Source organism: Tauraco erythrolophus, chromosome 3 (genome assembly GCF_009769465.1).
Source record: "Tauraco erythrolophus isolate bTauEry1 chromosome 3, bTauEry1.pri, whole genome shotgun sequence".
Classification (NCBI taxonomy): domain Eukaryota; kingdom Metazoa; phylum Chordata; class Aves; order Musophagiformes; family Musophagidae; genus Tauraco; species Tauraco erythrolophus.
Window position 1 is genome coordinate 75073462 of NC_141467.1, and position 144179 is coordinate 75217640.

At 40.4% G+C, this 144179-nt stretch overlaps 1 protein-coding gene and 1 long non-coding RNA gene across 3 annotated transcripts; one reads left to right on the forward strand and one right to left on the reverse strand.

The window, feature by feature from the left end:
• The first annotated feature begins 53140 nt into the window (after window positions 1–53140).
• LOC104382245 (carbonic anhydrase 2) lies at window positions 53141–71430 on the forward strand. Its single transcript, XM_086608717.1, has 7 exons — window positions 53141–53245; window positions 53827–54024; window positions 64351–64469; window positions 65903–65995; window positions 66766–66828; window positions 67986–68141; window positions 70485–71430. The coding sequence occupies exons 1-7, from the start codon at window positions 53212–53214 to the stop codon at window positions 70602–70604; spliced, it is 783 nt and encodes a 260-aa protein (XP_086464843.1). The 5' UTR covers window positions 53141–53211; the 3' UTR covers window positions 70605–71430.
• Window positions 66835–115117, reverse strand: LOC147529051 (uncharacterized). Of its 2 annotated transcripts, XR_015222082.1 has the most exons (5): window positions 114547–115117; window positions 104331–104484; window positions 92287–92384; window positions 90236–90479; window positions 66835–67619 (listed from the first exon to the last, which is right to left on the reverse strand). It is a non-coding gene; the product is annotated as an uncharacterized LOC147529051 (long non-coding RNA). The 2 variants fall into 2 exon arrangements; XR_015222083.1 differs by lacking the exon at window positions 104331–104484.
• Window positions 115118–144179: the final 29062 nt, after the last annotated feature.

Here is a 144179-nt window from a genome sequence, read left to right on the forward strand (position 1 = left end):
AATAGCATCTTAAATATGCTACATTATTGAGACATCCACATCTATTCTGTTAGTGAGGTCACCCTGCTCTGACGATGGCTTTCTTGTAATGTCATGTGAATCAACTCCTTCACAAGCTGATTGCCCAGTGGAAAAGTTCAGTCTGTATCTAAAACTGTTAATCTGAATAGTAATTTACATTGAGCTCTGGAAATACAAAGCAGCTACTGCTCTGGCAGTGACTGGACTCTTAGCTGCCATGTTCTAGGGCAGGAAGATGTTGCTGAGCTTGGTGTTGAGACAGGGATTATGTTCCCTGTCTCCAGATTCCCCACTGTGAAAGTTTCTGGACCATGTCCTCACTTTGCTTGTTGTCCTTCAAATAGATAGTGTTTTGGCCGGGAAAATTAATTTAGTCATTGTTGGTATTTCCCAACTGATTTCGCAAATGGATTGCATTGTACTGTTTGCGTTTGCACTTTTCATTTGTGAAATGATTCACTAGTGAAGTGATTCAGATGAGTTAACGCCTGTTTACGTCACGTGTGCACATTGCTGACTTTGACACGGGTTGTCTTACATGTACATAATTTCACTTACTCACATGGATGACTTACACCAGTGAAGCCTATGCAGGCAGGTCCTGATGTTTGAAAACATATATTTTTTAAAAAATGCTTGATTAAATATAATTTCTTCCCAGCTAGGTTGTTCCAGGACCATTCAAAGCGTAGCTTTGTGTTTGACCACCGGTACCCAACACAGTGTTCGCTATAGAGATGAGAATATGCTGCTGGATTGTGCTTTGTACTTCAGAGGAAGGTTTAATTTCTTTTATCTCATAAACTTCTAAGTAAATATCCAAAACAACATCAGGAAGTATTCTGTATCTGGTAACTGATGTTATTCTGAACAGGAATGCAAGTCACACACCGTCTTGGACCATGCAGGACAGGGTTCCAATAGAATACCCAGTGCTTCCTGCCTTCAGGTGAAAACAGCAATTTCCTGATGTGTGGAAATATGAGAAAACAATACAATAAACACCTTTCTGCTTTCTACTTGTTTTTCTTAAGACAATTCTGCAGTATAGATCTGTTTGCTTATGTGTTGCTTCATTAGAAAAAGGAATTTTGAAGCAAAAAATATTTTTCTAAAATATGTAATTTGCTGTGAATTAGAATACAAGTTATTTTATAATGATGTGCTTTATTAAACTTAAGTTACATATCTTAGAGTTTAGAGCAAGCTTTATCTTTCTTGCAATTTATGATATTGCAAAATTGGGACATGTAATCTCAGGGTTTTTTTGACGATATGGTGATTTCCCAGTCACACACTTTGCAAAGGAGCTGTTTGGGTTCTGGAAGTGAAGCTGAGGTCAGCCTCACCCTCTGAGCATGTTTGTTAACTTTTAAGCTTAAAGTTGAAGTAACCCCTCTAAAGAAAGTGTTGTTTGACTTTTTCATGCAGTTGGTTTCATAATATCTGTATTTATAATTAGTAAAAGGTAGACTAGATTAGGGTCTGGACTGTGTTGACTCAGTTGCAGATAAGAGAAAGTGTGTGTATGTGGGTTTTGGCGGTTGTTTTACAGACTCACCTCCAATGTTTAAGGAACTGTCTGAAGTAATGATGACAAATTGAGAAAACAGTGGTTCAGCAGGCGTTGGAAAAAAATGGAAAGTGTAAGAGAAGAAGGAAAACAAAAAGTCAAAGAATGGGGGGGCACTTCAGGGGCACTGTAAATTGAGCTGTAAACTGAAAGTATGCGGAGATCAGGGAGAGTTTTGAAGGCAGCAAGGGAGGAAATGCAGGGCGTCGTGAGTCAGCATTCCGAATGTATTGATGTCTGATGCAATTTTCTTTCCTCTCTGGCTGTCTTCGTTGTTATTTTACAGAGGTTGCCCCTTGCTTTTAGCTTCCAGCTTTCTGTAAGTACAAGAAGAATTAATCACTGATGTGACTGAATTCAGGTCACTGCAGGTCAGTGTAGTAATACCATCCCACACATCTGACTTCCACCTGCATATTTCCACCGTGGGGGAGAGTTCTGTGCACAGCGGCAGCAGGGAGCCCTGGCTTCAGATGTACCTGGTAAAAAGGGAAGACATCAAATTCGCATCTGGGTGGGGCAGAAATCAATGAGTTACCTCTGTATTTGACTTTACATACCGTGTATGCCTGACTGTACCTGGTGGTATCAATGCTAATGAGGAGCAGTCCCTCTGAAACAGAAATGCAGGCATGAGGCACACAGCCACATTGTACAGCTCGTTGACAGCCTCTTCTCCAAGTTACTTTTCATCTGCTGCAGATGTCAAAAATAATTTGACTTGGCCTAGCTCTGTGGTGCTGTGAGTCTTCCTGAAACTTGAAACATTTTAAAGGGGTGGCTGTGCCTGTATCCACGTCACTGGCAGTCTTGGACACGAGTAAGAAGGTGCACATAGAATCAAATTGCAGCTGCCATAGCACCAGAGACGTGATTGTACTCATCAACAGTAAAGATGACTTACCATCACTTTTAGGTAAGATCCGCTTGTCTAAATTTGGTGAGACTAAAAGATATCCATGATAAACATGCAGGAAGTCCATATTCTCATGCTGCTTATTGGGAATCTCTTCTCTAGCCCCAGCATCATGCTGGTCGGAGAAGTTATCCTTGGGTTACCTGTATGCAGCTGAGCATGAAACAATCAACTAGTAGTCTCACTTTACAAAGGTCTCTGAGGCAGGTAAGAGAAGGTAGATGTAGATATCAATCTAAAATTTTGTATAAAAATAGACATGGATTTTAGTGGGGAAGAAGAATCAAAATCACTCAGTTGATGGATAGTTTTGAAGAATTTAGACTCATCAAGTCTGCTTTAGATCAGGACTACATTTGGTTAAATGTGGTTTATTCTGTATCCAAATTTATGCCTTGGAAATTTCATTAAAGTCATCTGTACAACAGTGGGCAGATCTTTAGAGCCCTTGTTTTACATTAAATAAGACAGCAGGGATGGCTCGCGGGGGCTGAACTCTCCCATCTGTCAGCTGGGGAAAGCCATCCGTCGAGAAGGACGTGCAGCTAATCCCTAGCTCTGGTCATTAGAGGACACATCATACTTCTAATGGAACATGCTGAAGTCTGGCTTCGTTTGGATAATGTTTCACTCCCTTGCCTCAAAGCCTTTTTCCCATTGAATAGACCTATGCCTCAGTGTTTTTATGGCTTACTGCCTGTCCCTATAAGTATATCAATACATACACAAAACACGTGCTGTGTAAATGCACATTCTGATAGTGGTTTTGGTTAATGCAGGATAGCTTTTTGACAAATTACAAGTAATTACAGACTCATAGGAGAAAAGCGTCCTTCTAGTGAAGTTAGACTTGCTTTTACCAAACCTGCCTCTGGTTGGCTGCCTGCCACCACACCTGCCTGTCTTCCTGAATAAAGCAGCTGAAGAAACTGGAAAGATTTACATGTAGCTTGGATGAGGCCTGGATCATAGGCCTGAATTATTGTTGGTAACTGGTATTAACTCTCTTGACCAAGCAAAGAAGGTGTTAGAAGACCATTTTTCCCAGGGTGACCTTGAAGTTAATATTCAGAAATCTGACAAAAGGCCAAGACATTTGTTTGGCGTGAAGAGGTGTTTGTGTGAAGATTATCCATCTGAATGCATGGTTAGAGATAATATTGGATTTGCATAAATGACAGATGTGCAAGGGAGAAGGAAAGGGAAAAAGGCTAGAGAGTTCAATGAAGCCCTTACAGAAGCTGGAGGAGATAAAGAGCATCTTCCAAGTGAGAAGTTGTAGAACATCTCTTACCAAAGACTAATAAACACAAGTTAAATCCTATGGTTTTCTGTTAGTTTTATTTTTTTTTATTATTTCTTTTTTTGGCAGTTTTGCAACGAAAAAGACATGTTTGTCTGCTTTTTCTTCCAAATAACTCATTGGGAATTATAGAGAGTTTGTACTTCAAAAATGTATAGCCATATACCAGCCATACTTGACAATGACACATCCAACAAATACTAGGTAGGAAACAAGGAAAATGTGTTCAATATAAAAAAAAAGAGCCATGATGTTTGTAGAAAAGCTTTTAGAACTATATATACCTTCTTTACACTTAGTGTACCAACAGAAAAATAATTCTTAGATTAGCCATATTGTCCAGAAATGATAGTAACAGATCTTTTTACATTATCCTTCTTTTTGGATGTCCAAAATTGTCTGGTCATTTTATACAATTTTCCAGAAAAAAAATCTATGATCATATATATTAATTGTCTTTTCTGATACTAATTCATGATATATTGTATGTCTGTGGCTGTGGTTTTGGAAGGGTATGCATCTACGCCGTTCCCTGATACTGTTGATTGTGGCATCCAATTATTATTACCCAGCTGGCTTGAATTGAAACTGAATGTAATTAACTAATTAACTAAGGTTGAGATCCTGCCTACAAAAGGTGGGCCATTTCCTCCTGGTTGTGGAAGATACAATGGCATCCTTGGAGCTGCAGCTCAGGCTGGTGAGCAGCAGTTGATTTATGCTTGTTAATTCCTAATCATCTTTTTGCCACCAGAGAGTGGCATTTCTGAACTATGTTATTCTGTGTATACCTGGAGAAATTGATAAATTTGTTGTGATAGCTTCCATTAGGATCAAGGGAGAATTATTTTATTTTCTAAGATTTAGCCTGAATGTTCTTCCATTTACTCAGAACAAGTCTGCTTGACCAAACTTTTAATTTGAATGTGGGTACAGGAGATAGATGGGAACAAGAGAAGTAACTTTTTAGTGTTTTTTTCCACCTATAACAATAATTTTCCTGTCAGTCAAAATTACAGTGTTTTATTTGATTTTTATGTTGAAAACAAATGCTTATTTATAAGGTATGAAACCAAGAGATATTCTCTGTGTCTATTCACAGTAAATGGTAGAGCATGTGGAGGGGCAAAAGCAGGTGGTTTCTGGTGGGAGCCTGTGATATGGTCAGATGTTGTAAAATACATGACAGGAATGCTCATTGAGAGGCCAAGCATCTCTCTAAGTTTTATTCCTGACAGTATTCGAGTAGAGAGGGTTCTCAGTAGTGCCTCTTTTGGAGTCTTGAAGCTTTCTGGGGTTTCCAAGACGGGTGATACATGAAACTGGATAAGGACAAAATTTCACACAGGTGTATGGATAGCATCCATTGCTTCATTCAGGAGTGGACATCACAGGAAGTATGTGTTCCTGACAATCTTTCTTGGAGTTGATTTCTCTTTCCAGGTAAATATAGAGGAGAATATCCTCTGGAAGAAGACAGTAAGGAATACTGCTTCACTTGCCCACATAATACGTACTGTTTTTGAAGAGCAAGGAGAGCACTTAATTTCTAAAAATCATGGCTAAGGCAGTATTCACTGCTGCGTGTTATCCCGTATTTATCTTATCTTTTATTGACTTTAACTCATGAGAGACAAATACTTCCTCACCTGTAGATGTGCTGCCAAGTTAAGACTTTTCTCTTATTGTCACGCTGGTAATGCTAATACTGTCTTCTGACAGCAGCTCTGATTCTTTTATTGGGCTTTCTTATCACAAAATTTCTCTGTTTTTATTAGAACTAACTTCAGGTGTTTGAACACTTCTGTGTTCTCGGCCTAATGTTGAACATCAGCTCTAGGCTTCCAGGGCCAAGATCAAACATATCTCAGGAGAGAAAAAAATTCAATCTGATTAAAGCTCACAATAGATGTATCTGGAGTTTCTATAATCAAAATGTTCAGGTAAAATTTCCATTATTGAGATTTTTTTTTTCCTAGTTAGACTGTGCCTGAATTTTTGAAAAAAGATACTGATTCAGATTCCCATTCCTGGCCGAAGACTTGAATTTCAGTGCAAGTGAATTACTTCAATAAAACTGTAATAGTCTTGGAGTTTCTGACATTAAATGTTGCCACGTCTTGTGTGTACGTAATGGTTGTACTGCAGAAGTCCTATAATGTATTGAACTGATTCATTTTACAGGTGAATATGGATCACTGGTGCTGTGTTTATTTTATTCTTATGTTAACAGATTTCCTCTGCCAGTACATCTGATGTATGACAACACAGTGCTGAGCATGCAGATTTTCAGTTGCCTAATTAAACTGAGAATAGTCTCATCAATGACCACATATGTTAGTGTAACAGCATCCGTACTAGCAGCATCTTTTAGATCTCATGAGGTCTATAATATTAAGAGGCCTATTCCCAAGCTTTTGGACATTAAGGTGCCTCTCACCATGCCACAGAAAAGAGCAAAAAGCAGACAAATATGGAATCAGACATGTCACAGGTACTTATGGTGGAAAGCTAACAAGACTCCTACAGACAGGCCCTGCAGAACTGGACCTGAGCTCTTTTTGCTCTGGCAGATATTCCAGAAAGTATTTGGCTGTTGGTGGGGTTTCCATATATGTCAGTGATATTTTCCATGGTTTGGCACACATCTGAGTTTTCTGCTATAACCTGATACCTTGGCAACGGCATTTCACAGTCTGACAGCGTGACATGCCTCTTTCGTACTAATATACATGCTAGGTATCTTAAGCAACAAAAAGTTGTAGCTTTTCTCATATGTATAGTAGTAATTTTCCATTCCCTCATATTGTTTTCTGGACCATGATGCTTAAATAAAACTCGTAAGTCCATATCTGACCCTTCTCATTCAAGTGAGAAGCCCCGTTATCTTCAGCAAGGCTAATTTAGATACTGTGATGTGGAAGGTTCCTATGCCCCATTAATGCTTAAAATATTGCCTATGTTTTTGCCCATGTTCTATCCCATTAGAACATTACCTGACCTTTAGCGATAAACCGATCAGATGAGGCAGTACAAAACTATCTTGTTACAACTGAACAAATACACAGAGAAATGTCATCGAGATCAGCATAAAGCTTTGAGAGATCAGCTAGCAAAACATCTGAGGAGGATGCTATGTGCTTGCTCAACACAGCCCTCGAAATATGAAGTAGTTGTGAATTTCCATCTTTGTAAGCTAACGTCAGGCAAGAATATCCACAGAAGCAGAGCTTTCAACTCTGGCTAAACAGTTTCCTTTTCAAAGTCACAGAAATAGTGAATATGATTACATATAGTAATAGTGTATACGATCCCTACACATGGATGACTTTGCTTTGTGTTGCACGTAAATACAAGAGCTGTTTCAAGCATTTAACATGCCAGACACTCACAGCCTCTTTGTTATCTTGCATGTGCAGAGAAGAGGTGAAGATCTCCAAATGTAATTTCTTCAGAGTCAAGATACCACCACATTTGCATTAAATCACTTAGTTTTTCATGTCACTTGCATTTACAGTACTTTGACATAGATCTGTAAGGCAACAGCAACAATGACAAAAAAAGACTTCTCAAATCATGTTTTGTATCATCAAAATCTTTACTTTATGATCATGGTGCAAATACAGTTTATGGGAAGTAAAACTCCATATTTAACCTCTATTGAATCTAGTCTGGTTGTGACCAACTGATGATTATGTCGAGTTTTAATTTTAAAACCAACAGCAGAAAAGGAATATCAAAATTTCCATTATTTTCAGATCTAAACACCAATGCTGTTTTTGCTCCACTTCATTTCAGAACTGCCTTTCTAACTTTTTTCCCCCCTATTTTAGCTTCTCTACTAGCAATCCCAACCAGTCCTTGGATTAGATTTTATTGTTTTCTCAAACTAAATCTTATCACACCCTCAAACCACATTTCTTGGGGTGTTACCACTTAGCATTATTGTTCAGGATCATGTTCTTAGGCACCATCTTCTGTTCAAGGCACAAATCCTTACTCTTCCTTTCTTTCCTGTTCCGCTGCCTTCTTTTATATTCCCAGGCAAATCACATACAGGAGGAATATTCAAAATTGCAAGTTCATTTAGCCAGTTTTGCAAATCTCAACTCTAAATTATTTCTGCCTTCCTTCCCATTCCAATGCTAAGGACATAGAAATACTGTTAGTTGAGCAGGGGCTACTTTCTTTAATGACTGTGATGTGCCTGGACCTGAAATACTGGCAGGTAAGTCAATAACTTAGTTGAAAGTTCACAAACCTTTCAGCAGTGGTCCTGTTCCTGCTTGAAATGTCCTGACCTTGGCTATCGTGTTTCTTCTGGAAGTTGCCTTGTTAGATAACTTGCCGCTTTAAATCCTTAATGGATTTAATGAAACAAGCAAAGTGCTGCAAAGTAACTGTGAAATCTTGACCTATATATTTTCTCCTTAAATTGACTAGTTTGGTCACTCAGCTAACAATAACTCCTGCAGTAAGTTGACATGCCTGTTGGTATTCCTAATAGTCTTCATGAAAAATGGATAAAGTAGGTCTCAGTTCAAAAATAATTTATAATAAGGTTCAGAAAGAGTATCTGAAGAGATACTTGCAGAGATACCCTAGGAAAAATATCGTAGGTACCTTTATATACAGTTAAAACTGTCATGTCTTTATTTTACCCATTTAATGATAAAGGCAAAACGAGGCAGACAGACACTCTGTCAGTGCTGCCCCATGGTGATCAACCAACCTTTACACACTTCCTTACTGCTTTGGTATTGATTACTTTTTTGTTCATCTCAGGTGAAAGATAACACTGTAGGGCAGTTCGGACATAGTAATTAAAAAATAATTAATTTTACAGTGAATATGGGTAATATCCTCTATGCAAAAATTTCAGAAGACTGTGACCTCTAAGAATTGTCATCGGAAATGACTGCTCTGGCCTATCTTTGAAACAAACAACTGAGCAGCAAAACCACTGAAGCTTTGTGTCCTTCACAGCTGCGCCTGGAGTTGCAGTGCTTGAGTGGATTCCCTGAACTCCAAGAAAGGTTGTAGCCCTTCCTCAGAGTGGACATGCATGGGTGTCCTCCCTTGTTCTTGACTGCTCCATGCAACCTGCAGGAAATAAGAACTTTGAGACAACTTCTTCCTTTATCAAATTTGGCCAATAGATTGTCCATAAATTCAGCCAATAGATACACCCAATAGAGGGCTGGAGCACCTCTCTTATGAAGACATGCTGAGAGGTTTGAGGTTGTTCAGCCTGGAGAAGAGAAGGTTCCAAGGTGATCTTATTGCAGCCTTCCAGTACTTAAAAGGGGCCTACAGGAAAGCTGGAGAGGGGTTGGAACTAGATGATCTTTAAAGTCCCTTCCAGCCCAAACCATTCTATGATTCAACATGTCTAGGAGGGGCCGACTGCCAGATACATGCACATATGGATACGTACAAGAACATTTTGTTTTAGTAAACAAAGCAACTTGACTTGTCAGGCCTTAAAGATCAAAATGGCCACTGTAAAGAACAGAGAAATAAGAGCCAGTCCACATGAAATTTCATGATTGCAGAAATGTTTCTCTCCCTTATAAGATGATAAAGATACTATTTCTGTTGGCTTACTGTTTTGCTAAAATCTATGAATTCAAACTGTAATAATGTAACTTCTGTAGATATGAGCTGAATTCAAAGCATGAGATAATGCATTTAATTGATGGTGTATAATAAAGAGTCTGATTGTTTTAGTTAGTGATTCTTGTTAGAAACTGGTTAGTTCCTGTTCTTTGCTATTGAGATTTTTAAATCACTCTCATTTTCCCCCTGCCTGGTTTTCTTGTAAGGAAATAAAAATAATGATATTCTTTAGAAGAGACTCTGATAATAGGCAGATCTTTCTAGATCACCGTTTCAGGAGTTGACACTTTCCAATATACTTTTTTTCATAATAAAAAATAATAAAATCATGGCAAATTCTTTGCTGAGACACGTACTCCAGCAATACGAAAGGGAAAATGTGATGGAAATGATTCATTTCTTGTGCAAGTCACCTATTTTTCACTTTCTCATAAAAAAATTTCTCCTATTTGCTTCTTCATAAGGCCGTTAAGAAAGAGAAATGAATATCAGTAGTCACACTCTCCCCTATTACAAGTGCTTACAGGCTGCTATTTGACCCTCCAATCTGGCAGACCAGCTCTTTTATAGCTTTTTACTCATGACATTGGTGTGGGAGGTTTCTGAGGCCAGAGCCCAATGTGTCTGAGCAGCTGTTCTGCTAGGGATCACTTATGATCTTTGTGTGAAAAAGGTGATTCACTGGAAGATTAAGTGTATATTTGCTCTACATGCAAGTCACATAACTGACATATATTCCTTTGTTTATTCTGGCAGACCTATGAAGAGATACAGATGGGTTTCACCTCAGATAATTCAGTGTCTTGCGCTGTCCAGCCAGGCCAGGATGCATTTCCCACAGTGTCTTTATGGAGTGTAACATAGCCCTCAGATTAACATTGATATTAGTCTTCCATTGCAAAATTATTCAGCCTAAGAGTAGAGTTCAATGGCTCAAGCCACTAAGGTACTTCATGGCCTTTGGCAGGTTCTTCCTTTCATCTAGAAGCTGGAACACAAACTTCTCCCGGGAGAAGGCATGTAGAGTTATGCCAACGCTTGGTCCGAGGAATGACTTAGGGTAAGCAGTCACTGAGCGTAATGAACACAGCATCTCTGGGAACTGGGACATGGGTCTCCTCATATCCATGTGAAATTCTCAACTGGTAGGCTACCTGTCCTGGTAAGGGAGTTGTAGTTCCTTTTTTTTCCCCCCTCTCTCTCTAGCTCTCTGAATACTTCAAATTTTTCTTCAGGAACTCAGCAGCTTCAATTTTTAGAGGACAAAGAATCTCCCATGATCTAGTTATTAGCATATTAACCTGGGCTGGCAAAAGTCTTAACCCTGAACGTCATGGCTGAACAACTGCAAGGTCTCATACATGCACAGTGTCCCTGCAATCCTTTCAAAGAACAGTGCGAAATCTGCATTTGGAGAAGGTTTTGTTCTGCACTTTGTATCAGGTTTGCTGGAAAAAATGCTTACTATGTGGCTTCTTCTTGGGTCTAGCAAGAAATACTGCAAAATTCTGAGCATAGGGTATGTACATTCATTTGCACACTGTTGAAATTTTAAGTGTCAGGGTAACTAATCAGTCCAGATATGAAGGCCTCTCTATTTGCTCTGTGGCATTCTTTTTATTGAAAGTTTGTACTTAGACACCTATATTTGACTCAGTTTTGTTTGGTGTTTAGGTATAGAGAAGAAATATATGAGAATAAAATTTATCTTTGATCTGATTGGAAATCATCTCCCTTACACACTGGAATTGCAATTGTATTTGTTTCAAGCTACTACAAGCTCTTAGTTTATGGATCTTATGGCCTATGTGTCTAGGTGAGATGTGTATTTGTAATGTTTTGAATCATGAAGATGAGTAAAATCTAGATATTAGCATCTGATTGCTCAGTGGACTATAACCCCTGTCTCCTGAGCACAGTCCAAGTGAAGACCTTTAAGCAGAACAGCGATTTCGGCATTTCTAGGAGTGTTTCCCTCCATGCTCCAGTGGTGAACTCTGAATGTGGAATGAATTTCTAGCATATTCACCCTGTGATCACTTGCCCCAAATGACTTCTCTGTAAAAATAACACAGGCAGTGGATAGTTTCATCTGTAGAAATACTGGGGTTTTCGCTCTTCTTTTCTTAGGTTCTTCAGGGTTTTCCATAGCAAGTAGGGAATGTGGATTCACTTTCTCATTACCAGCTATGCTAAAACTGTCTCAGTTCTGATATATTTTAACTTTTTGCATTCAAAAAGGTAGAGAGGACACAGGAATTGGTGTACTATTCTGATAAAGGTCACTTTTATGTTTGCATCTAAACTCTGTATGCCTCCTGACAGGTGTTGCACTGAAGATTACCGGATACACTCCATCCAACAGAAAACATGGATACTGTCAAGTTATAGAAATACATTAGAATTTGTGATGATTTCTTAAGTTTAGAAAAGATTATTTTTCTATTAGTCTCCGTAAGCATCATGGTCTTAAGCCTATATTGACAAATTGGTTGGTGATAAGGATTGTGAAGGAGTGACAGCCTTGCTTGCATTCCTAGCCTTGAAGTTTCGTCCCAGTTCTTTACATCCTTCATTTTCTGTTTTCTTCCTTTGAGCTGTTCCAGTGTGACTGTATCCCTTCAGACTACAACTGAAGGTCAGTGTCTGTCAAACTTCAGCTTTGCCTTGGGAGAGTAGAGTCACCAATCTCCTGGAATTTCACAGTGAATGAGTCTGGAGTTGACAAAACCAAACAAGCTGAGGTCAAACTTTCATTCCTGAATTACTCCAAGCAGGCTGTGCCAGAGCACACTTGTGCAGACAGCTCAGATCAGATTTTCATTCTTGACTGGAGCCTTGAGTTTCAGCAGGCACGCCATTCAAGTGAGTACATATGAGGGCATGGCAATAATCACCTAAGGAAAGAGGGAGTATGCACTGTGCACAAGCTCTGTGTGCTTTTGTTTTAAAGGAAACAATTACAAATGAAGTGCAACACTGTTTTTATAGAAAGGCTGGGGATCACTGACATAATATGTAATCTTTTTTTTTTCCCTCAACATCTATACACATTTCTTAAGTTTTATTAAGTGTATATTAAGTATTTATGTATAAAGTACATCTTTGAGGAAATGTTTTGCTCAGTTTGCATTCTTTGCTTTCCTGGTAAAGCATCCCAGAGAGACTCACCCATGGGCGAAGGCTGTAGATGAAGTAAAACAGTGGAGGAACATCTGTAAGTGTCTCAAGATTCCTCAGTACTTGGGCTTCCACTGTTGCAGGTTGCACACAATCACCTCCTGACCAGACTCTGTTTAGCTCTAGATCACTCCACCCCATATTGCTCTTATGTATTTCTGCGACATAAGGGCCGTTTCACCTCTTCTCTCCTTAGTGTTCCTTTCTTTTAGAAAATGCTGATGCGTTCAAACTGAAAAACATGAGAAAGTCAATCTGCACTGTTAGGAGAAGGTGAATTTTTGCCTAAGGGATTCCTAGGCTGAGGATATGGGATTAGATAGTTTCTGTAATACTAGGTACCTAAAAATGTTAACTCTCTTCACGCAATACTTACATATCTTCCTTGCTCTAAGTAATTTATAAACTTTCTGAAAATAATGTAGAGAAGCTAGATACATGTTCTTAAAGATATGTAGGGACTTGCATATGTTCAGTGTTACTATGGGTGGCCCAGTAACATGGGGTACAAAGGTTCACCAATAGACAGAATACAAAGTTAAATGCTCCAGAGGACAGGGCTAGGGATAATAGTAGGGGTAACAAATGTGTGGTGCTGATTATATGTTGCTTGCATTCATAAAAAAAAAAAATCTATGCAGAAAAGCATTTATGTGATCACCATATGTAAAAGAATGAGATCAAATAAATGTTTAACTATAATTCAATCTTTTTTTTTTTTTAATCCTGGTACTGACATGTACAGTGATTTATGTCGTGCAAGGCATAACAAACCCCAGACATAAATTTTCTTCTCAGACACTTATCAACATAGCAATGAGAGATCATATTATTGCCAACAGAATTACCACATTGGTATGGCCACATTTATCATCTCACTTCATGTAGGTCACATGGATTGCAATTTAAAAAGTTAATACATATATAAACACAAACAGGCATATTAAAGAACATGTATGTTCTCATTGAAATTCCTGATCTTTTTAAGATAGGGCTCTAGTACTTGTAGAACCATTGTATTTACTTATTTAAAATCAACAGATATACAGCAATCTATTAAGCGACAGCTACATCTGCCTTCCTTTCTAATTTATAGATCCTGTATCCTGAGATGGAGGAAAAGATGGGGGAAGGAAGGGAGATTCAGACTCAGGTAATTATAACAATAGGCAAGTTGCAAGACTTAATTCCCTTGGATGATTATCAGAGATCTGGTGTAGCTGGATCAGAAAATGGAGTAGGGGAAAGAAAGGGTAATAGCTCTCATTTGCCTGCTATGCTCCGAACTCCTAAGGGAAAGCCAGCAAAGAAGTAGAGCAGGCACAGGTCTGAGGTGGCTGGAAGGACAGTTGTGCAGATGAGATCCGGTATTCCTTCCTTACACATGAATACAGAGGGAACCACTAGGCTTATCCTGATGCTGTCCCTGCTAGTCTGAAAACTGCTGCTTCTTGACACCTCCCAATGGCATGTTAGTAAGTGATGTGCTGCACAGGAAACAGGACTGTTTGCTAAAACAAAAAAAAAACCCACCACCCTAATTTATTGGGATCTTGGCACAGGATAATGGTCATATGGGTATTCAAATCCCAAACAGGATTGTTCGGTGGTGGCAACTGCCTCTGTTGCAAGAGTCTTTGCAGCAAGCAGTGCCTTCAGCAGGATTGGGAGAGACCCCTTGAACCACTGTTCTCAGTTCCTCTAACTGACCGGCTGGGTCTTACTCTTCACATTGATGAGCACTTATATCCTTCTTGTCACAGCAGGATGGACAAGCCGAACTGGCGCTGCTCCTGATGTGCTCCATCTCCAGCTCTGTAACACCTGGGAACAGCCCAATTCCCGTAACAGTGGTGTTTCTTGTGCCTCTGACTATGTGCTTTGCAGGAAATCCTCTGGTCTCACCAAGCAGCGAGCATTTGTGTCCAACAGGAATCCTGAGCTCCTCCTCCATGAACATGTGAGGTGATCCAGAGTCAGGAGATGAAGGACAGAAACTTTTTGCTGTTTAAAGATGCAATTGCCAAGTTTCAACTAAGAATATAATATCACAGCTGTCTTCCCAACCACTGCCTCTGACACCAGGCCCCAGAAGCCATTTCCTAACATATTTTCTAGCTTTTGGTCAAATGTCAAAGACAGTCACAGTGAAGGTTCACATGTAATGGCTACTTGAGAAGGCAAACACCGTAACGCTAAACATCCTCAATTCCTTCTTTTTCCCCGTAACTCTTTTACTGCTGAGCACATCATATGCAGTATCAGTTGGGGTCAGCTGTCCCAGCTGTGTCCCCTCCCCATTTGTCATGCACCCCCAGCCTGCTTGCTGGTGGGGTGGGGTGAGAAGCGTGATGCTATGTAGGCACTGCTCAGCAATAACAGAAACATCTTTGTGTTATCAACACTGTTTTGGTAACAAATCCAAAGCATAGCACCATACCAGCTGCTATGAAAAAATTAACTCAATCACAGCCAAAACCAGTACAACAGGCTGTCTGGATCCTACACTTCATAACACTTAGATTCAGAGTTTAGATTATCAGGGTCAGCGTGTCTAAAATCAGATTCAAATATCCAGAGTGTAGTACAAATAAATGTTTTAAACTTGCAGCCACCTGTAGTGGGGGTTATTATTCCTTGAATAAAGAGAGAGCATTTACCAGAAACACTCTCACTCTATTTTTAAAACATACATAAAAGTGAATTCTGTATATTCTATAATAATAATTTACATTTACAGGTATCTAACAATAACCAACTGACCAGGAGCACTGCAACGTACCAATAATGAATTATCTTTAAGCAGCGCTTTGCATCCCAATGATGCCAATGATGTGCTTTGTAGGTTAAATACTCGGCTGTTGTAGCTCCAGCCCAGTTTGAGAGAGTTTCACATGAGTGAAGGATGCAATGATTTTTTTTCTCATGCTCACTGACATTCAGCCACAGGTGAACAGCTGTCTACTAACTCACAACGCTGCTTCATGCAAATTCAGATAGTACTTATCTGATTGATTGAAACCCGGAGGAAAATGAGATAGACCTGAATCATGAACTGAGAGGTTTAGGCATGTATAAAGCTGCCTGGGGTCAATTAGTAGCACTATCACTGATTCAGATATTGAAGCACATAAGACAATTGTTTACCTCTTGATTTTCCCCCATTTAATCTGTCCAAGAATCCCTCTTCTGAATCTGTTAAAAAAAAATCTGTTTGCATCCCAACAAAGAGAAAGTCAGGTAGGAACACCAGGAAGCCTGCATGGATGAACAAGGAGCTCCTGGACCAACTCAGGCACAAAAAAAAGGCCTATAGAGGGTGGAAGCAAGGACAGGTAGCCTGGGAAGAATACAGAGCGATTGTCCGAGCAACCAGCGATCAGGTTAGGAAAGCCGAAGCCCTGATAGAGTTAAATCTGGCCAGGGACATCAAGGACAACAAGAAAAACTTCTGCATATATGTCAGTGATAAAAAGAGATCTAGGGAAAATGTAGGCCCTCTCCGGAAGGAAACGGGGGACCTGGCTACCCGGGATATGGAGAAGGCTGAGGTTCTCAATGACTTCTTTGCCTCAGTCTTCACTGGCAAGAGCTCCAGCGGCACAGCCCAAGTCACAGAAGGCAAAGGCAGGGACTGGGAGAATGAAGAAACACCCACTGTAGGAGAAGATCAGGTTCGAGACCATCTAAAGAACCTGAAGGTGGACAAGTCCATGGGACCAGACGAGGTGCATCTGCAGGTCCTGAGGGAACTCACAGATGAAGTTGCTAAGCCACTATCCATCATATTTCAGAAGTCATGGCAATCTGGTGAAGTTCCCAATTACTGGAAGAGGGGAAACATAGCCCCCATCTTTAAAAAGGGAAAAAAAGAAGGCTCAGGAACCCAACATGGCTTCACGAAGGGCAAATCCTGCCTAACTAATTTGGTGGCCTTCTATGATGAGGCTACAGCATTGATGGATAGGGGAAGAGCAACTGACATCGTCTACCTGGACTTATCCAAAGCATTTGATACTGTCCCACACGACATCCTTGTCTCTAAACTGGAAAGACGTGGTTTTGATGGATGGACCACTCAGTGGATAAGGAATTGGCTGGATGATCGCACTCAAAGAGTTGTGGTCAACGGTTCAATGTCCAAGTGAAGGCCAGTGACAAGTGGTGTTCCTCAGGGGTCAGTACTGGGGCCAGTGCTATTTAACATCTCTGTTGGTGACATGGACAGTGGGATTGAGTGCACCCTCAGCAAGTTTGCAGATGACACCAAGTTGTGTGGTGTTGTGGACACGCTGGAGGGAAGGGATGCCATCCAGAGGGACCCTGACAGGCTGGAGAGGTGGATCTCTGTGAACCTAATGAAGTTCAACAAGGCCAAGTGCAAGGTCCTGCATGTGGGTCGGGGCAATCCCATGCACAAGTACAGGCTGGGCAGAGAATGGATCGAGAGCAGCCCTGAGGAAAAGGACTTGGGAGTGCTGGTGGATGAGAAGCTCAACATGAGCCGGCAATGTGCGCTGGCAGCCCAGAAAGCCAACCGTATCCTGGGCTGCATCAAAAGAAGCGTGGCCACCAGGTCGAGGGAGGTGATTCTGCCCCTCTGCTCTGCTCTTGTGAGACCCCACCTGGAATACTGCATTCAGCTCTGGAGTCCCCAACACAAGAAGGACATGGAGCTGCTGGAGCAGGTCCAGAGGAGGGCCACAAAGATGATCCGAGGGCTGGAGCACCTCTGCTATGAAGACAGGCTGAGAGAGTTGGGGCTGTTCAGCCTGGAGAAGAGAAGGCTCCAGGGTGATCTTATAGCAGCCTTCCAGTACCTAAAGGGGGCCTACAGGAAAGCTGGAGAGGGACTTTTTACAAGGGCGTGTAGTGATAGGACAAGGGGCAATGGCTTTAAACTGAAGGAGGGGAGATTTAGATTAGATATAAGGAAGAAAGTTTTCACTCTGAGGGTGGTGAGGCACTGGAACAGGTTGCCCAGAGAAGTTGTAGATGCCCCATCCCTGGAAGTGTTCAAGGCCAGGTTGGATGAGGCTTTGAGCAACCAGGTGTAGTGGAGGGTTTCCCTGCTCATGGCAGGGGGGTTGGAACTAGATGATCTTTAAGGTCCCTTCCAACCCTAACCATTCTATGATTCTATAAGAACAGACTTTTTTTGAGTACAGACCTGTTGTTGTGCCACTTTGACTCCTAATCGTTACCAGTCCCATCATCAAACACTTCAGGATGGCTGTGAGGTTTCCCCAATGTAGTTTCTCTGCATATCACAGTCCCAACATTCCTCCCACATGTGGCAGAAATCTCACAAGAGGTCAGGTTAAAAAAAAAAAAAAAAAGTGATTCAGAACCTTGTGATTGATCTTCAAGCATTTTATCTAGGATGAGATGGCTAGCTTGAGGCAGTTGTTAATTACTCACGTATGTTTCTGCGATAGGTGACCCTGCAGAGCTCTCCAACACTTGGATCCAGAAGCCAACTTTCATGGGTGATTGGCTCCAATATTTTGGTTGAGTTTACGCCATCTCTTGTTTCTCTGACAGAAAGTTGTTGGATTTCAAAACATAAAACTCCATCTGCTGTATGGGAAACCGAAATGTAGCTAATGTTAAAATTATTTCTCTTGTCCTTGCTCAGGGAGGGGACTACCATTCCAAAAGTACTGTCACAGACCTAGAAAGATCCAGACAGGCTGAGTGTTTCTCTCTGAATCCTTGCCACTAAAAGGCAATAGCAACAGAAGAAAAGCAGTTGGTCCTACTATGAGCCTCATGAAGGTGGAGTTGTTTCTATGCAAGTAGCCCATTGGGATCCATGTTGCCCTAGGTGCACATGGCCAGGCAGGTCCATGGAGTGACTCCCATTGACTTCAGGAAACTTTGCATCAGAAGCAAGGGCTGTGCACAACTTCCCTGATGATCCCAGTTTTCCACAGTGCTCAGCGTAGCCCCAGCACTCTCACAGATCTGCTGGTGGGTTCACAGCGTGCAGCAGGCTCCTGTAAAACCCCAAGAAGAGGCTGGACTGTGTCCAGCAGGAAGGCATGAGACTCCCAAACAGTGGCTGGCGGAGACAAGCAGACCACTGCAGGACAACTGAGGCTACCAGTGTCATTGATGAGGGATGTCATTGCGAAAGCTTAGAGACTTGCACTTTGAATAGCCAGTTCTGCAGCGGAATACAGATCCCGCTCTGCAATAGCATGCATACTTTGGTGACTCACTTGCAGGAACTGCTCATTAATTTGTCTAAATATTTTCCATTTTCTGCATTCACAGCCTCTCCGACTTCTCTCACTTGCATACATCTACCCAGACCCATTTCTGCAAAGGCAGGCACCAGGCTGCTGTGAGCGAGCAGGGGAGGCTGGCGATGAGGAGAAGGTGGCCGTGACCATGTGGCAGAGCAGGATGTCCTCTCCCTTGCCCCAGGTAGGCAGTGGAGTCTGGCACAGGGGGACAAGGAGCGGGGAGGAGGTGACACACCAAGATTACCCGAGACAGGCATCAGGGAAAAAAACCCTAATATTACAGGGGTAGTATACCCTCAGCAAACCCATTAAAAAAAAGCAAAAACCCTAAACAGTTCATTATCATACTGCAGAACTACAGAAAGACTCCACAGGAGTAACTCCAGTTGAAACTAAAGAAACCGGTAACTCTAGTGGAGATCAACTGGGAAAAAGACCTTATGCAAACACATGATGAAGAGGGAATCTGACAGCTTATTATTTTGCTCTGGCATTTCAGGAAATCTACCTAATGTGCCTGACATTTGGAACACACAAAACTTAAGAGATTTCAGATAAAACAGCAAAACACAATCAGTGAACTTTATTCATTTGTCAAAATGAATAACGTCTCCATCCCTGGAGACGTTCAAGGCCAGGTTGGACAAGGCCCTGAGCAACCTGATCTAGTTGGAGATATCCCTGTTCCTTGCAGGGGGGTTGGACTAGATGACCTTTGAAGGTCCCTTCCAGCCCTAACCATTCTATGATTCTATTTCTATGATTCTATGATTCTATGATTCTATGAAAATGTCAAAGTCGCTTTTTAATGAATTCCTGGACACTGCAGCATTTTTATGGCCCTGTCAGTGGCCTAATATCTACACCGGGTGTTACTCTTCTGGTGTGTATCAGGGAAGGGATGAGGAAAACTGTACTTCTGTCACAGAACTCACAAGGTTTTGAACGTTGTGATCCCAAGTCAAAAAGCATTAATTGTCATGAGTTATTTCACTGAATTCAGAAAGGTATTTTGCATATCTAACATAAGTCTGAATCTCTGATTGAATGTCAGAGCATGCACCCTCTTGCAGCACTTAATCAGATTCAATCCATGATAGGGATCACAATATCACACTCTCAGAGCCATCCTGGCAGCCCTGTGGGTCATTGCCCACTCATTGCTTTCAAAAGTCTACCTAAATATCCAGCTCCAAGAGCATGAGATACACTCATAAAGCACTTTTTATTTTTCCAGGGCAGTAGCTTGTTCAAATGCCACTCGAGCTGTATTGCTTTTCCTTGGTCACTGTTCCAGAATTCATTGTCAGGAGACAGACTTTGAGGATTGAGAGTTTTCAAAGATTTATTGAAAAACTTGGGGAAAAACGCAATAGAGCTAGTGAATAAAAACATTTAGAAGTAGATTCCAGGAAAAAAAATACTCCCCAGCTACAAGAACAGCATTTCCAAACTGTTTTTAGGCACAGGATCCATGCCAGCCAATCAGACTGTGTTTGATAGTTTGAAGAATAAAACTGTTTTGTGATCTTTTAAGATAAATATCTTATACACAGACAAATGAGGTATGCTGTCATGTCTGCTCTCACGTTAAGCCGTCAGACAAAGTGCTACAGTAGAAACAAAACAAATACTAGATTACTTTTTTTGTTTGGCTTAAACAAAAGTATACCAAGAGCCCCAAATAAATCCTCATTATGTTACTTTTCTTAAAATAAGATTAGTGAGAAAAAAATTTAGCACATGAAAATATCTTCTTCCATCATAGATTAGTTTGCAGGCCCTGATAAAGAAACTGGAGACATTCCTTTTATCTGATGGAAAATATTTCTTCATTAGCATTCTTGTTTTAAATCTTATTTGTTACTATTTTCTCTCTTTTTTACATTGAAAAATGCTGACGGGTGAAGGAATCATACTATCTTTGGTAGGACATTATTAACCTGGACTTTAGGAAGCTTCAATTTGGTCATGGAGCTGTCTTGCATCTGCTCATGGAGCTGAGGAGTCAGCCAGCAGAGCCTCCTGCCAGTGGCAAGATGCCTCTTGCATCCTCTGCACCCCCAGTACAAGGTGTGGGACAGACATCACAGCCTCAGTGCTTTGAACCCGAAGTGCTGAATGAGGGACTTTTTCTCTTTTGCACATGGATGGGTCTGAGACTGGTATGGGGAGCATTCAGGCCCAGCAGCCCATGGGCAGGTGCCCTGTGGTGCCCCTTTTCATTATGGTTCAGTCTTGTATGAATGAAATCCACAGGCAAAAGCTGCAGGGCAGAGACACCTCACCTTGCCTTGCTCCTGCCAAAAACGTGCTGGGGCTGCATCGTGCCCCTAGTAGCCCAGGAGTCATGGCACAGCTGGGAAATCGAGCCAATAAAAATAAATTGGCACCTACTGTGGTAAAAGTCAGAAAGCACTGATAGAACCATAAAGGTAGGAATAAGAAAATTTTGTTGCCCTTTGAATTTTAATTGGTGATCCCTGAAAGCTCTTTTTCTCTTCTTCTTTCCTGGTTTGCTTTCATTGCCCTCTTCACAGCTCTGTGATTCTTGTGACCTTGGCAGGGCGTCTGCTTGCCCTTGTACAACCAGAGCTTCAACAAGGACAAAATGAAAACTGCAAATTTGGAGTGATATTTTTCTCCTGACATACATTGGCTCCCAAATGCAGGAGCAAGCTTCCTACCTGGAGCTGTCATGCGCATCACAGAAATACTTCATGTACTTAGAGCAGTGTTCAAAGTGTTGAGATGGACAAGCAGAGTCTGTTACACAGATGAGCTGCTTGTTCTTCTCAGCCTTCTTGGATTTTTTCAATTGCTGATCCCTGAAAGCTCCTTTTCTCTCTTTCTCTTCCTCATTCCTGGTTTGCTTTCACTCCTCTCTTCATGGATATGTTTTCTGTTTCTGTAGTTTTCAACTTCCTGGGAAGAGCCTGCAGACCTTTCTATTCAACAGTATTATTAGATAGGTAAAGCCATGGTAAACTTGCATCAATTCTTATTTTAATCAAAGCTAGCTCATTTTACCTTCTTTCCACTGACAAGCTCTTCAGTTACTCAAGGCATGCAAGGGAGTCTGCCAGGCTTTCTGGAGTGACTGGAGGCAAAGCTACAGGCATCTGAAATGAAAACGTAGAAGTTAACAGGTGGCACGGGACTCCTTGGAGTAGTAAGCTACTGCTTGACAAATTTCTACCTTAGCTCTTAAAAGCACATCACTTGGATGGGTTTGCGTTATCTCCATTTCACATACTCCCCTGCCCCAAAACAGACTTCATGAAGCTCTGATGAAGTAGGATCTCAGCTCAACTTTTCGGAAGCGGACAGCTACTAACAGGACGGCTGTAACGGGATCATGGCACAAAATGCAAAGACAAACCTCCATCAGCCCTACTCTTGACTTTTGCAGAGCTGCAGGCTGATGGCCTTGCTTGCCCTTTCATCACAGAGTTTTAGTCCCCAGCAAGAATGAACTCCTTTGTTAAAAGACACAATCACACAGGACCTTCTCTGAAGAGGACCAACCATTTCTTGCTTTTGTTAGAAACATGGCACTCTACTTCCCAGTCCACACTTGTGTCCTTTGCTTCTGTTCCAGAGGCACAAGTTCAGGGCTTTCAGCACCTCCTTTCGTCAATGTCTTGTAAATGCTCATCTTCTGCCTCACTTTCTATGGCATCAGTCACAACGGACATCTCCTTCTGGAAGAGGCCTTACTTCAGAGACATGATCAGGCCTTGAAAAAGGGTCGACATCTCGTGTGTAGGATGTGAAGAAAGCCCAGCTGGGTGTCATTAATGTTTTTGCGATATGGAATATCAGTGACCGTCTACCTTCTGTCCTCGCTCTCCGCCTCCGAATTCCGGCGGACTGTTCTGCCCTCTAGTGACGGCCGTGTTGGCTAACTGTCTCCTTCTCCCTCTCTCCCACAGAAGTGCCATTGACTGTGGCTCTGAGCAGACACAAGATGCTGTAAACCTGAGAAAACGTCACAGCAGAGCCCAGGGCACAGAGCCAGCTGCTAGGAATCATCACCTGAGTGCCTGGGATGGTGAGTGCCTGGAGACAGAGTGAGGAGACGGAGAAAGGAGATTTGGAGGAGGAGGCTGTCAGTACGAGCATGGCTTAGGGAGAAGTTTAGGGTTGAAAGAGAGTCAAAGGGTAGAGCTGCCATTGGAGTGGGGCTGCAAAGGGGCTACCCAGGGAAGGGAGAGGCTGCAACTTCAGACTTAGTGTATTTCCTAACCCTAACCTTAGACCTTTGCCACAGCTGAGCTTTGTCCCAGACTGCTAAAGATGGCCTCCCTGAAAAAGTAATCCAGGAAGCAATCTTTCTGTAGCCTGTCATCCCCCTCCATTGGTGTTCTCTTTGCAGCCATGCTCCAAGGTCAGCTCCATGCTTTCTCTCTCTCTGCCTCAGCTCTGACCCTAACATCTATCTATCTATCTATCTAACCTCTATCTACCAATCACATCTATCTATAAATTCATGGTTTGTGGAAGAGTAACTGTTGATCCCAGACATAAGGAAAAAACCACAATGTGAGATCAATCTTGCTGAGGTCCTAGAGAACATGAACCTGTTAGAGAACATCCTTGTAAAACAGATGCCTCAAGAATCCAATTAGAGCTCACCTCTCAGGAACCAAAGACAGAGTTGGAAGAACTGCCTTAGCTGTGTGCTCTCTCTTTCCAGCCAAAACCAAGACATAAGTTGAGGAAAACAGAGGAGAAAAAAACATTTTTCCCATATAAGAAGTGTTAAGGCAGAGTTACCTAGCAAGTCCCTCACCTCAGTGGTGGGCAGAGACTGAAGATTTATTCTACTACAATGTTGCATGTATATCCATCATTATTGACTACAGTGTTAAAGCAAACTGGTGATTTGATCAAGCCTTTGAGCAGTTATAAACAGAACCACCAGTTTATTTCATTTTTATGAGAAAGCTTAAAATTCCCGACCTGCAGTGAAGGAAGCCAGGGGTAGCAGTTTCCATCCCTTTCTTAGGACTCTTGCTATGATTTTCTCAAGCTTCATATTCAGTGCCATCCATGCCTGTTTTACCCACTCGCAGCCACATTTCTCTGTATTCATGGGTGCGTGCCTCTGCCATTGCCACCAGTGCCACACACAGAGGTGGAATTGTGCCATTCTGCAGCTTGGGTCAGTATGTGGCACTGAGTGACCGGCTGCTGTGAAGACGTTCTTCCAGGAGCACCTGTTGCATAGCCCTGAAAGTCTGCCCCAGTGTCCCTGCCCTACAACAGGGCTGGCATCATTTTAGTCTCTAAAGCAAAGTCCTGAGAACTTAAAATCTTGCCAGAAAGTCTGCTGTTAAAAATCATCCAGGTCCTGGCATTAGATAGTAAGTCCTTTGAGGACAAGGACAATGTATTTATTTCATGTGTATACAGTACCTAAGTACCTACTATAGCTGAGTTATGCCTCGTGATTGAAGGTGTTGCCACCATACACGTAGATGAATGACAGATACATGTTTCTGAAATAGTGAAACCCCAAATAAATGTGACAATTGTAGCTACATTTATTAAATATTCAGCAAATAGGTCATTTTCCTCACTGTATCATGCCTCATGTTCTTCTGAACACTATGCAGAACTCTTGCCAGCTACCAGATGAATGATACATTCCTTGTTGAAACCTACTAATGATAATACTGAAAAAAGAGCCCTGTCTGAATTCTAGCTGAGATCAAAAACATGCTGCAGAAAATTGGACCAATGAGTCAGCACTTATCTATTGTATTCTAAATTAATTTCATACTAAAATGAATGTACTAAGGTGGGCAAGATGACAGGATGTTGACATTTTTGTTACTGAGGCAACAGTGACTCAGTAATGACTCTACTTTCGTCTGAGCCACAGATGAATCTGTAGCTGATGCTGTGCAACATGGATAGCTGAGTCAGAAGTAAGGCTCTAAACAGATCTGTGTTTTGCAGACAGAAGTTGATGAGATCACACCTGCATGCAAAGACAAGTTTTCAAATATCGAATAACTTCAGTACCACGAATAAGAAATGGAGAAATGCCTTCCAGGCAGCTCTACATTCAAATGAGCTAGGTGAATACTGGTATTTAAATAGAGCTGTGCAAAAGCTTGTGTTAACTTTACCCTAAAGACTACGGTTCACATCACGTTTGCACTCGAGTGATATCATTGTCCTCCATTTTTAATAAAAAATAAGCAGACATAACTGTATGGCATACTAATGTGAGCCAAGATTTTTACGCAGTGGCAAGAGTGCTGGCCCTAGCTTATTTGTACAGTACCCATTAATCATCATGAGACATAAGAAGTTTTATCTATGAGAGTACAAAAGCATATAAAACATCTTTTAACTGAAAGAAATGGAAGTTCATATTCCCACTGTACGAGACAGTGTATTTAAATTTTAAGCACTTATGTAGTGCAAATTTCAGTGGACAAGAATTACCTGAATAAGAGATACAATTGCCAGAAGTTGAATTTAGCAAAATATCAACAACTTCAGTATCCCTACAATGGCTGTGGGGAGAGTGTCCCTTAAGATTAACCCATAATGAAACTTTGTTTTCCAGTGCTCCTCATTATCCTAGAGGACAGTCAAATTAATTGTCCCTAGCATGAAGCTTTGTTTTGTGGATTCTTCTATGCATGTGCATCAGCAGCAGATACACAATTTGTCTAGTGTATTACCCAGGCACTCCTCAGAGGCTGTGGTTCAAACACTGGGTGTTTGGTAGTGAGGAGAGTTAATCTCATTTGACAGCAACTGGGTTGCTGGATTCCTGTTTCCCCCCTTTTACTTTCATGGAAGTTCAGTGTCTAGTCAAAATCATACATCTAGTTTTGCTCAATAGCCCATAATAAAATAACAGCATTTGAGAAGAATCACAGAATCACAGAATGTTAGGGATTGGAAGGGACCTCAAAGGATCATCTAGTCCAATCCCCCTGCCGGAGCAGGACCACCCAGATCAGATCACACAAGAATGCATCCGGGTGGGTTTTGAACATCTCCAGAGAAGGAGACTCCGCAACCTCTCTGGGCAGCCTGTTCCAGTGTTCTGCTACCCGTACTGGGAATAAGTTCTTCCTCATGTTTAAGCGAAACCTCCTATGTTCCAGCTTATATCCATTTCCCCTTGTCCTATCATTGGATACCACTGAGAAGAGCCTGGCTCCATCCTCATGGCAGTCACCCTTTCCATATTTATAAACATTAATGAGGTCCCCCCTCAGTCTCCTCTTCTCCATGCTAAAGAGACCCAGCTCCCTCAGCCTTTCCTCATAAGGGAGATGCTCCACTCCCTTCATCATCTTTGTGGCCCTGCGCTGGACTCTCTCAAGCAGTTCCTTGTCCTTCTTGAACTGAGGGGCCCAGAACTGGACACAATATTCCAGATGTGGCCTCACCAGGGCAGAGTAGAGGGGGAGGAGAACCTCTCTCGACCTACTAACCACACCCCTTCTAATACATTGGCCTTCTTGGCCACAAGGGCACATTGCTGGCTCATGGTCATCCTGCTGTCCACCAGGACCCCCAGGTCCCTTTCCCCTGTGCTGCTCCCCAACAGTTCAGTCCCCAACTTGTACTGGTACATGGGGTTGTTCTTACCCAAATGCAAGACTCTACACTTGCCCTTGTTGTATTTCATTAAATTCCTCCCCGCCCAACACTCCAGCCTGTCCAGGTCTCTCTGAATGGCAGCACAGCCTTCAGGTGTGTCAGCCACTCCTCCCAGTTTAGTGTCATCAGCAAACTTGCTGACCATGCACTCTTTTCCCTCATCCAAATCATTGATGAATATGTTGAACAATACTGGTCCCAGTACCGACCCTCGAGGGACTCAAAGAAGGGGTGGATTTATCCCACAGACATCAAGCACGTCTTTTGTCACAGGCTCAGTCCTTCTCTGGAGGTAAATCCCTTTCTGCTGCAGCACAGCCCCAGCACACTTTCTGTGAGTGAAGTGAGGTTTCTAGTGCACAGATAACTATGCTCCTGTACTTCTGCTTTAGGCTTTGTGACTACCGATATCAAACCAAATGAAACACTTAGCAGCCACCTGAAAAAATGCACTCTGTACTCCTGGAAAAACACAGATTATTGTACCCTCATTACCAAAACCACTTTGAGAGTAATCTTACAGAATCATAGAATCATAGAATGGTTTGGGTTGGAAGGGACCTCGAAGATCATCTAGTTCCAACCCCCCTGCCATGGGCAGAGACACCTTCCGCTACACCAGGTTGCTCAAAGCCTCATCCAACCTGGCCTCAAGTGACCCTCTTGTTCTGTCTTCATGCTACATTAAACCAATGTCCATAATCCCAGAGCTGCAGCCTGATGAGTTATATCTGCACAAACTTGTTCAGCCTCCCCGGAGGGGAGCTCTAGATACTGACCTAGACTCCACTTTTAGGTGATGACCACCATCCCTGGTAAGTAGGCATCTCTATCTGGTACTAACATTTTTTCCACATTAAGACCTGTAGGGAGTCAGTAAACACTGTACATTATGGTATGTACTTGCTTGAAATCCAGGACACAGTGAAGTTTTGAAACGGAAAACTGTCAATACAGCCTTGAGCAGAGACCAGCCCAGGATGCTACTGTCAGCCCCTCTCCTAATGTTACCCAGCAAAGCAACTCATGCTGCAAAATGGGGCAGGGAAAAGTGACCAGGACAAAGCTGGGGACCAGCTGCATGTGCCTTGTCTCAGACTGACCCAGTTGCTGGGTCTTCCAGCTGCATTAGGCTGTATGGGACTTCAAATTGGCACCACGGGTTTAATTTCCCAGAAAGACTTAGTTGAGAATTGCATTCAGCTAGAGCTCTTTCATGCTCCCAGAACCTCAAAGAAAAGGAGGAATAGAATTATACCCCATTGCCACTAACCTATGGGACAGACACAGGCTTCTAAACCCTTCCACACTCTGTGGGGAAAGTCACAGACACAGGACAAAGCATCATGGAGGACAGCATCTCTGCAAAGGTTATGGCTTCTTCTCTCTTTTTAGAGGAGCCCACACGCAGCTTTCTTGCTACTACCCCCCAACAGCTCGCCGAGATGCACCCTCTGCTTCAGCCAGAAGGTTGTGCCACATCTGCAGTCAGAGCAGGGATTGACATTTAGGTTGCTTTCCTGGAGCAACCACAGTAAGCTTCCTTGGGAGTGGCATTTCACCAGGGCAGAGCCTTGCAAACAGTGGCCCAGAGTCTCAGGTCCTAGAAATCAGCAACACTAACTGCTGCAACATGCTGACTGGTACACCCCTGACTCCTGACCAGTAACACGCCTCTACTCTTCCCCTGCCCTCTGCTGCTTACATGGACTTTAGTATCAGACACTGAAATCACAGAAGCATGTGAATCTATACATTCATATTTAATCAGACAGCATATCAGGTAGTGTGTCTTCCAGGTAAATTTTACAGTCATTGCTTTCCAGGATAGTTTCAGAGCAAAGTATATGGTGCAACATTGACTTCTTACTGTGCTTCACGAATTCGGAGCTGAAGAGACAACAGGGTTGGCTTGAGCCGGCAGAGGAACTGCTTTGTTCTCTCTGCCAACTGCATAAAGCATCCCAGGAAGGGTGGGAAGTGGGCAGGACATGTCTGCAGCCCCTAGGGCTGCACTACTTGGGCCTGCTCTGCTTCTTAGTTTCCCCCCCACCCTGTGTTTTAGACACTGGGGTTCCGCAGACAGCTGCTCACTGAAGGAGGCAGCTGCTGTTTCTGTTGCGGCCAGCAAAGGCAAACTCCTCTCTAGTTGAGTGCCTACCACTACCTTCTACCTGGATGTTAGATGAAGAAGTACAAAGTTGACATTAAAACAGTGGAGTTAAGAAAAAAAAGATACATACAGAGTTCTGTGGAAACTCCATTTCTGAACTCTGTTGCCAAGGTTCATCCTCTCTCTCCCTGTCCCGTAACAAGAGACAGCCTTTCCATTTGGGCCACTGCTTTGGCTAGAGACAGCATGCACTTCTGATCCTTATGACAGTGGAACAGGGAGGCCTGCAGCAAGAGTGGGACTGTCTGTGGATGGCACAAATACAGGCATGAAGAATTCAGGGAAAGCCACACAAACTCGTGAACAAAGCACAGTGGCTTGGGGACCTCCTTGCTACGCAAATGGCAACACCACATTCCTTCTGATTTGAAACCCTGGCCACATCTTCATCACTAAATTGCTGACAGAAAAGTGAAGACCATCCCAGCTGAACACTGGAAGATAGTACCCTCAGTGCAACTGCTGGGGTTAGAAAAGATGCTCCATTGACCCGGTGCTGGCCCCAGCCATGATCTCAGTGCCTGCAAGGATGGCACCGAGCTGGCACAGAGCAGCACTGGAAAAAGACAGGCTTTGACCTAGCAGCACTGCCTGGCACCAGGACTCCACTTCCCAGCCTTGCTCAAGCCAGCTGGGCACTGTTCTGAGCCCCACAAGTGTGTCCCATGGGACGGCCTTCCTGGCCTCAGCAGGATGGGCCAGGTGAACTGCTCCTGTGGCTTCAGGTGGGCTCCCCCTGTGGATCAGGTACACACCTACACAGCCAGGCCCCACAGCAGCAGTTTCTCATGCCTGCTGCTGTCTGCTCTGCAGGGAGGCTCTGGCCCCATGAGGCCACATGCACCCATCTCAGCATTGCCCAACAGCAGCTCCAAGCTGGTGTTCAGTGAGGGCATGTGAGCGACCCACATAATGAGGGACAGGCACCTTCTCCTCTTCAAGGAGTCCCTGCTCATCACCAGGTTAAAGACTCTCAGGTCACAGCTTCCTCTTCCCAAGCCATGGCCCTGGGACCAGGACAGGGACACCCTGGGAGCAGCCTGACCTTGGTGCTGGATGCAACCATGTCTGCACCAATGGCAGACATATGGTAGAGGTGAGCAGCTGGGCTCTTAGCAGACAGCGTGTGCCCAAGGGGCAGTGCCCATGGGCAGTTCCTGCCACCAGAGCCTGGAGGCCTCTGCTGGGCAGGAATCCCCAGGGGTCCCCAAGGAGACCACCTTGAGGTTACTCCCTGCCGCTTCTCTCCACAGACTTGGTACTACCTGGTACCTGCTTCTCCACCTAGCCCTGGGCAAGCTGTGGGTGGTGAGCAGCAGGAAGGAGGTGGCCAGGGATGAAGAAGAGGAGGAGTAAGGCAGCGCTGAGGATAGTAACTCCCTCACCCTCATCTGGTCCCGCGTTGCCACTTTCTGGTGAGTCAGTGCCACATCCCACAGCAAGGCTGGCTGGTGTGGCATGATGATCACCTCGTGTCCTCTCTGGGCTCTGGCAGCTCTGGTCAGGGAGTGACAGGGGGCAGAAGAGGTTCCTGAACATGCCCCTGTCATATTTTGAATTGTAGCACCTGGGCAGGGAGGTGCTCATCATCTCTCAACACTTTGAACACTGCTCTAAATACATGAAGTATTTCTGTGATGCGCAAGACAGCCCCAGGTAGGAAGCTTGCTCCTGCATTTGGGAGCCAATGTATGTCAGGAGAAAAATACCATTCCAAATTTTGCAGTTTTAATTTTGTCCTTGTTGAAGCTCTGGTTGTACAAGAGTAAGCAGACACCCTGGCAAGTCACGAGAATCGCTATTTTTAGCTGTTTGAGCTGCTATTTAAATGAAGAGGTAAAATCTCATTTTTTGGTTCATGTCAGTTGCCAATCCTAATGCTGGGTGTATTGTCTGAATCCAAAATAAGCCACAAGGATTTGTTCCCAGTAGCTTTACACAATATTGGCACTTCTTAGAAAGGTCATATTTCACTTGAAATAATTTAGAGAAAATAAATTTTATTTAAAAAGACAAAAACGCTGAGGCCCTACACAGAAGGGATCTAGTCTGGTGCGCTGTCCACTGGAGATCAAGGCAGTCCAGGATGGCTCAGTGCAAAGTGATCAAACCAGACAACTCAGCAGGGTGTTCTGCAGAAAAAGAGGCTTAAGTCCTGGCTGACTCAGTGGCTTTGCCCCAGGGAGTGTGTGTGGCCTGTAAACCTGGGTTGGTTTACAGCCAGGGATTCTGCTGCTCCAGCTTGGGAAAGAACTACCTCATAGCTACCCAGGGGCTCTCTGTTGAGCCCTGCCGCATGGCGAAGGCGCTCTGTAAATCCCTGTGAACTTACAGTTCCCTGAGGTTCCTACACATGGTTAGAAGAGATCAAGCAATACTGTAGTCACTGCTGGTAAGAGTTCTCTCTTCTGTGCTATAACCGATTCCTTTTGAATTGTATTTCCCAAAGAAAGAGGAACTAAATCATGCCTATTCCTGCCTTTATGGTTCTATCAGTGCTTTCTGAATCTGTCGTCGTAGGTGCCGATTTATTTTCATTGGCTGGATTTCCCAGCTGAGATGTGACTCCTGAGCTACAAGGGGCACGATGTGGCCCTGGCACCTTCTTGGCAGAGGCAAGGAGAGACGAGGAGAGGAGAGGCACCCATGCCCTGCTGCTCTTGCCAGCAGTTTTCATTCACACACAACTGAGCTGGAACAAAAGAGGAAAACGCAGGGCACCTGCCCACCAGCCGCCATGGCCAAGTGCTCCTACCACTCCAAGGCAGCCCCCCACCTCCTTCAGACCTACCCCCACCTCATGCAAAAGAGAAAAAGTCGCTTTGGATGACACTGTAGGTGTGAGGGCAGTGCTGAGGCATGTGCTGCCTGTCCTACACCTTGTACTGGGGGTGCAGAGGGTGCAAGAGGCATCCTGCCCCTGGCAGGAGGCTTTGCTGGCTGGTTCATCAGCTCTGTGAGCACATGCCCACCAGCTGGCAGAGCTGAGAGATGGCTCCATGACCTGGGAAAAGCACTGGAAAGCTCATAGAAGAGGTTGCTCTGGGGTAACTTCTAGTTCTGCTTCGCAGCCTGTTAGTTGGGATAAAGTTTCCAGTCTTACGGATGCTTACTTTGCGGTTTTACCCTTGGTCTTATTTTCCTGTTGAATCTGAGGGGATGTTACCACCAACCCACTGACCATGGGCTTTGCCTTGGGAAGACTGTGTCAGTTCAGCTTGATGCAATCTCTTTCTTCAGAAAGAATCAGCATTTTCTCTGCTTTCCCGATGATCCTGTCCTCCATTAATCTCCCATTCAGGCCTTTCATGCCAAATTTCAGGTAGTCACTGCATTCCTCTCCTTCTAAACTCTAACCTAATTTTTTTTGTGACACCTACAGAACCATCAACACTGATGAGTTGCTACTGCTGTTTGGTGGAGTACTAAAGCACTGTCATCTTAATTTGTAGCTCTGCAAGGAACTGAGTTTTCAGTTCTGAAGCTGAACTTCAATAAATAATTAAAAAATAACTGAAACGAAAGCTTTTTAAGTTTTCTTACTGAAGCTAAAACAAAATTCAGTTTCTCTCTGAAAAAGACTTTTCTGGTTGTTTCGGGAGGACAAGGATAATAGGGGCTTATGTTTTCTGAAATTATCTTGGTGTCTACTCAATTCTAAGAAAAAAATTTTAAAACAAAATATTTCAGAATCAAACAAGCGGAAAAAAAAAAAGTAAAATATCAAACTGAAACATTTTAACTCGTTTTGAAGTTCTGTTTCTGTTCTTGGGAGGCTAAGTCAATCTGATAAATTCAGACTAAAAGTGTTCCAAATCAGTCTTTCCATGCACTTTTCAGTGTGAAAAAGTGCTCCATGGAAAATTTGAATCATCTGGAGTTCACTGATGCGTTTTCTCTTATCCATCAGTTATCTCCCATTTCCATTGCTATCTATGAAGCAGAGTCCTCCATATTTGGTTAGACAGTGTCGAAAAATATGAGGTGTTGTCCTTTTACTACAGCTTGTGTGCCAAGCTTGGAATATGCTTAGTCCTGCACAAAAAGCCCAGAGAGCACACTATTAATGCTGCATCCATACCTTCCACTTCTTTCAATAGGGAAAACATGTCCACTGACAGAGAAACCAGTTGAAAGCTGAATTGTTGCACCTAGGGTGCCCCAGAATTGTTTCTGTTCCTGTAAAAAAATGCTCTGTTTTACATATATAATTATATACTCATCAGAGCAGAGACCTTCCCACTTTCACCCAGCAGAAGTCACCCTCTCCTCATTTTTTTTCTCTGGGGACAATTAATGTTTAGTTGCATGTATCCGCAGGGAAGAATTCCAAAAGAAGAAATGAAAAAACTTGTTTCCTGATCATATAAACTGCTGATGAGGCCTCTTTCCTGAGAGGTGGATAAACTAAAGTTCAGGTCCCAGTTCTGAGCCACACAGAGAGGATTTGATGACAACTGACATGAACCTTTCTCATTAGTCAGTGACTAATGGCAACTCAGGAACTGAAACTTTTGGAAAAAATCAATATATTTGAAAAGGCTGTAGAAGAATAATTTTCTCCAGAATTGCATAGGGAAGGTTTGAGCTTAAATTGCTTTACTCAGAAACAATGTATCTGCTATTTGGTTAAGGTTAAAACCCATGTGACAAATAATCTTCCAAGTCTGATCTAGAAAGGCCAGTTATCCAAATCAAAACAGAGCATGTAAGTATACAGGACATCAAGAATGATATTAGCGAAAGGCAATTCAAAAGTATTAATTTGATTCTTGTCAGGAAAATTATAAATGAGCAATTGCTCATTGCATTTTGGCAGTTTTTCTTTTATTCTAGGATTTTACCATTTAATTATGATGAGCTGGCATTGCCTCCCCCATATATTGGATTTCAGTGTTTCAGAGACATGTATCTGTCATTCATATTCTTATCTACGTGTATGGTGGCAACACCTTCAATCATGAGGCATAACTCAGCTGTGGTCGTACTTAGGTACTGTATACACATGAAAGAAATATATCGCCCTTGCCCTCAAAGGACTTACTATCTACTGCCAGGTGGCAATGGCAGAGGCACGCACCCATGAATACAGAGAAATGTGGCTGCGAGTGGGTAAAACAGGCATGGATGGCACTGAAAATGAGGCTTGAGAAAATCATAACAAGAGTCCTAAGAAAGGGATGGAAACTGCTACCCCTGGCTTCCTTCACTGCAGGTCGGAATTTTAAGATTTCTCATAAAAATGAAATAAACTGGTGGTTCTGTTTATAACTGCTCAAAGGCTTGATCAAATCACCAGTTTGCTTTAACACTGTAGTCAATAATGATGGATATACGTGCGACATTGTAGTAGAATAAATCTTCAGTCTCTGCTCACCACTGAGGTGAGGGACTTGCTAGGTAACTCTGCCTTAACACTTATATGGGAAAACAGTTTTCTTCTCCGATTTCCTTATGTCTTGGTTTTGGCTGGAAAGAGAGCACATAGCTAAGGCAGTTCTGCCAACTTTATCTTTGGTTCCTGTAAGGTGAGCTCTAATTGAGGCATCTGTTTTCCAAGGATGTTCTCTAACAGGTTCATGTTCTCTAGGACCTCAGCAAGATTGATCTCACATTGTGTTTTTTTTCCTTATGTCTGGGACCAACAGTTACTCTTCCACAAACCATGAATTCTTAGATAGATGTGAATGGAATTGGTCCATTGGGTCAGACATTTAGCTAGTGCTAAACAGTGAATGATAGATGAAAATGAGAGATGAGAAGCAGCACAGCAGACAGTTGTAATGGGTCTTGAATGTGTAAATAGTTGCTGATAGTTGATGAATACTGAAAAGGGTAGATAAAATAGGGCTGAAGTAGGGGTGGTTAAGCAAAAAAAAAAAAAAAAATTCAGCTTTGCAGCAGCATTCTGCATACAAACAAGCGTGGAGAAACATTTTTAGTCATAGTCATGGAATTTCCAGCCCACTGATAGCACACTCCTAAGGCAAAATGTCAGATTTTAAAGAAACTTTGCTCTCTTTTTTTTCAGAAGAAAATATTTGATGAAGCTTGTCAAAGATTGTGCATTTTTACAATTTTAATGTCCAGATAAAGAGCACAGTCTTTGCCTTACACAGATCAGTAATGGCAGCTCCTGCATCCTACTCAAAACAACTGTCTCCAGAGTCTCTGGGCCACTTTGAATCACAAGATTTCATCTGTTTTGTAAATGTCATTTGTCTTGCTCAGTGATTAATAAAGAGCCGGTAAGAATTGGAAAGTAAGTGCTGCTCATTTTGGAGGTTTTTTTTTCTGATTTTGATAAAAGATGCATGGTAATTTAGCCTTATAAACTGGCGTCTGTCTATAAGCATACGTTACAGAAGCCCTTGAAACTCTCTGTCCTCTGTGTGTTTTCACATATGGCTTTGAAAGGGATTCTTCACCAGAAAGAACCCTGCACACTCACATGCTGTGGCTCTACTTCTTGTGGTGAAATCGTGCCTCTTGCCCTGAGCCTTGTGCAGCACGCCGGAGGTGAAGAGCACACGTCCCAGGACTGTTCATGAACTTCCAGCACTGGCTGGAGTGTCTGCCACACTACAGTACGAAGGAACAGGTTTTAGACAAGAATGCCCTCTCTCCACCTTCATCTGCGATCTGTTTCTAAACAAGAGCAGCAGAAAGTCCCTTGGATCTGACCGATGGGTGTTTTTGAAGAGGTGTTGTTCTGATAAGTGCAAGTACATCGCTATTTTTCCAGTGGTCACCTCTCTCTGCCTGGAATGGCGGCCTGCCCCATGCAGGCAGTCAGGACAGCTTTGAGAAAGTCCCTTTACTCGTACAGTCATTTCCAGCGACGTTTTTCTACCTGTTTATGTGCCGACGTTTTGAATTCCAGAGACACAGGCCCAGCTATTCCTCATGTAGGCATCTGTGAGGGGCAGGCTTTGCTATGGATTCAGCCCAAACCAGTCACCCAGCGCTCCTGGCGGTCTGTACACAGCACCCGTTGCCTGCGCTCACAGAATATTTTATTTATATGGAGAAGTGAATGCAGGGATCGGCAGACATAGGCACGAGGATATTGGTATCCCGCACTTTCATCAGTTCCTGTTACGTGTCGTGGGTTCCCTGATGCCGAATGGTGCCATTCCATCACAGCGGCTGCCAGGTTGTGAGCTGGAAGCAGGGAGTGGATTAACAAGGATTTGAACTGACTAAGGAGGGAATTGCAGGGGGTGTGTACAGGCTTTCACAATGTGTTCATGTTTGATCTTTCCTCCCCTCTCTATATGCAGGTTGAATTTAATTGTAAAAACGTAGTCCTTTGCCTTCACCTTGCAGAGAAACTTCTCGTCACTGTAGAGATGTCATCACTGATACAGCTCCATACAGTCACAAGACCCACTGCAATAGAGATGGAACATAAACCATGTTTATATGCACATCTGAACAACAGTAATAATGCAGGCAGCACACAGGCAAATGCAGCTGAGCTTGTGTCTTCTGAATACGCTGTTGTTTGAGCTCCATTGTTTTGGGGTCTTCTTGGGTCAGCCCCATTGTGCATTTCCCTGTAGCCCTTCAGATGCTCTCTCCTTATCTGTATGCCCTGTGCTATGCACGCTATATCCAAGTAATTAAATTTCCATGATGAAACCAGAAACAAACCTTATAAACCCTGTCAGAGGCAGGAGAAAAACTCATTGTTGTTAGCTGGCAGGATTTGAAATGTAAAGCCTTAATCAGCAGAAGAGCTATCAAGTCTTTTCTGGTACAGGTCAAAGAGCCAAAAAGTCACAGACTTGCAGTAGTTCAGAATCTCATTCTGTAGGTCCAGCAGGGCCAGGCTTCCCGAGGCACGATCTGATATGGCATGTTCTGCTGTGCTTCAGGGAGTAAACAAGAGACAATTTTATCTGTCACATTTATACAAATCCTTTCCTGTAAGAAAGGAAAAAGGAATCAAGATGAATCCCCAAATAGTGGATGAATGATTTCTATTAAATAGGCCATATTTTCTATAGTTTCATGAATAGTTCTGAGTCAACATCTTCCTTGCATAATATAGGTTGATTTAAGCTTGATCTAAATTGAGGAGTGCCCCTAGTAAAGCTGCAGGAAGAGTTTCCCTCCAGTTGCTCCCTGGCAGGCTTCAGCAGCAGTGGCAGGTGATTACAGCAGCTGTCCGCAGGGGACCTTTGCACAGCCAAGGCAGAAATGTTCAACCATGCTTTCATTTGCAAGGTCTCTCAGGGCAAGCAGGAGGAAAACCAGGGTGAGGCAGACTGTACCCGGGGCTGGCCAAGTCACTGCTTTTTTCTGTCATCTGCAGAAAACATTAACATGCCATAAAACTCAAGTTGGAGCTCGTTTCTAGAACTGTTGCATTTAATGCCTGTTTTCATATAGCATGATTTCTTCTGTATGACTTTTTACCCTACAATGTCCTTCCTGTCTCCCCTAAATCTGTGACTTTGTGCCTCAGTGAGCTTATTATCACTGTTCTTCCTTTCCTCATTTATGAAAAGAGAAACTACGCTCTGTTATCTTTGGGTTATCTGATTTGATGGGGTTCGTACACCAACAGTTTTTGAGAGTGCACCCAAGATAGCCTGTACTATTCCATACTCATTAAAGGTCAAGAAACACAGAGACGTAAGAGGTGTAACCACAAGGTGAAGTCTGCAAGTGACTGAATGCAAATACATGTATGTTTGTGTTGACAATGGTCATCTGATATGTTATTTTATCTGGATGTTGCTTAGATTTCAAGTTATGTAGGAAGCCTAGAAAATGGAGCCGCTGTAACTGTGACTAGGTATGTCTTTGCATTCTTTGCATTGTTTCTGCATTTTATGGAAAAAATACTTTCTTGATTTTTGTGTCTGCACATTGGGGACTTTTTTTCTGTTAGCATCAATTTGTGTTGAATTCTTCTACAGACTTCGTGTAGTAGAGGTACCTCTAGACTTATATTCTGAAGCACTGATGTTTCCTTAAATTTTCATGCAACACTTATCCTTCAGTGTTGCTATTTATTTCCTTGTGAGCTTAAAACTATATGAGAAAACAAAAGATATTAAGCAAATAAATACAGCAAGAGTAGCCAGTGAAATAATACAAGCAGAGCAGGACATGCTAATAATTTCAAAAGTGAAACAATTAACCTTACGTTCATGAAACTGAGGTTCAACAAAGGCTTGCAGGCAGCCTGCCTAATAGCAGTTACACAATAGCAATAATTTGTTGCCTGTCTGCAGAGCCCTTCCTTTTTTTTTGCCCCAATAAAACATTTATCACACCTTGTTTAGTGCAGCAGGGGCTTGAGCACGTGAGCTCATTGTCTTGCTCTTTGCTTTTCCCCAAATGCCTGGAATTTCTGGTTACCCAGCAGCCCCAGGGGTGTCCAAATCCTTTACTTTGCACTATACAATGATGTCTATATTGTCTGGAATGGTCTTAGGACTGAAAAGCAACCGTGCCTGGACCTGCAAAAAAGAATAAGAAGTGAAACCTGCAGACTGTAGTACCCAGATTTCATACAAGTGGTTCCAAGGAGCATTTCAGCCATGGTGATTTATGAGTTGAGAACCACTTTATCAACACTATCTTGCTTCTACTCATCCCATCTTCCTGGACGTTTTCCATGTAACCTGAGACTGTGATGCCTGCTAACTGTAGGACTGAAAACTGTGACACATTAAACAGACCTACCTGTCATGGTCTGAGTTTTTCTGCACCCACTAGCTCTCATCAGTTTTGGAAAATGATTGCCTTCACCTACAAGGTGCTTATTAATGTAAAATTGCAACAGTGGCATTATAATACAGTGGTATTTTAATGCAGGAAGGGCTTAGGTGCTGAAATGTTTTCACTTTCACTTTCAGGTAGAAAAGCACGTAGCTTAGGGTGGATCAGCAGGGTGAGGAAAGGAAAAAGAGCATGGGAAGGTACTTAACTGTCTTTTCCTCTTACCTAAAACTAAGTGTTCCATATAGGAAACGCTAACCTTCATGAAAATAGCCATTAACTATGCTCTCATCCCTTTTGTGTCAAAACTTTTTGTACAGAAACAGCAGACAACTTTTGTGAGAGCAGGAAGCTTGACTCCATTAACACTACACCTTATGGAGCTTTCACAGTCTCATGGTTCTTCCTCTCCCAGGTCATCTCTAATTTCGGTCCTCCTCCTCAAAATTCTAAGATGTCCATTTTGGAGCAGAATGTTGGAAAAAACTTATTAAGCATATCGTTCCTGGTTAGGTGCATTTCAATCTCACATGATTTCAGAAACATCCTCTTCTTGTAAATAAGACTTTCCAGAGAATGAGATAGTGAGAGAGTTTTGTGCTATAATTAGGTCATTGCAGTCATGTGCTGCTGCCACTATATAAACTGTTCCTGGTATGTAATGATGGATAAATACAGCGTAGCATTTATATAGGTTTGATATTGGCATGGAAACATTAATATGCAGGCTGTGGAACAGGTAGAGCAGATGGATTTTGATAGTACCGATTCCTTTCCTGAATTCTGTCTCAGTTCTGACCAAACCGTAGGCTGTCCTTACTCTGCCAATCAAGAGGACACAAATTTATATGAAATGCCTACACTCAAGCCATTGCATGAAGTCTACTTTTCAAGTGCTAATAATATTCAGTGCCTAGAATTTTAACAAAGACCAAGACGACTACCCCAGTTACCTAATTCTGAGCTAACCACATCCACTACTATATTCTTGTGTAAGGTAGAGTCAAACACAGAAGTAGGAGGGATTTAAGGGTGATGCTGGTTGTTTTTCTCCTGCAAAGGAGACAGGTGATTCTTTCAGAGAAAATTCAGTTTGGTTATCAGCTAAAGGAGTTTCTTGGCAAAAACTATACAGATAATGCATAAAAATACATAAAAATAAAAAATAAAAGCAGAATTAAGCTGAATTAAACCTCATTTAAATCTAGGTTTATTCTGATAAAATTGTTTTAAGAAATAGTCTTAAAACACCTTGTATTTAAGACTGTTTAGGCTTTGAAATGTCACTGTATGTTTTTGCCCTTAATACAGTATAGAGTGTATTTTCATTATATAATAGATACATGTAAAAAATCCATGGATTCTTCAGCTTAGCACTATTGCAATTCTTTGGTAAGCACAATTACAGATTCTTCTTCAAGTAATGACAAAGTTCACTATTCGTGTAGGTCTGATGCTGCCACTAGAATATTATTATAACTGGGCAAATGATAACATTTGACAAAATAGTAATTTTGTAGTGAAGCACCATGTAGTTACTGTCCAGAGTGTCTTTCAGTTTAGTAGTAGCTTCTTGGGTCTGGAATAGTTTAACTACACAGTGGATCCTGGATAATCTTTTCCCCAGAACCCTTACTGTGGGGAAATGTCAGACTGCTGCTGTCGTACGTCACTTCTAAAGAATAATCATGAAGCAGAGAGAGTTAGCAAGGCCAGTGAGTGTACAAATGACTGTGCAGGTCTATATGCAATAAACACCCTGTATTGCACAACTTGCAACAGTGTTCAGAGCTCTTCTGTTCAGAGCCACCATTTCTGCTGATGCTACTGATCAGCCCTTCATCTTGTGTGCTTTCCAATCCAAAAGCAAGCTGTTCCTGCTCAGAGGGGCTTTTTGCCTCATCCTAGTCTTCATTACTCTGTGCAGAAAATAATTGATAGGAATTGATGTTAACTGCACCTAGTCAAACGTGTCTTTCGGGACAGAGATGGCTACACTTTGGCAGGTAAGTTCCTTGTAACCTGCAAACCATTCAAGCACAGCTTCCACGCTAGAGGAGTGTGCCATTTGACTGACAGTGAGTCTATGCTAGCATAAGATCTCACGGGTAGTCCCTAGCTGTGGGAAGAAGTGAGCTAGTACAAGCTGATGAATCCAGCCAGTCACACCAGCACTTGGTGTGCCTGCAGCGAGCACAGCCTGGCCCTGTCCACAGTGAGGAGCTGCTGTCATGTGTGAACTATCCGCGGAATTCTTCCTTCCCTCAGCTTTTCAAAGGATCTGGTACATGTCTCATGATCAGTCAAATGAAGCTTTAGGTTGCGGCTCACACATTCTTGGAGCTCTTTCTCATCAGCTATAGATCTTTTCACATTCTTACCTTCCCTAACAAGAACTGCTTAGTCTTTCAAGAGTCAAAATGTGTTGTGTGTTTTGCCTGTCATGGTGGAACTATTATCAATAATGTCTTGATGGCAATGCAGTCAGTATGCTATAAGATTTTATCACAGATCAGCTTGTTATTACACCTTATAAATTAGCTCATGTTGGTTATGAAAAAAAAGTTATCTTCTGTTAAATAGTCAGGTTTCATACTTGTCTGGCAGAGAGTCAGGTACACTGGCTTGGTACAGCTTTGGTCTAGTAGAGAACTTGATCCTGTGTTGACCATATATACACTGTGAGAGTTTGCCAGAAATAGAATCATAGACCTCAAAGATCATCTAGTTCCAACTCCCCTGCCATGGGCAGGGAAACTCTCCACTACACCAGGTCGCCCAAAGCCTCATCCAACCTGGCCTTGAACACTTCCAGGGATGGGGCACCCACAACTTCTCTGGGCAACCTGTTTCAGCGCTTCACCACCCTCAGAGTGAAAAATTTCTTTCTTATATCCAATCTAAATCTTCCCTCTTTCAGTTTAAAGCCATTGCCCCTTGTCTTATCACTACATACCCTTGTAAAAAGTCCCTCTCCAGCTTTCCTGTAGGCTCCCTTTAAGTACTAGAAGGCTGCAATAAAATCACCCCGGAGCCTTCTCTTCTCCAGGCTGAACAGGAGAGGTGGTTCTTTCCTTTTGCAAGAGATCGCCTGTGTGTCTCTAATGACATTGTCATTCAAGGTGCTTGTAAATTATGTGAACTTATTAATGACTTAAAATTCAGTTCTATTGATGAATATAAAAAGAGAGGGACACTCTTTTCCTGAACTTTCTGAGAAACAGTCTTAGTGATTTATTCAGAGGTGTTCCAAAGCAAGTATAGGCATAAAATGTTGCTCTGCGTAGGCCATCAGCAAGTAAATCATTAGCATGAACAGTACCTATTAATTGCTCTGCAAAGCTGTATGAAAAAAATAAAAAAAAACAAACCAAACTTCTGCAGTCTGAATTGAGTCTGAGGACCTATTGTGGAGGTTACAGATCATCATGCCTCATGTCCTAAGCAAGACAAGCAGATGCATCCTCTTTTCTTGTTCTTTATAACAACAAAGTGCTTGAAAAGGCTTGACTGACCTTTGCTTCACCTTGCATCTCGTCATGGAGGTGTTTCAAAATTAATAGCTGCTCTTGGAAAAGAGAGACTTTCCAGGAATCTTCAAAGTCTGGGTTTCTAATTTCATTGGAGGTTTTAATAAGCTCATGGAAGCTACGTAAAAATCTAGGTTTTACTTCTTCCTTTTCCTGCCTTTGTGTAGTGATAAATGCTATGGAAATAGTTCCATTGTTTGCCTGAAAACTGCTTTTTGATTTCTTAAAATAAGTATTGGCAGCTACGAATACAGTAACACTGCTGCTCGAGACCTTTCATCTCATACAACTTGATCTGGATTCATTGACAAATGGACTTTAATCTGGTCTGTCAGCAGGTATGTCTGATCAGACAACACAGTCTGAGGAGTGCTTCTTTCCTTTTCAAAAGGAAGCTGACTGGCCTTATTGCTGCCAGCAAATCAGCTTGGATGCTTCCACTTCATGCTGTAAAACCATTCCCACACTAAATGACAAGCCTCATCTGAGCACTTTCTTCAGATAAAGCATAGCCTGTGTGACTTTGCACAGTCAACCTCACTAGCTATTTTTATTCAGTGCAGCAGCTATGTCAGTTGCCCTTCAGTGTTACTTTGCATTCTGGAAGGTGGTTTCATAATCATCTCCTCTGTGTACAGAAATTTCAAATGGTAGCTGTACTTGACTGCCATAATGTTTGGTTTTGACCACAGCAAGGAAGGATTCAGCAGATACAGCATGAGATGTCTTCTAGGAAAACCAGCCATTTTTAATTCTTTCCCATTGTAGAAGGTTGCTCAGTGTCCTAATTCACAATACGAAGTTATCTGTGAAGTCATGAAGTACTGTTGTCCTTCTATTAATTTTATTACAGCATTCTGTATTCCAGTCTGGCTGTGCACAGCTTTAACCTCATGTTAGCACCCTTCTGCCCTCATCCTTTTCTAGAAGATTTCTCCCCAGCACTGTCAATTGAAACATGTCATGGCCACTAAAAGAGCTATAATGGCTTATACAGCAATATCACGGACCTTTTTCAGGGTTAATATGTCACTGTGCTAAGTGTCTCCACTGCTGTGAACTTATCAATAGGTTTTTCACCATTTTCTTAACCAGCAATGTGCATGTTAAAATTAAACTTATTGAAAAAAACATCAGCTGCACATTCTGACAAAGCCACGTGCACAGTTTAACTGGTCAGCCAAGCCTGTTTCCCAGGGAATTTCTGACAGACAAAATCATGATTACCAAAAGTCATGCTCTTGATAATGGAACGAAATGTGGAAATCAGCTTTTGTAAGCTACAAGACCAAGAAGATGAAGGCACAGCTGTTCTCAGTGCTAGTAATCTAGTTCTGGGAAATGTGTATGTTTTCCTTCAGGGGATCAGGACTATTTCTCCTCTAAACTCTGGCAATGAGATGTAATTAATTCCTATGGTCTGAATTCAGTTTGAGTTCCATTCTCTGAAGAATATTCAGGTCAAAACAAGCAGGAAAAGAGGTTATATCCTGCTGCCAGTCCAATACAGAAAGATACTTAGAATTTAAAGGCAAACATAGTTTACATAATGTTTTGATATAAAATATGTGGTAGCTGCACATCATTTATTTGTAGCTGATATCTGTAACAGCAGACAATTTGGTAAACAATGTACAGTTATTTTGTACATTTTGAAAGGCTTTTTACAACAAGCTGCTGTCATTTGTGTAGTATATCAATCCTGGGAGAATACTAATCTGATCAGAATCCTTAAGAAGACTGAGTAATGCTAAGGCTTACTGATTATAAATTTTCAGGGCTCTCACATGATTTTCATGTGAGAAATATCATTATAAATGATGAAATATGAAAATAGTAGCTACATGAACTTTGATTTCTGAATTGAAAAGTCAATTTTGTGAGATGTCATAAATCAAAATATGATAAATCAGTATTCAGATAACGTTGTAATTTTCAATTTTGATTAGTTTAGCTCAATCCAAATTAAAAACCTCTACTTTGTATTCATTCTTGTAGAAGACCGAGTCCTCGCTTTCCACCTACAAGGAAAGTCTTCCTTTGACTGTAAACTAGAGATTAACTTTGTAGTCATTCTTAGTTTTCCTCTATTTTCTACTTCTTCTGAGAAATAAAAATGTATGGCTTACACAGGTATGAAGAAAAAAAGGAACTTTGTAAAAGTTACACTTTACACTCCTTGACTTTGTAGAGTGTCTGAAACTCTAATGAGCTTCTAACATGAATCTTTTCATTATTTTTAATGGGTGTCAACTCATATACCCAAAGTAAACATTTTAAAATGCTAAAAACATGAAAAGCCATGAGCAATCATGTTTTTTCTACATTTTCCTATGTGGTTTGAAAATGTTGTCACCTCACTGCTTGTTTCTGGAGATACTTACCACTTTCCTCTGTAGCAGCAGGTAGCCAACTTCACTTTACCTATACCCATCTTCTCCACAAAAAAGCTGTGGCAAAGCTGACTTCTGTCACTAGTGTGTTTGAATCATTTGCAAGGAGTGTTGCAGGGTGACGCTATTATCTTTAGTTAGCCTGGCTGTTTGTGATGTAACTGCACAGTGATTTTCATCCTAAGCAAGCAGAAGAGATATCACGTGACGTCTGCATCACCAGTCTCTAGGATGGAAGAGCACATAAAAGACTTTCACAGAAAGGAATAGAGTGAATGCAGACAATATATATTCCAACACAAAGCCTTAAATGTGGTTAGTTTAACTAGTGATGTTATCCACTCACAAAAGGCTGAATTTTTCAACAGCTTTGTGACAGCTGTTAGAGAAATGACTGAAAACTGGTTCAACCAGCTCCAAACTGCTTTTCCTTTTCATACCACGTCAGCCCCTTATCTGCAGAGGACATTCTGGGGTCATGCTCTGACCTGAGGTGAAGCATTATCCCCAACTTAAATTGTTTGAGAGATATCAATATATGAAATAATCATCCTGGTACTCTATGTCAATGGGTGAGGAAACCATCAGCAGCTGCTTGGGTCAAAATTCAGAAAACTGATGTGGAAGCACCTTTGCTTTACTTTTTCACAGGCTGTACTGAAAACAGTTCAGCTAGACCTACAAGCCTGGTCTTACGATTTGCTTTGATTCCACATCTCAGTGAAAATGTTGAACTGATTTGAACTCTGTGAGATGGATAGCAGCTGTTGTACTAAGCGATTTTAAACCACCAATTTAGGTTTAAACCTTGGCTGAGTAAATACAAAGCCCTAACCATACACAGTATCCATAATGAGCTTTCCTTTCTTAATTTCAGTGGATAGAATTTATTTTTAAATCAATGATATTTCACTGCCAGATTTTCCAATATCAATTTCTCCATTGCCAGATACTGAAGTATCTTAACAAAAAAGGAGAACTAAAAATGAAGCAGGTGAGTTTATTTTCATTTTTCATGAGCGAAGTCACTGTTCATCACTGCAGAATGGAGTGTAGCTCTCCTCTCCCTAAAATAGAGTTAAAAAAGGCCCAACATTGGAATCATGCAACAATCTGAAAAGTTACTTCCCTCTGTGTGTGTGTGCACACATCTCATACGTTTCTGGAATGAGAAAGGAAGATGAAGTGGATGAGGGAAAATATAAACAAAACCGGCCTATGATGATGTGTGTAGTTCCTGTTGGTCTGTGTAGCCTTTAAAGTCCAAAAATCAGTACATAAATATAAGAACAGAAAAAGTTCCAGAGCATTCTTTCTAAAGTCACTAGGTTGTTTCCTCATCACTGAGTAAGGCATCTAATACCATGCTGAAACAAGTAGGATAATGATGTTAATTTTTAATCCAGGTAGAAAAGAATGAGTGAGCAGGTAACCGTGTAGGGACAGAAAGACTAGTTCTGAGACGTGAGCTTGAGTTTTAGTTCCTGTTACAATTCAGACTCATACTTACACCCTAAAAAATCTGAAGGTCCTTTGCCCAATAAGTCAGCCTATCAGAGAATTTCTTGGGAATGCAGAATGCAGCTTGACATAGAAATATACAGTGAAATAGATTTATCAGTATCTTACTATAAGGTACTCCCAGACAGAAATTTAAACAAACCAACAAACATTTTGTTAAAATAAAGCTTAATTATTCACCCAGGAAATAAAAAAGAGGTATGTATTATGTGGCTATTTCATTGATTTATTAAGTATTTGCAAACCTTGGCAGGTTTCATTGCTACTTTGAAAACACATCCAATTCAGTGACAGATTCACACAGCTGCTAGAATTGCCCAGTCCAATTTGCAATTTTTCATCAGAATTCAAGGCCTCAGTCTTTGATCGAAGGCAAGGGCTCGTATCCATCATTCTTGTTTACACCCATCAACGGCAAAAATCACAGATTCACGTGAATGGCTTTTGGACAAAACTAGGTGAAGGTCTGTTGTTAGTAATGGGTTTTGCTCTGCAACTTCCTGCTCATTTGGATGTGAAACCTCAGCGAGAGAAACTATCAAAATCAATACAGTATTTCTTACCTTGTGACGTGACACTTGGTGGTTTCACACAGTGCGGCCACTGGGGTTCAGCCACCATCCATCTCTGTGCAAGAACAAGCCATTTCTGGAAGCCGAGGCTTTCCATCCTAACTCCTATCTTGTGGCAACTCACAGAGCTCCTGTGCAACCTCTCCTTGGTCACTGCTCTACACGTGGAAGTCATAGTCCCTTTGTGTACCCAATATTGATTTTCCTGATCCACGAGCATTTTCATGACACTTTGTTTATAACTGAGGTAGAAAGTTCTTCCAAAGCGTAAGAGGAGCACATCACCTTCTCTCTTACCCTGAGGAGCAATATACCTGTGTTCAAATAAAAAGCTTAGTATAGGATGTCATATAAAATGAATCTTAAAATGCCCATTACAGGGGTATCTGGTTGAATACTGTTTTCAGTGTCCTCACTTCACACATCCAGCAAACAAAAGCAGAGGCTGTCATGGTCTCTAAAAAAATAGAGCACCTCACAGTGTGTTTTTTTAAATTTGAAACAAAGGTAAGAAATTGTCAGAGAAGTCCAAATCTCAGCTCTTCCTGTAGGTTACATTTTTACCTGCAAGGAAGGTGAAAGGAATATGTCTTTTTTTTTAAGCACAGGTAATTTAGTTGATTTACATTCAGCATGGCAGATAGCATTAATAAACTCATCAGAGAACCTAATGGAATTGCTCACATACATCAAATTACTCAAGTATATGAACATTTGTATGATTATAGTTGATACCAAGATATACAGTAAACTTTCTCACAAAGTATCTTGTCTATTATTTCTTTCAGTTGTACTTAGAGGTAAGGTTAGATCCTTTTTCCACAGCTATCTCCTAGCATTTATTCTTAGATGTTTCTCTCTTTGTTTATGTTTCTCTTCTCTGTGGTTCAGTTTCATGAACTGATCTCCCACCTTTTCCTTTGTTGTTGGAAGAATACAAAAGTTTCTTTAAGAATTCTCTGTCTTTTGAGAATTCCCTTTTAACTCATGGAATATTTGGTGAGTCCAACTATGAGCACCTACATGCTACTTGGAAAAGTTTTTATTAGAGGAGAAGAGAGTCTGTTCATTTTTGTCTGGACCAACACTTAGTCAGTGCACCAGTACAATAAAAACGTTTTATGTTCTAATAAGATGTAACTTTTTGGTCCAGATGTCAACCGAAAAATTCACAGCTTTGGTTTTTTGTACAGAAGTAATAATCTATTTCTATTTTTCATATATAAAAACATATTTATGTGTTTTAAATATGTATTATATATACTATATATAATGTACTTTAAAAATACATTTTGCTTGGATATTTATATTGTCTCTTCCTAAATCCTTCCTTGCAATTAGGTTCTGATCTCAGTTTCATTCAGTGTAAGCATATTCTCCTGACCCTGGGTAACTATGTATGTAATTTAGGATTTCGGTGACATGAACAGGTTTATTTTGAAGTAAAAAACCATTGAATTAGAAGTTTGGAGATAACATTTTGCCGTAAGTGCATACAAAAAGCTGCTAGTTACCTCAACATGGTTCTTTGTTTCCATATAAAAGGTTTTCCCATGAAATGGCTGTACAACAGACATCTTGCAGCTCACCCTATAAATTCTGAGCTGTTGCCAAATTGTGATGTTTGGACTGGGAGGCATCTCATATTACTCACATATAGGACAGACACTATTTATTATTTTAGGAACACAGTTTAAGAACACAAGGAACATAAGCTCTAAAAAGCTGAGAGAAAAGAAGACTGTATGAGATGATGTAAGATGATTGTATGCAGAACATTGTCTAGAATATAGTACTGCTGAGGGACTTACACCTTGGGGGTGACTGACTATTCTGGGACCAGGGATAAGCTCTGCAGGTCTGGGATTCCCAGATTGCATCAGATGCTGACAGAAGCCTCCTTCTCTCTACTTGAACCAATGTAATGGCATTTATATATAGTGGTTCTCTGTGCAAAAATCCCAGCTGACCACTGTATCAAGTGTGTTACCATGTATGCAGACTGGCTATGGAGAATAACACGATGCTGGAATTTCCAGAATCGTTTCTGCTGGAAAAGTTAACTGATCACAGTGTTCTGCACAGCCTCCTCCATCTGAGGGCTCTGCATTGGGTCAGGTGAACTCACTGAGGATCTCAGAAGCGAGAACCTTTTGGCTGCTGGGAACTTTTTAAAGGAGAAATCTCTAACTTGCTGACCTTGGTGGGCAGGAACTCTAGAGGGACCATATGGGTCATCTTCTGTATCTTCCAAACAGTGCTGGTATCTCTAGCCAAGATTTTGTCCTCAGAGGAATAGGAAGTGACTTGCCTCCTGACCAGCTGGAAGCTGATGGCTTTGATTAGTTTTTAAACCACTTTTAAATCCTTTCCTTGTGCAGTGTTGTACTGAGTCATACTGGTGAGCTTCTGCTGCCGTTGCCTTGAAATATTCTTATGTGCATCCTGGTAACAGACTTCTGGTGTGAGTTGCTACCAGTTTACCACATAGTGCAACACCAGTTGCAGAAGTCAGAAGAAGGTAGTTTGCAAGACTAACGGAGCATATTTGCAAAAAGGTACCTAGGTGAGAAGTCAGGATGATGACCACTGACACATTGACGTGTAAAGAGGAAGGCACACTAGCACATAAACAGGGAAATAGCATCTGGAGCTGTAAAGACAAGACAAGTCAAGGCCAGGTTGTGAGACAGTTCAAAACATCATAGAACACAGTTGGTGAACCAATACCTTAGCCTGGAAGGAGAAGGTGTGTACACAAATATTTCCCTAAAGTAACCAGACTTAACTAAAACAAAGACTAAAATGCCCTTGTTGACATTAGATTTACACTGCGTAGGGCTTTCTTGCATGGATGTAATTTCGTTGAACCATGACAAATAGCGTTAGTCTGGAAACTGAGCTTATTTGTGGAGTCAAGCTTGTTCATTTTTACATACCAGATTACCTAAATATGCTATATTTCAAAGTGTATCAAAATGTGTATTTCAAGGCAGCTTGTATCAGCAATGGCCAGAAGACAGCACAGAGGCAGGCAGGCTTTTTCTACTGCACTGCTATGTCATGAAGCTTGTATTGTTCATACTTGTATTATTATCTTATTAGGAATAAGTAGTAAAGCATCATTTTTGTAATACAAGGAAGGGCTCTAACCTGACCTCACTGAAGGATCAAAAATTATTTTTATTTTCGTAATTGCATTTAACTTTCACAGAATAGCTGGAATGAATCAGAATGATGCAGAGTTCTTCTGGATCTTGCTCGGCACTGAACAGAAACATGGATGAAGATGTAAAAAACCGACAGCAAATAGATTTTCAGACAGAGATGAAAATCTACCATGAAAATTAAAACGTGGATTTACAACATGGTCTTTGTATGCACTTCTGCTGAAACCATCTTGCAGGTTGATGCGTGTTTGTTGTGTCATTACTCCTGCAGCCAGAATACTCCTAGTAGCTGGCAATTGACTATTAAGGAGAAAAAAAGCTTTGCTATGGAAGGATCTGCGCCATTTTCCACCTGTACTAACATTTGTGGTGCCTCACAAATAATAATAATGATCATAAAAATATATTTCAGGAAACTTCAGAGAACAGAATGCTTTCCTTCATGTGCACAGTCAACAAATGCGCTGCAAGCTTTCAAAGCAGGATTCAAATGGGTCCTAAACGACATAAAGGCTTTGCATTGTCCTTTGCCCAGGAATGAGTACCATAAACCATGTGGAGGTATCTGAGTGAGTGAACGGTTTGCACTTATTGAAACTATTGATGCTGCTTCTATGTGTATTTACTAATATGATTCCAAAGTACCATCAAATCTAGAAACACCTATTTGTTTACCATATTCAGGCGTGATCTAACACTATAAAATTAAGAAGTGATGAAAAAAGTTATGTTTTTATTAGTTTCTCAAAACCCTCACAGTATGTGGTACCAGTAATGACAGAAATGGGAAACGAGATTACACTGGCATCTTTTCTATCCAAAACGTTAATGTCAGAGTCATGAGTAATCGAATGGCTACAGTAATTATCTAATCTGTTCCCTGTATTTGTATTGCTTGAAATGTATTTATAATGCTTCCATCGCCACAGGATTTGCGAACATTTGCTTTAGGAACTGCTCCTACACATTCTGTATGTGCAAGCAGGCCTTACTGGTATGCGTCATTCCATCGATTACAGCGGAACTGTGGCAGAGAGGGGCAGGTTTAAGGAGCATAGCATGGATTTCTGTGAGATGCTTGAGCAGGTACCGTGCTGATTTGTGTTATGTCCTTTTGCTGTGGCTAACATGCCTTGCTTTTTGTCACTTCACCAGTGTGCAGTGTTATGTGGACTGTACTGTTCCCAGTATCCAACTTCTTCTCAAGGCTACCTTATGGCTTTCTTTGAGGCATTGCATTCTGCCATAAAACCACAGTCACAGATGAGAGGAGTCTGATGCAGGCAGGAGACAGAAAAAAAAGAGGGTGGAATCGACGAGCCCAAGTCAATGCCAGGCTCCCAATAGCATCTTCTTGGCATGTGCTCAAACCTGCAAATACCAACTGCTGAATGATCAAATAAAATGGGTAATGAATTTTAAGAACAAGAGACCTTCTATTTGTGGATGTATGTCTGTGTGTGCTTAGCATGTACCACATACCTACTGATAGAAATAATGTGATAAAATGAAGATTCATGTAATTAAAATCCCAGTCCCTCAGCGATGCTGCTGACTGACTCCATCTCCCTGGTAAGAGCCCTAAGTAGATCTTCTAGGAAGTCTACCATGCCAAACATCGTGTCGTGCTTAATCCTGTACTTGTCCTTTATGCTGTACTCCCTTTGACGTCAGTGGAAACTTGACATATGAGAGTGCAGAGGAATCAGGCTGAATTGATTTTTTTTTTATAGTAAGATTAAACAGAAGGAAGCCTTCTGAAATGTACAGAAATCTTATTCCTTCCTACAACATAAAGGGATGTTTTTCTGCTTTATTCTTTAAGGATTCTCACCTATATGAATCGGTATATGAGTGTTTAGGAGAGACTGTCAACACACTTGGACAGCACAATCAGCAGATTTAAAAGTGATTGCTAAAAAGTATCTATAATGAGCAAACAAGGAATTCCTAATAAACTTCTAATGTGCATTTCCATTTACTGTCCTATGTCACATACACCACAGCCACTTCTAAATAACGTCTTTGTACACAATTTTGCCTCCACATTTCCATTTTGTAGTCGCTAAATCGTCTTGAGTAGAGGCACGTGAATGTGAGAGGACACACACTGTGTTAATCAGTAATAAGCTTTAAATATTTTCTGCTTATACTCGAAAGGGTCTGAGAAATGCCTTTAATTTTTATAAGCAATTTCCCAGCTGGTTCCTTTTGCTATTAGCAACAGTAACCACATTGTATGAACAGACTTTTCTCCCTCCTCTTAACAAATAAAAACAAATGACACACATTTTACAATGCTGAATGTAAATGATGGAGTCATTCTGGTGTTGTTATTCTACATTTCCAATGACCTCACTGACAACTGAATTTAGACCCCTGTAGTTGAATCACAACAGAGTCGAATTAAAACCGCATTTGAATAAACTGCCTTAATAAGAAAACGGGATAAACTAATATTACAGTTACAATCTCATTCCCATATCCAAAATTGCTTGGAGCACGAGGCCACAGAAGAAAGAGCCTTCAAAACGGATCACCTGCAAACCCACTCGGGTGGGAGTTGCTTCCCGGGGACAGGCGGCCCCGCGGCAGCGCAGGGACTCGGGGACTCGGCGCAGGGCTGAAGGCAGCCGCTTCTACAAGTGCTGTCCAGGTCTGATCCCTCCTGCCCTGAGATAAAACACCGGCGCGTTGAGCAACATAAAAACATCTAAAACATGCATTGCTCAATTTTATTCTCGCAAACCCGTCCGCAGGAGTGGCAGCTGAGCGGCTCTCACAGTAAGTACGTATTTCCTAAACGCTAAGAAGTGAATGTAAGCGCAGCTCTACCTGCTGTCTTCCCCGAAAGTCGCCAGAAAAAAATACACTATCGAGTAATAAGCAATAACGTCCTCATTCCTCTGGAGCGTGACCACCATAGCCCCCCTCGGCTACCTGCGTCGATCGCCGCCTCCAAATTCCCGTTAATCCTTTCCAAAACCCGGCACCCACGACCCCCCCACCCCGCCTCCTCCCGGTGGCGCGGCGGGCTGCAGGCGCGGCCCCCCCGCCCTCCCTCCCGACCGAACTGCCCTCGCTGCCGAGCCGAGCCCTTCCCGCCGCTCCCAGCAGGGAGCAGCAGGAGATCGCGGTGCCCTTCCCCGCCACGCGCGCACGTACACACGCGCACACACTCACGCGCTCACCCCCCGCGCGCGGAGGAGGCGCGCGCCCGCCGCCCGCCGCCGGCTCCCGCCACGCTGCCCCCGGCCCGCCGGCACCGCCCCGCGGTCACGGCGCCCCGCGCAGCGGCCAGGCTCCCGCAGGTGCGCAATGGGGGGGGGGGGGGGGGGGAAGGGGGGGACGGCCGCCCCCGCCCCGCTCGGCTGCCGGGGGCGCTGCCGGCCGGGCCCGCCGCAGCTCCGCGGCCGCGGCGGATCGCGGATTACAAGGGACCGCTCTCCCCGCCCCCAGCGGAGTCTCCCTCCGCCCCCGCCCGCGCTCCCCACCCCTTCCTCCGGCCGCGGAGAAGGGCATGGAGTTGGCGGGAGCCTATAAAAGCCCCTGAGAGCACGCCGGGGCCGCGGCGCTGCGACAGCCCTCCGCGGACTCAGCCGGGCCACGCACCATGTCCCACCACTGGGGATACGGCAGCCAGGACGGTGAGTGCCCGACGGGGTGCGGGGCTCCGGCCGGCCGGCGCTGCGCGGCCCGGCCCGGGACACCTGCCGGCACGTCCCTGGGAGCAGCGCTCGGGACGTGCTCGCTGCCCGTCGGACCGAACCCGCGCCCTGAGCGGGAGTGAGCTCGGTGGCGCTTTTTTTCTTTTTTTTCACTTTTAACCTTGAGATGCCACCTGCGCCTGAGCAGCGAGCCAGGCGCGCCGTGCGATTTGCCTGGAGCATCTTCTGGTTTCCCACTGTCATTCCTTTACTTCGGTAACGGCGCAAGGAGAAGGGGAGGACGGAGCGCTGCTCCAGCAGAACGGGGTGGCCTCTAGAAGGGCTCCCCAGTAAAACCCCAGCCTCAGCCTCCACAGCTCAGGGACGCCGGCTCCGTGCCTTGGTCCCCGGGTAGGATTCCCCTCATCTGTGTAGCCAGCATCGGGCACCCGCACAGATGGTAGGTTATCAAAGGCTGATGCTAGTGTTTAGAACATCCCCGTTTCTAGAGCGAGGGTCGTCGTTTATATCCCCCGAGCTTTGTGTCTCTTCCCGCTGAGCTGCTTCACGCTGTCTTGCAGGACCCGCTCACTGGCACGAGCACTTCCCCATCGCCAATGGCGAGCGCCAGTCCCCCATTGACATTAGCAGCAAGTCTGCCAAGTACGACTCCTCTCTGAAGCCTCTCAGCTTCAGTTATGATGCCGGCACGGCTAGAAACATCGTCAACAACGGGCACTCCTTCAACGTGGAGTTTGATGATTCCTCCGACAAGTCAGGTGAGACCTTATCTTTGTGTGCTGGAGGGGTGGAGATGGGAGAAACTGCTATGGACACTGCTACTAAAATGTCTATTGAAGCCATAGTTTTTTTTCAAAGACCAAAAAAATACCAACGTGTTTTGGCTTCAGGAAGGTCAGGATTCAGCATCCCACACGGCTCCTTTAGGCTAGAAGGAAACTGAGCTCCCTTTAGAAGAAGACTAAGCTTGTCTGGGCAGTTTTGACCTGCCTTACTCTAAACTCCAGAAAAATGAATTGCTTTATTTTTGTTTAAATCAGAAGGATTTGGATAAGGGCTCAACTGTGGAAAGAAACTAAAGAACAACCCAGATGATTATTTGACAAGAACAATTTTAGGCATAGCTCATTGTAAGCTGTCAACCAAATGGTTAAAAGAAGAGGCAAAATACATCTTAGGAAGAAATTGGCCGTAGAATAGCAAAGGATTAAAGTTAGCAACTTGAAGTGGAAATAGTTTGGAAATAGTTTCTTTGGTTATCAAAATATTATTTCATATTTCTGAAGCCAATATGCTCCCAGGTTAGTACAGAAAGAGAGGAATGATTAGAAAATACCTTTGTTCTTTTGTAATTTAAACAAGTATTATCCCTGACATTTCTTGACTCTGGGCTCTCTAGATAAAGATAATGCATCTGACACATTGCTACAAAGTTTGCTAGTAGGCAGTCGTTCTGCAGCGTCTTACTGTTCATTGTACTGTGTGGTGAAATTAAGTACTGAATCCTGCAAACCTTTTAGTAATCCATACTGAAAGGAATGGCCACATTGATGGACAAATGGAATCCAAGCCGCAGTTGCAACAAGGGTTTTGTAGGTTGTCTTTAACTGTAGTTTTTCTGGTGACTGAATTTGCAGAAATCATCACCCTGCTGCAATGAATGTGCTTCTATTTTTAATTTAGACAGCAAAAACAATCCCATTGTAAGTCACTGCCTTTTCTAGACACTGCCTGATTTAACTTGAGCAAGTGCCCTGTTTCTCCTAAGCATTTCTTTAGCAATGTCATTTAGGGAATGGTGCTGAAAACAAATGATCCGTGCCTACTAAAAATGTGAGGGTTTTGCAGGTAATGTAGTAAAACAGTATAACACATGCAGAATTGCTCTAAGAATTGGACTTTCTATTTTAATTGCAATCTTCATACTGAACAATATTAAACAGTCAGCTATAAGCGTTCACAGTCATATAAAGACACGTAGGTCCATGTGTAATTTACGTAGATCATTCACATTAATATTTCTATGGCTTAAAAAAAAAAAGATATTCTGACTTCTTAGTGGTTTTTTTTCTGAAGCACTGAGGAGCTGAATGTATGTTCATTTTAGCAGTGTCACGGAGAATAAGATAAATGATTCAGAATACAAAAAAAGTGATGATGTTTTCACCAGATACATGCGAGTCTGCTCTCACCATCATCCTGCTCTCAGTGAGCTCAAAGGAAAGAGTTTCGGGTATCCACAGTATAACAACACTACTATGCATTCACTTTGTGTGTGCATAAGTTTGGGAAGATTGTGGAAATTAGGTTGTATTTGGTAACTTGGGAGGAAAAAATGGCAGGAACATAAAATAATCTAAAGAAATGTCTGTAGGAAGAATGCTTTCTGTGAGAAAAGTCGGTGCAGAACCAGAACATCTGTGACAGGGATCCTCTGACAGATATGCAGTGACACAGCTTTCAGAGTGGGAGGATAGGAGATGCAAGTAGAAATATTCTCAGTGACTATTAGCAAACCAGCAACTGATTATTCTTCAGGGGGAAAAAAAAAAAGCGTTAAACATATCTCTGTGAGGCCAGGTGAGGGTGGGTCCTTCAGTATTACACTTCCTATTGAAAATTACAGTGCATAGAATCTACCTGGCAGCACACTTAATGGCTTCATTTGTATGCAGTTAACTAGGTAACCTACTTTCCTTACACAAAATAGAGCTGACTTGACTGTGCTTGATTCACTCCTATTTCTGAATTTGAGACTCATGATAATGTGTGTACCAAATTCTTGGTTAGACATCACGCAACAGTCACAAGGAGAAGCAGTGTGAAATTATGTGATGTGCTGGTGTGTTTTACAGAAGACAATGGAACAAAATCCTGTAAATACTTCCCTGTAGCTCAGAGGCTATAGTGCATGCTGCTATGAGCTGTCCCATATGCAGCAACGAATTATCTGTGGTAGTAGGCGCAAAACGAAGTAGTAAGATCATTGTGTGCAATTACTCACGTCTTGAAGATTATTCACAAACAAAGAAGTAGATCCATTCATTAAGAATCTTCACGCTTATAACTAATGGCACTGAAGTAAATAGAACAGCAGTTCTGACTATTACTGTCTGATAACTCCTGCTGTTCAGTTATTGCAAAATGAGTTCTTGCAATAAAAAAATACGGGTAGTAATAGTATAATAAAAGTAAAGTAAATAAGAAAGTTAAAATACATGTTTGGATAAAACTCTTTGAAAGTAGTTATTACTGTTGATTCAGAAAATATGTTATGTGAATACTGTTGATCACAAGTAACAACAAGTAGGTATCAGAATATTCAAGGTTTTGATGTAAAATATTTTTCCCCAAAATAAAAGTCTCTTCCTCACAAATGTGCATTTGTTACATTATGTGTGTGCATACAAGAATATGTAGTATAAAGCTTCTGCCCATATTGGTGAAAAGCTAAAAATCTAAAAGGAAAAATAGGATTTCTTAAAATGAGATCCCATCTATATTCCTTAGCATAGTAAGGATGTAAGATAAAAGTTTAACTTTTTTAACAAAAATAATCTATGCGCAACTGATGTTTTCTTCTCTACTTTTAAAATATCTCTTTACTAATAGGTGGAGCTATATAGATATAACTCTTGTGTCAGGTTGTATGCCTATGACCTGTACAATTTCCTCTTGCAGTGATGTTTTAAGAGAGAAATTATGTTAAAATCTTTGTGATAGCTTTAGAACTTGACTTTGTTTTACTTCCTCTTTAATTTTTAGATAGATGTTACTAAGCATGCTTAGAAAAACCATCTTCCTAAGCAATTACCCCCAAATCTTCCTTATCAGTTTTTGTAGTACAGCCTTTGAATTTCTCGCGCTATGTGACAGCTGTTGCATTCCAGAATACACTTCTAAAGGCTCAGTCAATTCCTGAAGTGAATTCCCATCATATTTCACAGTTGCTAGTTGGTAGAAATGGTGTGTGGAAAGAAAATTCACAAATTGGCTTTGCCATGTTTATGAACCTTTTTTGTTTGCTGAAATTCCATTATTTTTTCTTAGATAAAAGGATATCTTCTGTCTTATTTCCTTGCAGTCTTTCAAAATGTTTTCTTGGACTCATATGTAGAAAGTGAACAGTGAATTTCCTCTTTTGATTGTCACTTAGTCTCTCTTCTCCTTCAGTTCTTGCAGTTGCTTTCTTAGTTCTCATGTCCACTGTCCTTTAATAATAATAAAAGTTCAAATATTTGTAGGCATTCATCTTTAAAATTTCTATAAATAAAAGCAGAAGTTTGTTATGATAAAAGTGTCACTAGGAATAAAACTACAAATGCAGGTTCATCCACTCTTGTGTCCTGGGACCTGACATTGCACAGATGAGTGAAGCAAATGGTGCTGATAACTGTTGAGCTATAATAATACACTTTATTTTAGGAACTTTTTAGCAAAGGAGTGTCTCATTAAGGGTACCTGCTTAGTCATATTAATCACTTTATGTTATAGTCTGCTGTAAGGACATATGTAGTTTAACTCACTTTAAAAGACAGAAGTAAACAGTCACTTCTCAGAGCTGTAAAACCACAGGAAATGACTTTACTCAAGAAAGCCTCAAGAGCCTGAAAGAAGATTTTTGTAACGTACTTACAACGTATTCTCTATGTAAGTTTCCTGGAAATTTTTTCAGAATTTCAAGTGGGGAATGCTCACAGCAGGAGGCACTGTATTCTGTGTTTTCTGATCATGTGTTTGATGGTCTATAAACGGAAGAAGTCAATCAACAATTAATTTATTCCATAACAAGAATGTTAAAATATCATATTTTAGTTGTAGAACCTGACAGAAGTAAATTGCAACTATGGTGTAAGGCTCTAGAGACATTACTAAATGCACTGGTGATTTCTGCTTGTGGATGAGCCTCTTAATTGTTTCTTTTTCCTTCCTTGCTGCTGAGCTAGAGAAATATTGAAATCCAATACAGAGTCACAAATAAATCCAACATTTGTGCAAATAACTTTACAATTATGAGGAGACCTAGGAAAATGAAAATGTTGTATTGGCCTTGATACTAGCACCCCTTGGGAGACTTTCAGTAGTTGTAATCAAATATATTACCTAATTCTTCCTATAATTGTAAATATTAATGTGGACCCTTCAGCTGTCTTGAATTATGACTCACTGTAACCAAACCAATCTATTGCATTATGTTGGCTATCCAGGAGACATTGCATTAGCACTGCTTGGTTGGCGGTCAGTTACTCTGAAAGTTGTGCCACTGTTGCTCTGTTTCTGCACTTCCCCCTCAGCTAGTAAATGGGGGAAGGAACATGCAGGCCTGCTGTCTTTAAGGCACAACTCTTAATCAAGGTCACTGCCACTGGTCTATTTTTTAGGCTCCCCAGCTCCAAAGATATAATATTAGCTATGCTGAAATAATATTGCATGTTATCAGTATACAGTCGTGGATTGAAGGTCCACAATGCAGTGTATAGCCGAAGCAATGTGTCGACCCTTTGAATGATAAATCAGATGGTTGATTGCTTATAGCTTTAGGGGACTATATTCAATAAACACCTGCTTATGTGCCACAAGTACTTTTGTGCACTGCTTGACTAGAAAGTCAGAGGTCCCAGAGGGTGTGTGAACTCTTATGAACTGGCATCACCAGAAGCTGTAAAGCCTACATAAGCAAGTGACTTGAGAATAGCTCTAGTGCTTCCAGGAACCGGAAAGGAAGATGAGAGGGCTTGAAATCAGTCCTGCATGTTTCAGGCCTTCACTTCTTTACAGAGCCCAAAAGTGCCCTTCACTTACATCGAATTTTTTGTTTGTTCGTTTTTGTTAAATGCAACTTCTGAGTAGAAATTTGACATGGATTGTGCATTTAAGAATCATGGCAACTTCTTTCCCTTCTTCCAAATTCCTCCTCTAGAGGCACTTTTAGGGCAAAACCAGGAGAAACTAGTTAGCTGTTAGCAGGTATGTCCACTTGGAAAAATTTGTTTTGAAGATGTAACAAAGCTGTGTGCCAGATGTCACCATGACTACTCTTCCCAGCCAATACATTTGTTCACTTACAGACATGAGGGACCACTGCATACTTAAGAGGCAATACTCACACCTTGTTTGTTCGTCCTTCATTAGATCTCAATGTAGTAGGAGCACCATGCCCAGTGCTCAGTTTTCAGTACTGTAAGCAGTCACTGAGATCAGTGTTATAGCTATTGCCATTAGAAATTAAACCAGTTGTTACTTTTAAGAGAATTTTAATGCTTCCAACTCTGTTCTTACAAAGTCATTGTTGGCTCACACGGTGTGAAATGTGAGAATTGAAGGCTGATCAAGGACTCTGTACAGTACCTTATGACTCTCAGAGAATCTCCATTTCAGAGACTATGTGAGAAATAAGCTCCACTGGGCCCAGAGAGTGGGAGGAAAGTTAAGAACCTAAATGGCTTTGTATCCTTAAGCAGGTCAGAGTCTCTCTGGCTGCTACCCAGTCAAGATGAAACAGTTCAGCTGAGGTGAATCAGGATCACTGACTTGCTGCCGCTACACACGTCTTCAGACCTACTGCCTCTTGGCATATGTTTCATTCTGGTCTATCTCTGTGGAACATCCTTGTTGCCTTATCAGGCTCTCTCTAGCAAGGTCAGAGTAGTTTTTTTTTTTTCTTACGTTATACCAATTACGTAGTTTTTCTCTTGGTGAAACTCATTACAGATGTTTTCCGCAAGTATGATCCCTACAGTCAGATGCTTGCGTGCTGTCTTGCTCTCTTGCTTGTCATGATACAGCGTCCTAGAAGGAATGTCTGAAAGAGATAACATAAAGAAGGAAACATCTCACAAAATGTGACGCTCTGTACTCCACGTTTCACAGAAATGGCAGCTCACCCTAACTGAACTCTTCAGTCTGTCAGATGGGGAAGCCCATCTTGCATAAGAACACAGGGCTAATCCCTGGGCATCCTCATAAAAGCCTTTTTTGTGCCACTAATAGTGCATGGTGCTCAAGATTTTTTTTCCTCAAGTAATGCTTTGTCTACTTTGCCTCCTCAAGGCCTGTCTTCTGTCATGCAGATGTCTGTGTATACACAAAAGCTTACACAACACTAACATTAATGTATATACTACACATATGTTTACATATATACATACCTACAGCATCATATACATGTGCACATCTCTTGTAGGCTGATACACAATGGTGGCTTTCTTTATGCCAGAGCGATGTGTGTGCAAGAGGGCTGTCATCAAAGGTAGATGCTTGAAATGTCCTGCTGCTAGGTTTTTGTTTGGTGGAATCTCGATTAGAACTAAATTTCATAAGCTTGGAGCTCTGGACATCCGTAGTGCTGTAGTGGACTCACTGTTTCAGCTGTGGGAAGGAGCTTTGCTGTCTGTGATTTCCATTTGAAGAACGCTTTCTCATTCTGCATTTTCTCAGAGTAACAAACTTTAGAGTAATATTTTTCTTCCCATGCTAATGTGTATGACAGGAAGGAATTAATTCTAACTCATGAAACGATATTGCAGTTCAGCCATTTCGATTATTTCTTTGCTGGGTTTATTGTCCTGATAAAATTTATTAATCTCCTGTCTGTATAGAGGGAACATCCCATAGGAGGTAACTAAATAACAGTAATTCCACAGTATCCCTGCAAAAATTCACAGACGTGGATGCTGCCACTTCCTGAAAAAAGGTATGAAGTGATCCACAGTATTTTTTACAAAGCTGTTCTGTTCTACATGGGAAGAACAACTACCCAGTGACTTGCCTTTAAATAGGCGGTGAAGTTGTGTGACCTCAGTAAACAGCTGTCACAGACGCAGCAAAATGCCCTTTGGTTTCTGTGTGTTTCCAAATATCCCAAGAAACTGTAATGGAGACAAATCGAGTTCACCTTCTTTATCCGAGAAGTCCCACAGATATAAATGGAACAGTTTGTGTGGTTATTTGACTTTCCAACTTAGTGCTGCTAATACTTATGTTCACCTAATTTAGAAAATGTTGTGAGATTACTTATTAAGTGCAATCTAATTACTAGATGTTACTAATATAACTTCTCCAGTAAAGGGTAGAAGTTTGAAAACAGTTACCAGTTCTTAATCTAAGCAAAGTAGCTCCAAATTTGTCTCTCTGCAAGATTTCAAATAACTGTCAAATAGAAAAAAAAATTGCATTTTCAAGCTGTCACCTCTTGGGCTGTTACATATCTATGGAGACCAGGTTACTGACATAGATTGTGTTAAGTAGGATGAGTCTGTAAGAAAATAATGTGTTTTCCAGGTTGACTGATGCTGTCTTCACCTTGCATTTGAGGCTGTGCTATGTAATGGAAGGGAGCACAGCTACATAAGTATTTCCAGGATGGTGTACACTAATACTGATTTCCAGAGGAAAGAAGCGAATGATGAGATGCTCAAATATGGATCAGAATTTCCACATCCCTCAAAAAAAACGGGATGGAAAGGTTGACTTCTATCGTCAATGTGGCCTGAATCGATGTTCATGTCACACGGGACAGGGAAGTTCCTGGTTGTTGCTCTGATTCTTGGTGAACTTTTATTTTACAAAAGCTGTTAGCATTTTATTCACGGTTTTAAAAGCTTGTGCTGGGAAAAAATGAAGCTCTAGCACTTCTACTTTGCCTTTTAAGTTTAATTTTAAATTTTACTTCTTTGGAAAGGCTGAGAAGTATTAAAAAAATAATGACTGCTTAATATAGGCTAGAACAAGAAGGGCTGTTCTGCTGTTCTGTAATTAAGCCTGCTAAATTTGTATTCATTTACACTAATTAATTATTACTTTCTTTGAATGCTCTGCTGTGAGTCAAAATAAGCTAGTGCTGGATTTGAGAACCACAGAATGAGAAAAGTAAGCAAAAACTGCCAAGAGATTTTTCTGCATCTTTTGAGTTTTATGAGACTATAGCAAACTATGTAGAGAAATAACACTGTAAATGGATTTAAGAAGATTGCATGGTTCTGCTTTTTAGCATGCTTTAATAGTGGCAAATTAACCTGTGCTGCGCTAGTGCTTTCTGGGGTTCAGGAATGGTGGAACCTCAGTCCGTTTGTATCTGCAATGAGCAGCGAGTCCATTAGCCGAAGGAACTGAAACTGAAACATTGCAACTCCATGGCATCATTTTTAAATGGAACATGATATTGTGCGGATTAAATGATTTTGCATCTGTAATGACATAGCAACCAATTACTTAATTTTCAAAAGGAACTAATGCACGTTCACAGTACTGTTCTGAAAAAAAGCATTCTAATTTGTAATCCTATATTTGAAACAATTGTGCTTCTTGGCACCTAGCACATGCAGAAACGTAAAAGTAGAATAAGATGTGTTCCTATTTAGTTACTGTAAGTAGCCCTTCTTCTTTGTATCACATAGCTTGGCGATAGGTAGGGCAAGTCTTGGTCTTTTGGCTGTACGGTGTTGGCTGCAGTATTGGAAATTACAAAGTCTGCAGTGGAACATATATTCACATTTTTCAAATAGGAGTACATATTGGGAGACTTCTGAATATATTTACCAAAGCAGGAGCCCCAGACAAATGCTGCATTTGTCTACTGAACCCAAATTTTGCATGTGTAAGGCATACCAGTATAAAACTAATGTGTTTTATATGTATGTTATATTTATTTTTCATGTATTCCATTTTTTTAGCCTAATCCTTCTCACTCCATTGCCAAGTATCCATGGCTGTTGTTGTCCATGCTTGCATATGATCAGAATTATTCAAACTTGAACTGACAGTGACCTTTTCCTGCCTGCATTTGATGTATAGTTTCACACATGCACGTATTGTGATAATGTCTAGACTAATTTCAGACTGAGAGGAAAGCATCTTTACTCCACAGAACCATTTTGTTTGTGGCACATACACAGAGCACACTCACATGTAATATCTGATGTCAGCACTCTTCTGTCACTTTATTATATGTATATTTGTGTATATATAGAGAGAGAAATTGATTTCTAAGATATATAACACTTGAAATTACATTTTTTAAAATATTTTTCATTTTTAAATATTAACATCTTAAAGATTTAATCGTGAATTTGAGACGCTTAGCAAAAAAAAAACCCAACCCAAACCACAAACCGGTGTGAAACCTTGCTCTAATAACTTAGATAAATAGCTCTATTTAATAGAACTATTTGTTATTGTTCTGTGCTTTATGCTGCACTGGAGGAGACATTGTCTGTGCCATGAGCATTTTGCAGTAATAGAGCTTGATCCTGTATAATGGTGGTTGGTCACAGTTTAAGTACAAGGTTAAAACTAAAAGGCAGAGTAAGGAAGCTCGGGGGAACTTGCTCCTGTGTAATCGAAAATGTGGCTGGGCACTCCGCTGACAGCAGTCACATAGCAGGAGTAACGCCAGATAGTGGAGACCATAAGTAAACGCCTCATTTCCAATCCATGTTTAAAAAAAAAGAAATCTGCCTGTGCAGGCATTGCTGTTCTCTCCACCGTTTTTTAAAACTCATTCTGAAGGAGTGAAGGATGGGAGGGACGGAGATTTGAGTTCACATCTCTTGCACTGTACCTCACGCTTTACCTTGCTGTGACCCGTGGATGACAGGGGTTTGGGTTTAATTTGGAACCAAAAGCATTTTAGTCAATCCAATCCACTGCAGGATTTGCAGGATTAAGGCCTAAATGGATAAAGTGTCTAAAACTAAGGGACAGAGTACATTAGTAAGTGAAAGATGATTTGGTCTGCAAGTGTACTTTGTAGAAGGACTCTATATGGGCTTCTTACAAAGGCTATTCTTGGCCTTTTTTTATTTATTTGGTGACAGAAAAGTTACATCCTTAGCTCTCCCCTCGTCACCTGTATTAGCATGCCTGTTAAATTGCTGATGACACACTCACTGTCAAGTCACTTACGGTTTTCTATGTTTATTACTGATTTTGGCCTATTGCAGCAATGTACCGTTGAGGATGATCTGGAGTAGCATGGCAGCATGCAGAGTGATGGACTGTAATTCACTTGGGAGACTTGAGATGGACGTTCCGGTTGGAAGCACAAAGGTTGTGGGATATGCTAACGGAGGCTCTTTGCTTTGCAGTGCTGCAAGGAGGAGCGCTGGATGGGGTCTACAGGCTGGCACAGTTCCACATTCACTGGGGATCCTGTGAGGGCCAAGGGTCTGAGCACACTGTGGATGGTGTGAAGTATGATGCAGAGGTAGGACATGCTTTACTTTCTCCAGCCTTTTGTGTATAATGAGTACTTTTTTAATATTCCAACATGGTAGCAGCTTCTCTACAAATCTTCATAAAGCAAGAGATTGTGGGGGTTACCATAGAAGATATTGGTACAATGCCACACTAGGACCTACTCCTTGCAAGAGCAGAGATGAGAATTGGAGGACTATTGTAATTATCTTTTTTTCAACTACTTCATACCAACTAGACTACAGAAGAAAAAAAAAAACAAACCATCTTAATTATCCCTGGCTTTCCCCTACTTTCTCGGTTCTCTTGAAAATTGTGAAGAAATAGAATTGTAGCACCTGTGTACACACACCGCTCCTTTTCCTGGCTTCAATTTTTAACATCAGAGATGTTTATATAAACAAAAGAATAATTTTGGGGCAGACCCTTTCACCTTTTGGTAGCAAAGAAGCAAGGTGAGCTGTGAAGGGGACAGGTATCAAAGTGAGATATTGTGTGATATCCTTGAGACTCCAGATGTCCCTTGACCACTGGTGACTCTGTATTACAGTCTCACTACAGAAATGGAATGACTTTAGTGCCTTGCATCCCACCTTTCCGTGTCCACTGTTTAGAAATGTACCTCTGGATGCTGCGACAGACTTTTTCTACCCTTTCATAAATACACATTAACTGAACTTACCTGTGATTTGTATTGATGGATAAAAGAAATGCCCCACGGATTCATTGGCTCTGCTGCGCTTTCATGGGATAGATTTAGCTTTTGTCTTATTCAAGAAACTTGCCATTGCCTTACATCTGTTCACAGTACCATAATTACTCATTCGAGTTGACTTGCAGACAAATGAACTTAAATTAGAAATAACTTGGTAATGAAGTGGAAAGCAACATTGTGGTTAACGTGACCTGGAGGTTCATTTCATGTTCTTTCCAAAGGTCTTCTAGAAAAGGACAGAACTCTGTTTAAAAAACTCTCTAGATTGCAGGTCAGATCTATAGTTAGTGTCTCTTCTCCCTGACACTGGACAATCATGTCTTTTGGTGTTGATAAGAACTCCATGATATATAGCATTAAAATACCACATCAGAATCCTCCAGGCTGCATGCAGGAAAAACTCATGATAAAAACTGAAAAACTGAAGATAACAGGAGTTTCACCAGACTAAAAGCAAAACGATACAGCCAAAGTTTGCATTTAAAACTCATCTGGGAATAAGAGTGAGAATCAAAATAAAACACACGACAGAAATTTCTTTGCATAAATGAAACTTGAAAGTAGAGAAATGGTTCAATAAAATCTTAACTGTACACAAAAGGTTTTAAATCTCAGCAGTAAAACACCATCTGCTCTTAATGTTTAATAAATTACTTCCCTGCATCCTCATTTGTAAAATTATGGATGGAATATCATCTTCATAGTGCTTCTTGTTTTCTTGTCCCTAGCTCCATATCGTTCACTGGAACGTAAAATATGGGAAATTTGCTGAAGCTGTGAAGCATCCTGATGGTTTGGCTGTGGTAGGCGTCTTAATGAAGGTTAGTTGAACTCTTTCTTTTGTATTATTTGGTTGAGTCCAGTATGTTCATTGTGTTGCAGGGGGACCTGAGAGCCTAAAACATAGAATAAGGCAGCAGTATGCTATACTGCGTAAATCTACAGCAAACTAGACGGTGCTCCAAATTCTTGGTTTTCTCTCTATATAAAAATTGTACACCAGCCATGGAGTATGACTGCCATCCGCCACTGGCAGCCCATAGCAGCATACTTGCCACCTTCAAGACAGTGACACTGCCATAACTCTTATCAGTGAAAGGTAATGTTCATAAATGACAAAGATAAGTGTGTGTGAGTTTGCAGTAGAACCAGCCTAAATAACTCCTATTTTCCTTTTCCTTTCATTGTTAAATGTCCAGAGCATTTTCTTAGTTGAATTGTCTTCACAGCTAGTTGGAGAAGGTGATTGTGCCCCAGCATTGTGTGCTCTGTCCTGGCCTCACTGTATTTTATTAAGAGGGTGACTTCTATGAAAAAAAAGAACAGCTCAAGTCCAAAAATAAACCCACACGCTGTAAATCAAAATAACTTTTTTCTGTCCAGTGTCCTTGGCTGACCCATTTGTGCTGACTGTCAGCTGGCAGGATTTTACAGAGACAGTTCCAGTCACTTTTGCTGTAATACTCCTGTTATGTAATGAAACAGCGCTAGGAAAATGTACTATAAAATGTTTCCTTGAGAACTGTAACAGAAACCTAAAGATATCTTGAGAGTGCATGGTTATTGACTTTTCATGTGGTTTGTATTACAGGTCGGAAATGCCAGGCCTGAAATACAGAAGGTTGTGGATGCTCTGAACTCTGTTCAGACCAAGGTATGTCTATGTTGATTGACAACAATCACAACTGTGCTGTGTTGTCGTCTTCAGAAAGTAGTTGGTGGGTTTTTTTACTTCTTCCCTGTTTGCTGCATGTAAAAAGTAAAACAAACCTTCCTGCTGTCAGCTGATGCTCCTGTAATCTTAAATGCAAAAGAGATTCAACTGACGTTGTGGTAGAAGACAGGGAATACTAGAAACAGTGATCACGTTGCATCTCTGTGACTACATTTCCCTGTCTTTTAATTGCATTTAAACTTATTGGGTAGGATTCATCTTCCTAATCTAAACTACTCTTCCAGGTGCCCTTTCTAGTCAGTGGTGACAGATGCAAAAGGCACTTCCCTGCATCTCTGGGTCTGTGGGATAGATTTCCTTTCTCCAAGAGGGCATGCTTCTCTTGACTATTTATAGAGGGAGTCCAGATAAGAAGTTTAATCAGAATATATAACTCTTAGGGAAAAAAAGCCTTTCTGTATTTTAAATACTGTGTGAAGCGTGTGTGTGATCTTAATGAGCCGAGTAATGAGAAACTAAAAGTACTTACTGTATAACAAAGTACCTTCATAGTGGTAAAGGCCTATGCTGATGGGAAATGTGGACAGGAAAGGTAAAGAATGAGACTATGCTGTCATCTTTGTCATCAGACTCTCTTTGAGGTAAATGGATGTTGCCATTTACTGCAATAGACCCTCCAATAGGTCTCCCAGGTTCTCTGTTTCCAGTGTCGTCAATGTACTTGGCATCTGAAATCTCATTGTTCCTTCAAGCAGGGTCAAATCATATCTCTAGGAGCAAGGAACATAAATTCAACATTTGAAATGAGAAACAATGTCTTGTAAGTCTTGTAAGACTTACAAGTAAGACTTACACTTACTTACACTTACAAGTAAGACTTACACTTACTTACACTTACAAGTAAGACTTACACTTACTTACACTTACAAGTAAGACTTACACTTACAGCAGTGTAAGAAATACACTGCTGAATGTCTTTAATCCCAGCTGTAGGAGGGAGGCACTCAACACTGCATGCCAAACTCCATTTCTGCCTTTCTCCAAACGTGGAGCTCCCCACAGGAGACTTTACTACTGCAAGCCCAGTGTGTGTATGTGGTCTCTCCCCTGACGTTAGCCCACTTTCTTTATTGTAGGGTAAGCAAGCTTCCTTCACAAACTTTGACCCCACTGGATTGCTTCCTGCATGTAGAGACTATTGGACGTACCCCGGCTCACTGACCACTCCTCCACTTCTCGAATGTGTCATCTGGCATGTTCTGAAGGAGCCCATCACTGTCAGCCCCGAGCAGGTAAGTCTCCAATGGATGGTGCCAATAGACATCTACTGGAGTCGTATTTATTGCTTTGGTTCAGCCCTCCTGGTGGTCATTGAAATGGCAGTTTATGTTACTGCAGAGCTATGCAGGGTATTGGCTAGGATCAGATGTCAAAAATACGTAACTGAAGTGGTTATCCTCTTCTGACAGGACTCTGCTTCTTTGCGTGGAGGTAGAGTTTGCTGTAACATGTAAGACTGTCCTCCATTTGAACACAGGCCAGGGAGAATTTAGAGGGTTTAAAAAATTTAATCAAGCTTTCCAGATGCATACTTAGAGCTGCCATGTGGTAAAAATCTGGGAAATTTGTAGCATGCATGAAAGGACCATTTGCACATGCAGAGCAAGTCTAGTGTGTATAGTGAACATCAGCACGTTTGCTGTACGTGCACGCATCACCTATCTGGGTATACTTGCCCTGAAAGTATCTGGTTTACCAAGCGTCTGAAGAGCCCGTATTCTGCATCCACAGTCTCACATCAGAGATCTGTAGTTGGTTTGTTGATCTTCCAGCATTTCCAGGACACAGAGCTCATTTTACAAATTCTATTCAGCGCAGAACAGACTGGGAAATCCCACGCACAATTGTGACAATCCTAACAAAACTGCGTTGTTTAGAAGAGAGAAAACTTGCAGATTCCAGAAGTCTGCTGCCTGAAAAAATCCTTTGTTCTGTTGAGCAGTTTGAGGAGGATAGAGTCTTCCTAGTAGGAAGGAGCTCATGCAGATTAAATCACTTCTGGCTCTAGCTTTCTGTACCATCCACTAATGAAATAACATAGAGGCAAGATTCCATCATGGGTTCACATCTGTATACTTGGGAGATATAAATAGAATCTAGAGCCTATAAATATAAACTAGCCCTGAAGAGCTTTAGTTTACTCCTCAAACTCTTAAATCGCTTTTATCAATAGCAGACATGCTAACAATATACACATAATTCTAGAGTTTTTATTCAGCTGATGTGGAAAAAGGTACAACTGAGCTGTTGTGGGACTTAATGTAATAAAAGATAGAATAAATGACAAGGAAGAACTATTGGAAATAATAATTATAGCAATGATTATCATTAATAAACTGCAAGGGAGCATTGAAGTTGACGCTATTTACTTTATCTAAACTATTGGTATTGCTATTGATAATCCAAGATTTCAAAATATTTTATTATAGAGCAGGAGCATATTCACCAAAATAGAGTTGTTTTTCCTACTACACCTACTTTAACCACCTGCAAGTGGTAAAAGACACCACTTGTTTCTCCCACACACACCCCTCTGTCGACATTTCAAAGGTGGATTTGAGATCAAAACAGTGCATGTGGCAGCTTGCCTTTTCATTCCAAAACTGATCAAAACGAGAAACCATAAAGCAACGTGTGGACACTGGGTCCAGTTGAATTGGTTTCCCAAAGGCAGATAAAAGCTGGCTGTTACAGCAGGATGTAGCAAGCCCGTTATCTTTTGCTGTAGAGACAGAGCAGTTCCTGGCAGAGGTTGAGCTCTAAACTTTGTTCCAGTTGGTCCTGAAAGTAAAGTCCTCTCCTCGCTGGTCACTGCTGGGGGCCTTCTTCCTTGAGTTGGGGAAAGCCTGGCCTGCAGTCTGACTCGTACAAAATCCTGTGTTCCACCTACATACTTCTGTCAGCAGTTCCAGCTGTCTTTGTGAGATCACATTTGGGGTGGGTTATTATTTTGGCACAGTCTTTTTATTAGTTTTGGAGATGCCCACTGAGACATCAATGTGCTTTTATTACATCAGACTGTGCAAACACCGGTTTTACTTTGGGAGCAAGCACTAAAACCTTACAGTATGCTCCTATCAATGCGGAACAGTTTTCCCTTTCACAGTGTTTGAAAATCAAGATACATTGAATGAATTTGGCTGCGTTAATTAGACCCAAGGGTAAGGTCACTTTTATTTTTTCATAATGTCAACTGGACACAAAAAAATCCAAGTTTCAAAAGAGCCAAACCGGTACAACTTGCAAAGGATTCTGAAAGGGTTTCAATTCAGATCTGGATCAAGGACAAGCAGCTCTTTGTGCACAGAGTTCAAAAAATGCGTGCCTAGGTCTTTCTTTTCTGTGTTTTCTTAGTTCTTCTTGCTAGGATGTTTTGTGGACAGGAGAGCCTGTGTCAGGGGTGGGAAGTGGTGTGGACGAAATGCAGAGACACTTATAGGTGATGACACCGTCTCTAGACCGTTAGTGCTGGTGAAACTTTGAGTCAAACCTCTAGCTCAGGCCTAAGTTGTATAATTCCAATAGTCCTGCTGAAACGAGTATTCATTTGAGGATGTTCGTACCTTTTTCCACAGATGTGCAAACTCCGTGGCCTTTGCTTCAGTGCTGAGAACGAGCCTGTGTGCCATATGGTGGACAACTGGCGCCCGTGTCAGCCTTTGAAGAGCAGAGAAGTCAGAGCTTCCTTCCAGTAACCTCAGCGCTGAGTGCATTAGAAATTGCTGTGTTTGTGAGGAGCCCCTTTTGCTAAGCACAAATCAAACCTTTGCCATGTGTGCCCTGGCAACATCTTGTCTCCCAGATCCATTCTTTCTTTCGCTCAGCATCTAAAATGCCAGCTAATGAAATGTGAAAGGCTCTCGGCCAAATAGGAAAGGGTTCTTAAGGTGTGGGGTTGGGGGGGAAGCATAGGGTGGGGGGAGGTGGTGGCTGTGTGCTTTTTGGTGACTATTACTGCGACTGACACTTCAGTATAACAGTATGTTGGGAGAGGATATGGTGGTAGCGAAATAAGCCATTTTAAGAAACCTCATCCACTGGTGTGATAGTACACAACTAATGATAACTTGAAGCTTTGTGAAAAGCACAGGAATACAGAATCTAGGTATGATTTAGGAAAAAAAAGTATTTTGAGAAAGTAAAGCAAAATGAATATTGAGAATTAGACTTTTTAGATTTTAGAAACTGACATGTAAATATTTTTGAGACCATTTTACATTTTTACCCATGCTATCAACAACCTTGATTATGTCTTAATGGTAGTGTTGGATTTTTTTAATTAAAAATGTCCTAAATTAAGTATTATCTTTACAAGTTGTTATTACCATAGAAATAATACAAAGTATCTTTTCATTGAAATAATATATGCTCTAATTTAAAGAGGAAAATAATATTGTATTTTAGATAACTTCTCTAATAAATCTATACTTATACTTTTGCTTCCATGCTGTTATTTTAATTCAGGAAAGGAGTCACTGTTCTGTTGTCATTGTTGCATATTAAACATAATTACTAAACATATAGTATATTGGGAATTGGTTTCAATGACACTGAAGATGAATGCAAACCTATATGGATAAGTTAGGAAATTTTCTCTAAGGAGCTCTCTGATAGACTGCAGAAGTAAGTGTTAGTTTCGAGCAATCACTACAAATTGTCATCAAAGTCAACGGCGTAATAAAAGATCCCCTTGCAAGACTTTTGAACTAAATCATACTGAAGAATGTACTTCTCCAAACTGGTTGCTTATGTGGCAGCCCAAAAGCAAGGTGCCTCGTCTTTGTGCAGAATATCGGTTCAATCTGTTTCTCCAACTAGAGCAAATCTTTCAAGACTGTGTCCCCAGCACGTGGTTTTTAGCCTCATAGTATTATATCATATGAATGATTTTAACAGAAGATTAATTTTTTTTTCAATATAAGTATTGCTAAGCAGATAATAGCTTCCAATAACTTCCATTGCTGGATCCTTACTACGTGATTTCTTGTGTTTTCATGAACACATGTGCAACAGATAGCTAAATAAAAGGATCCAAGCAATATCATCATAAGGGGCTGCCCTCCTTCTCAGGCTCCTGGCTGTTGTGAGAAAAGCCATCTTCAAATCTCTCATCTTGTTGGAGTCTGCTCCTAGTTTTCAAGGCAATTTGTTATAAGCTTCCTACCCCATCAGGTATCACTGTAATTTATAAGATACCAGTTGGGCAGGCTATGTTCTGAAACTCCTGAGATCTTGAAATGTGAGATGGGAACGAAGCCTTCTCACAGTGCATACAAACATCTTTAGAAAACTCTATCCAATCTCCCCTTTTGAAAAGCTTCACCATTTAAAACACCTTTTCCCATCAAAAAAATATCCAAACCCCAAAACCAGAGAAAAACAAAACATTCCTTTGCCACAGGTCATTTGCTCTAAGTTCAGCTTTTCTGAACAGAGCTACAAAGGTACTCGTCTCTTTGTACAACAACTGTGCTGAATAGTTCAGCTTCTTCCTGTTGAGTGGTTTGAATGCTTTGCTGACTTTTAAGTGTCACTCAGAGGCTTGAGTGCTGTACATGTGTCCCCTAAACAATGCAAGAGAGATTACACCTCTAAAATTAGAATTATAGATCCAATGCATTGTGGCTTAAAGATGCTGAAGCAAGCGAAGAGGAAACACCTTACAGAATCACAGGATGGCTGAGGTTTGAAGGCATCTCTGGAGGTCATCTGGTCCAACCCTTCTGCTCAAGCAAAGCAAGGTAGAGCAAGTTGCACCATGCCCAGATAGCATTTGAGTATCTCCAAGGATGGAGACTTATGGGCTTATGACCCACCTATTTTAGCAGGTAGCATCCTTTTGCTGAAGCAAAGTGCTTGTTAGCAGTCACAAACACTAAACATTTTCCTGGAATTGTGCATCTATGTCAGAACTTGGTCTGGCAACCCTGCTCTTTGCATAATGATTGCATGTTATCGCACTCCTAAAATGAAAAAATAAAATATGAGAGCCCCAGATTGTCAAATTTTAAACCCATATCTTGACAACTACTGTATCCTGACTACTAGGAAATAAGATTTTTTGAGAAGTGGTGATGTCATTGGTACCTGCACAGTATCCAGGCTGGCATGTGACAGAGAATGCAAACTTCTGCCTAATGGCTGGGGTGAAAACGTGGAAACACCTGTGAAGTTCTAACCACTGCTGCAATAAAAAGTTTCATGTTGCATACTCCATCACACTTCAAGGTTGCTCCATAAATAATAAGTAACAGCAAAGACAACCAACATCAGCCATGTATTTATCATCGTGTTTGCACGAGCCTGTTTACCTGGAATGTTGCCAGTGCCATATGTTTGCCTTTGCTGAATATGAAGTACTTTTGTATTCAGCCAGACGATGCAAGCTGGTGTTCGTAAGTCTTATACATGGTGTACAGGAAGAGCCTGCTGAATATCTTACCTATGGGGTCTACCACTGTCCTTAATTTTTTTTTTCTTTTGCTTTCTTTTTAAGTAAACAAACTTAGAGAACTGGCCACCAAAATCGTCACAAAAAACGCTCTCCAGCATAAAATGGTACATGGGCTTATCACAAATTCACACTGTGCAGTTTAGACTCTTGTGCAATGGATAACCTTTTCAAGGAAGGCATCTACATTAAGGCCAACCTAGAAATGAAGAAAACAATTTCCCTGGCATTCATGATCCGTTTCTTGAATGGAGAGTTCGATTAAGATAAAGGTGAACAGAACCATCCAGTTCTTCTTGACCTCTATTCTCCTTCACTATTTGGTCATTTGAAGAGGTTATAATTAGGTCTTGCAATTGTTCCACCGCAGGCTCAAAAAAACACCCATTCTAACATCACTCTCAGATCTGTTTCAACCTGAAAACTGTTTATGAATTCATAAGGAAAAAAAGAGACCGCTTTGGTCATGGAACAGAAGATGATCCACTGCAGGTAATTGTGTTACTGTCAAGTAGGCAGCTCTGATTAAAGGGAAATTTATTTCAAAGAAAAAAAAAAAAAAAGGAAGAAGGCTAGCGTGTTAATTTTAAGTCATTGCAAGATACTCAGCCAGCACTTTGATGGAGGAAAGAGAGAAGCACGTTCACTTGCAAACTGTTCATTTTGCACAGTTTGTGATCTTGTCTCGCACTTGTCTGCCAACTCCATGTGTTAGAACATTTTATGATTTCTCCACTGCTATTTCTAAGGGTTGGATGTGTCCTAGATTGACACGGGCGGGTAGACTGTGATTAGAGATGTTCTCTGGGAGATTGGATAATAATGCCCTGCATGGAGTCAGCAATATTTATAGAAGTCCAGATAGTTTGTAGAAGAGTATCACTCACTAAATGACAGCTATAGGATGTTCTAACTCTTCAAAGAAAAGCCCTGCAACTAACAGCTGTGTCAAATCTAATATTGTAGAAACAAGCAGTGATGAAAGTGCAGGCAGCGACTTTATTGAAAAATTCCCACGGACCCTCTAATGACAGTCACTTCCTCTTCCAAACCACAGCGTCTCATACAGTCAAGTAGCACCTGGTGACAGTTGCTTAAACTGAGTGTTTGATATATTTTAAGCCTGTTTGGCAACTGGATGCTCCACTGCTGTCCTACTTCCTCTTTCAGGATGATGGTAAAGGGCTGTGCTGCCTCCATGCCATCAATGGTTCACTCAGGCCATGAGACTCCCTGGCCATGAACTTCCTAAAGGCGTGAGTGCAATAGGTGCATATTAGAAGCCATCACAGTTCAATACCAAACAATGAGAGGTATGATGACAAAACTTTTCAGGGATCCCTGACTAATTTTAGACCACAAGGCTCGCTATTTTTTTATCCAAGCCACAAACCAAAGCCATTTTGGGTACATCCTCATCCCAGTGTGGCTTACAGTGTAGTGATTCCCCAAGCTCTCATGTTCATCCAACACCAAGCTCTTCAGGATGCTCACTTGACTTCAGAGCTCAAAGAAACGTAGCTATGTTGCCTGAGCTAATGGACCCAGATGCTCAGCAGGGCTTGGTGCTAACATGGTGTAGCTGCGTTGCTCCTAATCCCAGAACAGAGTCAGTTTTGTTCAGTGAGGATGTCAATGCACTGCAGTATACTAAACAATAAAAAGATATCCTTAGGACATTTTGAGAAAAGGCAATATATAAGCCCTGCTTTTATAATCTTGCGTGGCATGAGGCATTATATTACGTATGACAAGAGACAGTCACTGCTCTTTTGAAATCACATGCTGAAATAGAGAAGAAATGCATTGAGACAACATGCAATAAACAAGTGATTACAGCAGACAGGTAGATATTAACTACATATTTTTCTTCAGGGGTAGGTTTTAATGAATCTGGTAACATCACTCAGTATTCAAGGACCTGGAAAATTTGCTGCAAAGTACTGAAATAGAATAGATTATTTCAGTTGGAAGGGACCATCTAGTCCAGCTGCCTGATCAGTTCAGGGCTGATCAAGTTAAAGCATGTTATTAAGGGCATTGTCCAAATGCTTCTTAAGCACTGACAGGGTTGAGGCATCGACCACCTCTCTAGGAAGCCTGTGCCAGTGTTTGACCACCTTCTTGGTAAAGAAGTGCTTTTTAATGTCCAGTCTAAACTTCCCCTGGCATAACTTCAAACCATTCCCACATGTCCTATTACTGGATACCAGGGAGAAGAGATCAGCACCTCCCTCTCCCCTTCCCCTCCTCAGGAAGCTGTAGAGAGCAACGAGGTCACCCTTCAGCCTCTTTTTCTCCAAACTAAACAAGCCTGAAGCCCTTAGCTGCTCCTCATAGGACATTCCTTCCAGCCCTTTCACCAACTTTGTTGCCTTCATCTGTCTGGGAAGCCCCAAGGTCAAAAAGGGAAAAAGAGTTTGTTTGGCACTTGGGTGCCTTGGACCAGGGATAACACAGACAAATATTTCTCTGTCTGCAGTGCTACACAAAGGATGTCTCTGAGAGGAACGACAGACATGCCAAGGCTGACAGGTTTCACAGAAAGCAGAGCTAGGCTCTCTCTTCTGGACGCTGACCTGCTAGCCCAAAGGCCAGGTCCAAAGGTTCAGTTCACTCCAGTAAGGTGGGGAGACTCCATCTGCAGGGTTCGTCAGTGTCAGAAGTGGAAGCCATGACCACTAATGATCCTTTTTGCTGATCATGGACCACCCCATGTATAGAAGAAAAAGCAGGCTGGTGTAAGGACTCGTGGGACCTTGTCTCCCACTCTGCTCCACAGCTGGACCTCCTCCAGTGCACCTAAGCAGGGAAGGATAGTGGAAGAGGAGTGTCCTTTCCAAAAAAAAAAGAGGAAGGATAGCCAATGATCCTGTTTTTGGAAAATTTGTGTAGCAACGGAATACTTTTTTGGAGTTACTGGAATGTCAGGGAAGAGCTTCCCCTTTACCCAAATGCCTCTTCAACCAGCTGTCTTGAACTCGGTACAAGAAGAAGAACATGAGACGATTTAATAGGATGATACACACATCAGGTGATGCAGGATATTGCAATTTGGATGATGCATGTCTTCGCCACTTTATTGATTGTGTTTCTTCCAAAAGTGACTATAAATAGTCTAATTATATTATTTTCAAATGACAGTCTTAAATAATATATTCCTTGACTCAAAATCAAAACCGAAAGGTCTGTAGATACTTGCGCTGAATGTGTCTTTGGTTATTTTAGTCATTAATAACCATACCCTGAGAAGGAAGATAGAAATATTAAAGAAAACAAGAGCAGCATTTTTCATTAAAAAAAAAAAGATAAAAACAAGGCTTGGAAAAAAAATACCATCCTCACTCAGAATATGTTCCTGGGAGACGCTTGAAAGGACAGCATTTCACAGATCAACTTAAAAGAGAGTGGTAAACATAATTTCCTCCTACTCTCTATAGAAGTGCATCAGGCTCTCTTAAATGCTTCTTGACTAGGTAATGGAAAACATACCCAGACAGCTTTTTGAAATTGAGGTATTTAAAATTATTTTAAAGACATAAACAAGCACTCAGTGAATGATAAAGCATACAGACAAAAAATGCAGTAGTCCCAGAATAAGTAAAATGTCCCTGCTGTGACTTCTTAAATATCATGTTTTGCTCTGCATTTCTCTCTCTGGAGAAGAACTCATCACATCATCAAGCGTGTGGGGGGAAGCAATATAAATAATTAGGGCCTGATCAAGAAAAATTTGATCTGACTAATCACTGACATGAGTAATCCCATCCATTAATTGATATTGAATTGGCTTGCCACACTCGCTGCACAGGAAAGGCCCTTCTTCTTCTGTGAGGAGTGGTGTTAGGAGACTGAATACCTGAAAGGTTATGTGTCCTATTCCTTTGGATTTCAGTGTAGGGACTTATCCTGAAGAATAGCGGGGAGGTGATAAGGTGGAGGAATTATATGTAGTAAAGGTGGCTAGAGAAAATGCTCTTCATTTTATTTCCAGCTTCACAGAGGTTCCCCCAAAACATGAACATGAAATAAGGACTACACTTCTCCCATTAGCATAGTACATACAAGGAGAGCTATTTTCAGGTCTCATACTGCAGGTGCCAGTTTTGAGTTTACAACAGTTGTAGTGACAAGAAAATCTTAAATGGTGCAAGTTCCTGCTTTTCAAGGCTGCCAGTGTGCCCCATAGAGTCAATGGAGAGGTCACCAATGAAACGCAGTGTAACAGATGGTCTCTGTATGGCCTCAACCTCCATACTAGGACCCTGACTTTCCAAATATCTTACAAACTCACGATCTCGCAGGTAATAGGGTAAATGTATCCTTGCTGAAATCTCTTTCTCCATTTATCACTCCAGAGATGGCTTCTGTCTGCACAGGAGTGAACTGAGTTGATAGGACTGTTCATGTGAAGAAAGCTCACCAAGCCCTTAAGTGATTTCCAGAATCCAGCTCTTAACTTCTGTTGAGTAAAGTTCTGTTTCTATCTAGTTATCTAATCCTTGTAATGTCCTCAGGTAAATGGAAATGTCAGATCATTCCCATGTGAAAATCCATTCTTATTTCTTAGAGGATTTTGCAAACACTGAGCAACTATCTAGGTTAAAGGAAGAGAGAGGACTGTGAAAATATCTTTGCCTTTCAGAAAGAAAAATAACGAACAGGAAAATAGTTTAAGCTTGTGGAATATTGAGATGATTTTCATTCTAAGGAATAATTATATCTGTGCAATAATCATAGAATCATAGAATGGTTAGGGTTGGAAGGGACCTTAAAGATCATCTAGTTCCAACCCCCCTGCCATGGGCAGGGAAACCCTCCACTACACCAGGTTGCCCAAAGCCTCATCCAACCTGGCCTTGAACACTTCCAGGGATGGGGCACCCACAACTTCTCTGGGCAACCTGTTTCACTGCCTCACCACTCTGAGAGTGAAAAATTTCTTTCTTATATCTAACCTAAATCTGCCCTCTTTCAGTGGTGGTGTGTTGTGTAACAACCATACTGTGTTTAATAAAGTTATATGATAATAACAAAATGAATGAAGAATGTTTCATTAGACCTTGGGCCTCATATCTAACTACTGCAATGTATCTGGCTGCATGATAAATTTCAACCCCAATTCATGAGAAGGAAAAGCCTTCCTTCCTTCAGCATACTGTGCTTTCAGTAATATAAACCTTTGAAAAAGTGTTTAATTTTGTCATCCTGAGACCATTTGTCTTTGAGAGGATATGAAGTAGAAAACTAATATACCAATTCTTGTCTTAGAGAGGGTATGAAATAGAAAACCAATATGGCAATTATCACCCAAAATAATTAATCCACATCAAGCCAAACAAAATATTTTGTATTTACTTAGTAGTTGCTTTATTTTGTCTTCAACCCTTTGCACTTTGATCAAAACTGTACCTTTTGAAGCGTCCACTACTAATAATAGGGAAAAACTGGGTCATATGTCTGCTCCAGCAAAAAATAACATGCTTTTCAGACACCATACATTTGCTTATGGTTGCTTACAGGAACTAGAGATTCCCATTAAGCTTGAAAAAAAAGCTTTATTAAAAGATGTTTCAAAGACTCAAATGAAGTTAATTGCCCAAGAGGGATAGGAAGCCCAGTAAAAAGCAGGTCTGTCATAGGCAGCCATTACTCCAAGTCGTTACATTCCCAGTGACTGAAGAGCTAATGACACCAGACTCTTAGGAAATTCACAGCCTGCAAGCTTGATTAGGTAAGACAGCAAGTCTAATCTGCATTTAATGAATGCTTCAGGAATAACTTTAAAAGCCTAACTTTAAGGTAGCAAGGTATTGACAGAAATAGGTACATGCTCTATGTACATCTTGTGACCGCGCTAATTATGGGTATCTGGAAAAGTTTTTACTCTTCTCCCATCTGGTTTCAAAATCCATTCTCTGCTTGTTCTGCCGGCTAAGAAAATCTAGCATTTTTTAAAAACTTATGCCACCATGTAAGCAGAGGCTAGAAAATAATGAGAGAAAAACGATAACTGACTAAACCTGTTATTTTTGCAGTACAGTGTGGGCAGACAGATATTTATGCCTCCATGGAGCCCCAGCGTTATTAGTGTGTATTCACAGCAACGTCTGCTAATCAATAAGAGGATTTTGACATACATTGGTTCTGAACATGTCAAGTAAAGAATGCTAAAGACATACAAGTAAATGCAAAGACAGAAAACTAATCAAATATAAAGACAAGATCAGGACATTTTCATTCTCTTTAATCCCAATAGTATTTTCTCTTAGCATAGGGAAAAAATAACAATTTCCTTTTAAGAGATGGTTCTTAGACATACTCTTTTTCAACTAGAAATGGTTTGTGAATGTTGGCAGCACTGCAAAACATCATGAAGGGAAAACTATATTGACATGCGTAACTAGCAGTGATACCATCATAGTACCGGTCCCTCTTGGAGTTTGAAAATCCTCCAGCATCTTCCTTGTGATTTTGCAGGAAAAAATTGCTGAGACATATTTAAAGCTGATTATATGTCAAGATTCCAGTAGGGAAGAGAGGTGTTCAAGAGACAGACAATTGTCACCAACACTTTTCAGTCTTTTGTTCCTCTGTCACTGAAATTCCAGTGCAGAATTCATTCAGCAAGTACCACTGGCGGTTTCCTCCCCACACCTTACTTTAGGTCTCATGCAACAACTTTCGCTTTCTCTCCATCCTCAGTTAGGACCACAGCACAGCCATCTAGACCTACCATGTACTCTCAGTATGGATTCCCATTTTATGTTCCCTATCTTGAAAATACAGACCCTGGGATAACTGAGGCACTGTGAAACAGCAGTCGCAGTCTGTGTGACAAGCAAAAAGCCACTGCCAAAGCAATATAGAAGCAACCTACAGCAGAGCAGCTGAGGGATGGCAACTTGCTCCTTTGTTATGGTTAGCAGACTATGATTCCACTGTCTGTTTTGCTGTGTTTTTCTGTTTTGCTGTCTAACTGAGTTTCTTTAGTGCTCTGGACAGCAGTGTGGATAAAATGAAAGTATTTGGAATAGCTGACTATTACCTGCATTTTACAATGGAGGAAATAAAAGCAAACACAGAAATAAAAGTGAGCTCCAAAGCCATGCACTGTACAACCAGAAATAAAACCCAAGGCTCATACATTAACTATGAGACTATTCTTACTTCCCAGCAGTCAGAAATGAGCTACTGATCGCAAGAGCAATAGAGACATGCTGGAGAGAAAGAGGGCTCTCAGCCTTTTGAAGCAGTCAAGGCAATCTGGGTTACATTCAGGTAGCAGCACCAGCGTTCATGCAGCCTCTGCTTAAACAGTCAGCTTTGCACCACAAAGCTTTTCTCCTGCATGCTGCTGTATATACCACCAGCCTTGTGAAGACTCAAGAACTCTGCAGACTTATAAAGTTGAAAATATCCTCAACAGCTTCTGCTCTTGCAAGGCATTTTAAGATGTAAGCAAAACCCGCTGCAACGAGCCTGGTCTGGATGTGCAGAGTTGACAAAAGTGGCACACTGCACAGTAATTCTGTTATAAATCCTCAGTTCCAAGGGACTGAAATTCAACTGTAATTAATCACTGCAGGATGGAGCTAGGCAGGAGAGTGTTCCAGACAATACATAGTATTTTTCTTCCAGCAAATCTGAATATATTGCATGTGTATGTGGAACATTGGGGAGATTACTCCAGGGCCTTGAGATTATTTCATTTTCCATGTTAATAAAAATAGATTTAACAGCAAAAACTGGCATACAATGGGGATTTGTAGCAATGGAATTTCACCAAATAAAAACTCTACAACCAAATTAGAGCCTGTCTATCTCTGTTCTCATGTCTCAATCAAAGGACTTTGTTTAGTCCTTCCCCCAGTTATGAGTTCAGTAGGGTTTTTTTCCACACAAAATCTAGGCTTTTTTGCATGACCATAAAGTATACCAATACCACAGAATTCCTTCACAGAGAGCCATTTGTGGTGCTCCATGAGTGAGGGTTTTAAAACGTGGTCCAGGAAATGCATACACCTTCGAGTCCATTTTATGACTGTGGCTCTGTGTCTGCTCCAACTTCTGCTGTGTTCTGGTAGGAACTGTGCTGTCCTGTCAACGATGTCTGTCCATAGTTTTTTCAGTGCTTTTTTCTACCTGCCCTCAGTGGTCATCTTTGAGTCCTACATCCAGACCACCTAGTTAAACCTCTTCCTACAACCACAGCATCAAGATAAAGAAAAGAAAAAAAAAAACAAAACAATGACTTCGCAGCCAATTCAAACCTGTTTCCCAAGAGGACAGCAGGAAAAGCTATTCCCAGATTCCCAGAGTTTGGGACTGGGTTGCAGGAGTAGATTTGCCTGAGTTTTTGTTCTTAGTTGTTCTGGATAGAGAAAATTTCTGGTACGTTCACTGATGGCAAAACAACCATGAGACAAATGTAACCCGAGGGTGTAAGCACAAGAAACACTTTATCTATTGTATGGCACATGATCAGACACTTTGGAAGAAAATGATGGTCAACTTTGAGATTATGTATAACTTGTAAAAATAGACCCTGGAACTGAAGCAACCGTAGTCTCTGATGCTGCACACTGTGGACACCAGCAGCTGTTACAACGCACCAGCAAGTCTTCTGTCACTGTTTATATGCCATTTGTTTCGTTTCATAGAAGATGAAGTGCCACAAGTCACGTTTGTTATCCCTTTTTTTCTGATAAAACTCAAGTTTTTTTCAACAGCATCATAATGCCCAATGAAAACTGATCCATGACTCTAGACATAGAGGGGGCTCTATGACAGTGTCAATCCTAGTACTTTCTCATGCTAAAATATTTTAAGTGTCCATCTATAAACATGTGCTGAAGAAAGATCGGAGTTTTTAAACTTTAAAGGGATATTATGCATTTTATCTTTTTTTTTCAGTTTATTATGGGCTTATATAGGCTTGGACGTGGTTTCATCATTACAGTGAAAGCAATAAAAGAGAGTCAAATAGAAATGTTTAAATATGTCAGTTACACAATAAAAGCTCTTGAATATAGCAAACCAAGCACAGAGGAATCAAACAAAGAAAAGAAGACGGCAGTAACTGCATTACTTTCTCGAGGTAACTGACAGGAAATTTTCTACACTGAGATTATTCTTTTTGGCCATAAAGATAAAACATTATCAGCATTCTGAAACACTCAGGACACTAACTTTCAATAGTTCCTCAGCACTTGGTGGTGTTCATCACAGAAATCAAGAATAAAAGTACAAAGGACCTTAATATGCTATCAGTTTCTAAGAGGTAGCCATTGACTCCAGTAGGAAATCTGTTCTAAAACCAGATAGCACTACACTGCGCAGTGTGTTGAGCTGATAACAAAATAGATAATTTATCATTGAAAGTAACTACTTTTTTTCCATACTTCTTGTCCTTATCTTTTAGAAAATGCATGGGCTGGAATAACTGCTGTGCTGGAGTTTGGTCATGAGCAATGGAGTCTTGTAGTCCCTGCTGAAAGTTACTATCTTAAATTCAATCAGAACAGAAAAAACAGTAAGATGAGAAAAAATACAGTTTGTTTCCCAAATAGGCAATAGAAAACATTTTTTCTCATCTTATTGTTTTGCAGTCTCTTTTCCATCACTGTAGCCTAATATCTATGATCTCATTCGACGTTATTTCAAATCTATGGTGACAATTCCAGAAGTGGGATGGGAACTGAGATTCTAATCAAGAGCTCATCAGAGTAAATAGACTTATGTCCTCGCCCTGCATAAACACGGAGAGAGGTTTAGCTCCTGCTTTCTTGAGGTGAACATAGAATCAGTTTCTTACAATACCCTTTCCCTTCAGAATCCCATTCAGACTTGATGGTCTAGTACCTTCCACTAGTACTACACTAACAACACCAGTTTCCAGATTTTCATCTGAATGTAGCAAAAAGTTGTAGTGGGAGTAAATTACTCTTTGTAAAATTGAACATGATGAGGCATGCAAGGGCTTTTAAAAGGGCTTTGAATCATCTTAGTCATCTTCACACTTTCCCCACCGTTTGGCAAAAGGTACAAGACGTCTCTCGTTTCTAAAGGTCTATTGCAGGCTGCCTGGTGTTGCCTGTGATTCATTCTCCTTTTTGCAGAGACAGTTTTTTTGCAACCTACACACCAAGGAGGCTGTGAAACAACTTCAGTTCACTCAGTCTCTGAGACTTGAAGTTGAGTGGCAGTTTTCAGAAATGTATCGCTACAGAGATCATTACAAATCTCAGGTATGTTGCCAAGGATACGCTTAATTTTACTAAAATCAAAACTTCATAAAAAAACAAGTAATACAAGGTCAATCAGTCTGTATTTATCTGTATTTCTCTCTATTTATCTTTCATATACAGCAGCGTTGAGAAAGATTGTTAGAACTAGTATCTCTAGAAACCACAACAGTCAGGCTGACACCTGACTAACAGTATCTCAAAGTATAGCAATTTTACTCACAGTAGTAAAGTATAGTAATATAGTAAACTTAATTTATATAGCATTTTTTTCTGTCAATATTTTGCAAGTAAAACTTCAAAACACAAACCATTGCAAAGGGACTAAATATATGAGGATTTTTAACAGTCCAAGGCAATCAGCTCTATAATGATCATAATATTTCCACCTGTTTTTAGAGCAAGAAAAAAAAGATGTTCACTGGATGCTTGAAAAAAAAAGTAGCTTTTCTGATTGTGGGTGAAATGAATGAATATAAAATGTTTGGAGCCATTTTGGTCTGATTATATAGAAAAGTATCACTCAATAGCTTACAGTGAATTTACTGGGATACATTTACCGATGACAGTGTTCTGGAAATGCTTATTACTTTGATTATGCTAATATTTCGTTTTAGTTTTGCCAGATGGAGTTTCAGACATGCAATACTTTCTGAAGCCGATACAGGATATGCCAGAATGGGGACTGAGACACTTAGTCCATGGTTCATCAGAACAGAAAGCTTCTGCCAGCCACAGATGTGAGAGGGAACTGTGGTGTTTTAATGACAGAGATTGTACTCATGTTCAGAATGAAACAGAGCTGCTATTGCAGTTTTCAAGAGAATAACACTCACAGAATTACATTAATGTACCAAAACTGACAGTTACTCGATAACTATGTTTCATGATACTGTCAATGCAACTTTTCTTCTTTGACTTAGCACTTAAGATGTATGTGCCCATTCTGTCTACAATAGCTCAGCATGTAATTGTAAATCTTACATAAATCAGTGCAAAAATGTCTACTTCTATAAACGGAATAATCATGGAATGAAAGGAGCAAACCTACAGATTTCATCTTGAACAAACAAGAAAAGGCATTCAATAACTGCAAGTTTTTCTAGTATCACTCATTACGTTTGTTCTTAAATTTCTAAATATATTGGGTATTCATATAAACATGCTTCAGATGTTTTGTAATCTTGTCATATGTCTTGGCATATGTATTACACCATGAGTTACACTTTTGGGGTCCCTGTACTCCCATTCTGGAATTTTAATTATTCTGTTCAGTCACCTCAGAAAGCCTATTATCTGCTTTAGGCAATCTCTGTATAAAGGTCAGCCTCACACTCAATCAAATTAGCATCTTTTGTCCTGTTTTGAAATTTGGAACATTTAAATCCTAAAGACAGCTAGGTCATCTATCCTGAGGTAATCTGCCAGTGAACAGACCCTCTACATCCAGTATCTCTGGGGAGTAGAGAAGGGTGAAAGGGAAGTTATTTGCCTTCTGGAGTCTGATTCTACCTGAGCGTCTCATAGGCACAGTATGGGCTGTCCCTTGCTGCTGCCTGTCTGGCAGAACAGAAGCAGACACTGGAGAACTGTGTTTCACAACTGATCACACAATATAAACTAAACTAATCTGTAGTCCAGAGCCTGGACCAGAACTTTCTTTTGACATGGTCAAAACTCCCTGACCTATGAGATCTGATCTATGAGACTGGACAAAGCATTCTGGGGAAGGATGGGTGAATGCCCCCCCAAAAAAACCCAGATGACTGTATACTGCTATTTCACTCCCTTGACACATGGTTGATTCAACGTCTACGTCCAGACAGTCCCAAATGGCTCCAGGTTTTGTCATCCAACAATGAATCCGTCTGGGAAACATAATGACCAGATACCTTAATTTATGGCAAGACTCCAGGCACAATGACTCCTCAGGAATGGCCATCGTGGCTTCTTTTCAGAGAGAAAACCTGTGACTGGGTGGCAGAGATTGCCTCAAGGCAAGGGATTTCCCAAATAACTGATTGCTCCTCTTGGGGCCCTTGAGGACAGAAAGGAGATGCCATAAGCATGGGAACGTTTTCACAGGGATTTTTGTCGGGGAAAGGTCTGCCTCTCTTTGCAGGTATTATTCATCAGTGATATGAGCACTAATAGGAGCTGATGCTCATCCGTGCAAGAATGTGTGCGGAAAACAGGGGGGCAAAATCTTGCCTCTGCAAAGAGGAATATTCCTATCAGAGTAAGATTACCTCACAATTCAAGAACTACAGATCATATGAACAAAAGCATTGTCATTATGTTCAAAACCCGCCTGGACGCGTTCTTGTGTGATCTGATCTAGGTGGTCCTGCTCTGTCAGGGGGATTGGACTAGATGATCCTTTGAAGTCCCTTCCAATCCCTAACATTCTGTGATTCTCTGATTATATGAAGGTCTGCCAGTGTTGTAGCATTCGGATTCAAGAAAATTGCCTTTCAACATAACTTATGGGCTGACTGTTTCCTTAAAAATCAGTGCTAGCCTAGGACCTTCTGTAAGAACAAAGAAAGCTACTTCTCATCTCTCAGAAGGCATCAAATATTTATTGAAATCTTCATTTATTTAGCCACCCACAGAGAACCACATGCAGGAGATCTTAGTTGCTGGTTTGACCTTGACTACTTAATGAGATGTATAAGGATGCCATTGGAGCAAACAGAGCCTGGCAGAACAAACGCAAGCAGACACTGCACTAAGATCTCTCATTTTCTACAAAAGTGTCAGTGGGAAAAAAAGGCAATATTAGATATAGGAAACAAGTATTAGCATGTGGGATGAACATATGGTGACACCAAATATCAGATGCCAAAAGGAGAACTAATGCTATTTGCTGGCCCATTTCATGCCATAATTTTTTCTGTGTAAGACAATTCTGGGATGTATCGCAGGGAACCTGCATGCTGTATGACAGCTGGCAGCAACAAATTTGATATTACTCAAAACAAAAGGTATTTGAGTAGCTTCTTCCCTTCTCTTGTATCTTTTCTGTTCTTTATGTCTGTGCAGAGCAAGTGTATAGTACTCACAAAACACAGCCATTTCGAGATGCTTTTTTTAGAAGAAGTAAATGTTTACCTAAGGGTTATGGCAGCGTAGGAAAAAAGCCCTTTCCAAAAACAGCAGACAGAGGTCCATTAAGCTTGACACCGCATAAAACTGCGAGATGTGTCTCCTGCCCAGAAGACAGGATTGCACTGTGTCCACAGCTCTCCGTCTGGGGAGACTGTAAGGAAACCAGACATAATTACGGTCTCTTGAGTTTCTTTATTGTACCAAGAGACAGAGTTTACAGTACACAACTACAGAGGGAGTGGGATGCTTTGCCTACTTACTTTTTTTAAGCTTGCTTGCTTTAGAAGGAATATTTGTCACAGTCCTGTATGTGTCTTCACCCCAAAGTTTTCACATAGCCAGAGGTGAGGACTGGTGGCTGCCTGCCACCCCGGTTCTCTGCATGCTTAATCGCTGGGAGAGGCAGAGGTGCCCAGCAATGTCATTTTATACAGCTAAAATACATTTGAGATGTTGAAGGCTTTTAAAGCATAAGCATTGTTGTTAAGTAGTTAAGTCTAACTGCTCTTTGTATTCGCCCATAAAGATGGCCTGTGTCATGTAGATATCTTGGAAGAATTGCATATGAATGAGGGATGTGGAGGTGGAAAGGTCAACTGCTTTATAACTCAGGTCAGAGAGTCTTTTTTTGTGAATGGGAAGGGCCAGGTTAAAGAAAGTTCACGGACTGATAGGGAGGAAGGGAACCAGTATCCCTGAGAGATGCACACATGTTTAAAACAAGCAATTAATAAAGATTTCCAGGACAAAACCAAAGGCTTATTTTTCAGAAAAAGATCAACACAATTTTTGAAAAAATCCACTTTGATTATCAGTTTCATTGAGGAATGCCTCTAATCCAGAGGTAGTTCACTGAGAAGTGAGAGAGGAGGTGAATTCACATGTTGGCTATTTCCTCTAATTGCATCCCCCCACCGTGTGAACAACTTCAAGCCATGCTGTCTAAACCAGGTGAACTTTCCCACTCCATCTGACTGGACAGCCAGGCACACGCTGCTAAAAACATGTTTTTAATGGCCAGAAAGTGCACCTTCAAAGCGGAGTAGTAAATCAACCTATTGGCTATGCCTAACCTGTAGGAAGTTGGCAGACTTCCCAACAGGATAAACCAAGGGCACGAGGTACAGGCTAAGAATATCTACCTTGGAGTACTCTCCAGCCTCTGTGCAGGCACGTCTTCATCCTTTTCTGTTGAGCAGCTCCCTCAATACCAGACCCCTTCTCTATTGCTTGCACAGCCCCTTTCACGCTGCAGTACTACATTAACACTGATGTTTCTCTCCAAATGTTACTTCTGAACCCACTGTACTCATCTCTGGGAGCGGCAGGTAGCTTATGGACATGGTTACAGACAATAGCTTAGCCAAATGCCATTATTACTGAGCTGTATGAGCATAGTTTTTCTACAGGTCAGCTCCTCCCAATGTATAGCAGTTACTTTAGCCTGCCGCTGGGGAAATGGGGATGCTTGCAGTCAAGGGTCTACCACCTTCTTCCTCCTTTTGAACAGGAATGGAAGTAACACTAAGAAGTCCCTTTCTTGTGTAGGCGGTAGCCTCTTAGAGGCACAGGCGACACAGAGGGTAAAATTCAGAAGGACAAGCAAAGATTTAATAGCTTGGGCATTCTCCTTTCACCTTTACAGTACAGATAAAGAGAGTAGTTACCTTGACATCGCAATAAGTAATGACAATTGCCTCCCCATTTAGCTCTTGTGGGGCAGAATACCCCTAAACCAAGAATGACATGGGGGATTCCTGTTAGTAACACACAAGAGGAGGAGTTATTTTCTGGTTTTACAGATGTAGGTGCAGGAGGTTTGTTGAATCCATGCATTTCCAGGAATGGGAAGCCCTTGGAGGCTGCTCCTCACAGGAGAGATGAGAGATACACTGACATGTGCAGCTGCCTTCCAGGACTCCCTTCTCTTGCTCTGATGTAAAGCCAAAAGGTTTCAGATAATCTGAAAACTTTTTTATTTCAAGGGCCTAACCAGCATGTGTACACCCCTCGACAGAGGAAAGAGTCCTGGGAGACATGGCTGCTTTTCTCTAGACACTGCCATGAAGTAGGTGGATTTTTGCTCGAGACAGTGACTACCAGAAATTCACAGGATCCAGCCATCCAGTGTAATTTACACAGAATTAGCCACATATAAATTACAAAAGGTCTTACCTCATCCCTGTATTTGATCTAAATTGCCCACACCCTTCGCACAGATCTCGACTGACTTCTTAGATTTTCCCAAGAAATGGGGGAAGGGAAGATTATAGGCCAGCTTTTCCACAGGAGAATGGAGCATCCTATGACTTAGTGAGCTCTTAGAACATGTAAGGACGTATCACATAATAATCGCATATTCAAATATTTCCATGAGAACATCTCATCCCAGATGATCCAGAATTCTTCAGCTGGAGGAACGAAAGATCTTAGCCCTCTTCAGAACGACAGAAAATGAGCACTAGGGCAAAGTACTTAGTAAGTCAGAACATTTTTTTCAACCTACAATGAACTGGAAAATAGCTATATTCTCTGCTGTAAATTACATTTGGAGAAGAAATTAAGGAAAATCATAAGCATGTTAAAAAAATAAAATAAAATAGTGAAACCTTTGTCTTTTTGCTTCTTCAGTTTATTATTTTTAAAAGTTCTATAAATTGTGAAATTTTTTCATAGCTGATAGTTCCCTGCAGCGTGCTGCTCTTTAGTTCCCGGGCTAGTTCTATTGCTGGGTGAAACAGAAAGATATCTTAGAGCCAACACTGCTTTGCACAGTGAGTCACAAGCTGGAATAGCTAAAAAGAGCTCTGCAATTTATTCCTGGTCTTAAATGGGAACTGACTTTGATTCTTTAGATCAAACTGCTTCTGGAAACCTTCTCTTTTGAGCCATCATTAACACTTTTTGTCTTCTTGTGTATTTCCCTTAATGTTATTACAAGTAATAATCACTGAATTAGGGAATCAAATGCATATTCGAAGGAATCAAGGACATTCAAGAGCATTTCAAGGTGACTTTCACTTAGTGAATGAAGTGATCCCAGATAACAGAGATTTCATGTAGTTTTAGATAGAGTTGGCAGTTCAAAGTCCAGTGTGTTCTGTTATAGAGGATAATACATAGAAAGCAGCTTGTCAAGAAGGGAACAGACTGGTTCAATGAAACACCCTTGGAAACAACAGAATTAATGTCATCCCATCTCTCTAGATCAGGTAGTCTCAGATAATCACAGAAGAGTGACTAGAGATGTGCTCGCACTGATTATCCATTTTTTAGGACTTTTAAAGGGAAATAGAACCTGAAAATTGCCTGCCTATCAGAACAGTTAAAATAATTCTGGATCATAGGATTGATGTAGCAGAGCTTTTTGGTTATAAACATTCCAAAACCACCCAATACACTTAGTAGAGTGGCTCTGAATATGTAGCTAAGCATCACGACACATTAAAACCATCATCTTTTCAGGCTATGTGTTCCCTTATGTCATTAATTTCTTAATCTATTTTAAATCTACTACTCATTGCCAGTCTGCAATACTTCTTCAGACAGCTTCCCATTTAAAAGACGGTGTCCTGAGAGCTGACATCAATGGAAAATGCAAGCATTCAGTTCTTCGGCAGATTTAGCCACAAACTGTTTAACAGCCTCTGAGAAAACATGATGTTTTTTTCCACTGCAGTTACTTCACTTAGTAGATGGCATATTTCATACTATAAAATTCTTAGAATGTCAGCTTCTAGTCCTGGGGTAAATTCAATATCCTTAAGAAAGAAACAATGAAAGGTTAGTGACTCTGCAAACAACTGAGTAATAGAAAATGAAGTGTGGATAAACTTTCTTATTTGGCATATGTGAGAAGTGAGTAAGCTATCCAAATTAGAAGTGAGAAATAAACTCTGATAGAGTGGGTTCACCCTTGATTTAACCTTTGACTCCAAATATATAAACCCTTTTGTGTTTTCTGTAAGGAATCCAGCAAGTTTCCACATAAATTCCTCTGCTGACCACACTTCTGCCTCACGCTTTTCACTAGCCTTCAGAAAGTTTAAAAGATTCTTCAGATATCCTCATTCCCCAAACATCCTGGCTTCCATCCTCAAAAAGTATTGGATATTTATCTACTCTTATTTTGTCAGGAGATAGAATAAATGCACATTGCAGATGTGATGTTCCTTATTTTAGCTAAGGCCTCTAGTAGGGATAAACGTGCAAACTGGAGCAGAGTCCCAGGAGACGGTTTTTTTTCAGTTTGCCAAACAAGGCTGTACGCAGCATAGATGATTCACCCTGCTGATGCTGTTTCTCAAACTCTGGATAGGAGTCAGAAATGGCATGGTGGAGGAGAAATGAAAGATCATATTCTTCTCTTTGACACAATATTTTCATATGGAACTGAATCACTCACTTTCAGATAGTTCTGAAGAGCTGAAACGCTTTGTTCAAGCTCATTTTCTAAATGAAAGAGTCTTTTTTCAAACAAACATTTTATTTCAATATTTTTTTCATTTTGACAAGGACCTGTTTGTCTTCTCTTCCGCTGAAAAGCTGAATAAAGACTGAAAATGTCTAGCTCTGCGTTTGAATACTCAAAGAGTCATGCCTAGGAAAGAGTTCCTTACATGTGTATGACTGCAGACAGTCCTCTCCAATGTGGACTTGTGGTCCATTTATGGCTACATAATTTTGTGACTGTTGGGAAAAGTCTTCTGCACACGTCCCTGAAACCTCCGGCTTGAATGGCTTCAGATCCATTGACCATTCAGTGACATATAACATCTACTGAGAGGGCTCACCTGACAACTTAATTGGTGCCTAAGTCTTATTTGACTAGATTATAAATACCAGCTCCCATTCAAGATTTCGGCTCCCTGGGTTCATGTTACCTGAAAAGCAGTGCAAATTTGGCCATAATCTCTTGTGACGGCTACATCTGCTGAAATAATGACACCATGAATCACCAGAATAAAACCTGTATGTACAAGAAGCAGAGTTTTCTTGGCAACTGACCCACTGAGCTAACACTCACCTCTGGAAGATGTCCAGAAACCTTGACATCTTAGCAATAATATACAATAGCAACAATAGCAACAATTCTTCCGCCTTTCCTTCCTGAAATACAGCCATCTACAGTGGAGACTGAAAATGTGAAATCCAGAGTTAGGCTCACAAGGAAGTTTTAACTTGCTGTTAAAGAGCCCAACTGTCAGGACACCTCAGCCCTGAGTTACATAGCTAATTGCACGTGTTGCTTCACATGCAATGCATGCAAAAATGTAGGCTCTAGGCATACGATTCCCCTGAAGACAGCAAGCTAAGCAGGTGTCACATGTTAGTCAACAGAAACTGATAAGATTTAGATCACATATCTAGTCTGTGGGGAGTCCTCTAGTCCCATATCGATTTCAAACCATCCACCTTCACCTTGATGTGAAGCCCTTCTGCAGGTCCTTCTCACAAAGTATGGCCTTAGCAGTGGCTCTCTTCCATAGGTGGACTTATCTGAGTATTTATGCAAAAAAGTGCAATGAGAATAGATTCATTCCTGTGCTATAAGGTGCTGAAACCTACATTTTCCACGCACAAACCACTGGAGCTGACGCTTCTTCAGAGTCGCTCTAGTAGAAGCTGTATCCATCCTTGTAGTCTTGTTAAATATTCATTGTGCCCTAGAAAAAAGACAAGAGTGAACATGTCAGTATAGCTCACTGCTTTCTTACGACCGTCATCTGGGAGAAGAGAAGAATCTAACTTGCTACTCTCTCCTCCAATTCAAAATTTAAATATTTGAAAAGAAGTACACTGTTCCACAACAAACCTAAGGCTGAGCCACTTAGTGTTAATCTCATCTTGTGCTTTCCTTCCTCTGACCTAATGAATATTTAATTATTCCCTGGAAAGTGGAAGTTAAAAGAACTCCACTCCAGCCTACTACCAGATACTCTCTTAGAAAATGCATTCTGGGCCTTGTTCCTTCCTCTGCGAGGGCTCAAACTGTCGAAGGTCATTAGAGATTTGAGGTACTGCAACTACCAGCAGCCTCTATATTTTATACAGAGCCTTTTCTAATAGATATGGACTGAAAATGCTTGCCAATTGAGCAAGAAAGATGGAGAGGACCTCATCTGCAAAGCATGAGGGAGTTATGCATCAACTGGCTCCTGCAAATTGGATATTGTTAAAAATGAGACATTTCCAGCATACTCAAAGGCAAAACTTTAAGGACTTTGCTAATGAGCACATAAGTGACCGTGGACTCGGACAACTCTAAAATAAGGCAAAGCAAAATGTGGCATTTTAGTGACTAAAGTAGCAAAGACCAGCTGAAGTCTCAGTTAATTTCTTCTGTACTTTTGACTGACAATCTTAAATCCTCTGGTGACCATAGATTTCTTACGCTCAGCATTGCAATGACATGCCAGGGGTTGTGTGCAGACAGCAAGGGAGAGCATCCCAGGTGTCATCTCTACGTGGAATTACCACAGATTGCTCCAAGCTGTCATCATCTACACCTCCAAAGTAAAGACACGTGTTATGAGAAAGGGTGGAAGAGTGGGGCTGTCCCTACCACCCTGTATGAGGCAGCCTGATAGACCAGTTTACGGAGGGCATGCAGGCACCGCCCAGACTCTGGCAAACTGTATTAGGAGTCGTCTCTGTAGCGCAGTAACACCTCTAAAGAAACACTGACGCTTCCAAGAACCTTTCCCCAAATGCCTTGAGGAGTTTAAATAGCAGTTTCGTATTCTATGTCATGATTGTATTACAGGAGAAACTCTGAAAATAGCACATCTTTTTGATCCTGCTGCCAAAGGAAGAGCTGGGATATCTGGCAGCAGAAAGCTTCTGGTTTTGGTAGTAGGAGCACAGCCAGGAGCAAGGCAAGGGTCAGCACTTGCACTGGACATCAGGGCTCTAAGTTGCTGCTTACTTGGCCTTTATCTCAGCTCAAATTTGTGGCATGATATTAGAGAGGGGCACTGAAAATTTGCCCCCAGAAATGCAGCAGTGAGAAAAATATTCGAACAACAGGAAGTTCATTGATCCCCTGTATGCTCACAGTTTTATAAACATGAGGTTTGTACAGTAAGAAAGAAGTTTATGCAACAAGAAGTGTAACAAGAAGAGATCCAACTGGTGGTAAACTCGATTACATTCATAGAAGAGCAGAAACACAAAACCTTGGAAGACCATCTGCTCCAGTCCTTTGGACTGAAGCTGATCAACAGTCTGCACTAAGATAATTCTTGACAGATTCTTGTTTAATCCATCCTAAAAACCTCCAGTGAAGAAGACTTCACAACTTCCATAGAAGAACACTTTCAGTGCTTTACTAGCCAAACAGAAGCCTTCTCTTACACTCAGTGAGATCACTTTTGGCAAAATTTAAGCTAATTTATGTTTGTTCTTAACCCATGGGCCCTGAAGAACAATTTATAATAATCTTCTTTGCAATGGCATTTTATAGCAACAGAAGGGAGAAAAATGTTTCCTGTCTTACTGGGATCAAGCAGAAGGAATAATTGCCTCCCACATCATTGTCAGCTCTTGTGAATGCAACCCAGAGCAAGATTTGCCTGCTTAGCTACAATGCGTGTTTTTTCACTTGTACATAGTCTGTGATCTACTGCAACTCCAATTTTTTTCTGATATTTTATAATTGAAGGAAAACTCCAAAATCTTGCCTTCCTCTGAAACACATCTTGCATTCTGGTTGCATGGTTTCATTTAGTAGCCAGTATATAAAGCTGTTAATCATTTAACTTTGTAGTCTGAGGAAAAACAGAAATCACTACAAGCATGCAGGGTATATACATGTCCTTAATCTTTCTCTCTAGAACAGACTTGCTCTTCTCGTTTAAGAATGGAGCTCCCTACTGGGCTGAAAATTACTCATCATAAAGTGTTATAAAAATCACAGAGTAAATTTTATTGTTACAAAACTTTTATTAAGGCTGAATGAATACTTGGATACTTGCAACTTCTTTATTTATAATAGAAAATTAATTAATTGATACCAGAGGCATCAGCTTGCATACTTTTACTTTGGGTAAGCTTAACAAAATTGTTCCCATATATAGTCCCACAGGAGACCATTAGTCACCTTCTCAAATGGAAAGTTCTTAAAGTAAAAAAAAATATTTTAGAACCTCACTAATTCAGAGGTTTCAGGAAGAACCTGCTTCGGCTTCCAGAATCTGCAATGATACAGAATTAGTCACCATGAGCATATACACACTGTGATTTCCAAACGAATGCAAGAAAAGCACAGTGTAACTAATAAAAACACTATGTTTAAAAATGTTACACTTAAAATAGATTTAAAACATCAGTACAGTAACACCTGAGAATTCTGCACTATTTAGTTTTGTGATTAATAAGTATTCTGACCCTGGTAATATTTTCAATGTATGGAAGAGTATTTAATGACTAAGAATTAATGATCACAAAGAGAAAAAAATGATGGCAAAAGGTAAGTTACTATATGATAGCTGGTAATTTTGGAACAACTGTACTGATGCTGAAATTCTCATTAAGAACTATATCTTAGGTCACATGATTAAAAATAAAGACAATGAAGTTTACATCTTTGTTAAAACATAAATATATTTATTCTTCTTCATCTTTCTCTATTACAATACATACTTGATTGGAGTGAATCTGTAGCTTCAATTCATGAATTTCAGTATTTTATAGAACTTGTTACATGTTCTTTAGACTCTCATTTTTCTCAGTTGTAGAGTGGTATTATAAAAACACAGAAGAGATAAAATAAATCCAAAAATTGGAAAGATAAAATAAGATTCAATTCTTATGTAAAGAATGTTTTTGTTGTAAAAGTTAAAATAAGAAAGTTAGAAATGTCTCTATGTTAATCTAGAAAAGCTATGTAAGCAAGCGGAAGAATGAAAGTGTATAGGCTGAAAATAGCCTGAATCACCTGTATTTTCTGGCAGGAGGCAAACGGAATTAGAGAGAACAAAATAATTAAAAACTTATTGAAAAAAACACGTGTTCTATATGTTTGAGTGTGTTTTCATGCCTCCTTCATCGTTTTGCTCTCAACTCAACAAATAGTGGCTATCTACAAATAGGAGGAGCCTTAGGCAGTTAAAAGTAGAGTACACAGAAATCCTAGTGTTATTGCTTTTACGGTTGTGTAACCCAATATTACTAACAGCCATACTCTAGGGTTCATGAGGCCATCCTAGAGCTAACCAATGAATGTGATGTATTTTAAAATGAAATCCATTATTCAGTTAAAAATCAACCTTAAAGATTTCTCACTATCAGATGTTTTGTAAGACATTTTAAGACGGTTCGGTGGATCTTCCCTAGCTCATGTGTCCTGCAAGTCTAATATGTACTGTAGGCTTTAAGAATGAGATTTATCTCTGGTAGAATTTTGTTTTGTATATCTATATATATCACTATGATTTACTAAAAATCTCCTTGATATAACCGATATAACCGATATAACCCTTGTTGCATTCCTCACTGCAATAAAGTCATGTTATAGCATTACCTTTTCACAGCAAGGAAACAACAGAATTGGAAATAAAGCTTAGGAAGACCTGAAAAATGTGTTGCTGTTGTGTGAAAAATGGACTGTCCTCTGTGGCAGCTCAGCATAATACCTGGAGCTGAACGCTATCTGACTCACCGTCTTTAATTTCTCAGACTAAAAATAATAATAATAAAAAAAGCTTCTGATAAACATGATCCAGGATACAAATGGAAAGATAATTTAACAGAAAAAGTGAAAGGTTTATTAACTATGCAAACATCTGTTCATGAGAATTTAGTTCTTTGCATGTTTTTCCTCCACCAGCCTGCACCACCCTTACTGCTGTCCATTTTAGTCCCTCCTGCTCTTGGGCCACCACCCCACATGGTCCCTTCCTGCCTTCTCTCAGCCTCCTCATCCTGCTAACCTCATGCAAATCCACCTGCCTCCAGCCAGCTGCCTGCCAGGCTGTGCAATGAAGTGGCTCAGCACAGGGCTCTCAAGCTGGGAGGACCAAAGCAGTGGACCCAGACCAGCTTTGACTGCCCAGAACCAGCAGTTTGGGTGCTTGAACACACTGCTTTCCCTACTGCTTTCTCCTATGTCCCTCAAGGCTGATGGATCAGATGTCCTGGTCTGTCCAGGACAAGTGTGGGGACAGCCTGGCTTTCTGCTAATGACCAAACATTCGAAAATAGGTTGTGTGAATGTTTAATACTTCCTGGTGTCCTAGAAAGAAGTAAATGCAGTGGGTGGAGGAGACATGTCTTTTCGAGATGCCTACTCCAACCCAGGTAACAGGGCTCTGCTGTAGCTCTGGGAGGTAGAAATAAGACATGGGAAAAGGTCAGAAAGGCTGGGGCAACACTGCTCATCTGATGGGTCGGTGTCCTGCATGCAAACATTGCCACCCTTAAATCCAGGCTCTGTGTACTTTTGCAGATTTTTTTCTTCCACACAACACATGCTAATAGAGACCTGCAGGTTCAATTTATGGTCTGTTCTGGGGTGTTGTAAAAGCAAAAGGAGATGCAAGTCTGGGAAATGAAGTAATAGCTCACTTGTTGAGAACTAGATGAAAAATAAGATAATAGCAATGTCCACAATGCGTTTCCTTAAAAGCTGTGTCTGCAACCTTGGCCAGTCTAGGATAAAGCAAATTCATTAATTTCAGCCTTTTACTTGTTTTATACCAGAAGAGAGCCTGGACCCATAGCTCCTTTCCATAAACCACCCAATACTGCAATAAAATAAAAAGGCCTTTAGATTTCTCTTTCTTGGTAGATGTGGAGGAATAAGGTTCATCTTTTTCATTTCACTACTGACACTGGGAGACCATGGCTCTGACTAATGGTAACTTAGGTAAAGTATGAAAATTTGTATACAAGTTATTTATGATGCTCTATTGATATCGAATAAAATAGCCAGAGACTGCATCAGGCACACACATCTGAATGCTCAGATAGTCACATGTTTTGTAATCACAAGTTAAATAGCCACATGTGAGAGTGTGGAGTGTAAAGATGGTGCTAATAAAATACGAAAATAACTCTTGGTCCTATTTTTTTCTTTGACAACCTGCTTTAATATTTTTATTCTTTAATCCAAAATAAACATGCACTTTTCCATTTATCTGGTAGTTTAATTCAATTTCAAATCCTGACAGATGAGGTTTGCTAAATAGAAGCAAAGTGAGTCTGAAGATGGGTGAGATGTCAGTGCTTGTTAAGGTCCAGGCAGGAGAGAAATCAAATAGTAAATCTATTCCACAAGTATGAATTCAACAGTTGTGGCAGCTGGACATTTGTATCTATATCCAGATGACTATGTCTACCAGATGACAACGCCAACCACTGAGTAGTAAGAAGGTAGAAACACAGGAACAGATGGCAGATGTGATTCCAAAATACAAAAAGGATCATTGGGTCTCAGGTTGAGAAGAGGAAGAGTTCACAGTTTTGGAAGAAGAAGTGAACCCAGGGAAAAGGACTGGACTATGTTGTCAAAGGCCTATGTTACATGACAGCAACGACTTGCAATATCTGATAGACAAAATGATTTATGGAAGCACATTATATGTTATTATTTATATTGTAATCATGTTTCACTTTTGTATAACTCCCTAATTCCCCAACTGCAAAGGCTCACTCATGCAAGTAAAAACATTACAAATCCTGAGTATCATTAGACATGATGTTCAGTGCACAGAACACTGAGCTTTGAGCAATTTTAGTAAACAACAATATCTTTACTGAAGCTCCTGGGATCAGCACTTAATGATCTGAACTCTCTCAGCAGCTGATATGCTACTGATATCCTGAGCAGTTGACTCATGACTGGTTTCCATCAGACCACTCTGTAGCCCAAAGAGAGACTACACACCTTATCAAAATTCCCAGTTTGTGCCCATGGGGCATTTCTGATAGCTGCTTTTCTTTGGTTCTGCTCAGCTCATAGGGAAACTTCGAAACAAAGTAATATTCACTACATTCACTTTTCAGTAAGAAATCTCCCTTTTGCTCACTTTCAATATTTTAGAATTTCATTGCTGCTTTGAAATCCAAAGGTGACAAAGAACAGTAGGGGAAAGGTTTAAAGATCAAAGCTTTACAATTCCCTATGGAAAACTTACTATTACTGTTAAGAACATTAATTCCACAGGATAATTTTATTTTCACCAAAGCCCAATTTTCCAAAATGTTTTCAGTCAAGAACTTTAACCACCTAGGAAATCCACTGCTACCTAACAGCATTAGGATTTTTTTCTTCGTAAGCTGTAATTTCGTCTCAGTGGCACTGGTATAATATATAGATTTCATCTAATACTTGGCCTGTGTATGCTGTATTCCTGTGACATATTCCAAATCATGATAGAGGCAAACACAGCATAGAATGCAGAAATGAGTTGCATAGAGCTAGAAAGAAAAACATTTGGAAAGGTTTTATTAGGCTCTAATATTAATGAATGCTTGAGTTTTGCCAGCTATTGCTTCACAGAATCCTTGATCAGACACGTGCACATGGATGGACACCTCTTCAAAACCCAAAAGCCTGATTTTGTAGAAAAGAAAGTTTTGCAAATTACATTAAAGTCAATTTTGAAAGAAATGGGCAGACAGTGCAAGCTAATCCGTGTAGTTTGAGGACACACTATTTATAAGTCTCAAGTGAATAAATGAAGTGACAGAAAGTGGAATAGCTTTCTGACTGATTCCTCATGGCTGTTCACAAGACTAATTCTGATTTCACACAATGCCATTTTCCAGGAAAAAACACCAGTCTTACTTCTGAAAGCCCTTTCTTTTCAAGTGTATGTAACACTAATGAGGTCATCCTTTACTATATATACGACGGCAGCTTTCCATTGTAATTCAACCCATATCTGCATATAGCTAATCAGAACGGCTACTGACTGCATGCATAATTTAGTGATGGGTAGAATGACTTAATGCATTAATATCATTACATGCCAATGTAATATGGGTGAGGATGTAAACAAAAGGACTTTGAATACGTATCCTACTGCAATTGTAACTAGTCATCAATAAAAATAATCAGACTCAGCACATAGGAAGAAGCAGATTCCTGGAGCGTTTCCCATAGCTCCCTGGTGTAGGGAACAGTTAGCAGATATTATGCACCAAAGGCCAGGCGGGATGGAAACTGCTTTGTTGATGAGCACAGCATTAGGATTCAGAAGGTAAAAGTTTAATGTCTAGATCTGCCACAGATTAGCTGATAAGTGGAGGATAATTCGGGTAGCTATTTTATGTTTCGTTTTCTTCACATGCAAATTTAGGACTGTACTCATGGTGGGTAAAAGAGACTGTTGGGTCATTTAGACACAGCCATCCACGACTCTGTGCATGCTCAGAGCACTAGAGAAAAGACAAGATGTTGGAGGGTCTGTTACATCCACGCTGCTTTTCTCTTTAACCTCGGAGTTTGGTGTTTACCTCTGGAAACTGAGTAGACAGGATTAAAATATTCTTAAAATTCATTTTTTCTGCTGTCATTACAGAACAGATGTAGTACATTATTTTTCCCTTTCCCATTCCTGATGGACGATAGAAGTTTTAATGCCGTATTCATATTTAGTAAAGCTTAAAAAAACATTCTACAGAAGTTTCCACTTATAAATCAGCAAAGTTTTCTTTTGCAAATCATCCAATTTATATCGTGAGCTGTGAAAAAGAGAGCAGTTCTCCCAGGCGCTGTAACGCTGACTCATGGGCTGGAGGATCACAGTAGCATTGCTGCCCTGGAGGGTTATTCACTTACTCTGGGGAAACTGTAGCATATTTGTCCCTCCCTCTTCATGACCATTCACGAAAACACCTACAGAACACTTTGCTGCTGCAGGCAACTTCTCTGATCTGTGTTGCGGCAGGACGATACTGCTCCCCTTCTGGTTTAACTTTTTGAGCTTCAGAAATGTGAACGGCCTGAGAAACCGAAGAAGCTTTCTATCTGTCCAAAATCTAAAAGAAGACCACAGCAATTGCTTTTGGCTGCTTCAGACAAAAGGCTTGGGTAAAACAGTTACCGCAGATTGCTTTTCATTTACTTCAGACCAATGCTGACTGTTGGCTTTCCAGCTTACAAGTTTCAGCAATAGGAAGACAACAGTGAGAACAGAAACTTGCCTGTTACAGATGTGTATGTCAGATATCGAACAGATATAAATTAGGCCAGCACTATTAATTGCCTTTGAATGAGTTTGGAGTGTTTGTTTATATTAAGGTTTTGCCCAGTGAATATGAAGAATTCAGACTTCCATTAACTGCGAACTGATTTCTGAGGCTAATGATAATCAGAGTGTTGGAAGAGAGGTACAGACCTTTTCATTTCTGTAAAATACAAAGGAACGAAAGGATTGACTCCTGCAAATTGCTTCTGTTTAAAGCTATCAAAAGTCAGCCTTTGACACATACTATGAAATGTTCACCACCCTTGCAGAATTAGATCTGACACCCTCTGCCTGTTTTTATAGTTAGGATTATTTTAAGTTCCCAAAACCACAAGTATTCACACATGTGATTATCTTTACATACACAAATAAATATTCAGCAACGGCGTTGCTAATATGCACAAAATTATTTACCTTCTTTAAATCCTGAAGAATCAGGAGCTGCCTCTGTAGCATAAAGCTGATGTTTAACTCCTCAGGTAAAACAAATTTTCAATGGTGCTTACAGGCATTTAAAAGGCACTTTAAAATAATGCCAAAAATTTTACAGAAAATACAGGAAAATACTATTTCTTAGCGCAAAATTTTAAATTTTCTTTTGACCACTGTTTCCTTGAACACACCATCCTCAGTGTGGCTTGAAAACTAGGTGAACATTAAACCTGAAGGTTAATTTCAACATGCTGTGGGACCGTCTGTGCTCTCTCTTGCTCCTGCACTATGTACAAATCCATCTAATTCCCACTCCCCCTCAACCCTTGCTCTCAGATAAATGCTGTGGACATTTTCCTTTTTCTCTTCGTGCTGGAAGCCAGCCAGTCTCTTCCTCCTTCCCCAAAGACCTTGTCTGACATTCAGGCATGCCAGACAAGGTTGTAAACTGAGCTGCAGCTCTCCTTCGCTCCTCACCGGGTGCTGACTGTGACGGCTCCTCTAAGAATATTACAAAAACCCTACTGAAGATCCAGCTAGCCTTAGGCCCTAGTTCAACCAAGCAGCAAGGCACAGGTTTAATTTTAACTGCAAGTACAGAGAAATTGGTTATGTGCTTAAAGCTAATAGGTGTGTTATTAAGTTCCACGAGGATCAGACCTTAACGAACGTGCTCTCACTGGCACGTAATGTTACAGTTACAGGGAGCTGAAAATCATTTTGAAACTTCAGTATGATTTCTATTCTACACAGTTCCAAATAAATCGACTTTCCCTTCTTTTTGTGATATATTTATAGAAAATCTATCAACTTCTCCCATAGAATCATTTTTAAAAGGTCTTATTTTAAATCTCAATACTCCCCTGGAAATGTGTAAGTACTAGTAATTTTGCAACGAAATTAAGGATATAAATAAAAGAAATCTTAACCATGACATCATTTTTGCGCAAAACTTATTTTCTTTGGGAGATCATTGTTAATTTAAGAAAATAATTTTCTGCATAACATTTACCTACAGTATCCAGACAGCTTTCTCTATTTCAATGTCAGGATGCTCAAAAAAGCCAGTGTTCTGCAGAGCGTAAAGTGAGGCGCTGCTTCTTCCAGATGCCATCAGATCCCCTCCAGAAGACAATGAGATACTTATTCAAGATCGCAGACCACAATACTGAAGTCAGTAGACTTTTGTCATTCATATCAACTGGAACTGTAAAGTATTTGCTGCTCTGAAGGATTTGCATTCTTCCCTATTCTTTAAGCTACATAGTATGTCCAAGGCATTTTCTATCAAGAGAATTTACTATTTCTTCTTTAATCTGTTGTACCATCTCAAAAAGCATATAAGACAGGTATTTTTCTGTTATTTCTGGGATGTTAAGAACTGTAGCTTTATGGAAGCAAGCACATAAAGGTTCACTAGGATTGTCCAAAATGAACTATCTTCCCTGCTGCTTTTTGCCTAGACTGTTTTTGCCCTATTCTTTCCCTTCAGTTCCCTCCCATTCCCATTGTTGCTGTCTTTATGGCATGGTAAGCATTTCAGAAGATTACTTTACAACTGACCAGACTAGAAGGTCATCCTCAAACTCTTACAGCATGTGAAGATTATAGAGAGGTTTTTTTATGCATCAAATTAAAGAGAAAGACTGGTGTTTTGATTTAAAAAGAGGCTGCATTTTGACTGTTCTTCACACCACACGAGTTCTGTCACATCTATAATTTCCTCTGCTGAATAAACCATTTGCTGGATGTCAGCTCAGAGTTCAGCTGAATCTAAACTTCACTGTATCCTGAATATTGAGTTTTTAATCTTTTGTCCCCCTCCAAAGGTTGTGCAGTGTCAGCTGTCTTTCTTTGTGCTGTGATTGCTGGGTAAGGTCTTGGCTCTATGAAATCAATGGGGATTTTACCACAGGCTTCAGTGGGGCTAAGGTTTCACCCAAGCTGTTTTATTTGTAACCCTTCTGTTTTGTTTTATCCTAAATACACTCACTACAGCTTTTAGATTTAGCTCCCAGATGAAACGCTTTACCTTCTTTGTCAGGTAAGAATAAATAGATACTTTTTAAGCTATACAGCGTGACGCCTTTTAATTATTTGAAGAATAGCAAGGACAAAGCAGGGGAAAATCTGAATTCGCTTATCTATTAAACTTTAATTCTAAGTATCAGGTTCATTTGCCAGACAAAATTATGTTATCACTGTAGAAGTAAACAGTATACTTTTAGAACTGGAAAGTATAGGTATTGATTTTCTGAAACATAGTATTATGCAGCTATTGCCTGATAAACTTTCTGGGTATATCATCACGCAATGGTCTAGCCTTCGTTCAAAACCTTACTTGTTCATTTTTCTGATGAAAATGTCAAATTTAGCACAAAACCAGCTCAGTTTCTGTATAAATTACTTTGCCTTGTTCTGTGTTTAGAAATGAAACTAAATCGTCTTGATTTGAGGGCTAAGGCATGCACACTGCAAAGCTGCTGTCTCATTCTCAGACTGGACATTATCAGGTGCTTGATCAAAGAAAAAAATCAGCCTCTCCTACCTGGAGCACAAGGCCTAGCACACCATGTAACAAGCAAAGCAAGGGTTCAAAAATGAGGCTTTCAGCAAGACTGCTCAAAAATCTGCAAGAATTAATGAAAAATACAAAGCAGATAATAGTGAGCCTACATTCAGATTTTGGTTAAAAAAAAAAAATAAAGACACATTCAAACAATCTCAACTGGAGAGTTGAATGTTGGTGATGGTCCAAGACCTCTTGCAAAACCTGCTTGAGGAGCAAGAACAGCATCACCTGCAGAGCAGAGGAGAGGAGGGTCCCTCTAGCCATGCCTGGTGCAATGTGGGCTTTGCTAAAATCCCCACTGTGGAAAGGGGTCCTTCTTGTGACCTCTGCTTCTGTAGCTTATCCCTATCAGACAAGACTGGACAGTGCCTGAACTGACTGTTGATTCCCTTGGGAAAAGAAACTTTACTTACTTTCTCTACTTTGAAGTGAAGCCTGTAGAGTCCAGAAATAGCTGGTGACCAAGGAGTAAAGATTTAATTCAAGAAGCAAAGGCAGCAGGTGAGCGTGTCTTGAACATCTGTGAGTGTCGTTACCGTTCTGCGTTGTCATGGGATACCTGCAGCACTGTGGGAAGGGAACATGAGTCTTTCCTCTCTTGCAAACTAACCTATTTGTGCTAGTTTGCTGTTTTTTCTTCTCATTAGGTCTCATTTCAGAGAACAAGTTTTTGGTGTATTTTTTTCCCCTAGAAGTAGGATCTTTTTCACCAGTCTTCCCTTGGTTTCACATTTCAGGTAGATAATGCAGTGACATTATCCTGGGACAGAAGAGATGCCAGACAAAACTGATTGGTGAATAGGCAGATACAAGTGAAAGACATTAAAGCTGTAAGAAGATAGAAGAAAAGAGAATAGAAGAACTTTCAGCATCATCCGTACTACTCCACTATTAGAAAAGCTGCAATAAACTTACAGTATACAAGTCATTGGGGTTTATTTTATTAGCTCTGCATATAGTACTCCTACGGCAGATATGTTGTAATAGCTACCCATGCATAACGCAAATGAAGTGTAGGTATGCAGTATCTGGCATTGCATTCTTTTCCTCAGTATTTCCTAAACATTGACTTTGCCCTTTATTTTCATTTCATGTTCTACAAGTTGAAAGGTCTTGCATTTTACTGTACGTACACAGACTGGGTGAGGAGAGACACGTCAATATTTATAACATAAAAACTACATGTGCAAATACCTACCTTGTTTCTCACTTTGTGCACTCAGTGTCTGAATTTGACACCTATGGGTGTCAACTGCAGATTATTAGCTTTATTTTTATCTACTTAAAAAGGTAGAAAGAGCTTAGAGGCAGAAGAAATGACTTTTCAACTCCCGTCAGAAAAAAAGTCCTGTAAAATAGCCATTTTTCATACAACCTCAGAAAAAGCTGTAATATTATTCTGCATTCTTATGCTACAGTCTTCATGCACTATGCTGGTGCCTTTGCATAAATATCACAACTGTAAGAGGCTGTGGGTCCACCTTTTGGGTTAGGGTCCGAGTCCTATCCTACAAGATGTTTGTCACCTTTCTCCATCTGCTCACTGCACTTTTTCTCCAAGGATCTTCCACTTTTTGCAATCATTCCTCATTGTTGGGTTTTCATATGGACCATGGGAGCACTCAGAAGCACATGTAAGACTGATGCTTATCTTTCACAGCAGTTGTGGCCCTCTTCCTCCAGTCCTCCCCTTCTCTGCTGTCTCTTTCTATTCCCACCTCCCCACATACATTTCCTGTACGTATTTATCACTGTTTTTATTCTTGTGGGTGTCTATACAACCGATTGCAAAAATGTAGTTGTCATTTTGGCCTCAAAGTGGACTAGTTTGTGGCCATTCCTTTTCCCTCTGCTTAAGAGATGTGAGGAAGTAGCTGAGAAAATTTTGTCTTCTGCTTTCACATCTTACATGCTTAAGGTCAGTGGGTTTGCCACTTCTAAGGAGTGGAACTGTTAAAATAAACCTTACAGAGAGGGAGGAGAGGTGCTTTTTATGAAATTGAGATTAAGTTAATGAAGGCCTTTGAAGATTAAGATGAAGGCTCTGAGTACAAAAACCACCGAACAAAAAAGCTTCATTTCCTCTGGGTACGTGTTGGAAGGCTAATCCAAGTCACTGGGAGTTGCCTCAGTTTTATGGCAATAACAATCCTATTTGCATGAACCCTACACTTTTGTACTGAAAAAAATATTCTAGCCCTGATCTAGTCATAATTATGGATGCTCTCTAAGAAATCAGACTAAAAATACCAGCACATAACATTACAGCCCTGCAAGATAAAGTCTCCATTCAAAACACGTTAAGATCAAACTGATTTTCATCAGTCCCAGTGGATATTTGGAGTTAATTCTGTATCACTGAGCTGTTATTGCTGACATAGCTGTGGAGGAGCAAGAGTCACAGACAGCACAGGAAGAGAAACATGTAAGTACCTGTAGGACAGGTTAGTGGTCTCTACCAAAAGATTTCTATACGCTATACTTAACGTCAGTGCAGATGGAGAGTTAACAGCTGTATTGAAGTCCTACATGTGATACGCTGTACTCGCAAGGAGTCCGGACTTGCTGACTGAATAAATGCAATGCCAGTGTTTTAATGGGTTGGGCTATATTAAAATTAGAGTGCAATTAATGTGCATAGCTCACCTAACCCTAGGAACACTGAGGTCTGAAAAGAGGCTCAGAAACATCTTAAATTCAGCTGAGACTAACGTTGCGAGTATTTCATTACCGAGTGATTAACAGTTTCAAGGCTATAAAAGAATATTTCACAGGCATCTTTAGCAACCTGACAATACCAGGATTTGGTATTGCAGCATTATGGAAACTTTTCTTTGCTGGTCAGCCCTGTAGCATAAAATTTCTCATGTTAGTGTAATCACAACAGAGAATAATTTCTGGGAAAGTGGTTTGTTTGATTGTTGTTCCTGTCTGGTATTTTTGGTCTAATAGTCTGTGACTCTATTCAGTAATGATTTGTTTCAATTTGGTGGAATCCCTGTAAACAAATTTCACCTTAATTTCGTAACTGGAATTAGTAAGCAAGAAAGAAAAGCCTTTTATGTTTCTTTTCTAGTGATACTCCGAACTGTACCATTTGGTGTACTAAGTATAGTAGCAGAATCCAGAAACCAGGATCCAGTCACCGTAACATCTTGCCAGCAGCCAGATCTGCGCGTTGCCGATGAACTCACGGCAAGCTGCTTTACTGAAGACTATTCCTAAAGGCTTCAGCTAAATAGTTTTAGATAATTCTTATCTTGAACAAATACTATCTACAATTGAAGTTGTACAGCTGGAAATTCATCCAAACTCCCAAGTACCTTCCTCATCCCATGTTGGGGCAAGTCTAATGGCCTGCAGCTCCTTCTGGGCTCTTTCTGATCTCAAACTGTGTCTTGGGGGAAAATGAAACAGCACCTGGTATCTATGCTAGGTAACTAGTTTATGGTACATACTTTCTAACCAGCTGGAAATTTACCATCTGTTTCATTGTTGGTGATGGAAAATGGTGTGTGTTGCTTCCATTGGAGATTTTCACTTTCTTCCTGATGCTGGAGAACTGTAGAACTTCCCTAACATCCAAGTGTTTAGTATCTTCCTTTTATTTTTTTTTTTTCCCCAGTGCACAGGTAGGCAATAATCACAGATTCTTGGATCCAGATGAAAGGAAATTCTGTCTTTAATTTCCTCCACTGCAGCTATCCTGTGCTGAAGGCACCTGCCATACCTAATGGATGAGTTCTTGCTGTGGGAGCACTATCATTTTAGCACAAACCCCACAGAAGTTTCTGCCAAATGTTGCAGAGATCACACTTACTATTCCTCAAAGTTTGACAGCCTGCCCCTTTCTGCACCACTTCATCTCTGCTTAGCCTTTTGCAGGAAACCCAGGAAATTCCACGTTTGTGGAACTAAGGTAGAGTTCACCATGATTGCTGACAGCTGCACTTTGAGGTTCAGATACCTGTATATTAAAAGAAAGCATTCCCATTCTGTACACTGGAGGGCAACAGCCCAGTGGCTATGGATCAATCAGAATAGAAACCCATTTTACACAGACAACCAAGGGTCAGCTGTCCTTGGACTGACCTGAAGAGAGTTGTTTTTAGCCCCTGTTGAATACTGGCTGGCAGTAGTACTAATTCCTCTGCTAAACTAGATACAGACTCTCCTCTCTGGCACGCAAAGTGGTGGTAGAACGCAGGAAAAAGGTTTTCTCAGCAGTGAGTAGCAGGCTGTCCACCTGCACAGGGTGGACCAAGGTGGCTCAGAATCCTACATGGCACTTCTGTGTGCCTGGAGTTAGAGGAGGCATTTTTGTCCCTTGGCCCTGATGACTTTCCAATAAGATCTAGTGATATCACAGCATCTTCATTTCAGAATATTAGCTTGCAAGTAACACAGTCTAAATGTATAGTGGAGATGTGGAGCTGTGACTCTTACTCTACATTATAACAATAATGAAAACAATAGTCAGAGTTGGTAATTGTTTTTCTGAAATGTAGGCAAGACATTGTGAACATACAGCAAATGTGCTTTAAGCAAACTTAAGAAATGGAAGAAAAAGCAGAAAATTCAGTGGTTCAAAATGTAAGTGTAGTGAAAAATGTAACAAATCAGACATTTCCTGGGAAACATTGGTAGGAATGTTTTTCCTGCAGATCTCATTCTGTATTCCCAGGAAAAAGGCAGGGAAGATGCCAGGATTTCCCCTATGAAGAAAAAAAATCCAAAAATGTAGACAGTTAACTACGATGAGATCAATGGATTTCTAAAAATAATTTTCATTTTAATAGTCTTGAATGACTACCATGCTACACAGACCATGTCAAAAGAAACACATCAGGCTTCCTTGGGAGATAAGAGACACTTCTAGTTCTACAATGGGGGAAAGTTCAACACACTCCCTGAAAATTGTCTTTTGGCACCCACTCTGGGGTTTTAAATGCATAAAACCAGCAGGGCTAATAAAGAAACCAATGAGGCTTAGGACTCGTACTGTTCACAATGCAAAAATTCCCAAAGCACAGTCGGTGATGTGAAGCTGAAACAAATTCACCATAGGGACAAATTGCACATTTTTCACAGAGAGAGTAATGTTATTAAACTCACTCACATGCAGGACATTATTCATATGTAATCTTTACGGAGGCTAGAGGCCTCTGCATTCTACCACCAATAGAAATGGTGACATGAAAGACTGATGCCTACATTTGGCTTGTGTTATTAGAACAGGTTCATTTTTACTGCCAGAAGACTATAACCTGTGTTTATCAGACTACAGAATTTCAGAAAAGGTGATTTTCCAGGAATGTGGATAAAGGGAATTATATTGATGTAAAAGAAGATGGAATTCAGCTTGCCATTTCCAGACATTCTGCAAAAGCTTAGCACCACAGGAATCTACTCTCACACTATATCTCTTTATTCATGTACTTCATGTATGGACAGATATATGTACGTATGTATAAATATACACACAGATAAGTATATATAAATGCACATATGCATACACACTTGTATGCAAGTGTGTGTGCTTAAGGTAAGGCTGAGAGATGTTTCCTGAGCCATAGAAAAGTTGCAAAAATTGTGTTACATAAACTGATGGGAAAAGCATTCACTACATGAGTCATATTTTGCGCAGCTAGTACTTAGAAAGCCAGCACTGTTTTGGCTTCTTTTCTTGTTCTGGGACTGGAGCAGATTTCTACTTGACATACCATTACACTTCCAGTGACTTTGACAGAGAAACGGCATGAACAATTTAGTTGTTATCTATCTGATGGAAGAGAGCTTGGAGCTGTGCAGGCCTTGTTGGGAACGTTTTTTGGTCTAGGCTGGAGTGAAGAAGGACACCTGTCCACACGCTGCCTTAATGACTCATCATAAACAAGATTTGAGAGATACTGAAAGTCTCACGAAGCATCTGTCGGAAGCTGACAGGGTAAGGAGTGAGTGTTTCACCCATGTAGCTATTAGAGTCACCTTGTGCTCAAAGCAGGACTAAATCTGAAGTTAGGTTATGTTGTTCAGGGCTGTGCCCAGTCATTACTTGAAAATCTCCAAGAGTGAAGATTCCACAGCCTCTTTGTACAACCTATTCCAGTGCTTCACAACACTCATAGGGATTTTTTTCTTTGTATTCAACCAGAATTTCTCTTGCTGCAGCTTGAGACCATTGCCTCCCCTCCTTTCCCCGTGGACCTCTGAGAAGAGTCTGTCTCTCTTTTCTGTAGCTCCTCATTAGTCCCTGAAGACAACTGTATATCCCTTTATTCTTCTCTTCTCCATATTGAACAAATCCAGGTCTCTTAATATCTTCTTGTATGCCTTGTGCCAGTCCCCTAATCCTAGTGGATCTATGCTAACTGTCTGCAGTTTGTCCATCTCTCTCTTGTACTGGGGAGCCCAAAACTATACTATTTTCCCAGTTGGACCTCACTAGTGCAGAAACATTAAAATATCCAGTTGAAGGGGTAAGAGCTATTAGCGGTTTCCAGTAGTGAGTCAGCATGACAAGTTTCTGAGAATCTAGTTAAGTAAGAAGCCTGAGATCCCACAAGACAGGTCAACATCCAAATAATATAAAAGATAAATTTTTATAACAGAAACTCTTGTTTCTCTATTGACAGTATGTGCTAAGCTATTTTTGTTCCTTGCAATACAACTATTTCATACCTTTGTGATTTTGAACAAAGTGCTATTTAAAATTTAAATGTCAGCTTGACTGGAAAAAAAATGATCCAGAAGTCACTAAAAGGAAAAAGCTGTGATGGATTTTTTTTTTCAGTCTTGCCTGCAATTATGATCCTCTTTTTAAAGTCTGTATAACTTGGTAGTATATGCAAAAGGCACACAGGGAGCATGTAGATGATTTCAAGAGAGGAACTCAAATTTTATGCTGCAACAGCTATTTTTCAGTGTAACTCCCTAGACAATTATTACGGTATGAACAATTTCATGTTGTAAACTTTCTTGACGTACTTCTAGTCTTTCAGTCACTGGAGTAATAGGTACTACTGTGATGTGGAAACATACCAGTGCTCTCACCCTTGATAAGCACATGGTCAGTTGGCTTAAAATACAGTTGTTATGCAAAGTGAAGATTTATCTTTTCAAGTAGTGATCCTTGTCTCAACTATAGCAACAAACATTGATACAATCCTTACAAAAATAACGGTCTCCCATGACTTCAAAAGGACAAATCAACTGTTCAATTAAAAAAAAAAAAAAAGTTATTCCAACACCTACTCAGCGTTCCACGAATAACCAACCTAGTTAATGGGAGTGAGGACCGTCTTGCTTTCTAGCACGACTGTTCTCAGGAACACAGCTGAAATCCCCATGCTCTTTGGAGACAATATGTGAACCCAAGAGAGAAAGATAAGTGATAGGACTGCAGCACCTCTTTGAGGTTTATTTTTTCCTGCCCTGTTCCAGGAGATTATTGTCACAGGAAATGGAGCAGTCTCTGCAGTCAGAAAGATACAGAGACACCATTATGACTGGCTTACAATGGGAAGAACTCCTGATACACGGAGGTCAGCCATAGCCGGACCCTTCTAACCTCCTCATTTTTGTAATAGTCCTGAGTAGAAGGACATGTCTGTCACTGATACAGTCCCCTCTCTGTCGTAATAAAAAATGAAGTAAACATGAGAAAGAAATAATCCTTGACATGTTTGCAATATATTTTGAAAGGTCCTATAAGGTTAAGAACATTATCTGGAAAGCCAGCTGCGCTTTTTACTCCTCCCTGTTCTTGATAAGTCCCTTACCCAAATGGAGGACAGGTTGAACCTCATTGCACTGACGTTTTTGAACTTTATCTGCTGGTTCTTATCTCTTTTGCCATGCAAAATATGTACATGAGAACCCTAATTTCTGCACGTTAGCAGCAAAAAGATTAAAAGAAGGCACGTCTTTTACTCAGTCACTCTCTACAAGCAGAAGACCTGAATGCTAATGAATGCTTACAGTCCAGAATATTAGAGGAGAATACCAATAGAGCACATGCACCTTCCTTCAACAGAATTAAAGACCTTGTTGCTGCTGCATCTTTCTTAGTGTATACAGTGCAGGATGTCTTCTGTAACAGCTAATACTACACATCCAGTAACAGGTCACTGCTCTTATTACTGCTGCTGTGTCTGGAAACCAAGTGAGAAGTGAGGTTGTATCATGGTAGGCACTTCATACAGGCAGGGAATTGTCTGCCTCAGAAAACTTACACTCTATGCCAACCAAACAGGTTAATGAAGGCGAGAGGGTAAACAATACACAAGGAATTAAAGATCTGGATGAAGCTGGCTCTCCTTGCAGGGTCGTGACCCTGCTCAAAGATCTCCTCTCCCCTCCTTCAGCCTACACTTGGTGACCAAACAGTGAATTCAGGCAGAGACCTGTCATTTCCAAAGGGCATCTGAAGCTCACAGTGAAGCAGAGCTCAACGAGGCACACTTGCCCTCACAGCCACTGGCTGTTAGCAAGCCCACGTACTCATCGGTGGTGGGGTGCTTCCCATTGCTTGTGGAGCTCAGCTTTGGCTATGGGAGCAAATAGAAGTTAGCATGTTTGTGTATACCCCTCTCACTTGTACCCAATGCGTCTGACTTTTCTCTCTTATTAGCTTAATAATAAAATTAATAAGGTAATTGATTTTTCTTTTAATAATGAATGAAGTAAAATAAACATTTTGTCATGTTTTTACTTAATGTTAATTGTTAAGTATTTAGGATCATTACCCCTTTCCTTGCTTGACACAACAGCATAGTCTGATACTCCTATAGACATGAAATAATCTAGATTTATGCAAAAATAGAAATTTTATTCAGAACACATGCACTGGGATCAGTGAAACTTGCAGGTGAAGGGGAAATGTAATGTCTAATTTCTAATGCATGACATGAGGCATAACATTATGTTAAGGACTGTAACAGTCCATTACAGTCAGTGCATGACAGAACTTTTAATGTTATGCTTCAAGCAAGAAAGCCACAGTCTCCAAAGCTTTTCAAATGTTTCACAGCTTATAACCACCTTAGGCACCAGAAACACAATATTTTATGAAGTATCAGTGCAAGAAGGCATTTTCTGTTTTGCAATGGCATTGATAAAGTCGCCAATCTGACTGATGAAAGCATTACCATTATTAGAAACAATACTGTACGCAACATTGTGCAGACTACAAAATACTCAAGCACATGTTAAAAACAAATCTCTCCTTACACTGACAAATCTACAATCAAAAGAGCCAAGTGAGATAGGTTCAGCATTTCACTACTGAGGGAAATGATGGTGCATATAGCGTTAGTGACAACCTCAATGTTTTGGGAAAGGATTTGGAATTGTAAAGCTTTTAAAGAGCATTTTGTATTTAGCGGAACTCAATCTTTTATGCCGATATTGTGTTTCTTTTAGAGACAGACAAATATTTAGACACTGCCTATTATTTGGAGGGAGGATATCCTCTTAACCAGATACCTTAGTATTTATAAACAAAAATATTAAGAAAATGTAATTTCTGTGGGAAATGATGGTTCTTCAGTGTCAATATTAAAATCCTCACTGTTAAAAGGGCAGTCAGATACAGGATTTTGTTTGCAGCTTATTGAAAAGATTTGGTTGCATAAATTGCATGCAGCTTTTGTTACTGATATCACTGTCATTAAAATCTGATGCAGTCCCACCTCTTTAAAAATGTACATTTTAAAAATACTTATGAATTTTGCGAACATGAAAAGACAAATATTTTACCCCCTTATGTTTACAGTCAGCCTTTAGTTACAGTATCAGATTTTCTTCTGGTAGTTAAGAAATTTTGTTAGCAAGTTTAGAGGCAGAGTGGAAATGATGAGAATCATCGTGTTAATGAAATTCAGGTTTAATAATTAAATCCTGGTAACTAGAGGGGAAGGTATACTTTTAAAAAATTCCTTCAAGGCCTATGGTTATGTAAGTGCTGTGCTTAAATGTTTTTAAACCCATTACGCGTTCTCTGAAGTTGGCTGTTCAAAATATTTACTCTACAATTTGTGCACAGTGAAGCACAGGTGTAAGTACTACCCTCACACTAGTGGTAGCACTGAGCACGTTGACATTCAATGGGGCTTCTACATGTTTCTCACTCACACTACAACAAGTTATTGGTGCCTTACACTGAAGCTTTCACTTTGGCATGCATCACTTAATGGCAAATTGCCTGGGTACAGGCAGCTGTGAGATGGTATTTCTTTCCTTTTCAAGTCAAGTAGCACTTATCTGTGCACAAAGGGCAGTGCTGGTAGTACTGAACAGAGGAAAGGAAAGAAGGAGTAATTTGTTAATTCTACAAGCTTTTTCTATAATCAAATAAATTACTCTATGTGAATGAGTTCATAGTTCTGAGCACATGAGGTGTCATATTAGATAACTACATATTGTCCGTCCTGCTAGATCAGTAACACTGAACAGTGAGTGGTCTACTGTGTGATTTATTCCTTCTTTTGGTCAGGACAGTTAGTTTGGCAAGCATTTGAATTATATTTAATAAAGGAAATTTTACTCATACATTTTACCATTGACAAAAATATTCAAATTTGCTAAAAATGTTCTTGATTGGGAAAAAGCCAATATTCTTTACCTTACCTTCTGCACTGAGGAGATCCCTTACGTAGAAACTCCAACCATGTTGCTCAGTAGGCTCGAGTTTCTGTCTTCTTGAATGTTGTGTAATTAAAGATGATCGTTGATACCTTCACCTGTGTTATTGTAATTGCTCATATGTTAGGCAGTTTTCATTTGCAGACTCTGGTGTAGGGGACTGGAGCTTAAGAGCAGGATTGTAACGAGGCATATGTTATGTATAATGTATAAATGTGGATATATCCTTCCTCCTCCACTCTGCTCTTCGTGAGAATCCAGTGCAGAATAACAAAAACTCCACACTTACTTGGGTTCAAGCTCAGGGAAAATCATAATAAAAGTGCTCTAAATTTGTGAGTCTTGCTCATATCAGTCAGAGAATTAAGTAAAAAAAGCTAGTGGTTTTGAAAATGCCAGAAGAAAGTAAAATTACAGAGATATTTAAGATACTGGATGTAATAATTCTGTTAGAAGGAATGACCTGCTTTGAACTTGGGATGGAATGTGCACATGTATGCACGTGTGTGCATGTGCTACATCTAGTGTGGGCTACAAAGATGTAAAGCATATTTAGCATCTCATTTCACAAACTTTACATTTTTTGCAAGACCTATTGCTCATCTGTTGCTTCTGATGAGTTAAATTATCTCCCTGCCACTGCACATCTCTGATAATGCAGTCTTCTGGGGCTAGTCTGTATAATTTTATCATACCAAGGCCAAAAAACCTATCCTGCCCTAACACACAAACATTTTATTTATAGGCCAGTAGAACAGAAACCTTCCCATTCCTTATCTTTTATAACACTCCACATAATGTGATATCAGGTAGTGGGGAAAGCGAAGTTAATTTCAGCTTCACAGATAACCTGTGGTATGACTGCTTAAATATAAAAGCAGAGAAGACAAGAACAGTGGGACACAGTAAAAGGGGAACAAACTGTCCTCCTAACATCTCTGAAGCAGCTGTCTCTGTCTTGAGACAGAAGAAGTTATCATTTTGATCACTGCTATTTCATCGGGCAAGGGCGTGCAGTACAAATGACCTGAAATATGCAGTGTCATGCATTCTTTCAAAAACCTAGGGTGTCCTTATGGGGAGGCAAAGAAAAATTATCAGGGTCAAAATTTTCACATTTCTACAAGGCTTTTATTGACTTCATCTAAGCAGCAAATGCAGCTGAGCCAAATTACCAGAAGTTCATTATAACTTTACACTGTGCTATCCTAACCGACTGGTTATGCTCCCAAAATGTATAGACCCATTTCCACTCTCATGGAGCACTGAGACCTGCAGACAGCTGGTACCAGAGAGATGGCACTTTGGCCTGTAGTGCTCCTCACCTCAGCCTTGTAGTGAAAACCCAGGATTGCCCCCATACTGCCCCCAAACTGGGCATCTGCTAAGAACAGGTCAAGAAGATACCCTAATACCTGCTCTAATCCTTGCTGAAGCAAACTGGAAAGCCCTATTGAATTCACTTGATTTTTGATTCAGACCCCCCTGCAGACAGCCCCTCAAGTAAAAGTCTTGAGAATGTTCAGTTGTTTTTACCAGATGAACCGCTCTGGTGTTTCTTGTGTAGCACCTGTACACATGCCTGTGTGAAAAGGGGTGGTCTGAGTCTCCCAGATGCATCACCTTATAATTCCTATCTTTGTCCCAGAGGCAAAAACCTAATCTTGGGGTAGCAGAGACCTCACACGGATTGTGCTCACCTGTACTAGAGATGGGGTTATATCCTAGAAATAAAAAAAAAAAAAAACAAACCGCCCCGACTCAGAAGCAAAAAAAAAATATAATTAAGAACAGACACATTCGTTCTTGCTGTGTTTCAACATGAAATAGCTTAGTTTTTGGTTTGGATAAGGCATTCATCTTAGAGCATTAGCTAAATCATGTCCTTGCCTGCTTAAATGAAAGAAAAAAAAAAATCCTTTTTTAAAGGCTTTTGACCTTGTTTTTTTGGAAGATGGTATTAATGTTGCCTGAATCAATGTTCTGTCTCCATGCATAGTCATTGCACACACTTTACAGAGATTCAGCATTAACATTTCTAGAAGCTTTAACAGCCTGTCTCAGGACTTTAGAAATGACAGATAAAAGGAAGGTTTTCAAGGTTGTTTACTGTTTTGCAGGGCTCAATTCTTTTACGTCGGGCATTTTTTATTTATCAAAGAGATAAAAAACATATCAAAAACATTTCTGCAGAAAAAGCGATGACTGCGAACTATATTTTTGCACTCAGGTTTTGTGGATATTCAGTTTGTAAGTCATCACTGTGAGTTCAGCTGCAGATCTGCTCTCCCACCACTTTACATCACTGATATTTTACTGAGGATCTTTGTGAAAGTCCTCAGGCTCAGAGATAGCATCACATTCCTGGAGAATTCATTTCCTGTAGTCTCAGACTATAAGGTCACCTTGGGCTACAGGGTCACACACTGGTTGTGCAGATCACAGTGTACCAGCAGCAGCAGCCACACCTGTATTGCAAAAAATGTATTCCAGCAAACAAAAATGCCAGTCACTGGTGCATGTGATTCACTTCAATTCACGTGCAAATGGAGAGGGCAGATAAAGGAGAGGACAAGACAAGACAAGCACGGGTAGGAAGGAGGGAAATTGTCTTTCATGTACCTGCCAGTAATGGTATCTGCTCCATGGAATAAAATATCCTGGGAAGTGAAGAAACCACACAGTTCAATGTTGCTGGAGCAAACAAGTTACTCTGAGAAATGAGAGTTTCTCATTCAAAGTTTAAAACTTTCTCTTTAAATTAATTCATCTTTTCAATAACAACCAGCCAAGACTAGTTGGCTGAGCTCTTATATAACACAACAATATTTTAATTTGCATGTTTTCTGCCTTTACAGTGTCAAAACTGCTACCCAATTCTGCTTGTATTTGTTCTTCAGGAGTTTATTACTCAACACTACAAATGAGTCATTTCTTTTGAGACTACATTACAGAAAATACTGAGGAAGAAAGGAAAATTTTCATGAGAGGGGATCAAGAGAAGGTATGCTGCACAACAAAGGAGCTGCTATTTCTGCACCTAAAATCTCATCATAGGCATTAAAATGTCACAGTAAAGGCTCTCTAAACCATTCACTAGCAGAACAGAGCAGTGAGCCCAACAGATGCATGAATTGCTCCCTGGCTGAAACAGGCAGAGATAAGGCATACATAGAAAGTGAAATATCTCTGGCAACATGTTACTAGATTGAGATCATTTTCCTACAGGAATCCAAACCAGACCAGTATGTTCTTCTGCAATGCACTTCAAACCAAGTCCTACAGCAGCTCTTGTTGGTATGGTGTGAAGAATTGCAGCGCATAGTCAAAAAAATCACAAAGTTAAATATAAAACCAGATATAACTGCTGTGAGACGTGTACAGCTGAGCAAAGCAAACTCTTAAAAGCAAGCCTAGAAAGCATGGACTTGCCAGACCTTCCAGCCTAGCACAGGCGTGCCATCCTTAGGATGAGCACCCTTGCAGACAGCCTAATGCTCTGGTGTCCCAGGCAGTTAGGGCTACACATGAGCTTAAATCCAGCCTGGACAATGACAGTTTGCATTCCTCAAACACGACAAGACAAAGTTCAATGCAATGATAAACTAGGCCCGTAGTCCCAGAAATTCAACAGTGTGGCACGTACAACATAAACCACCATGACTTCATAATCATGTATAATAAGGTACAGTATTTGATCTCTAACAGAGTAGCAGCTCCTACTGCTTGTTCTCCGCTTGCTCTTGGAGTCTTGTCTGATCTAATTGGCTTTTGTAACAGCAACATCAGAGCTAGAGTCTGAACTCCAGGCATCTGTGTTAATAGAACAGGATTATGATCTTTATGGACCTCAGTCAAAAACTGGGGATTACAACTTCAGATATAAACAGCATGCATAGATGAACTGTTTAAAAGCAAAATTTCTGTTGGTAATTGCTTTTAGCAATGAAAAAAAATGGAGAGGAAAACTACGTGACATACATGCCAAGGTGTCTGAAAGCAGAATGTTTCTCTCAGGCATTGACAGCCAAAGTTGTGCAGACGCTTCATAAAAAATTTAGAAAAAGAAATATAAACATTTTGTATATGAAACGACAGCTAATATTACAGAGTTTAACTGTTATTGCACAGCTCACTGCTAGGGGTAGCTGGCTAGATGTTCTCCTCATGGATGAGTGCTCCAAGTAAGAGCCCCAGCCCCTGCTCAGCACAGACGTGCTCCAAGGTGGAGCAGGCAGGACACAAGTCACCCCTTTCCCTGTACCATGCTACCAATGATAATCTCTTTGTGGTCACTTAGCTGAATTATGTATCCTCTTGTGTACAAGAAAAGAAAGGGAACTGATGCCCGGTTCAGAAGCATTCAATCCAATGGAAAGCCGTGGGAGTTCAGGGGCTGGGCTCAGCGGAGAGCTTTGGGCAGACTCCTTCCTGAAAGGGTATTTAGACAAGATTATGTGCCTATGGGATGAAAAGGGGTTCAGAAAGACCCTGTACAGCTCTCAACATGCCTAACCTCATCAGCGTTAATCTTTCGTCCTGCGTGTTGCTCGCACGGTCAGCTCTCCTTGCTGACCGCTGCAAGGGCGAACACCGTGCTGTCTGCTGAAGCCCTGCAACACCCTGCTAGGGCCAGGGGTTAGGGTTTCTCTCTGGATCTTGTCCTGTGTAATTTGTCTTTGGTAATGCAGACAAAGCAGGAAACAGTATCCAGAAATACAGCAGCTAGTGATTTGGGGATTCTCCGTTTCAAGTCCTGAAAGTCAGTAATCAGTGATCACAAGCTGAGCGTTTGTCATCAAGGATTGCTTTTGAAAACCTGGCTCGCTCTTTTTTTTCTCTCTATGACTCACACTCAGTCCTGCCTTCCTTTACTAATATTAAAAAAAAAAAGAAAGCCACAAATCACCATTAAAAAATCTGAAATAATCCTAAAGGATATTCTTTTTATAGCTTCACACTGTTAATATACATTGCAGCAGATAAATTATAAATAATAATAAGCATTCACTTGCCAACATGCTCCAAATGAAGTAAACAAAAAACATCCTGTCTTGATGTTAATTTGTTTATTTATTTGCTGACTAAAATCACTCAGGGTCACATTAAGGCAAGATGGAGATAGGAGTTTCTCTGATGCTCTCTGCCCAGACGGACAATGAAAGTTTGTCTGAACATAGAGCTCTGTGTCTGAGCAGTGCAATGGGTAGGAAGAGAGAGAGAGTAGCTATTCTAAAAGTATGTATCTGTGTATTCTTATTAAAAACCCCAAACAAGACAGCCTTTTCTACCAGCATTGAAAAAATATGTGGGAAAGAACTAATTTTTCCTTTGATCTTCATTAGATGCCGTTAGCGGTTGCTGCACTTACAGAAAAAGGTTTCTTCTCTGTATAAGGAGAAGTGTGTGGAAAGTAGCTATAAAGCCTGAGGTACTTCTTTCTGAGTGCTTTTGCAAGTAGGTTGGTGGAGCTCACAAATGCCCCTTTAAACTCTTTCAGCTTTGAAGAATCAGCAGGAGAATCTTAAAATCAGAAAACAAAGTTTTCCCAGCTACTGGACCAAATCTTTTTGAGTGAGGGATTGGAAGCACATGACTACTTGGAATTTTAAACTGCACTAAAAGCACAATATTTATGTAACTGTCCTTCCTGTCATTTTTTCAGACCTCCAGTATTGTTTCAGAGAAACAGTCCTGCACAATGTAGAATAATGCACCACAGGACCCTGTTCCCATATATCTGAAATTTCTTAGTTTAGTCTTCACTCAAACAAATATTCCCTAAAATAAAATAGAATAATAATCTCAGTGGCATGTCCTGAGTGTTTTCAGTCACTTGGAAGAGTAAACATGGGCCCCCCTGCCTGTTCCTGCTTCCTTTGACTCCTGCTTCCTTTCCCACGTGCTTTATTTCTCTGTTTGACCTATGGCTGGGCCTTGCAAGTTCCATCTTCCTTTCTTAGCTCTAAGAGCACCACAGCACTGCATGGCTAACGAGCCACTGAAACGAGCTCTGCCACCTTTATTGGGAACCCTTGGCTGAAACTTTTCTACTTTGTGGGAAATGATTCCATGTGGGTGTGAGAGGCACTGGACACCCTCCACACAACAACGTGCTGCTTCTCTTATCTTGACCTTTCTGCCTCTTCTTTAACTCCTTACATTTTTTTTCTGAACTACTGGATTCTTGGCTAGTTTTACTATGTTTGCTATAGAATACGCATTTGTTTTTTTAACTGATGCATTCTGAGGAAAGAAGTGCTTTTTTTTAGTCAAGACATGGGCTAGACTAAAAGAAAAATGTTCTTTTTGATTCACACCCCTCAAGCCCCTAAATCCAGACATCATTCCTGAAAGCAGTTTTTCAAGAAGAAAGTAATTAAAAATACAGTAGCTCAGAAAATTCTTCTCAGCTTGATTGCTGCTTAGATGTTGTGCAAAATAACTATGTAAAAAGATGACAATGCTGCACTTAGAGGAATTGTTCTACTTTGAAGCTATATCCAGCTGGCACTTATTTTGGTGTCATTGATGTCACAGCAGATATCAGCTATGTTTCTCTTTTCCCTTCTCCCATTCGTTTACCAAAACAGTATGATGTTCAATGCTCCCTACCTTACTTTAAATTTTCACTATTAAATACATCTGATAAAGGTATATGGTGAATATTAAACAGTTGAACATTAAGTGAATATTAAATATTGAATGTTGGATATTAAACAGGTGAATATTAAACAGTTCAAGAATGATGCAAGAAGAAATATCATGCTGGTAAAAACTGATCATAACAATATGGCAAAAATTACAAATAGTAATGATTTGTTTGCATCTGAATACACATTTTCAAAAGATCTTCAGAAATTTCAAAGCATTTTTGTGATATTTTGTGGTCTTGAACATGTATAGGCCATGATACCAACTACTCTGAGCTATACTATAGTTTACAACCTCCGTTCTAATTCATCCAACAAGCTGTTTAAGGAGAACAGATTTTTGCTCTGAGTTTATTTACCGGAGTAGAAAGTCTACTGATCGGATCCTAGTAGTGGCCACATTTTAGTACCTTCTGTTATGACGTTTTACAAATTCTGTTGATTTGTGAACTTCTGCATATTTCTGATAGAGATGTGGATCTACAGAGAGGTGTTACTACCAGAAGTGTCCTCATACCTGCTTTAGTATATAGGAATTTGCTTTTCTCGCTTTTAAAGACCTACTAAGGAGCAGTCCACAGAACTCAGGGATTTCCAGACAGTAGGCTGAAAATCCCTACTCTACAATATATTCTTTTGGGTATTCCCTCCTCTCCTGAATTAGATATACTTCAGAGATGCAAGGTATGATTATTTCAGGCCTGAAATAGAAATTAATGTCTAGAATGGGGATGACTCAAAACGCTGAAATGGCAATAAACCCCACCAATTTGATCAGAAAGTAAGAGATTACAGCCCTCCACATACAGAATGAATACCTGACACTGCTGAATTACAGGATTCATAGGAAAGGTTGAATTTATCTAACCTAATTATGTCAAGAAGAAATTGCTGTGGACACAAGTATCTAGGCTTGTCAGAAATCTGAAGAACTTTGTATTTAATCAGAAAGTCTGTATTTGAAACTGGAACCATGCTTCCTGCTCTTTATACATGGGACATTAACTCACATTTATAAAGTAACCAGGATCAGCATGAGACACCATGTTAACATGAACAATGGATAGTTAAAAGGAGATGAGAAATCTTTATAGCCATTATCCGTAACTCCATGATCAGTATCTAAGTAAAATCCATGCCAAAAGAAAGTTCTACACAAAAGTTTGTTACTACCATTGAAATGGACCTTGTCAGCAAAAAGAACAAGGAAGAAAGATATTTCTTTTCAAATTTGCAGTTGGCCGCAAACAACACCTACATACATGATTACCTGCTCATCTGTTGTTGTCATGTCAGCTAATTATTGGTGCAACTAAGATCAGGATAAGAAAAGAAGTGCTCAACTTTGCAATAATAGCATGCTGCTAAGACAATTTCACAGGCAAATTTTAGATAAAGAAGGAAAAGGACCCCATGGTGTGCTGCTTCTTTTTTTTTTTAACCTCAGTGAATGAGAAACTGTTTGTCCCTCTCAACAAATAGTTTCTAGTTTTGATGGTCTGCAAGACGTTAATAAAAAGCAATTTAAGACATACTCGATGATGCCATAGTTCTTGTTTAATAATATACAGGCTCTGGTTTAGATGCTGAGAATAACAGAAATGTTTAACTAAGCACATGAAACTAATGTTTCTGAAACCAAATTCAAGTATGAATCCACTTTGACACATTCCTAGATAACCATCCATGTCTGCACACATCTATTATTAACCATTGTAGTTTCTTAAAAGGTACAGTTATTGATCTCAATTCAGAAGACTGCAAAGAAGTGAATGCTCTAAGTGGGATAAACACTAGCAAGGCAGCACTGGCTCTGAACATCTTGCCTGCCTTTTCCAAATAGAGGAGAAAGGCATCATGGTCTGATCTGACCGTGCAACGTACAAACAGCTGAGCCATTTCTGAAATGCCCAGCAAATTCTTTTGGCTTTATTGTATTTTAATTTAGGAACTTTAAAAAAATGTTTTTAAGGGTCTCCAAAGCTATGGCGAAGCTAATTTAGTTCATCAGTCGTCATTGAGAAATATGGTGGTCAGTGAGCACCAGCAGCAAAGCAGAGATGAAGGCCTGGGCATTATGAAGAGGAAGTAAAAGTCCCTTCTGAGACCTGACAACATCAGTTAGGTGGAGGAGTTACTTCCTGAGTAGAAGCTGAAATCAGATATAATAATAACAATATCTACCAGGAAATCACAGAAATCTGCAGGATTCATTAGTTTCCAAGAAGACGTAGATGTTTCTCTAAATTTCAAAAGTTAATGTACATGATATTTTTTTCAGCTAGTTCAACAAGGAGTATGACAAAGATCCTGTTTTCCTTGCTTCCAAACTAATTAATGATTCTTCATAAATTGCTACCTGATGAGCAATTATATAACTGCATCCCAAATTATTTCCTCTGCTGTCTCTGCACCAACAATGTCTAATCTGACTTTGTTTCCTATGATTCTTATCCAGTGCTGCATTTAGATGTCAACATCCAGTCAAAAAATCAAAGTAAACCAAAACCCACCTATGTTACCTAATATTTTTATGAATTGTTACAATGCAAATAGTTATGAATATAAATCTGGCTCCCTTTCTGAGGTATTTTATTATTTATTGTTCAGTACATCAAATTTTTGGTCATTAGTGGAACTATGGTTCTTCCTACTTAGCCAGCTTTTCCACCCTTTTCCTCCCTCCCGCCTAGACTGCCAGGTACTCTTTATCTTAATCCCCACTGCTACCTCTATACCTACTTACATGCCAAGCAGGGAATGTTGCACTACTAAAGAAATTTTGAAAATCTTGGATGAATGGCTGTATCATTTCAAGCATCTCAGTGTTTCCATTGTACTCAGAATGATCACCATATTTCAAGAACAGGTACGAACTGGTGTTTGTACCACTGCTATTGATTCACATAATCCTAACCTGTCTGGTATCTAAATGAATTTCTTGACCATTTAATGCAGTACTCTTATATCAGAAAATTGTTGGTACAGTCATTATATCTCCTCCCAATCCTGTGCATGACTTTTGCTCACATGGGCTAGTGTAAAAGTAGTATGACGATGTGCTCTGGTGAAACAACACACATAATAGTCACTATGGTCCCCTACCAAGATCCTATTTCTATTTACTTATTACTTGATAAGTGAACTGTAAATGTAGGAGGGGAGACTCTTGTTTACGAGGGTTACTTATGGTAATGAGTCACTCTGTGACTTAGAAACAGTGTTTTTCACCATATAAATCTCTGTCAGTATTCATCGTAGAGCAAAGGCATACTGAGCTAAGTAAGGATCGTATTAGCAGTCTGCACGCCAGTTTGAGAGCTGCACTTCATTTGCACAACAGGGAAAAAGATGCAGCACCATCTGCCTCAAAAGAATGATGTTGAAGTGGAAAGGATACTGAATTTAGCCAAATAAGTTAACCAGTTGGTCTCCTTAAGCATTCACTGTAAACAAGCAAGAGATTGCTCCAGAAGGTGACACAAGGGATGTAAATTAAGTTCCTGATGTAGGTCCCATTTAGAACTTCTAGCTCTTCATTGGTTATACAAGGAGTTTAGGGAGTCTATTTGGCTAGTTTACCCAGCCAAAGTTGGAGGAAATTGGTATGTCCCCTCGCCTCAGCTGCCTTCTCCTCTCCCTCCATTACATCACCAGTTGTCATTGATGGTGTTCAAGCTTCAGGAATCGTCCAGTATTTCATTAAAGACCCCAAAGTGCTGATGCCACTGTGTTTCCCTGTAAAGTTTCGTTTGCCCTGTAAGCTCCATTTTTGCTGTTGATAAAATTGTTTTCAGAACATATTCAAGTTAAAAGATAGATCTTTTCCAAGATGATGAGGTACAGAAACTCTTTTGAAGTCTTGGGCAGAATTTCTATTTTCTAAAACCAGCCTCCTTCTGGGACAATATGATCCATACTGTTTCTGTGAAAAAGTTACTTCCTGAAGAAATTTTTATTTTCTCTGATTCTAGTGCAAATTCTTTTTTTTTTTTTGTCATAAGACTTAGCTGCTCTCATCGCACCTCATGGATGGTATATGCAGCAGGCACAGAGTAAGTGACCATAGGTGTAATGACCTCGATTGCCTGCAAATCGGTGTGCTCAGACACACAGAGGCAGGATTTGCATCCAAATGGATGTTTAGAAAAATATTTTATGGGCCATAATGAAGCTACATTGTTGTGTAACCACTGTTAATGTTCTTTTGCAGTTGGTTTGAAACTGTATTTGAGCATTTAGAATCAATTAGGTGGAAGAACTCAAGACTTTTGGAAAGGTGCAATTCACATCTGATGTAGGTCTCCAAAGAAAAGACGAAGCACTTGTCAGTCCCTTCTAACAGACCTTTGCATAAAGTATTGCTTTTTAGGTTTTGGAAAAACGCACATACTGCTCTTTTTACACGAAAGCCTTAATTTTAATATAAATCTGAGGTTATAATTTTCGCAAGATCGTCTAATTTTTGTTTTAAATTTGGAATTGGGAAGGTATGACAAAATTGTTTTTTCCCGGATTTAGTAAGGTAATGTTTCTGAATGTCAGTTCTGAAACTCTACCCTCTGAAAGCCTTTCCACATGGTAATTATCCTCTTATTAAAAATTTTTGCAGGGCTTCAGTTCTGGTGGTGGAAGCACCAATCATGTAGGCATACACTACTTTCATGCATCTGGTTTCTCCTTTGCATCCAGTAGAGCTGGTTTTGTAGCTAAAGTTGCACTTCTGCGTAACATGGATGAGGGTAAATGTCAGTGAATGACAGACACATCCTACATTTGAAAGCTAAAAATTGAGCTGTGGAAAGTTTCTTACATTTTATCTTCTGTTTATCTATAAAATGTCTGATGAGCAGAAATTAAAATTTCCTAGAGAAAGGGTCTTCTTTCTGCTTCATGAAAGCAAGAAATCAAACCAGAGTTAAGTCTTGGCTCTGTTAAATTCAATGCGGCTCAACTGCAACAATAATTTCCAGTGAAAAGTGACTCAGATCTATCCGCCTCATCGTTTTTACATAAATCCACCAAAATGAATTTAAGCAAACAGATTTTATATTTGTACTACCCTATGTTCAACAGTGAAATTTGTTTCCACGTGAAATTTGTTGTGGCCTTTGAAAGTTTACTATTGTACTTTTATAACAAAATTCATCATAAGATTTATCAGATTATCACTACTTTCCACAGAAATATTGGGAAACGTCATGAGTAACTGACTTGTGACAGTACTGGAGGTCACAAAAGAACTAAGGAAAGCAGCAATTACATTTGACTTCAGCCCAGCAAAGCACTTACGTAAATGAAAACTGCCATTATCATTACCACAACTGTAGATAGTGTTAAAGAAAGCAAGATTACACACTCACATAGATCATAGTCCAAGTTTTTGTTCATTTATACTGAACATAAAGATTACATGAGCATTTCTAACTTTCTTAAGTTTGAATATTACTATATAAATGACTTAACATTTCAGCAGTCTAAGGAAGTAAAGTATACCAATATGAGAGTTAAGTCGGACTAAGTACAATCTGCCCTCTTTTAAAGGTGATGCACTGTCTCCAGCATGAGTACGGGCTCTTGGTACCCAGAGTGTTGTTCAGTTAAGCTGCTGTTTCCTGCAACTGCTTGAGCTATCTGCATAAACTCTTCACGTATGTGTGTATGTGTTTATGCTTGTATTTTTATCACAAACATTGGGCTATGTTAATTCATCCAGCTTTAAGGAAAAACATTCTATCTTTGGTGGGGCCTAAAATAAAATTATCTACTGGAACAGTAAGTACTTAAAGGCTGCCTTTCTATGGACTCATTTAATAAACAGCTGCTTCCTATTAAGGGAAGGATAGATCCCCTTTTTACACTTTACAAAGGAAACTTAACGTTAATTAGAGCAATTAATCTACATGCAACAGTATCTTTTGGAATTTTCCACATCCCTACAAGCTTGCAAGTCAGCTTTCATGCTCCCAAATGTCTGCTTTCTCTCCTTTCTTTATCATTGATTTCAAAGTGAAAGCTGAGTGAATTCTTAGTGCTCACTCTGCAAACAAAAGGATACACAAAAGAGTAAGTTGAGCAAATAATGTTAACAGAGTTGCATTATAGTCAGACTGATGAGTTAAAGTTATAAGAGAAGTAGTAATTTACTGCCTGTAGAGCTGAACTGACATTTCCTTTCATTTGAACATGCCAGCCAAACCCTTGTGAAAAGTAAAGCCTTGCTACATTTACAGCTGACTAAACAAGCCTTAAGGCTTGCATCTACTCTATATTTAATTGTTCTTTAGAAATAATGCTATTTTTAATAAATCACCTTCGAAAATTGCGAAAGACTAATACAATTTTTTTTTTTAATTGCCCCAATACGGCTGATTGGAACAGTTGTTGCTATGATAGTTATATTTTTTCCTACATATTTATACTACATTTGCTTTCTTGCATTTTGTTACTCTTAATTCCTACTGATAGTTTGTTTAGAAAGCTTCCTGTGTGTCCATTTTAAAAGGACTCTGCCAAATGGAGAGGATTAACTGTAGAAAAGCTGGGAAAGCAACACCATCTTCCTCAAAAGCAAAGACTTTTCTGTCAGGTCATGTTTAGGTCAAGTGGAAGTTGGGCTTGGCGTAGTGCCCGCTGCCTAAAAAACGTTTGCGGATAACGTTATACATAATACGTAATGATCTTTTCCAGCTTTAAAAACCCACACAACAACCTGACGCTCTTTCCTTTGAAACAAGTGTGAGTTTTCAGTGCTGTTTGCATGACCACTTCGGATCATTGCACATTAGTGCAACCTTCATCAAAATCTGAATAGGATCCTGTGTTCAAAAATCCCCAAGCCTGGTGGAAGATTGTTCATCAATATCAGCCACATAATCTCCTTAGATATTTTAAATAGCAAATGTGATAATTTACATTAGTACTGTTGAGACTACAATTAAATAGTCTTGGTTTTCAAATATAACAGGTGCTATTTAGACAGGTTGGAAAGGAGCAGGTCTGCCCCAGCTGGGACTGTGGAGACAGAGGACTTCAGAAGGTCCTCTTCAAACTTCAGGCCATAGAGAGGCAAGAAGTACTAGCAAAACCAAGCTTCAGGATGTAGAGAGACAATAGATACTGTTATAACTCCTTCACTGCAGCTTTCTGCTCCTCTTCTCTCAGGGGTATTAGAATATTAGAGCACTGCACAGTGCTCACATTGTGTGACTCCATGCTCAAAGGCCTCACCACTCGGTCTTTAATGATAAAATTGTAGTTCCTCAGTCTCTCTGTAAAACATCATTTGCAATCCCTGTAGACTATGAGTTTGAGCAGTGGGATTGGCTCCATCTCCTGGGCAGGTCTCACAGGCTCTTTTGGAGCTAGACACCATCCTGGGGGAATATTGAGAAGGCAAGTGCTGAACGGAGAATAGCTGCCACTCTGCATGTCTTTCACAGGACCTTGATAGACAATGGGAATTTTTGAGAGAGATTGTTTTGTTTCCCCGGGCTCAGCAGCACCAGCCCTTCCCCTCCCTACAGTCAAAAAAAAAAAAAAAAAAAAAAAAAAAAAAAAAAAAAAGTGAGAAGCTGTCAAAACTTCGGTTTGATTGTAATAGCAATCAGGTTTGATCTGATATGCGTTCCGACTCCAAAGCGATGCCGTCCTTGGGCTCTCAAATATGTGATTAATCTTGAGAAGTGAATTTAAAGACGCAGCAACTTCGTGGTTTTTTTTTTTTAAACTTTCTATATTTGTTTCATGGGGATAAGAAAGCTCAGGTGTCTCCGTAGAAAAGCGGTAGTCCTCAGCAGTCCACCACTTACGCAGTCCTCTAGACGAACTAAACTAAACGGGAAGGGGGGCAGGGAGAGTGTTCCCTGTTTCAAAGGTTTTTCTGTTTTCTCTTTTCCTTCTTTCCTTTCTATTGTTCTGCCTGATTTTCGCTGTTCTCTGTAATGGCACTTCCTTAAGGTCAATCTATTGTTATTTAGGAGAGTGATAGAGATATCAGACTGAGTCATGCAATGTTTGCAAACTCCACACCTTTCAGCATTCTGCTGCTGAGACTGGAGGTAAAATGACTGTGATTACTACTGCTACCTAAACAAAAGCTGGTTTTTTAAAGAAAATGAATAAGAAAAGGGGTTCAAAAAAGAAAATTACTTTTTAATGCATTTTCTTAGGGCTTTCATAAGCCTGCAATGAAACCGAAGCTGTCCAGGGCCAGCAGCATTCACAAATAATGCCTTAGTAACACATGAATGTAAGTCTAAGGGAGAGAAACAGGAGAAGAAATTCAACAAAGAAGCATATTTTAAATCCACTGAGGATGCAGAATAAGAATCAATAGGAAAAAACAAAGTCTGCGTAAAAATTCTTATAGATTAGTAAAAACCTGGTTTTGATTTCACAAACAGATTCTATGATTCTATAATTTTACACTGATCATATGCAAAATAAAATCCCTTAACTGGAGATGAAAAAGTCTATGTAAAGCCTACTGTGTGTGAAATGTATCTAATGTAAGCCAATATGTAAGAGACTCACCTTAATTTTATTTGCGGCAATCTTATACTTCAAATTATTTTGCATTTTCCTTTAACAATCTCTAACAACTACACAAAACATCCATATTGCAGCCCAATCATTCAAAAGGGACATCCTGAGATGGTTGCACATGTGACAAAGTAGTTGTTAATTCTAAATTTCTCCACCTGACTGTCATTAAGAAACTGTAAGAAACAACATAATTTATATTTCTGATATGGGACAACGCTGCAGAGCTACTACTGAATGAACTAAAGCTCTGGCTAGATACATAGGCATGTGTTTACCTTTGCCACCTTAGCTCTGCAAAGCAAATGTTGATAACTAAATCCAAACAGAATGTTATATTTGTTTTTTTTTTTCCTTCCATCCAGATTTGCCCTTGCGGTCATTGCTCAACATTTTCCCTCCTCCCTGACATATTACAGGTACATGCCCAGGATGCAGCTTTCCGGGCTATCCACACCTTGCCAGTTTAGGTGACGTTTGTCAGCACTCAGAGTGCTTCTTACCCTCTCCTTTGCTGGCAAGGGGAACAGAAAGAGTAACTCTAAGTAAAAATTAATTGCTTTCAAACTGGATGAGTTCTGGTATCATGAGAGGAAAAATATTGTCCTAACGCTTCAGTCTGCAGCTTTGCCACGTTGAGACTTTGTTAAATCTGAGACAAATTCTTTCAAAATTTGTAGATTCAGACTATCTGCATTACTATTCCTACAAAATAATTACTGTAATAACTAATAATTTGCCTAAAAGGTCATGAGGCCCTCAACATAAGAAGGACATAGATCTGTTGGAGCGGGTCCAAAGGAGGGCCACGAAGATGATCCAAGGGCTGGAGCACCTCTCCTATGAAGACAGGCTGAGAGGGTTGGGGTTCTTCAGCCTGGAGAAGAGACAGCTCCAGAGAGATCTTATAGCAGCCTTCTAGTACCTAAAGGAGGCCTACAAGAAAGCTGGAGAGGGACTTTTTACAAGGACGTGTAGTGATAAGACAAGGGGCAATGGCTTTAAACTGAAAGAGGGCAGATTTCGATTAGATATAAGGAACAAATTCTTCACTGTGAGGGTGACGAGACACTGGAACAGGTTGCCCAGAGAAGCTGTGGATGCCCCATCCCTGGAAGTGTTCAAGGTCAGGCTGGATAAGGCTTTGAGCAACCTGGTATAGTGGAGGTTGTCCCTGCCCATGGCAGGGCGGTTGGAAGTAGATGATCTTTAAGATCCCTTCCAATCCAAACCATTCTGTGATTCTATGATTCTATAGTGTAAAAAATACAGGCCAAGCTAATGTAATTGGAACGATGTGATCTGTGCTTCTATGTTGGCCTATTGTGAGTCACTTGTCACACAATGTAACTATAGATTTCATGTAATAATTCCCACCTTGATCGAAATATCTTGAACCTGAGCTATAGCTTCCGACTAAAATACAACATGCCTTTCAGAAAAACACATACCGGCTTCTCCAGCTCATGGGAAATTCACCACAAGCCTCAGGAATCTCTCCCAGATGTTAACTAACTTAATCAACTGCAGTGTACTTCTAGGTTTGCCATTTTTTAGCTTTACTGGCCTAGGTCAGTGAATTTTGCTGTGTTGGGTGAAACAGCAATCAAGGATTTTCCTCTCGAAGCACCAAGTTCGGAACTCACCCATCCTTTCTTAATCTTTGTTCTCTAAAAGTTGGACTTCTAGCCTCCTTTTCTAGCTTGTGAAAAGACATATACAGTTAATTTGATCTGTCTTAAACACCTGAACTAAGGCTAGATAAAGAGAAAGAGGCCATTGCAGGACTCTGTTAGCTATGGAGAAAAGGTGGGCAGCTGAATTGGAGGTGAAATTACATGAGGTGAACAGTCAAAGTGGTCATGAGTCAGAGTCATCTCTTTCTCTTGGAAAAGCTTTACTGTCTGAATTTCCTTATTCTCTCACTGTGTGTCCGTTTCCTAATTCATAGCCAGTTCTTGTGGGTTTTCTCTGAATTATGTTTTGCCCTTGAAGCCCTCTGATGGTAAGCAACTTCTCAAGCAATAGCAGAGTTTTCTTTCTTACAGGGAGACTTCTCTTCTCCACTAGCAATCTCTTTTCCTGAAACTTTTAAGGGTATACTTTTTTAAGAGATAGCTACTCTTCTGACATATTTGGTCACAACTAGCCAACTGGTTAGTAGTCCTTGGTCAGGCACACAAGTGTATGGACATGCACACCCACATGCATGTGCACCGCCCCCCCCCCCCCTGCACATACAAGTGATATAAGCTTGTTTTCACCATCTAGCGATTTTAAATGAAGACTGCAAGTAAATATTCGGGGATAAAAATAAGTGCATGTTCTTGCTTTTGCTGGGCATTTGAGAAACATGAAATGACTGACTGGTAATAAGAAAGCTCTATATTTTCCGGAGTTTGAAAGCTGATTCATAAGTCACACTGATTGAGACAAAAGTGTCCAGTGAAGTGCCTTCTATGGTTGATTCCCTTTTATTGATTTACTTCCTTTCACATTAATTGCTTCAGTGACTTCTGTCTACCATATCTGTCTCATTGCTGTTAATGATCCCTGTAGACTACAGAGTTTTGCTCTCAACAAGACTAAGTTTGTATGAAGAAATCTGTTCTGATAACAGAGTGGATGCTCTGCCCTAAACCAAGGAATATTAGGAAGAACAATTCTGGTTTTCTATATAGAATACTCTTTCCACAGCAGGAAACTAAACTCAGTGTTTGACCTTCTATGTATAGCTCAAAAATAGCTTTATGCAATACCTTAAGTTATATTTCACCAGCTAAGCAATACTTGGATGGAGGAATTCTCAGGATGTGGTAGGAGTGACCACACAGTGGCATCTTGCTTCAGTAAGCACCAAAGTACGAGCATTTGCTTACTGAATACACTATGATGTTCTTGAAACTTGAGGATGTTAAAAATCCCATTGTTCTTTATAGAAGAATAAGTTTTTAAAATACAGTGATGAAATTTTACCTTGGGAAATTAACCTTCCCACAGAATTTCTGCCTGATGAAAGAATCTTCAATGTCCCAACTTAAACCATTGTATATTGTTAGATGTTGACACAAAGTTGCCAGATTCCTTATCTGTAATCAGCTACCTTTCAGTGGTGATGTATTATATATATAAGGGTAAGTAAAACATTTAGGAATTCTTCTGTGTTACTTGCTGGGTTTATATCGTAGCAACATTGGTTTATACCAGCTGTGAAGCTTCTGGAGTTTGTTAATGAAAGAACACACAAACATAAGAATAGAAAAACTTGATGAGAGAAGTGAAATAAAACTAACACTTGTACAATGATTGGAGACCAACTACTTTAGTTTAATTTTTTTAATGTGGTTTTTTTTTTTTCAGATATTTTTTCTTTTCTGTGTTCTATTAAATGATTCTATTCTATTAGCTCCACATAATCTGGGCAAAAAGGTTGTTTTTCTATATATAATTATATATTCACTTGCCCCCCTCCCCCCATAAGAATATACCTGTTACTCTAATATAGGTTTGTAATGGAACTATGCTTATCCGTGCCATATGAAATTCTGACCCAGTACCTACATCCTTTTAAGATACTATGATCTTAAAAAAAGAAAAGTGTATGAAATATATACAGTAAATAATGTAAACAAACTGCTGTGAATATTCATTGTAACTCTGAAGATTTTTTTTCCCCATTGTCACTACTTTCATGTGTTTTTCCAACAGTTTTGTTCTACTAAGAAAAAAAAAAAAACCATGGAAGATTAGTTTCATGGATTCATGCAGGGAAGATTCACACAGAGTAGATGTATTAACGTTCAATACTGTACTCTGCAATAAATTCCAGGGACTGTATTAAGAATATTCATGATATGAGATGTAAAACCTCATGATTGTCAAAACATGTCCCTAATTTGGCACAGTCAAATAAATAAGAAGAATGAATTATAAAGCCCTTGCTTTTTGTAAGTGTTCAAAAAGAAATGTGGTGAACAACAAGTTTGTTCAAGACTTGTGATTTAAACTTGCATCAACTTCTACCCACATCAATAAGTCCTTGTCAGGGAAAGTAAATGTTTCACAGACTGGATCAAACACTGGTTAATGAGTTATTTGAGAATAAATCTGTATTTATCCAGGTTCTGCCTGATAATACACATTGTGGATTATTTCCGCTGTTAACTCCTCTGCATTTCTCTGTGGTTTTATTATTGAGTATTCCAAGAGCAGAGTGGTAAAATGCTCTGGCTGAAAAGCAAAACAGACTGGAAAAAGGAAAATGCAATAGATCCGGAAGTCTCATTTGAAATTTATGAGATTTGAATTTTAATATCTGAATTTGCCAGTCCACAAAGGAAGAACGTAGGAGGCTGCGAGTGAAGAAGTTTCCTGTGGTTCTTTATTTATAACAAGCCACAAAGGAAGGAGCTCTGTACTCAAGCAGGCTTTGTAAAGCTATTCAGTCTGTGCCTACATCAAGACTGCTGTCAGGATGGTGATGTAGCTCGGAAAAGCTTTCTGGGCATTAACTTGCCTTGCTCTTACACCTGTTCACACATCCACAGCATAAGGACTCTGCCCATTGACCTGCAGCTCAAGAAAACGGAAGGATTTTGGTATACTGTATGGTCAAAAAAATGGTAAGGTCTTTTCTCAAAAGATGCAGAGTTTGATAGTCTCTTTCTGTACTTGTTATTGGAGAGAACTATGTATAATGCATCCGAGACAGTTTTGCATAAACCAGGGGTTTTCCATTTCCATAGCGTGGATCACATCCAAACAGAGAGACTACTTTTTAGTCTCAAATACCACATTCAGTCTTACAGGCAAATAACAATGTATAACAGCATTTTTTTTACAAGGAGTTTTTACAAGGAGTTTTGATATAAAGATGATCCGAGGGCTGGAGCACCTCTCCTATGAAGACAGGCTGAGAGGGTTGGGGCTGTTCAGCCTGGAGAAGAGAAGGCTCCGGGATGATCTTATTGCAGCCTTCCAGCGCTTAAAGGGAGCCTACAGGAAAGCTGGAGAGGGACTTTTTACAAGGGTATGTAGTGATAAGACAAGGGGAAATGGATTTAAACTGAAAGAGGGGAGATTTAGATTGGAAATAAGAAAGAAATTTTTCGCTCTGAGGGTGGTGAAGCAGTGGAACAGGTTGCCCAGAGAAGTTGTGGGTGCCCCATCCCTGGACAAGTTCAAGGCCAGGTTGGATGAGGCTTTGGGCAACCTGGTGTAGTGGAGAGTTTCCCTGCCCATGGCAGGGGAGTTGGAACTAGATGATCTTTGAGGTTCCTTCCAACCCTAACCATTCTATGATTCTATGATTCTATATCTTTTCACAATAAAAACCAGGCAATAGTACCTAGAACAAAGCAATTCAACAGACAGTTTCCTACAGAACATTGAAGTGCTGACTACCATGTGAATTGTTCATGGTCTCTGGACCATGAATCACTGCTTGCTTTGTAAAAACGGACCTTGGGAATCATATCTAAATACAATTGGTATGTGCAAATAAGGACAGTATGCAGGGCAAGAAGACAAAAGGATACAGAAAAGCTTTCAGAAAGAATGACTGAGTTCAGGGAAGTTTTGTGACTCAGGGAGTGGGATGCTGTTTTACTCAAGAATATGTGTATGCTTCTGTGACAGTCATAGACCAGGGAGAGTGCTGTTTCTTGGAAGACATGAAAGTAGGTTTTTAGCCGTTTGGGTGCTAAGAGCTGTTTTAGCATAGAAAACTGAGAAAATAAACCCACTTATTAGAACCGGGGAAGCAACTTTAGGGAGGAGCTAGGGAACTGGAAAGGGCAGGTTTAAAGAAGAAGATTAGAATCATAGAATAAACAGAATGGTTAGGGTTGGAAGGGACCTCGAAGATCATCTAATTCCAACCCCCCTGCCATGAGCAGGGACACCATCCACTACATCAGGTTGCTCAAAGCCTCATCCAACCTGACCTTGAACACTTCCTGGGATGGGGCACCCACAACTTCTCTGGGCAACCTGTTCCACTGACTCACCACTCTCAGAGTGAAAAATTTGTTCCTTATATCTAATCTAAATCTGCCTTCTTTCAGTTTAAAGCCATTGCCCCTTGTCTTATCACTACATGCCCTTGTAAAAAGTCCCTCTCCATCTTTCTTCTAAGCCCCCTTTAAGTGCTGGAAGGCTGCAATAAGATCACCCTGGAGCCTTCTCTTCTCCAGGCTGAACAGCCCCAACTCTCTCAGTCTGTCTTCATAGGAGAGGTGTTCCAGCCCTTCGATCATCTTTGTGGCCTTCCTCTGGACTCGCTCCAGCAGCTCCATGTCCTTGTTGTGTTGGGGACTCCATAGCTGAACACAGTATTCCAGGTGGGATCTCATGAGAGCAGAGCAGAGGGGCAGAATCACCTCCCTTGACCGGCTGGCCACACTTCTTTTGATGCAGCCCAGGATAATTATTATTAACTCCCTGGAACTGTCAAGCTTGAGCTAGATGCTGAAATAAAAAAACATGAGAGCAATAGTCTGCAGATAAAAAATACTCTGTCTCTTTGGTGCTGCTCCATAAAAAAAGCAAGGAAACCTGACTAAGAAGATAAATTGCCTTTGTCACATTTTAGTGCTAAAGCTTAAAAACCAGACAATGCTGACTCTTAGACAGCAAGCATGAAGAGCAGGGATGGAAGGACCCATGTTGGCACAATGCCTCTTTTTGACTGTGAAATGGTGACTATGAAATGGTTCCTCGGGTTGATTTAACTTCTAAGTGATAAACTGACCTAGTAGAGGGTGAAAGGAAATCAATATAGGTCATGACTGAGGACGTGTCTTGTCTTTGTAGGAAATGAAGAAGTAAGCAGCGTACTTTTGAGTTTGGAACAAATCCGAGTTCAGTGAACTGATACCTGGCAGGCTGGTGACATTCATGCCTTATGCAGTGTATTAGTTCAAAGGAAACCACGAGCAGCCGGAGGCTGGAATAGGTACTTTTAACTCAAATAAATTAACTCATTAAATATAAAATGATGAGGCTACAATAGAGCTGAGAGGAAGTGAAGACATGATTACAAGGGTCAACTTAGCGTTGGCTGAGATACAGTGCAACACAGATGGCTTTTCAGAGATGACAGGCTGAAGGATTGCTGATATAGAAGATATACATAAGAAATGAGAAGTGAATTTAACAGTAGAGTCATATTGTTTTTCCATGGCCATGAACTTTCTTTCCTTAAGCAATCGAAATTTGGCAGAGATATTTAACAGCACTTGTAGGTACCTGTTATGTTTCTTAAGGCTTCTACATATCAAAATGTTCATAGATTTGCACTTTTGCATAATTACATCTATCCCATCAGAAAAATTTGTGGGCTACCAGGTGCTATCATAGTCAATGAGAGCAATTCTGATTAGAAAGCACTACTTATTGAGGTTAATGAAGAGTACCTGCAAATCAAGAAGCATCATTGCTATTTTCAGGGTTTTTTTTAGAGCTGTGTAAGGAAGGCTGAACTCTTCTGCTAAAGGAGAAATGGAGATGAAAACTAAGCATTACAGGAAAATGTACAGTTGGCAGTATTGGAGGTTTTAAAGTACTGCATTCAAATTGTTAATTTGCTAAAAGACTTTACGTCTCACTCCACGTTGTTTTCATGGAAGACTTCAAAACAAGTTTTCAACAAGCTAAGCTGTAAAATCAGCCTTGTATCATATGATGTGAGGATAGAAAATCACAAGCCTGAAAAAGGGAAATGTAGAGCTGCTGTACAATTAACCATTTCCTCTTTTATATTTTGTGTATACATCTGAATAATGACTGGCTGAAAATTCCACTACTTCCCATGGAAATCTAACACTAAATTTAAAAGTCAATTCTTCTGCATCATGTTTGTTCCCGGCTTCTATCACATTTAATACATTTGTATATGTTTATCTGTGCCTTAGGACATCCACTCACCTTTACAAAAATGTATTTTTGAAAATAAGCCTTAAGAACCTTCCAAACTCAGGAGCAGAAAAGGAATTCAAATCAAAACTAAGACACGGTATGTGGTGAAGAGAAGAGGGAGTCTTCCTGGGAACTGTAAATTTCTCTTTATTTTACCAACATGTAGATTCGTCTTGGTAATCCACATGGCTGCTGAATTATAGATTTATTTTACAAGTAATCCATAGGTCTTAAAAAAATATTCAGTTATGTAAAATCATTGTATGGATACATAAGAGCTGAATGAATCACACACATTTCATATCTTCTGGTCTTGGAGGTGAGCAGAAAAACAATATGCGGATGTATTGCCATCCAAAATATCATCACTTCTGGGATTGTGGACACAGTGGTGGGGATGTGATATATCAGAACAGAATGATATTTTCCACATGTTCAGTGTTAAACAAGTCAACAAATCAAGGACCCAGGACGTAGTTTTTTCCCTTCATTTACCGTTTTTAGGGACAGTAAGTGAAACTTGTCTTCATAACATGAGAATGATTCCCATTTTAGGCATTTTCACCATGCCCAAGATCTCACTTGCCTCTTCCCAATAACACTAGAGTTTTGTGCTGTAAGTCAAAAGCTTATGAAAAGGAGTTAAGATGATTTTGTGATTTATGAGAGATAGCGGCAAGTGTGAAATGGATGTTCTGTGACATCTTCAAAAGATAATTAGTCACCTGTGACCACAGCAGACCCTTCCTGGAGATTACGTTGTCCCTCCCAGTCCTCTCATCTATATTTTTCCTGTGCCCAACAGTGCTAGAGACTGTGAAAAGCTGGTGCCTGTTTGCTGTCTTTAGGGAAGCCTGTGGATTTTGTACTTGATTCACAAACATCTGTGTTGCACCACTAATGACACTAAGTTACAAAGACAGCTAATACAGAGGGCTGTCAGTGTAGCTACTGATTATATGATCCAGAGAATAAAAAAGCATCTTCCCAAGATGGGCAGAAGCAGTTTTCCATTTCTACCAGTGTGACTCAGTCCTGACTATATGGGATTTTTGCTTCACAGTTCAGCAGCTGTGCTGCTCTTGCTGCATCTGAAGTCTGTAATAACAGTCAAAAGTCAGCAAAAGATCTCCCAGCAACTTCAAGAGCAAAGAGAAAAGGTGCCGAACTACCAGGTGTCATTCTCTCAATTCAGGGTTGAACGACATAGCCAAAAAGAGGCAACTACCTTTGCCCGTTTCATGTTCTGTCCAGAGAGAATTGTTGTCTCCTGATCTCTAAATCTAGTTCATATCAGTGTCTCCTTTCATTGAAAAAACACAAACCACAGACAAATATATATCAGACTTAGCAATATACTTCTATGTATCAGACTTAACAATATACTTAAATGGACAGATGAAAAAAATGTCATTTATCTGCTGCCCATTTATCAGTATCTTTGTCATTCTGAGAAATAAAAATGAAAAGTTAAAAAAATCAATGCATTTTAACTCTGCCATTCCTAGATTATTCTTTCTGTGTGTACTTCTCTGCCTTGCAGGGTAAACACATAAAGCAATGAATAGACAAGAAGCACTCTCAGCAAAAGAGGATTTACAAATCTTCAAAAGATGTTGAATGTGAGTGGGCAGACCACGACAAAATATTCACACTTCTTCATCAAATCTAACTGGTTTACCACTACATATTTATGCTATAGACTGTGAACTGGAGTTTCTCTGTGGGAGAGTAACCCAAATGAAATGACAGGAAGCAAAAAGACAACTGCTTTTGCAGGTATGGGATAGGGCAGGATTTGCTCAATTCTGCTTATTTAATTGGAAAAGCGTTTAAGAATACATTTCTATCATCATTATTTAAATGGAATCCTAATTTACTCTGAGAATTAGTTACATTTATTCTGGAAATACAATCAGTGAAATAATGTCTTTAATCTTTGCCCTCATTGAAATGGAATAATAATTCTACCTGTCTCAGTTTCAGGTTGTGAGGCTGAAACTGTACGCGTGTGAAAGTGTGTGTATTCCACAGTGGTGGGTGCTAGCTGAGGAATGATGTCTTTTATGATTCTTAGAGACAAGTATGTTCAGAAGACTTTTTTCTTCTTTTTTTTTTTTTTTTTTTTAATTCTTTTCAGAAGTAGCAGTATCATTGCTTCTTGTGCTGATAATAAACTAATCTATGGTCACAGTGGTGTAAAACTTTCAAGATTTCCCAGTGCAACAGGCTTATGACTTCAAAATTCAAATCATAGATATTTTATTGGTAAATCACTGTCTAATATTTACACAGAGATAATCTACCAAAACATCTCCATAGAGTTTACTGTGTGGTTTTGCAGTAATCGTGCAGAAAAAATGTTGACTGTTTAAAAATAGAGTTAATGATTGCCATGATACAATAGTGTGTAGACTGTCAGTTTGATACATTTAAAATATTTTTGACAAGACAAATTTGAAATTCAAGAGGTGATTTCGAACATGGGTTCATCAACATAATGGATCAGACAGAGATTTATTACTTCATTTAGATTATAGCACCCTTGTCTGGATTTCATTTTCTTAGAAGTCAGCACTCATTAAGCCGTACCAGTTTTGCGATCCCAAGACAGGAAAGACACTGGTAAACTTGATCAGTCGAGTGGAAGGTCTTCAAGGTATTTAGGCCTGGAGCACTTGCCCTATGAGGAGACACTGCAGGATCTTGGCTTTTTCAGCTTGGAGAAGAGATGGCTTTGGTGTAGGATCACAGCAGCCCTCAACACCTACGGGAAAGTGGCTTAGGAGTTGGAGTCAGGCTCTTCACAGCAGTGCGTGGTGGGAGGAGATAAGAGTATGGGCAGAATTTGAAAGAAGTGAGGTTCAGAATGGAGACTGTTTCCCCCTGAGCACAGCTGGGCAGGGTTGCAGATTGTCCAAGGAGACTGTACCGGCTCCATTCTTGGAGGTTTCCAAGCCTCGACAGGTCATAGCCATGAGCAGCCTAGTCTGAGCTCACAGCTGGTTCTGCTTAAGTAGGACTGTGCTGGAGACCTCCTGAGCTCCCTTCCCATCTGGGCTATCCCATGATTCTGTGTTGACAACTATCAGAAGGAGACTGTCCACCCATATAGACATGCATGATAATGAGCCAAACAGCACAGCCAGATTTGATATGCCACTGTTCCTAGAAGAGCTAAAGTGAAGTTCTAACATCATCTAGGTCAAGAGCAAAATTCCCAGTGATTTTGCTGGGATATCAACCATTGTATTTTGTCTTTAATTATGGAGAAGGAATACTGGATTTTTGCTATCAGATTCAGAGAGGTCATGTTACACTAGATGAATAAGGATGTCCAGCTCTCTGCTGACCAGGGAGCCTGGGCCAGCTGGAATCTGCACTCAGCTCTTATATAAGTATCTAAAATTAGATACACTGAATGCAGGCATAAGAGTTAAACCAACATCAAATATTTGGGTGTGGTTTTTTTTTTTTTTCACATGTACCTTGAGGTTGGTCACAGCTCACTTTTTCTAGGAAACAAAAATGTATGACTGATACTCAGTTTTCAAAAAGTTAAAAATGTACATACCTACACTTGCCTAAAGTGTGTAGTTGCCAGTCAGTGAATACAGCTGATCTAATTTTACCTGCTGACATGATCTTGTGTCCATAAAGAACTCCAGTCAGTGCTCATGCAGATTAAATTCATAGCGTCTTGCATTTCTGTAGGCATGTCATACATATATATATGACTTGGATGTGTGTCTGAAGTTTCCTCTGCTTCTCACTTAAAGTACAATATATTTGAGATGTAAATACTGACATTACCTAAACTGTTTATTACTTTAGAACAGTAAACGAAATAATTTTGTGTTTGTCATCTTGCCCAGTCCCTGATATGTGCTGATATATACCAGGCTTAATCACACCCTACACTTCTATGCTCAGTATCTCAGATGATGACTTTTTTTCTGGGAAGGTTAATTAAAAGGCAAAGGCATTAGATCAATGAAACACAAAGAATATTGCTCTAAACATGTTGAGAATGGTAAGTCTGCCTATTGGCATTTTAACCTTTGGGGAATTGCTCTGGGTAATAGCTTCATTCTTAAGGTTCTCACCTCTGCTGGGTCAATTTCCATATTTGCCCAGTTAGAGGTGTGTGTCTTTTGCCGCAATTTTTTTAATTACATTGTTTGATTTAAACGTTGTTGCACTAGAATGATTGACATACAAGTTTGGCATTTAATAAAAATCTGTTGCAGTGATGAAACATTTATTACATCTCATTATATTATGTTACAAATCACTTATGCAAAGAACTCCCAACAAATTTTACATTGACTAGACAAAAACCGATGGCCTGATGAGGGCTACAGAAATACTTGGGGTACATAGTTAAGAAAACTTTCTTTTTGACAACATGCATTGTAAAAATTCTTAAATATTGGAACTCCAAGACGAGCTGTCTTTTCTATCATCAGCTTTATTTAACTTTAGGTGTAATGAGAGGTTTCAGTACCAAAACTGTCTTTTAAGTAGGTAAATCTTCATTTTGAATGGCAGTGATAAACATGAATTTAAAATACACCACATTCTAGTTAAAAAAACCCAACCAAACAAGCAAAAATCCAAAAAAAAAAATCTACTTTTGAAGATATCTCCATAATTAAAGCTAATTTTACTTTCTGGTCTCTATATTACTATAACTGGATCTTTAGTCCCACACCCCTGTTTACAGTTCTTGCCTGCCCTTTGTTCTGCCAACAGTTTTTTTGAGGAAAATTACAGGACTGGCGTGCTTGTAGTTCCTCATGAATAAAGACCTGCCTAGAAAAGATATAGCTGGCTAAACATCTGTCAAGTGGCTAGGGTTTGGCGTGCCTCATCTGCTTTGTCGGCTCAGATCTGCTTTCTCTTCTACCCACAGGGGACTCCCATAGTGAGGGAAAAAGAGGTAAATATATGTACAATTCTTTTACTCCTCCAAAGAAAATTCACCAGGATGCCACCAGAGGTTAAAAATAAATGGAAATGTATAACCATTTCCAAAAGCATACAAAGGGCATGATTTTAAACATCACAATGTATGGATTTTCTCACTGCAGTAGGGTTTCTCCTACATGCAGATGCAGGATATCAGGATTTGAATTCTCTCCTACGCTTCTTTTTAAGGGTTGAAGGAGTTGCAGATCTGGGTGAAAACTGAACTCTACTTAAAAGGATTTGAAAGTACTCACTGGTTCCAATGGGATTTGAATTTGGGCCCTAGTGCTGGTATCTGAACTTCCAGAAAATTTCCAGAGGTGATTAGAATGGACACCCTATTACCACTGCAGCCAGAAAGCTCATAGCCACCTAGCCAGAGTGTTTTGGCTCCTTTTGTTACAAATTACAATGGGATATTCATTCTGAGGGTCTGTAGCATCCCGTTCTTTAATAACAAAATCAAGTTTGTACCTGTAGAGGCAGTTCAAAATCAATACTCAGCAACTTACCAGCGAGGCCCAGCTAGGATGCTGAAAGAGATGAGGAGATGGTGAGATGGATGAAAGAGGCCAGGGAGAGTCCCCAGTCCCGGATCTATCTAGTGTGTGCGTGTCCCGGCCATGGTGCAGTGCCAAGGAGGTTTCTGTAATCACCTGTCATTATAAAACTTCTCGATGGGTGTAAACTTGAGCCTGAGAAATGTAAACTTCATCATCCTAATGATTAAGCGAAGAGGAAGCTTTCCCTGGTAAATGTGTGTCTCAGATAAACAGAAAATGACTCGCATTTATGCGTGCCTCAGCTGCTAGAATAGGCTGCTAAATGGCACCGCTGCCAACTAAAAATTTGCACAAAATTTTGTAAAATGTTTTTGCGCTGTGCCTTTTAGCAGTAAAGCTTTATTTTGTGTTTGTTTTTCTTTTCACATTGCGATGTGCAGAGACTCATGCTTGTAGTTTATTCCTCAGGCCATGATTTCACCCTTTTTTTCCATTAAAGAATCTACAGTCATCTTCCCTTACAGGTGCCAGAGTATATTTTCAACTGAAACACATTTTGTTCTTAGAGATAGGACAGGTCACTCGCAGTAGCATCACAGAATAGCCTGACCAGGGGAAAAAAAACAGCTTGCCTGACATTTAGAGACTTCTGTTCCTCTGTGGGCTGTGGCAGAGATGTGGCCGGTACAGTGATCTCATACTTTTTCAGGGCAAGAGGGTGAGATTATTACTCAAACACAAAGCAATGAAGTAAACATTTGCAAGTTCCTACTTTGCTGAAGTTTAATTTCAGTGGGAAGATGTTGAATATACCCAGAATGTGTGTTGCTCAGCGTGATCTGGCTTCAGTCCTCACTCATGAGCCCCTTGAATCACAGGCAGTTGCAAAAACTGTCTCAGGGAACAAGTTTACTTTAAACAAATGGTGTCCTTTTAAAGGGCTTTAGTGAACTGAAACCAGGAGGGTTAGCTGCAGGATATTAATAGGAAGCAAAATATATATATATTGATATATTAGAATTAATACATC

Excerpts from the sequence above, each read along its gene's own strand:
- LOC104382245 (XM_086608717.1), top strand. The coding sequence starts at position 53,212 with ATGTCCCACCACTGGGGATACGGCAGCCAGGACG. Across the intron at positions 64,470-65,902 it reads GTGTGAAGTATGATGCAGAG|CTCCATATCGTTCACTGGAA; the intron begins GTAGGACATGCT and ends TCTTGTCCCTAG. Across the intron at positions 65,996-66,765 it reads TGGTAGGCGTCTTAATGAAG|GTCGGAAATGCCAGGCCTGA; the intron begins GTTAGTTGAACT and ends TTTGTATTACAG.